Source organism: Netta rufina (assembly GCF_964035555.1).
Source record: "Netta rufina genome assembly, chromosome: Z".
NCBI lineage: Eukaryota > Metazoa > Chordata > Aves > Anseriformes > Anatidae > Netta > Netta rufina.
In genome coordinates, this window is record NC_140126.1 from 59,514,210 (window position 1) to 59,658,388 (window position 144,179).

The 144,179-nt window shown below is 40.5% G+C and overlaps 1 protein-coding gene across 1 annotated transcript; it reads left to right on the forward strand.

The window, feature by feature from the left end:
- Window positions 1-40,655: 40,655 nt before the first annotated feature.
- Window positions 40,656-117,365, forward strand: ZNF608 (zinc finger protein 608; the record flags this gene model as incomplete). Its single annotated transcript, XM_084305645.1, has 8 exons — window positions 40,656-41,546; window positions 75,030-75,285; window positions 108,972-109,059; window positions 109,541-111,992; window positions 113,775-114,192; window positions 114,757-114,929; window positions 115,855-116,008; window positions 117,280-117,365. The coding sequence occupies 8 exons, from the start codon at window positions 40,656-40,658 to the stop codon at window positions 117,363-117,365; spliced, it is 4,518 nt and encodes a 1,505-aa protein (XP_084161771.1).
- Window positions 117,366-144,179: the final 26,814 nt, after the last annotated feature.

The following is a 144,179-nucleotide window of genomic DNA, read 5'->3' on the forward strand; positions in this document are numbered from 1 at the left end:
CGATTGGCCCTCCTGGCTGCCAGGGCACATTGCTGGCTCATATTCAACTTGCTGTCTACCACGACCCCCAGATCCCTCTCTTCTAGGCTGCTCTCCAGCGTCTCATCGCCCAGTCTGTACATGCAGCCAGGGTTTCCCCGTCCCAGGTGCAGGACCCGGCACTTGCTCTTATTGAACTTCATGCGGTTGGTGATCGCCCAGCTCTCCAACCTGTCCAGATCCCACTGCAAGGCCTTTACGCCCTCATTTGAGTCCACAACTCCTCCAAGTTTGGTGTCATCAGCAAACTTGCTCAAAATACTCTCTATTCCTACATCCAGATCGTTTATAAAAATATTGAAAAGTACCGGCCCTAAAATGGAGCCTTGAGGGACCCCACTGGTGACCGCCCGCCAGCCTGACACAGCCCCATTTACCATAACCCTTTGGGCCCTGCCCGTTAGCCAATTGCTCACCCATCGTATGATGTTTTTATTTAGCTGTATGGTGGACATTTTGTCCAGTAGGATCCTATGGGAAACCGTGTCAAAAGCCTTGCTGAAGTCCAAAAAAATCACATCAGCTGGTTTCCCTTGGTCCACCATACGGGTGATCTTATCATAAAAGGAAATCAGGTTAGTTAGGCAGGACCTACCCTTCACAAACCCATGCTGGCTGGGACCAATGACTGCTTTGTCCCCCAGGTGCGCCTCAATAAGTTCGAGAACCAACTTCTCCATGATTTTACCAGGCACTGACGTGAGACTGACAGGCCTGTAATTGCTAGGGTCTTCTTTCTGACCCTTCTTGAAAATCGGCACAACATTCGCCAGCTTCCAGTCTACCGGGACCTCTCCAAATTCCCAGGATCGTTGAAAAATAATTGAAAGAGGTTCCGCGATGACGTCCGCCAGCTCTTTCAGCACCCGGGGATGAATCCCATCCGGACCCATGGACTTGTAGGGATCCAGGTGGAGTAGCAAATCCCGCACATGTTCAGGGTCAGTTGGGAGTTTGTCATCCCCACCGTCCCGGTCCTCCAGCTCAGGGCACCCTGGGTCCCAAAGCCCATCATCGGCATTGAAGACAGAGGCAAAGAAGGCGTTAAGCGTCTCTGCTTTGCCTATGTCATCGTCTGTGAGGAGACCTTCCCTATCAAGGAGCGGCCCTATGTATTCTTTAGTTCTCCTTTTTCCATTTACGTATCTAAAAAAAACCTTTTTATTTTCTCTCACAGACACAGCCAGCTTCAACTCTAGCTGTGCTTTGGCCACACGAACTTTCTCCCTACAAACACGAACAGCATCCCTGTATTCTTTCCATGACGCCTGGCCCTCCTTCCAGTAGCGAAACACTCTCTGTTTCCGCCTAATCTCCATTAGAACGTTCCTGGTCAGCCACGCCGGCCTCCTGCCCCGCCTGCCTGACTTGCGATATTTAGGAATTGATTTTCCATCAATTTGCGATAATTGCGAAATTGCGATATTTAGGAACCTTTTTGGATAGAGAACCTAAACTAACAAGGAATTGCAAGGGAACTTTTTTTTTTTTCTTTGCAGAGATCACCTTACAAATGTCATCAGAATACATCTGTGCATCATGGCTGCATGCTACTAAATACTATCAGAAAGCTATCACAGGGATCCAAATGAAATTGGGAAATCTTATATAGTGCTGGAGTTTTTATTACATGGCATGTTTATTGCTTGTAACACCTGAGCATCTGCAGATTTCCAGCCAATTCTTTCTCTAAATAAGTAATAAAAACTGTCTTACTGCTCTGCATTCCTGTATAAGAAATCCCTCAAAATGATGGAAAGGTGGTTATTAGAGGTGCCCTTGATATCTCTTGCTCTTTGCCTTCAATTCATTGTCCCTTTTTTGTTTTGTATGAAAAACTTCCCATCACAAAAGATGTTTGGCATCTGGTCACATGCATAAAGAGGTGAGATTGGGTGCTCTGCCACTGCTTGTAGTCACAGGAAACCAGGCAATGTCCCAAATTTTATGTTCCTGCTGCTTTTTATACAAGAATCTCAGTCATCAACTCAATCTGAGCACTCTGGGTATTTAAAACAGTCAGAAACACACTGGATGTATAAGTAGTACATGTGTTCAGTTAAAAAGATAATGTTCACAGGTGGGAAATTATGCAATTATCTGGAGACAACTTCATGTACTGATTCACTCCCAGCTATAGCAACTGAGGAACAGATTAGGCAAGTTACTGCGTGCAAGATTTTTCAACAGGACTGCACATTTGACCTTTCAAATTCAAGCATCAATGATCACCATTTCTGTTTATTATACAACTCTGGCAGTGTAACTGTTTTTACTACTACTCTTTGTTTTTTATTATTACTCTGTGGTTAACCCCAGGACTCTAGAGGAACTGTTGCTTGCTGTATCACACATGTTAATTTTGCCTATCAAGCACATTTTTCCTTTTGCATGACTCAGAAAATAAGGCACAGTGAATCTGTTGCAAGTAGCCACAGTTATGAAAGAGCTTGTGGCTCCACAGAGTTGTTTGTTCACAGGACAGACAAGACAAAAATGGATTGCAGTGTTTTTTTTTTTCGGTATGTCTTCAGAAGTATTCTTGAACCCAGACTGTAATCTCTCTCATGAAGAGTGCTTTGTTTTCTTGGTGCAGTGGTTGGTTTTGGGATTCTTTCTTTGCACTTCTCTCCATTTGTTCTTCTCTGTTCCCTACCATGTTTCTCCAACTATCTGTGTAGAAAACATCACATCTTCTTGTTTTCCCTATTGATCCTTTCACACCAGGACATCTGGACAATGGGTCATTTTTGTTTAGCATTCACATGATTGAATTAATAATGGGACTTGTGAAAAGCTATGTAGAATTCCTATAGACAGACGCCTGAACTAGGCCAATATTTATTACAGATGTCTGTTGCCGTAAGCTATTTTAGGCCTTTCATGGTCCTTCCAAAAAACTGCATAGCAAAACATAATTCTTTTATTAAATTTGTGGTATTTTTCCCGCAAATATCTTTTTGAAGATTTCACCCACAACGCATCAAAAACAGAAAATTATTGTATCATTATCCTTGAGGACAGATCCTCACCAGCTATAAACATACCTAGATAGACACAATTTTGTGTGAAAACACACCATCAACATCCATTGCATGCTTGTAATGTGAATCATAGTAAATCATTCATCCATCTAGCCATTAACATGAACGGAATCTTAATTTACATATATATCAAAAACAAACAAACAAACAAAAACCAGTTTGATTTTAAGCTTGAACAATTTATAGTAAATGCATGTCCAGGAATAGGTTGATTGGTGTTTTCATGTAAAGCCTACATATGCTGAATACAATTACCTAATAATGGTAGTTCTTGGAAAATGATTAACATTAGGGATTTCTTTCTTCCACTACTGTCAACAGCATTCACCTACATCTGCATATACTTATAGGCAAATGTATGAAAAGTTGTAGAAGACGTACTTCTAACACCTGAGAAAACTTGTCTCCTACGTCTGCACTGTTTTAGGAACAGTTGTTTTAGAAAAGTAATATACTCACTAGATGAAACTTTCATTATCAGAGCTCTAACTACTACACTCAGATCAACAGGTCAAATATTTTGTTAGCAAAGTGCCACAGGAACATCTTTGAATTCTCAGCCAGGGACTATTCCCTGCATGTCATCCTATGTGTCTACCAAGTGCTAAAGTTAGGTAGTTAGACTGAAGTGGGTGAGTCAACCTAAGTACCTGCTTCCTCAGGCAGAACCTATTTTTCTTTGCTAATTTGATAAGGAAAATAGAGAAAATAGCCTTCCAAAGGTAAGTGCTTTAATTCATGTGGTTTTCCAGATTTTAGCATAAAATCTCCATTCCTTTTACTAAGGGCCAGATTTCCCAAATAGTAATAGTGCAGCAGACAGCTTTAAGTTACCTGAGGTATTTGGGAAGGGTCCTCAGCTGGGGTGCGTGGTATGCTGTTGGAGGGCTCAATGCAAGATAGGCATGTCCCAGCAGGACAGCCAGCACACTGAGCATGGAGTGCTGCCATGCTGGCAGGCCAATGGGCACTGCAGACTTGTTCTGAACCTTCAGGCTGAAAGCTCTTCCTCCAGACAGTTATCTGAAATCTTTCCCTTGAGGATCATTTATCTTTCTTTTAATTGTGTCTAGAAAGAATAAAATCTCATAGAAAGTCATCACATCAGTTGCCTTTCCAGACAGAGGGAAATAAAACCATCATCCCCCTTCTCCTTTTCTGCAACAAAAACAGAAACAAAACAAAACAAAAGAAGAAGAAGAAGAAGAAGAAGAAGAAGAAGAAGAAGAAGAAGAAGAAGAAGAAGAAGAAGAAGAAGAAGAAGAAGAAGAAGAAGAAGAAGAAGGAGAAGAAGGAGAAGGAGAAAAAGAAGAAGAAGAAGAAGAAGAAGAAGAAGAAGAAGAAGAAGAAGAAGAAGAAGAAGAAGAAGAAGAAGAAGAAGAAGAAGAAGAAGAAGAAGAAGAAGAAGAAGAAGAAGAAGAAGAAAACAAACAAATACCAAATGAAATGGCATTCTGGGTGTGAGGCACTCTTAAGTCTTTTTGTTGAAGCTATTTTACTACAAAGAAAACAACCCAGGATTAGCAGAATCACAGAATGGGAGTGACAGTCTCTAAACTTCGTCCAGATTCCAGCTTCAAGTGGTGTTTATACAGGCATGAAAAAGGCAGAAGATAAACATGATGCATCTTGTTAATCTGACAATTCTTGTACTACTTTTAATAAAGGCAGAGTTAGCAGAGAGTGGGAATAGGCAAGTACATGAAATACTAACTTCACAAAGGAGAAACATAAGCAGGCAAAGTTAACTCCAAACTGATGAGAAGGCCACGGAGAATCAGAAGACATTCATTCAGAAAGAAAGGATGCGGGGAGAAAAGTTTAAAATGAATTGGGATACGGAAAAGCAGAACTGCAGAAGGATCAAAAATTGAAAACATAAGAAAGCAGATAAAGGGAAGAGCAGTAAAGAGATTTATGAAAAATGGTGGAGCCATTTAGCAGTGGTGATTCTACTGTTAAAGCAGGATTGACTTTGTCTGGCAAAGTGAGGCTTACACCCATTTGCAAAAGAGCAAATGTGGATCACAAGCAGAATTACACCACCCACTCTGTGGATAATGATTCAATTTTCTCAAAAGTTACAAGAAAACTGTTGAAGGAAATTGAACAAATACCTTTCCAGATAGTGACTGGTAAAACTCACCTAAAGGAATTATCCTGAAGTTTCTTTAAATGTCTTAATGTCCCTTAAAGGGAGGAAAATTGGAACTGTGGATCCTTAAATTGAATAGTATCTATCACAGACTTGGCACACCAGACTATCACTGAAGCCAGTAGGAGAAGACATCATGCCACTCTCTTGAATTTCTAAAAGAGCAGGCTGAGCTTCACCGCACATTGCTGGATATGCTTTCAATTCCACCACTGCTCGCGAGCCAAGAAGGGGAAATTCAAAAATGGCAGATAAACTCAGCCATTAATCATTGTATGCTTCAAAAGCAGGGCTGTAAACAGCAACACGGAACAGAAATTCAACTCTGGATGCTTTATTGCAAGAAAAATAAACAAAGAAATAAACCAAACTCTACAGCACTATTATTCATCTTCAAAGATCCATTGAGACTCTCTCCAGATGATTTTTCCAGCAGCAAAAAGAAAAATAAATAAATAAATGTTTCATTGCTTATCTATATTTAAAATAAAAATATAATAAAGTAATAATGAAAATAATAAATAAGTATTAAATATACAATCAGTAGAATAAGAAAAACAATTAAGCATTGTTATTTATAACAATTTTATCCCTGAATTATTCATCAGCTAGGGGTAAAATAACTACCCTCTGCACCTGAAAAAACCTCCTCACATTCTAGGAAGCTCAAGGTCTGAAGGCCAGCAGGACTCTGGCATCTGAGTCATAGTTTTATGGAGCCACTTTGAAGGCATGCCTGGCTCTTGTACATAAAAAATGTACTGAAATATTATTCCTGGACTTCACAAAATCTTCAGAGGGCTTTAACAGAGGACTTTAATTTGAGGGTGAAGAGTACCAACTGAAAGAGGCTAGGACAAAGAAACTGGGAAAAAAAAAAAAAAAAAGTTTCATCAAACATATAAGGAGTCAAAGGAGTCACTGAGAAGATTTTATCATCATTGCTTACTCTAAAGTATTTTTACACATAAATTTATAAAAAATACAAATAATGTCTGCTTTTGTGCATACACTGTGTTCAGCAGGATAGACTCTTCTCTCACTGAATTCTCATTTTTTCTCAAGACTTTGCTGATTCACTTCTCTTTTTAATAACTTAACATCCTCTGTCCTGTAATATGGATAAGTTAAGTGCAATTCTGATAGGCTATCAATTATTCCTGTGGACTTCCTCACATCTTTAATAGCTCCTGCAGCCTTCGTAACAATGTTGGATGCTATTCTTTGGGGAAAACAACAATATATGGAAATCCATTTTTAAAAAGCCATAACTGTTTATTAAATTGGACAATAACACTAGATGAAATTAATTGTAACTTTTCTTGATGCTTCACCTGTGTATTAATGCAATACTATTTAAACTTTAACTTTTTTGAAACAGCCTTTAATTAACACAAACTTTATGGGCTTTTCTGGGACACAATGTGAACTTTTTTACCTCTACACATTTCCTTCCAGTCACACTTGGCACTTTTTCTTATCAGTTCTTCTCAGAGTTCCTTGTCCTGGAGTTCAGTGACTTCCACTACAACAAGGAAGCTGAAGACAAATTTTCTGGGTACGTATGGGAGATATACTCTACGCAGTAAAGCCCAACACACACACACACATTTATATATTAATATGTCATCTCATGCTCTACGGAAGAGTATTGCCCTCCAGATTGCTGAACCACCCTTCCTGGAGGGGCACCAACCCTTGACACTCAGGTAGAAATAAGCAGCCAAGCATGGGTGAAGCAAAGAAATTCTGAAGCTTTTTTCACAGGCAAAGAAAACACGCAATGTAATTACACACTAGTACAGGCCGTTTACTGTGTCTTTTACTTTCATTAAAGAACACACAAGATGATGCCAAGCCTTGACTTGAAGAACCAGAAGAAATGCTCTGACACACAGCAAGAGGGAAAATGGTCTGACCATTTTCCACAGATGCACCAGCTTGTTTCTATTTCAACAGCACTTGTTTCTATTTCAATCTGCATGGTGCTGATGACAGTTTGGCCACTGACAATATGCGTGAGAGATGATGGAGGCAGATCAGTGTAAGTGTTTGCTGTTTATTTTGGTGCTTCCTGAGGTGTGCTCCTAGGAACTGCAGTTTCTTCTAAGTGATCATAAGGTAGTGAATCTCTTTGAATGACAACAGTGAGGACCAGCACTGGTGACAGGCTGTGTTAAAAAAGATATTGTTGCCAATTTATGGAGATTGAGAGGCTGTTGGAAAGACATCACTGGAGATTTACAGATTGCTGAACAGGAGATTTTTGGCATGTCTGTGAAGTCATTCTCAAGAGGGATTTTGCATGGTAGTTGTTCCGCAGGTTGTCATGGTCAGATTATGATCAACCCCTAAGGGATTCAGTTTGGCTTTAGGAGTAGTTTCTGATGATAAAAGACTTGATTTTGGAATAGTTTGGTCAACTTTCTACTTTGCCATACATTAATTGCCCTTCAGCATATATTACAAGGTCCTTGTTATCTTTCTAGGTATTTAGGGAGTTTGCACATTTGTAAGAGGAGGAGCTGAAGACTGTGGGTGACTTAGCTGATTTTTTTTCATGGTTTATATGAGAATCTACTAACAGGAAAATGCATACATGGCAATGTAATGAATAAAGATCTATTACTGGGAAATGTTACATTTTCTGATTGCATATTAAATTTTAGATGGTTCCAAGAAGTCTGAATGGGTACCAGAAAAAAAAAAGAAAAAGTAAAATGCAATGAAAGAAATAATTCCAATCAATAAGAGCTGAAGTTACAAAAGGAAGTAAAATCTGGATTGAAATGTTTAATGTTATTTAAAGAACTCCATCACTAACTCTTCTTTGACAGGCTTATTCCTTTAGCAAATATTTTTTTGAAATATTTCCTTCCATGTGGCATTAACATATGTTTCATATTGCATAGATTTCCATAAACAGAGCACATGCACTCATTTTATAGACTATTGGTCTTTTTCCTGTTCTGAACAATGTTGATGAGCGTTTTTCCCCTAACTTTTATAGGATTTTTTTGGTTTTTAACGGATTGAAGTATATAGTGTGCTATAGAGGAGGTTTGTGCTTTCATAAAACATTCCTGATGGTGAATAGACAGAGACAAGGGAGAAAACTAACACAGTGCTTGTCCGAAGGAGCATCTCCACTAGTCCACCATCTCAGACGCCTATCCTGATAAATGAGCTCCACCCTGATGAGCGCTGTTGCAATGTCTGTGTGCAGTCAGCCACATGCCTCACCTCTCATGGATGCTCCATGCACAGGTCTAGTTCCTCATCTCCTTATGCGCTGGGGCAACTGCTCTGAATACTGATGGAATTTTACCATGAGATGCACCAACAGTGCAATTTTCTGAAAATTACAGCTCTCAAGATATGCAGTTATGTGACCTAAACCACTTTCACTCCTTAAATAAATAAATAAATAAATGTACTCAGGCTTAAATACATCTCTGAGCAGTTATAATGCCCTTGCCAGGCATACTTAGCTAATTAGTAGTCATATTTTATTTACAACATTGTTAGTTTCCACTATATGGGAAAGAGTCCAGGGAAGGGATCACAGAAGTATGCTGGTGCATTGCAGCCATAGGTTGGGTGCATCCATGCCATCCCTGCTGCCACTTTGCCGCCATCCACTCCTCTCCAGGCTGGTGGCCCCACACAGCCTGAGCCAGCAGAAGTGCTGGTGTGCTTGTTTCATGATTTGGGAACAGGAAAGTGACACAGCTGAAAGGCAGCCCCACACAGACCATTTCCATGCCTTTTGGGTGCGTGGGTTCCCTCAGCCAGTCTTCATCGCTTCCTCGCAAAGGCTGCTGTGGGTGTGCTGCATGTTGGCACAGCTGGGGAAATCAGCAGCATCTGCTAGTATGGGGATGGATGTGATTTTGGCAGCAGTACTAGCTTAGCATACCTAAACCTGCAGCATAAGAATTTTAGTACATGACAATGCTTTCCTTCATCACACAAGGTTTCCATGAATTCATTCATTTTATAAATCAGAGATGACTAAAAACACTGTATACTTCTGGTACAGAACTTATATCTAAACTAGCAATGGAAACATAGAGGTAATGCAGACTTAGCAATAACTTACCATTGCATTTTATCCTTTCTTTTCTCTGTACATACATTTAGATCATTCGGTTAAATTCCTCGTTAATAAAGTGTTCTCTTGATAGTTCTACAAGATGGTATTGTCTTATAACCTGCTTTAAAGAGGGCAACAGTACAATATCAAGATCACTTAGTGATGCAGCTTTTCTTTTGTTAAGGTTATCCCAGGTAGCACAGAGGTGAGCAATCAATACCTCTGCTTGAGAGAGCAATTTTTCAAGTTGTATTATGTATATTTCTAATTATTCAAAAATATCATCACTGCATAGAAACATCTTCAAAAAAGGAAAACCAATGAACTGTTTCATATTCTGAAAGGTTTTTGTGTAGTTTTTTAGAAAGTTAACATATATTTTTTTGTTGTTCCTCTTTCTCCATGCAGACTATCTCACTGATTATTATTGCAGGATTATTCCCCATGGAACATTTTTACAAACGCTTTCTTTCCTGTGACCTGTCCACATTCCAGTAAAGTTCACATCTACTTAAGGAAAAGGGAAATGAGCAGAATTTTCCATTATAACACCATCCCAAACCATCCTTTTAAGGCCATATCTTTCCTAATGATATACACCACAGAACTCCCACGTCAGACTTATTCTTCTAGCACGTGTTAGCCATTGAAAAAGCACATATGGATAGAAAAGGTTTTTGACTATGTGAATGCATTTCTCTCCAGAAGATATCACTAAAAGGGAAGGGAAAATGGTGCTAACTCTCACAGCTGAACCTTAGCCACTGTCCCCCAAGGGGTTGAATGTTGACTTGGATGGAGAGATATCAGGTCTGGCAGAGTTGCAGCGATACAGTCTACTAGGATGTGAACAGCTTCAGCCATCTAATTAAATCTCAATTTGGTGTTGATTCAGCTGTCCCTGAATCCTCAATTTGTTTTGTCTTGGTGAGGTCTTAAGTTTTAGGATCTAGCCTAAAGCAGTGCTCTGTTTACATGTGATTTTTAAGTGTTGGCTACTAATTGCATTGTACTTGCAGCCCTCTGAACATGAGCCCTCTGAAAAGATCTTGAGGTAAATCTCCCTCTTGTCACAAGCCCATAATGTTACAAAGAAAAGAAAAAAAGCCCTGTTCCTTGTCATGGTTGATAAAATAAATATGTTTTTCAATCCGCTAGTGATATAGTGCTTTCAACAAAGGAGTGAATAATACCAGGTGTTCCGTGGGATAGAGACATTGTGCTCACATTTCGTTTCGTAGGAAACCATGGAATAAAGCCATGTTTGCATTCTATAGCTGGAAACAAAGAAGTGAATATTCTTGAAGTGTCTGCCTTCAGTGTGAAATGTGGAATGAGGGAGGTTTTGTTTACTGTGAGGAATGTCACTACCAAGTTTCTTAATCCTTTGTCAACACTGAGCTAATTCAGCTTTCATAAAGACAGGGTAGGGCAATGAGTAAATGGATCAGTTACATTCTTCTACTATCACAGTATATTAACATTAGAGTTAGCAGGTTGCTCCACTTAAAGGGCTGTCTCTGATTTATGCTTCATGGGGATTTTTTTTTTTTTCATATAAATCTTTGGCAGACTATGTTTAAGAAATTGAGAAAGCAGCAGAAGATGTCTGCGAAATAAACATGACACATTTTGCAATGATCTCAGCTATGCAGTAATAGCAATTAAAAGCTACAATACCACAATGGTCACTACAATTAATACCATTGAAGTAATTAGGCCCAGCAGCTGTAGGGTCAAATAAAGACAGCTTTGTAATGACAATATGCCAGAAGAAAATTACTGACATTTCCATCTAAATTATATTCCCTAAATTATCATCTTAATACTAAATAAATAAAGTTATGATAATTCAGAGACTGATTACAGATGAAATTAACACAGCTACTTGCTCTGCAGTTGGCTAGGGTTAACATTTTTAACGTAATTAATAGCCTTTACTCACTGTATCTGGTTATACATGGTGTTTCTCATTTACATTCCTTTGCAATATGCTGACAGCACTAAACATCTGAGAAGAAGGATCTCATCCAATGGAGGAAAATGGTTTTTCGTGTTAAAACGCTTATAATGGACATCGCTGCTGCCCTGTTTTAATAATAATGGCCAGAAAAGGAATGTGTGCAAGAGAGCTTCAGCGCTGTTTTCTTTTCAGCGTTGTGTTCCAAGCCTTTCCTGGAGTCAATGTGAAATGTAATTGCTCTTTTGACCTCTATCTTCTCTCTCCCCAGGTCTGAGGAAGAGCTACACTGGTTGATTATTGCAGGAATGAAAGGCACTCTGACCTTGTCGACCGAACGCCTTGCTGCTTTCAATGTTGCCCATTATGCTGGAGGCAGGCAGCTCCTGGAGAGAGGCTGAAATCTACAGGAGAGCTGCTGGCCGGGCAACCTGCCAGCCAGGACTCCGGCAGCCGCGCAGCCGACACCGCCAGGCAGCGACGGAAACCAGCTGGAGGGAGCGGGGGCTGTGCCAGAACATTGTTAGCACCAGCCATGAAGAGCTTGCTGAGGCTGGTCACAGGTTGCTTCTTCATTAACGAGGTTTGGCATCACCCACCTGGAAGGAATAGTAGCGGGGAAGCAGAGCAGAAAGAAGAGCACAGTGATGATTTTCTCACAGTGGAATGTGGTCGTCATTAAATTGAAAAAAAAAAAAAAAAAAAGAAGAAAGGAAAAAAGAGAGAGAGAGAGAAAGAGAGAGAAAGAGAAAGAGAAAGAGAAAGAGAAAGAGAAAGAGAAAGAGAAAGAGAAAGAGAAAGAGAAAGAGAAAGAGAAAGAGAAAGAGAAAGAGAAAGAGAAAGAGAAAGAGAAAGAGAAAGAGAAAGAGAGAGAAGAGAGAGAGAGAGAGAGAAAGAAAGAAAGAAAGAAAGAAAGAAAGAAAGAAAGAAAGAAAGAAAGAAAGAAAGAAAGAAAGAAAGAAAGAAAGAAAGAAAGAAAGAAAGAAAGAAAGAAAGAAAGAAAGAAAGAAAGAAGGAAGGAAAGAAGGAAGGAAGGAAAGAAGGAAGGAAAGAAGGAAGGAAAGAAGGAAAGAAGGAAAGAAAGAAGGAAAGAAGGAAAGAAGGAAAGAAGGAAAGAAGGAAAGAAGGAAAGAAGGAAGGAAGGAAGGAAGGAAGGAAGGAAGGAAGGAAGGAAGGAAGGAAGGAAGGAAGGAAGGAAGGAAGGAAGGAAGGAAGGAAGGAAGGAAGGAAGGAAAGAAAGAAAGAAAGAAAGAAAGAAAGAAAGAAAGAAAGAAAGAAAGAAAGAAAGAAAGAAAGAAAGAAAGAAAGAAAGAAAGAAAGAAAGAAAGAAAGAAAGAAAGAAAGAAAGAAAGAAAGAAAGAAAGAAAACCACTACCCCAAAACCACATTTTTCTCACAAGAATAGAGAGACTGTTGCTGTATAAGGATCCATTCAAACTACTCCTCCAAGGAAAACGGGTCAAATATTCAGCTGCTATAATTGTGCTAAGTCGGAAAACATTCACCATAAAATCTTCTTAGAGTATTTTTGGAACTGTAAGAGGCTGGAAAGCATACCACCTGGCAAACATTCTCTCTCCTTTCATGCATATGTGTGTTTTTGTATATATTTCAGAAAACCAAACCCTCAGAACTCATGGTCATAAGAAGATGTTATTTGAAATGATTTCCTATTACCTTGGCTGTAACTTTCTTTGCTCTGAGCCAGCCGTGATGACTTGCTGAACAAGGTTTCTGATTTGACCTGAGGAAAATTTGGAGACTTAGGTGAAGCTGCTGAAAGGCATTTATAATGAGAATCCCCTCCATTTTAAAGTAAGCTATCAAAAAAGAGATTCAAATAACAAGGGCATATAATTTAGAAACAGCTAGGTCACTGGTGTTTCAATGACTTGATGACTTGGAGGCTGTCTAGTGATTCATACAAAATGAATCAGTGTTCTTCGTTTTTGTTTTTGTTTTTTTCTCTGTTACATTTATCACAAAATTAAAATAAATTAAAATAAATTAAAATAAATTAAAATAAAATAAAATAAAATAAAATAAAATAAAATAAAATAAAATAATAAAATAAAATAAAATAATAAAATAAAATAAAATAAAATAAAATAAAATAAAATAAAATAAAATAAAATAAAATAAAATAAAATAAAATAAAATAAAATAAAATAAAATAAAATAAACCACTGCTAGAACATGGACAAAGAAACACTCATGTAGTTTCCCCAAGCTGAAGGGAGCTGAAGGATGATTGCTAGATTACTTCCTCATTCACAGAAGCAAATGAGGGAGGAAAAAGGGGCTAGGTGTCAAGCACCGTGTGTCACGCAAGCTGACAGATCCCTACACATCCTGCTGGCAGTGCACAAGGGTGAGGCAGCACCTGTATGGCTGCCCCATGCTTCTTCTTGCCTTCCTCTTTCTCCAGGTCTAGCAGCAAAGGTTAGTAGTATTCATCAGAGGCGCTTTCTGCTTTGAGAAGGTGGCCATACCAGGTCACTGCTGCTCGGAAAGAAAAACCTGCTCCACATATATGCTGTGCTGCTGCCCAGGAAGCCCAGAGAAAACGTAGCTGAAGAAAGTGGTTGCAGGTCATGTCCACACTGGGTAGATATTCCCCTTTCATACAGTCACCATAACTTCAATAGTTTTTCCATGGAACAAACATGGCTTATAAGTATGAATTGTTGTATCTATACTTTAGCTCATAGTGAAAAGACACTCATATTTAATACTATTTTTAAAATTACTTATATCTTTATATCTCAAGAAATACCTACCAGGATTCGTGCTGGAAAAGGGGGCACAGTATGCAGGCAGAATTGGCATAGTAGCAAGAATGAAGCCAGGTGAGCAGGAGTCTTACACACAGACAAGAGAGTTAACATTTTTTCCACCACACTGCAGGAGTTAAGTAGCTTTTTTCTCCATTCTTTTCAGAGTTCAGATCTCTGGCAAACAGCTTGCTGCAGCTCAAGTTATTTTGTTTGGAGAAACCTAAAAAGGTTAAGCCAACTAATACCATGAAACAAATGGATCAGAGGTATTTGAGCTCTGGAAAGTCAAAGTATTAAATAAATTGTAAGTTCATACTGTGCACGTTCTTAGTTTTCAATGCTTTAACCTGAAGGATAAAGTAAAGTAAAACTGTGTCAGATAAAAACAAGACAAAACAAAAAATGTGAGTAACATGACATAACACATATAAAAATTACTGTTTTCTCTCAACCGGCTCATATAGAAACTCAGCTAATTGGGGTATTTTTCCTCAAAGCATTTCAAAGAACACGAGTTTCCATTTGTGCCATGTTTTTCTCTTCTCTTTGTCCTTGTCTTCCACACTTGCTTGCTAAAAGCTTTACATTACAGATTCAAAACAGGAGTTTCAATTGTGAACCTGACAATGTATCAAGGTTTTTTTGGCAATCTCTATGGGTGCAGTTCTCTGCAGTACCCACTTAATACAAAAAAGATATGAACATACACGGCTGCATGCACTTTCCAAACCAAATATTCCTGAATGTTGAATGCACTTTACGTGCTTTGACTTGAGACATAGATTGTTGCTTTGCCCATGAATCAGGCCTGATAGGTATTCAAAGGGCTCAGAAATACATACTTCATTATATATCTTCTTGTTCACCCAGACCTTCACTCTATTTAAAGGTATTAATAAAAGTTATTTTTCTAAACTACGATATATTAACCAATAGATAAAACAAAATGTTTAGAAATGATCCACTATAAAAACAACTTTCTGAGGACTTCAGCTTGGTCCAAAAATGAAAACTGAAAATTGAAAAAATAGCAAAATTGAAAAGATACGAGTAGTTTTCCAATATGTATATTTTGGTGTATGGTCTCTTTGGAGCCATCTTTAATCCTTTTTTGTTCGTTTGTTTGTTTGCTTGTTTGTTTGCTTTGATTGTTTTTCTTCTCACACAGGTGACACTTTCTGTTCCTAAAGCTTTTGTTTTGTGAATCTAAAAAAAAAGATGATCAGAATGGGAATTCTAAAATAATATGTTAAAATGTTCATTCTTTTTCTACTTGCCCATGCCCAAAATATGCTGGGCAAGCTATTGCTGTTGAACAGGCCTCGGAGAGATGATAAAACTCTGGAAGAATCATGTACCCCTGAAGATTTCTATGCCCAAGCTTTTCTATGTGTCCAATGACTAGGCTTGATGTGTACATGTTATCTAAGCTTGCTCTTTGCTTTATTTTAAAGGTTGAAATGTGGCATTTCAAAAATATAATGTCATATAAGTAATAAGTCTGAGTGTTAAGGGTTTGCTGAATATCAGATTTCATCCAAGGAGATGAGAAAGGCATAATTTCCGTAATATTTGCTAGATTAAGGCTTCTATTTTTGTAGATTTTGTCAGGGTGGCTGGCAGCTTCTTGTCAGCAGACGGGTAGGAGTACAAGAAGCTTCCTTGTGTTCAGTATCAGCAACTCCTGTTTCATTTGCATTTGAGGGAGTTTTTTCCATAGCGCATTCATTTGCGATTGAGTTAATGTGTCCCTACATAATCAGATAAGAATGGAATAGAATTACTAATGATAAGAGGAGGTGGAACAAGGGCATGCCAGTAGAACAGCTTTTCCTTCACCCACCTCATCTGAACAGATCATTATTTCAGCTAGCTCAGGTTTGGTTGGGTTTTCTTTTCCTTGCCCAAAGTAGGATTAAAAGGGTAAGGGGTTGTGTTGTTTTTGTTTATTTGTTTGTTTGTTTGTTTTTGTTATGTTTTGTTTGTATTGTTGTTATTTTTTATTTTCTTTTGTTTTTCACAAAAGTGAGTTCAGAAAATTAAATACTGTGGGTTGGTTATTACAGGTATTACTTCATTATGCAAAACCGTATTTAAAGAATAAAGGCATTTACTTTCAAAATCCAATCCAAAAGCCAATTAATTACAATGAAAGAAAGAAAAACAAACCCACAGAAACACTGAAAAAAAAACTTTGCTCCCAGTGCAACTTACTCGTAATGTGTGCAGGCATAATTTCATTAGAGTCAATGCACATCATAAATCTTTAGGGTTGTAATGTGCCTTTCATGAGGCAGGCCTGCACAGTGATGGAGGAAGGGGGTCTTCCCAACAACTTTGCTAGGTGGTACTGGCACTTCAGGGCTTAGAAAGCAGCAGTGCCTGCCTGGCCCTGCCAGACTTGCTGGCGTTGGAGCGGGTACAGCCACAGGAGCTTGCATTGACACCAAGGGCGATGCTGCAGAATCACAGAATCACAGAATCATCTAGGTTTGAAGAGACTTTCAAGATCACCTAGTCCAACCTCTGATCTAACACTAACAAGTCCTTCACTAAACTGTATCACTAAGCTCTATGTCTAAATGTCTTCTAAAAAACCTCCAGGGATGGTGACTAAACCACTTCCCTGGGCAGCCTATTCCAATGCCTAACAACCCTTTCAGTAAAGAAGTTTCTCCTAACATCCAACCAAAACTTCCCATGGCACAACTTTAGCCCATTCCCCCTCGTCCTGTCACCAGGCATGTGGAAGAATAGACCAATCCCCACCTTGCTACAGCCTCCTTTTTAAGGTACCTATAGAGAGTGATAAGGTCGCCCCTGAGCCTCCTCTTCTCCAGGCTGAACAAGCCCAGCTCCCTCAGCTGCTTCTTGTAAGACTTTTTCTCCAGACCCTTCACCAGTTTTGTTGCCCTTCTCTGGACTCTCTCAAGCACCTCGATGTCCTTCTTGTACGGAGGGGCCCAAAACTGAACACAGTATTCACGGTGACTGTTCAACAACATCCTTGTGGGTCCCTCTTTAACATTAAACATGGGGCACAGTGAAGGGTGAGGAGCTACAGCATGAAGCTGCAGCACTGTAAAACAGGGCACAATAAAAAAAAATAAAAGTGACACTGAAAATTTCTCTTCTGGTTTCTCTTGGACAAATCAGCAATACAAACACCCCGCAGTTTTATGTTGTAGCATTACTTCTAAGCTTCTGTAACTCAACATAGATTATCCTTTTTAGCTGAAATGCCTTGTAATGTAGATGAAGCTTCTTTTGAATCAGAGAGCTGGGTGTTAATGGCCAAGAAGCGGGAGGCCCAACTTTAAACTCAATGTATGATGTCATTGCATTTGGCTGCGCTCAGCTTCCAGCTTGGTTTTGTCTGAGCAAATTCTCACCGAACTCAGTGATCTACACCCTTTAAACATAATAGCTTATATAGAAAAGTGGATACTTTGTATGATTATTAATTCCACTTAACAAATTTCATAGTGATTTTAACCATAAAACCATAAGCATATATATGTCAAGTTAAATTGAAAGTGGATACAGAGCTACGAATATCCTGAGCAGTATATATGATGTTTGAAAGAAAAGTTAACACAATAGCTCAATAGATCTGCTACAGTCTTTCAACCTCTAACTCTCTAAATACGGCTTATGTGGCAACCTTAAACAGTTCCTGCAGCCTAAAGCTTTCCTGTGGATTTTGCTTTGGCCCTTTAAAAATATATGTGCACATTTCCCTTCTGCAAATCATCTGCTCAGCAGGACAGATATGCCAACTATAAACCATTCTGCTTAAGTAACATAAACCACATAACCTTGCACTGGCCTTTGCAAATGATTTGGACCAATGATGTGCTTAATTGGGAATTTAATGGGCAAAGGAGATGTTCTTTTGCTTTTCCACTCTGCAGTTATGTTCTGCTTTTTCTTCCTGATAACTCTACTGACTTTGAGGAAAGTACACTTTGGATAAAACAAAATACCAAAATAAGATAAGATAAGATAAGATAAGATAAGATAATAAAATAAAATAAAATAAAATAAAATAAAATAAAATAAAATAAAATAAAATAAAATAAAATAAAATAAATAAATTTAAAGAATGAAGAACATCACAGTGCAAGAGGCCACACCAACTTCACAGCTGAAAACTAGAGGAATTTGCACCATCATGGAGCAAGCAAATCAAGCTGTAAAACGTAGTGAATAAGCATGGTGTTCACTGAATTAATCTCCAAAAGAAAAAACACTAGATCCTTGTGGAAAGTTACAGCCACTAGCAGTGAAACTAAACTTTGTGACTGCTAACACTTTTGAAGAGCACTGAAGAATACTTGATCTTATTATTCTAATCATAAATATCGCCTTCGAGCAATATAATCCAAGAATCACTGCGAAGATTACAGCAGCTGAGACTATTCTGAAGAAAGACTGTGCTTGATGCCACCCAGCTCAGCTTCTATTCCTGTCTTTATAAACTCTCTTTAGAAAAAGTTTAGAAGGCAGAGGTGGGTGTCATGGGTGCAAGTGTGCCCAGCTGGATGTACTTTTCGAACAGGTGTCTGTGTTGCAAGAGGAGCTCAACAGGCAGCATAATATCCAGGAATCTGAGTGGAAGATTGATAAATGGTATTATACACTGACACAGGCCAAGCAACAGTGCTGCTTTAAGTCCTGGCAAGGGGAAGGTAACCTAGCTTCCAACCCTGAAGTGACAAAACTTGCCTGACTCACAAGACAAGGAAGATGGACCCTCCTCTCTGTATGGAGCAGGAGGAGGAGTCTCCCCCTTGTCCCTGAAGTGCCCCTGCACAACAGATATGATGCTCTGGGGCTGGAAAAAGCAGGGTTTTAATAACAGTTAAGACCCAGGAAAGGCAACCATGCAGATTTGGCCCTGTCAACCACCTGTGTTAGAAACAGTGCCACAAAAAAAAAAAAAAAAAAAAAAAAAAAAAAAAAAAGTTAGTAATTGGAGAGTTTTCTCTGAGGCACCCATTTGTAATCTAGATAATCTCTCCCGAGAGGTTTGCTGCCTGCCCAGAGACCACATTCATGATGTTATGGAGAGGCTAACAAGCCTGGTAGGGCCAGAAGACACCATTCATTCATACTCTTTAATGTAGGGTCAAATGAGGCTGAAACTCAGAGACTCTAAAAAATCAAAAGGTACTGTATGTCCCTCAGGAAGATGGTGAAGGGATCAGGAGTGCAAGTATTGTTCTCCTCTGTCCTCCCAGTTGGTAATTGGGACCCAAGAAGAAAGAGATGAACAGACCAAGTGAATGATTGGCTATGTGGCTGGTGCCATGATCAAGGTTTGGGGTTCTGTGATATTAGACACACTTTTGAGAAACCAAGCATGCTGACCCAGATGGAAAGCACCTGACCAAGTGGAACAAGTGTTCTGGGCAGTGAGCTGGCTGAGTTTATTAGCAGGGCTTCAAACTAGATGAGGTGGGAGAAGAGATTGTACCTCTGAGTGATGGGAGATAACCTGGGAAAGTTGTCACTTTAGGAAACAGAAAGGTAATACTTGTGAAATGTTCCAAAGCAAGTTGAAAGGGCTCCTATAAAAAGGTGACGCCACTGATAGCTCAGCTGAAGTGCCTCTACGCCAACACAGGCAGCATGGGAAACTAGCAGGAGGAGCTAAAAACCATGGTGCCATTAGAAAGCTATGACCTGAGTGCTATCACAAAAACATAGTGGGACAGGTCACATAACTGGAACACTGGAACTGAGGGCTACAAGCTCCTCAGAAGAGACAGGCAGGGAAGGAGGGGTAGGGGTGTTGCCTTCTATGTTAGGAAATTGATTGGTTGAGAAGAGATGCCTCTGAGAAAAAGACACTGACAAGTTGAGAGCTTGTGGGTAGACGTTAAGGATGGGACCAATAAAGAGCACGAGGTGGTCGGGGTCTACTACAGGCCATCTGATCAAGGGGACCTTTGGATGAGGCCTTCTTGCTTCAGCTACAAGCATCATGCTCACATGCTCTTGTCCTGATGGGGGACTTCAACCACCCTGATGTCTGCTGGTAAAAGCTACACAGCAGGTTGTAAGCAATCCAGGAGATATGTTTAACATAACTTCCTGGTCCAACAAAGCAACCAGAAGAGAAGCATTATTCTTGCTCAGCGATGTGGATGAACTCATAGAAGTGGTTAGGATTGGAGGCCGTCTGAGCTGCAGCAACTGTACCCTGACTAAGTTCCTGATTCTGATCAAGGAATAAGGGCCTGATGAAGAGCAAAGTCAGGACCCTGGACAACATGATCTAGTGGGTAGCATCCCACTAGATGGCAGGGAGGTTGGAACCAGATGATCTTTAATATCCCTTCCAACCCAAACTGTAACATGATTCTATGATTCTGTGATCCATCCTAGACTGCAGGATACCTGCTTTGGATAGAATATGCTTCAAAATTCACCATCAAATTGAATTCAGATTCTATCTAAAATCTCTAGCTTTGATTACCTCCAAGCTCATCTTATAATTAGCGAACTACAACAAGGTGAAATACATGAGACAAATGAAGTTGTTGAGATCCAACATAGCTACAGAACACAGAGCAATGTGGCTCCTGCTGTGGAAAGCACATCTCAGCTATTGCTAGCTGCAGAGATGCCAAGGTAAAGGTCACCTAGCACCCAAGGCAGATTCATATGGAAGCTATAATCTAAGTAGGATGCTTACTCTGTCTAAAACAGAGAAATTAAAGCAATGTACAATGTGTTCATCTCACAGAAGGTCAAGAGAAAAAGGTAAGCATTTCAATGGTAAGCACTTGCACAGCGATTCCAATTTTCTTCTTTTGTAAGGGGCATGGTCATATTGTACCCGTACGATAATTACTACGATTAATTGCAATATTTCACCCCTCTTGTAGTGTATTTATGGTAGGCAACTGCTAAAGTGAAAAGAACTAAATGACTCTTGTGTTTAAATATAATTTTATTCTCCCTGTACTGATGATTCTTTTCAAGCACAACACACCATTCTGTGAATCACTGAACTATTTATAAGAGTATTGGGCCTGTACATAATTTTCCTAAAATAGATGTAACTAGCTTTCTCACTTCAATGTTACCCCAGTAGTTTAAGGAATTGGTACTGCCCTTCGAGAACACAGGGAATGCCTGGGAATGCCTATGATTTTTAAAATACAGAACTCCATCTTGACTTTATTTGTATGGAAGCCACTTTTGCATTTTTTCTTAAGCCACGGAAAGTATCAACATGTGTAAGGTGTAATGACCATCAGAATTAGAGCCCTTGTTAAGCTATTTATAGACATTAGAATATGTCACAACAATAGTCCTATAAAAGGAAGACCAAGAAATGTGTTTTTTAAAGGTCTTCAAATTGATATTTACGTAATAAGTATGAAGGAATATGTTTGTTCTGCTATGAAAATATCTGTAAATAACTTGTTTCTGCAATTTCAAAGAGCTTTTTGTAAAATGTGACTGTAATCCCTACAAAGTTGGTGTCATTTGGCTAGAAAAAAAAAAAAAATAAAGGGGGTTTCATTTAAATAAGTATTCCTTCATTCATATACTAGGCTCTAAAGATATAAGCAGCTTTACTCTCTGCTTTCACTGCTCCCAAACTTTCTGCATATGTTTGTCAAATTTTCCTTTTGCAGTGGTTAGAGCTGGGCACATCTGACTTTTTGCAACTAAAAGGATAAAAATTATTTTTCTTTAAATAGAGCTATGGTACAGGGAGTACAAATCTATGTTTAGGAGTTATCAAGTCTCTTCTCTAAAATCAATCTGAAAGCAATATTCAAGACATACAACCCTAAAGAAAGTTAAAGCAAAGACTTTGAGTGACAGGGATTTTTGTTTTAGTGACAACAAAGACGAAAATCCATTCATATCCATTCGTGCCTGTTGATAACCCACCAGAAGATGTTCACGTAACTTTTGTAGAGAAAAGCCATCAACTGACAAAATGGGCCCTCTCAAGAAACAGGATGATTTCAAATAAGTGAAAAGCATGGAACATATTTTCTCTGTACACGTGGTAAAATTGAAGGAACATGCATGAGGATACCTGACGTTGCTTCTGAAGGTACTGCAGCCTCAGTGCACTGGTAGCACCAAGGGTGTCTGCAGGTTTGCAGAGTAGCTTTATGAGGAATGGAAATTGGATCTGACATGCCTGGTGGGAATTGGATCTGACATGCCACTTGTGGGAATCTCAACACTCTGTGGGAGCCTCTGTGAAAGGAGACCTGCAACTCCACAGACCCCTGCTCCAAGATTATTTGAATGCTAGAAGTAAGAGTGAGAAGCACTCTGGAATGACAGATTCATTATCCTTGTTGATTGTTTTGTTCAAGTCTTACCGAGTTGTGAAAAACAGACAAAGCAATCACCTTTATGCTTTTGAAATGTATATGTTGGTGACAGATTTACATAAATTCTACTAACAGAGTTCATCTCCCCCTTTCTGATTTCATGCTTCACAGCAACCTACAAAAACGTCCAATGGGCAATAGAGAAAGCAGCATTCAGAAGAAGGAGATGGTCTTAGTAAATAAGCATTTAAATACTTCTTTTTCTCATTTTTTGTCGAACACCTGATAAACAAAATCACATTTTTTGACCATAGTGTCTTGTATATCATCCTGTATAATTGCTCCTGTTGTATTTTTTTGGCTATGTGGAGTATGTGTCAATTACTGCTTCCAGATTTGGAGATGTATATATTCGTTATATCTTTCCTGAAAAGCTTGAAAATAAAAGTGTTTTCATTTAGATTATTAACGATATGTAAATGGCAACATAACTACCCTTGATTTGCTGCCACTACCTTTGAAATATTTAAACATTGTTATTACTTAGCTCAACATTCCAGTTTTATCTCTGAAATTAATGCTTTTAGGCTCAATTTAGGCTTGTCAACAAATAATGATCATAGATGTGAGCTGGTTCATAATCCAGAGGTACTAGGTTACAATGTGTTGCCATGGAAACTGTGTTTTATTGCATTTTCTCTACTTGATTTAAGACATTTGACAATCATAGCAACTGTTTGCCTGTCTTCCCATATCATAAAAAATTCAAAAACACAAACAACCAATAGGGGAAATTCATAGAGTTCTTGGACCTCACTATAAAAATAAAAATGAAATGACAACCTTATATTTAATAGGGACCTTTTGTGAATAGTTTATCTCACAGAATGTCTAGGAGTGTTGGAAAATTCAATCAGTGGTTAGTCGTCAAATGGACCTGTCTTGCCTGTGGTTCATTTTGTTTATTGCATCATATATCTTTTATGATCACTGGGACTTTAGCCTGAAACAGCATTTTCTTTAACAAGAGCCATGTTTCCTCTAACATTGTTTATTGCATCTGAAACATTACTCTTTGAAACCACGGTACATTTTCAATTGAGCAAAGGTCTGTAACGGAATACAGCATGTCTGTGTTTATTCAGGATCCTGGGTAAAAAATATCCCAGTTCATGTAACATTAATCACTTTGCCAGTGTTCAGCTGAGGTCATTGCCACATTCCTAGCAGTATTAAGCTGAGTAAAGATTAATCACGTACATTAAACCCTGCAAGGAAAGCACGTGAAGCGGATTTGAAATTAGACATTTGGTGAAGGACTAAGAGAGCACTGTAACAAAATATGTTAGCAGTGCTGTAGCAAGCTTTCAGAATGATATGAGATTTTTCCTACTATGTTGTCAGCGCATCTATATTTAAGGCTTTGTTGCTGTCTCCTTTATTTAACCCATTTTTAGAACTTTTGAATAAAAACACTAACATCTTCTCTGAATTGCAGAGAAGACTTTTTCCCATTACTTATTCATATATTTTAAAAATGCATTAGTGTATTCTTATATAACTCAAATTGGGATTCTGGGATTTAAAAAAAAAAAAAAAAAAAAGTGATAGAATCCTGTAATATTTTAAGACAGCAACGTTAATAGTCAAAGAGTATTTAAAATCTGTTACCCTTTCACACTTTCTTTTCTTTCTGTATGTGCATATATATCAGTACCATAGTGCTTCATATTTCACGCTGATGTTGTTGCAAGTGCAAAAGATGCATTTTACACTCTGCCTGTATGCACTGTATGGTAGATTGTAAAAATTCCTTTGTCTATTCTTGTAAGCTTCCATTAAGTTATTTTTATTTCTATTACACTACACTATCATAAATGGGTAATCAAAGCACGGATAATTCCCACTGAAAACCCCCAAGGAGAAAAACATTTAGTGACATGGGGTTTACAGTCAGTCATCTGTGTCCTGAGAATATATTGAAGTGTCAAAAAAACTAAATTCATGCTTCAGAAAATTTAGGAAACTAGGCAATGCAGCAACAGGAGTGGAAACTAAACTACCGAACTATAAAAGAATGCAGACTAACATTATTTTGCCATTCTGCAATGGCCCAGCAATGGTCTGAAATAACAAATGTTCTCTTTGTTCAGTACACCTAACCCCAAAATCAAGACTGGCCCCAGCTGTAGCTGTGTAATGTTGTGGCCAACCATACTCACAGCAAGTAGATAAACATGCTCTCCCCTTGTAGCCTCATCAAAACACAAAATAGATTCCAGGCTATTGCTAGATGGACTGAATACTGTAGGGAGTCATCCTCTCCTCCTTGTAAAGTCGCACACTTCCTACCTTGGTTCTGTGGTGTGCAGGAGGCATATCAGCACCTCAGGTCTCTGACAGGGAAGCATCTCATCTTTGTAAGGAATCTTATCCTGAAAAGGACCCCCAACACCAAACTCTATAGGCTTCAGAAGAATAATGATATTTCACCAGGATTTCAGGCATTATTAATTTTTTAACCACTTTCCTAATGAACCTTCACTGGCCAAAAGTGTTTTTGTTTTTGTTTTTGTTTTAAGTGGAGAAAGCAATGAGAAAGTCTAATGCTTCCCTGCATTTTGAAAGAAGTGTTCCTCTTCAGGATTAACAGAGACATTGGTAATAACTGAAGGCAGAAGATGCTTTTAGTAGAAATGAAATTTTTCAGGAATGTTTTTCATGTGTGTTTTTCACAAATTTATACCAAACTGACGTCAGGAAACAATTGTTATTCAGATCTGATTGGCATGTACTCTTGATACTCCTCTGTAAAATTAGTCTTTTCCCATCAGTCATCTGGGAGGTTTCTCTAACAAGTTCCCACCCCACTTCCTGAGACATATTATAATCATGGCTTTTGTCATTTAGAAATAGGTCTTGTGTTTGCTGCAGGACTTTGGAATTAATTCTGTGACCTATGATGACGATGATTCAGTAGTATATAGAAAACCACTCACGTGCTGAACATTCTGTGTATGTCCTGTAACGCTTATTGCATGGTTTTCTGTAACAGCAGAGATTTGGACTTGTAGTAGAAAATGTCCTTTCTTAATGTCTGCTCTGGTGACCTCTTACAAAATGGTAAGAGGTCCAATAATTTAGATTGTGCTCTTTTTTACTTCCAAAACCTTCATTAAGACAAGTTTAAAGTTAACTGGTAGGACCTTGCAGTACATCAAAATGAATGCGTATACAACATTGCCTCCAGAAATCACAGAATCTCAGAACCACAGAATTGTAGGGTTTGGAAGGGACCTTGAAAGATCATCGGGTCCAACCTCCCTGCCAAAGCCCTTCTTGCCCTTCTTGAAGACCAGAGTGATGTTGGCTATCCTCCAGTCTTCAGGCACCTCTCCTCTTCTCCAGGACTTTTCAAAGATGATAGAAAGTGGTTCGGCGATCACCTCTGCCAACTCCCTTAGCACACGTGGATGCATCCTATCAGGACCCATGGATTTGCGTGCGTTGAGCCCACTCAGATGCTTCCAAACCACTCCCTTGTCAACAAGGGGGGAAATCTCCACTTCCCAGACTCTTTCTCCTCCCTCCAGGGTTGAGGAGTCCCAGGGGGGAGTCCTTGAAGCAAAGACTGAAGCAAAGAAATCATTCAGTATCTCTGCTTCCTCAGCATCTCCCGTTACCAGGACACCCCCCTCATTCAGCAAGGGACCCACATTATCCCTAGTCTTCCTCATGGTTCATTTTAGATGGCTTGATCTGAGACTAAATTGCACCAGTAACAACCGCATTGGCTTTATGTGAAGCTGCAATATTCTATCATGTAGGTAGTATAAACATTGTTAAAAGTTTTACCACCATAACAATCTGATAATTTTATTTTATTATTATTATTGATTGATCTCCCATCTCCCATTACTGATTTGGAATTCATACTGAGTCTTTACCAGACCTAGGATTCAGAATGTGTCTTAATGAGAGAAGAAACCAGAGGGTAACACAGCAAGAAATTAGGTGATTTTGTGTTGTGTTTGTTGTATCTGGAAGAAGTCATGCAGAGATTTACTTTGCTTTGGGTTTCTTAAATCACTCACTGTGTTGCAATCCACTCAAAAATACACAGACAAAGATAAGAAACAGTTATTTTCTTACTCCCAGTTTCCTAACATTTTGGAGCATTCTTCTACAGTCAATGGCCTGGCCAGAATATTACGTGTGACTCTTCCAAGTCATTTGTCTTCCAAACCATTTACTGCTTTCAGCTCAGCTCATCATCTCTTACATATGTTGATCTAACAGCCAAACCTCTCTGCTCTGCTGTGAAAGCAGGTTTATTTCTTCCCTTCATTTGCCTGGGATTTCCCATATGTCTCTGTGAGTCCACATGAATCCCTGTCCCAATACCTTGACTTCTTTGCTTTTTTTTTTTTTTTTTTCTATTTTCTTTTTTCACATCAGGAAGTTACTGCAAAGTGAACTGCTGTGAATTTATAGCACAGCCATTCTTCTGCACTATATTCCTTGCGGATGCTGTGAGGACAGAGGCAAATCTTTTCTTTTTACTGCATCTGTGTCAGTGGAAGTGGTGTCTATCCCCATGTGCTGAAAGTTTTTACCTGTTTTTCTGAATTAGGTGCCTTCATGACTTTGTCTTAGTCTATTCAAGGCAAAACGAGGTGAATTGGCTGAGGTGTTTTGGCGATTCAGCCGGAAGGTCTGCTGATGGCAGCCAGGGCAGCAGCCCGAGAGGTCTGTGTCTTTGGGGTAGGGTTAATTTAAGTGGCACAAGCCAGCTTCATTGTTCCCTGCCATGAAGAGGGGTGCTTGTCCCTCCACATCCTGCTCCTGTGCTCCCATCCTCCCACATGCTGCCTGTGCCTCGGATGGGGGTGATGCTCTTGTCAAACCGGCTATGGTAAGTGGTGAACCAAGGGAGCTCAGCAGGCCAGCAACTGGTTCAAGTCCACCTCACTTAGGGGTCAAATGGCTGGGCAGTGGAGAGGATGGGATAACACAGCTTAAAAAAGAGGGAGAATGGGGCCTGGGGAGTGGGACTGCCCCTTTGGGGTGCACCCAAAGTGGTGCCCCTGTGTGAGGAGGAGCGTGGTCGTGAGTGCATTGTGAAGTCGCAACAGCCCTGCCCGCCTCACAGGGACTTCGCTGGTCCCGAAACAGCACACAGATCACCTGGTTAAAGTACAGTCACTGCACACTGATCACTGGTTTTTCTTTGTTTTGTTTTTTGTTTGTTTGTTTGTTTGTTTTTTGTTTGTTTGTTTTTTTTTTTGAAAGATAAGTAACACCCGTGGCTGGGACAGCAAATGTGTTTTGGAATTACATGACCAAATTTGACCTTACTCTGCCTAGTAATTAGCAAGAACTTTCTATTAGACACAATGGCTTAACAACAGTGGGGGCAGGTTCAGGATATGGCTATTAATTAGACTACAAACAACCAAAGCTGAGGAGGTAAAGTTGTTCCTACAGTTACACAGACTTGTTCGTCGCCATTCCCCCCACATCTCATAAAAGCTACCGAATGCCAGCTCTACCCACTGAGCTTGCCCCCTCTCACTCACTTCTGTCTAAGTGGGTTCAACTGCTTAAATGCAGGGAATAATAGTTTTGCTAATTTGTCTCATTTTGCCCGAAATAGTCTGGGGAACTATCAGGTCAGTGCAAATGCGACGTGCTGTCCCCAGGAAGCTTACAAACAGTACCTCTTCCACTGGCACAGCCATTTGCTGAGTGAATGTCCATCTCTACCCTTACAGTCTGCTCAGGAGATACCCAGTGATGTCTTCAGAGTAAGACACTTTTAAGGAGCAATTAGATATATATTGGATAAGCCATTAAAACATCATTTCATTTTAATGATTTGTATCTGCAAGAGGATGTAAATTAGTAATGGCTTATTAAACTTTACAGTTCAAGTTATTCAAAAAGACCAGCAAATAGAAGATTTTGAAAATGATATATATGTATGTATGTACTTATACTCACATGCATGCACATACTCACATTACTGCAGGAAGAGCTAAAATTATTATTATTTTTTTTTTGTCTCTCGTAAAAGAAATGGCTCACACATGTTGTCCAGCTTGAAAGTTTCCAAGAGAGCTGATTGCCAGCAATTATTTTATATTTTATAGTGCATTCTTTCAGTCTGTATATGTTTTTGTTCATATGGCATGCTCAGTACAACACAAAGATTTGTAGGGATTGGGATTCCTAGGTCCTTCCTGAAGGCTTATTATTGTGGAGCCTGCTTAAAAGTACTTTCCATAGTGGCTGGCTGCTCCTGTATAACAAGCTTTCTCTGGAAAAAGGAAAAAATAAAAAAAAAAAATAGAGAGGACACTAATTTTCCTCATTCTGAGTAGGAGGTATAATGTCTTTATAAAGTAATAATTAAAAGAAAAACAATTACTGGTGCCTTATCTGGACCTTGCAGCTGTACTTCTCCCTTTTGCATTAACAGTGTGTGTTCTAAGGTTATGACAAACCATGAAAATTGCATCTTAAGAGGAGTTTTATTCTTTTTCCTACGATTTGATTGAAACAGACAGCTACATTTTGTGTATATATAATTAGGCAGTAAAATAGGCTTTGAAGGCAGATTTCTGTTTAGTATGTGAGTCACACGCACAACAGTCTTTCATTCAGCAACCAAAGACTGATCTTTTTAATGCCTCAACTCGCTCAACATGTTTTCTGAATGCTACATCTTGCAGGAAAGGAAAAAAAAAAAAAAAAAAAGAGAGAAGGGAAAAAAATGTAAAAACAGATTTTAAGCCATATTTCTCTCCTTCTTTCTGTTTTTTTTCCCCATCTCCCCAAATGAAAAACAATCTGAAAAGCCAATCTAGTTTGTCTGTGGTGATTTAACCTTATGACAAACTGATTTTTATCATCTTTCTTTACAGATTGTTGTCCAGGGCAGCACTGAATGCTGCACCAGCTCTAGGCGTATCTAATCCCTCTCATAAAAGGCCATTGTGGTAGTAAAACTGAGACCAATGGCTTTTTCATTCTCCACCTCTCAGCACTCCAAAGTAATGACATTGGGGTCTCCTCTTCATGTTTTTCTTTTCAGATGCATAGTTTCTCCTTTTAATAAGTCTAAAATAGAGAGAAATAAAAGGAACACAATCACATTTTCCTCAAAGCTCTTTCTATAAATACCTTCTGGAGAACTGAACTTAGGAACAATTATCTGCAGTCTGAGTTGTTGTGACACTGTGTGTGAATACAGCAGTGTATCCCTGGAATTTTCTGATCATTCTGAAGTATGTGAACATGTTAAAATGTTGGGCAGATAATACTTGGGGCTTCATATTTTCTGCCTAGGGTCACGTTCAGGCATTCTTCCTCACACTGAAGCCTGTGGAACTGCTGATGTGATAACGGTATTACTTGACACAAGCACAGTTCTCACACCTCGTCTTTGCAAAGTAACCATGTAGAAGCCATTGTCCACTTACTTTATGCACTTGCAATACAGCCTTGTCAACAACATTTTCTCCAGCAAGGACAAATTATAAACCAATTTTATTACAAAGAACAAGTAAGAAGAGTAGATAACAGATATTCTCCCCCCTCCCCCCCCCCCAAAAAAAAAAAAAAAAACAAACAAACCTTTTTTTTCAAAAGCCTTGACCTCAGTGTTTAAATGTTTTTATTATTAATATGTTAACGGATTATATTTCAGAACTAATTCCACATTTTGAACAGCAGTACAAGAGAAAGTTGGTCTGCATTTGATTACAAAATTTTATTTGACCTCAGAGGAATGCTTTTAACCAGCAAACTATGAAGTGCTAGATAAAAAGATTTACAGCTAGAAACAGTTCACACAAATTCATTTCTCCAAAGTAAAAAAAAAATACATTTTAATAATTCTTACTAATATCAATATACTTGTAGGTATCTCTTAATATCATAATTAAAAATAAAATCAACAACACTGTTTAAAAGCTATAAAACATTGCCCCAGGCAAAATTTTAACACCAGTGTTTTAATTCTGAGGGTGTTATATTTGAGCACTTAAAACTACAGAAGTGTAAAATTAAAAGGAAATTTTAAAATAAAAATTATACAACTAGTTCTTAAATATCAGATCTGGGAGAGAAAATGAAGGAGGACTATGCACTCTGCAAAGTACTTTTCCACAGTCCACAGTGCAGAGTAATTCATAAATATCCTTGTCATTCAAATACACTTTGGAAAGGTACTCTTTGGCATCCTTGATGAATATGAGCTAGAATATACTCTGTAGAAGTAATGAGGGAATGACCCTCAGAACATGTTTTTTTCTTTTTCTTTTTTTTCCTTTTTTTTTTTTTTTAGCATTTCAGCTGGAAAATAGCACCGCTGGTTCCAGGACACCAAAGACAACAAAGGGCTCCAAAAGTATCCCTGAGCATCTCCTATCATTCAAGACCTCTTTATTTAGAATTTCCAAATTCTAAAATTCTGTATTTACAATTCTTCATTTAGAATTTCCATTCAGAGATCTTCTATCCCAGAGGTTGTTCAGGATGCCAGTGCACCAGGCATGGCTTTTTTTTTTTTTTTTTTTTTTTTTTTTTCCACACATCTGTAGCTATTAGTAGAGCCATAGCATGGTTTGGGTGGGAAGAGACATTCAAGACCATCCAGTTCCACCCCTGCTGCCATGAGCCAGGACACATCCCACCAGACCAGGTTGCCCAAAGCTGTATCCAACCTGGTCTTGAACACCTCCAGGGTGTTCAAGCATCCACAGCTTCTCTGGGCTACCTGGTCCAGTGCCTCGCCTCCTTCAGAGTGAAGAATTTCTTCCTCAGATATAATCTAAATCTACCCTCTTTCAGTTTAAAATCATTATCCCTTGTTCCATCTCTACATGCCCTTGTAAAAAGCCTCATTATTCTCTCATTCAGCATATAAGACAAAATGTCTGCAGTCATCACTGCTTAAGGGTTTTGAAAGCACAGAGATTCCTTACATAATGCAGATATAGCTCAGACCTGTCTGTGATTTTTTGGCCTATATCTATGCAGCTACTGTCTAAAGGCTGGATGGATCTTCTTCTTAGACACCAAGAATGCAGTTCTGCAGTTTCAGGTAGATCCAGAGAGAATGTGAGTAAGCCTGGAATGTGAGTAATGTCTCATCAGATCCACCTTCCCTTTTCACTATAAAAAAATCCAACTGCATTATTTTCGCCTGAGGAACTAAGGATGTTTTTACATCCACGCATTGTTTTTGTTACCATTTCAAGGCAAGATGACTGAGTCACAGCGAGAAGTACTGTGACCTCCCCAAGGTCAGACAATAATTGTGACACAGCTGAGAAAAGAACATCCAATCCCCCATCCTCTGCACTAATGAGATCATTCTTCCCCTTTTGTATTTGCACTGTCCTCCTTTTCTGTCTCCCTCTCCTGGTCTCAACACCCTCCCCCCCCCCCCCCCCCTTTCTTTTTTTAAATTTTTGTTTAATTTTTTAATTTTTAATTTTTTTCTCTATTGTGTTGATCTCTGTCTCCTTATGCTTCTTTTCCATCAGGTCCCTTCCTGTGCAGCTAAAGGTAGGTAGGTCTCTTGGGGTTTCTTTCTTCCTGCCTCCAATACAGCAAAGGAAACAACAGGAGAGCAATGAGGACTGCCAGAAAAGCCAGGGGCCATAGCTACCTGTTCTGGTATACATATACATGCTCTCTTCACTTGTAGCTCCAGCAGCACATATACTTCATTTACTAATATGCCTCTCAGCCTGATTATCAAGATCTCAGGCACTCATCTTCTCCTAGAGCACTTATTTTCTTCTTCCACACCGCTGCAGTTTTTAAATCTACAAGATAGCAACTCCCAGACACGTTCTGATAACTTCTGTGGTGATTTTTCAGGGTCGTCCTCTTCAGGGCTCTTTTCTCTCAAAACTGTAGCAGCATGTTTTCCTTGTTCCTCCCCTGAGGTTGGCATACCTAACCTCGGCTTCGAAAACTTTCACAGATTCATTCCTCACTCCACACACTCTGCCTCTTAGTCACCATTATCTTAATCCTAATATGTACTATCTGATCTTATCTCTGGCTGATTCCTTCTGCTTACCCAATGTCAGGCTCCTGCCTACTCTCTTCTTTCACATTGGACAACAAATTACTCTCACCACAGCTTCTGCTGCAGACTCCTTACGTCTGACTGACTACTTCTCTGCAAATTCCATTTCAAGACTCATCTTCCCTCTCCCTGGCCTATGACTCCTAGCCTTCTCTCTAATAAAACAATCTAATCCTATTCCCTAAGCCTCAGTTTCATTTCCCCATGCTCATTTGTTCTCTCTGAAAATCTGAAGTATGGCACCCAGCCACTGGCCTTTTGTACATTTTTCTCCCTAGCACTACTATAATGTGGATGCTGCCTGACTAAAATACTGTACCTTCATCCATCATTTCTATTACAAATTATAATCGACTGTGAAACATTATGCTATTTTGTATGAAAGTAGCTGTAAAAAATACAGCATGCAATAGAGTGCTAAGACTATGACAAAACGCCATAACAGATTTTAACATGTATTGCCTGTTTCCTATCACATGCAGGCTATTAAACAATAAATACATGTCTTTAAATATTGTCTGGATGTTTACACAATGTACTACATAAATAAGTAAGCTGTTGTTTGAATTAGTTGGGGGGAAAATGAGTATACAGCAAGCTGAAGGCTACATTCACGTCCGGGTCAAAGGTTTGTAGAACAAATTCTACATCAGAATTTCACAGAACTGTTAGCTTAGGAAATGGGAGAGACTAGCTAGGTCATTCAATCCATTCCAATGCCAAAATACAATGATTACTGATAGTGTTTGTTTTTTAGTGTATTTTCCAGACTAATGTTAAAGTCCCATGCAATGGGACTTAAGAACTTCCCTTGGGATGCTATTTATTTCACCAGTTAGCAAAATCCTTTGTCAGTTTTATTTTTCTTAATCTTCAACTGTTGTATTTCTTATTTTTATCCCTCTTGTTCTTAGATAGTTTATGTCCTGTGTACTGGTTTCTGTCCTGCGTACCCTTTAGACTGTGCCCCTATCCCCCGAGTAAATACAAATATACACACAGACTCTTTCATAAATCATTCCCTACAGTTGCCAGTTGCCAGGTCATTTTTGCCTCTCATCTACAAACACCACAGTGGTACTTTGTGTTCATACATTACATGTATTTATATGCAGAGATAGTGACCTTCAGAGTAGATATCAAACTGAGAGTCGTTGTGAATATGCAGATAAATGGAAAGGAGCCTACGGACTACTCTAAAGAAGAAAAGATTGTTAGCCTTGCCTCTTTCAAAAAAAAAAAAAAAAAGTAACATAAGTATCTGCCAAGTCTATAATGACTCGTCTGTATGTTTGTATCACCAGTTCCCACACTTCAGTTTATGGATCACTGGCAGGCTGCAAAGCTGTAATAAATTATCCACAACTAATCTGCAGCGCCAGTGGTTTGCGCACACTGACTGCAGACCTGACCAGGAGACTGCGGGACAGGCTCTGACAAGTTCGTGGGGACCTTCAGGAGGTGATACCCCCAAATATTTTTTGATCAACATGATAGCGTCCCGTGCACCGCTTTTACATCTGCTGTGAGAAATGGTGTATGTGTACATGTACACAAAGGAAGCGCCGCCCGCTGTTTGCCCAATTAACCCGGTAAATAAATCCGGGGGGGGGGGGGGGGGGGGGGGAGCAGATTTTTGTCCTTTGGGTGCAAGGTGGAGGAGAAAGGGAAAATTTGGCTTCAACCACCGCGGACGTGCAGGGCTTGGTACCGCGCCTGCGGGCACCCAGGCGTTATAAATACATAAATAAATACATAAACAACCAAACACGTGGCGAGTTTCACACGAGCGAACAAAATCACGGCACCGCACCGCGCCCCGCGCGCGCTCCCGCCGCCGCCCTTCCCCCACCCCCACCCCCACCCCCCCCGCCACGGGCCGCGGGCTCCGGCCGGAGCCGCACGAGAGCTCTGATGGGCCGCAGCCAATCAGAGGCCGGGAAAGCGATTTCTGCGGCGCTGATTGGCTGCCCGCCCCGCGGCCGGGGCGCCGGGCGGCTGGGGGAGAGGCGCGCCGCCGCGTCCCGGGGCTGCGCGTGCCCGCGGCCCAGCCGTGATTTATCCCGGCGGGGGGGGGGGGGGGGGGAGGAAATAAGGAAGCCTCGGCGCACAGCACGCGGGGATTTAGGGTTTTAGGCTGTCCGGCCGCGCACGAGGAGGGCCTGGCGCTGCGCATTGGTGCTCGCCGGTGATTTTTGTCTAGGGCGCGCGGTGCGTGCGCCTGGCAGGATAAGGGGAGTGGGGGGTGGGGGGGGGCGGTTTCCTCAGCCGCATCAATTAGAAGCGGATTTCCTGTTTTTAGGCAAACACCGCTAATTTACTGGCCTGCTGTCTGTCTCGTGAAGCGTGCGGCAGCACGAAGGCGCGATGTATTTCGGCGGGCGGGAGGGCAGGCGAGGCCCCTCTGAAGTGGGGAGGTTTCTGCCCTGACACCGCGGTGTGAATTTGGGCACCCGTGGGCAAAAAGGGGGCAAAAAATAAATAAATAAATAAAAAATCCTGCTTGGGGCCGATGCGGCACAGCCCTCCTCCGATGCTCCAACCCATGCAGGGCTGCCAGGGCTTTTTACCCATCCCTGGGCGGCCGCAGGAGAGGCCGCTGCGCTGGCCGCTGCTCTGGGGAATTCAGGCGATGGTGTGAGGCAGATAAAGCAGAGGCATTCTTGCAATCTCTCCCGGCGACTGTTCCTTGGCTAGTTAACAGACCATCTATTCAGAAGCAATTTTCTTTGGGCTGAAATTATGTGCTGACCGTAGCAGATCGCTTCCCATAATACCCCTTCCCCCACCCGATGCTAAATACAAACTGTCTCCTACTCACTGTATAATAATGTGAAAATGACTGTAATTTCGCAGACGAGAAGCAGCCCAAAGTGAAACGTGTCTAAACAGAGGTCGATATTGAAAAATCAGGGCTATTACCTAAATCTGAAAAATACATATCGTAAAGAAACAGGAACAGCGATCTGCAACTAAGGAGGCTGAAAAAAAAAAAACAAACCACCCCACCGCACACCCGCGCAAACCCTACACCCACACCCCCAGGTCTGGCCTCGCTGCCCTGACTGCGGGTCACCGATTTCCCCGGGGGACCCCCCCGCTGTACCCTCCCCTGCACCCCCTCCTCCAGCCCCCATCTCCGTGTGGCACAACCCCGTGTGACACGCCGCCCCACCGCTCTCCCACGCCTTGCACGCCCAGGTGCAAGCGTGGCACGGCCCTGCCCGGCCCTGCCCGCTGCCCCTCCGCTGCCACCCGCCCCCCCCCCCCCACGAGGATGCCCGGCTGCGAAGGGTTAACGGCGATTGAAGGCAGCGGCGTGGCACAATGGCTCCCCGGCTAAACAAAGGGGGGTGGCGAAGTGTGTGTGTGTGTGTGTGTGTGTGACTGTGTGAGTGAGGGGGGGGGCACCGCTCCGGAGCGACACAAAGCCCGATAGGGAAGATTTGTGTTACTAATTCCTGTGAAAGGATGTTCACGTGGTAGTTATATGGTCGCCGGCGTTCACAGTTCAGTGCCTGCAGCAGTAAATCAGGGGGCTGGGAACAAAAGGGTTATTTTCTGCTCCCCCTCCTTCCGAAAAAAAAAAAAAAAAGAGGAAAAAGAAAAAAAAAAAAAAAAAAAAAGGGGGGGGGGGAGGGTTGGGGGGAACCATCACCCGACCTGCCTCACTTAAGCCATGTTGCAGAAGGGAGCAGGGACCGCGGCCGGCCAGGGGATGGGCGCTGCGGATGGGGTGCGGGGTGGGCTGCGGTGCGCTGGGGGGCTCTGCCCTGCCCTGCCCTGCCCTGCCCGGCCCCAGCCCCCAGCCCCCAGCCCCCTCCCGCAGACACTGTTTGCTTTTCCCCTCCGCCGAGCAGGGGAATAATCGCACATGTGTATTACCAGCCCCCTCTCGCCGGCCTCAAGCTGTTCTAGTCCCGAACGAGGGGGGCATTTAAAAATTATGAGCGAGGTGCCTAAATTGCCTCTTTGAAACCGGCACAGGGAAAAAAAATAAATAAATAAATAATAATGATTAAAAAAAAAAAATCGTTCATCGCCGCTTCCAAAACTGCCCTGAAATTAAATTAAAGAAGCGAGATGAGGGAGCCTTCCTCCCAGCGTGTGAGTCTCGGCAGAGCTGTGATACACCTTGGGTTCTGTTTTTTTTTTTTTTTTTTTCTCCTCTCTTTCTCTCCTTTTTCTCCTTTTTTTTTTTTTTGTTTGTTTGTTTTGTGTCTTTTTTTTTTTTTCTGTTTTTAAGCCCAAAATGTCACACGGGATAACAGAAAACGGGAAACCTGGTGGGCCTGCACCCGGCGGGCTGCAGCCGGCTGGCGGGGGCATCGCGTTCAAACCGCGCGGGCGGGCGCGCGCGTTGCAAGGCTCCGCGTGCGCGCTCGCCCCTCGCACCGCCGCCCGGCAGGCCAGGGAGGGAGCGGCGGCCAATCAGAGCGCGCGGTTCCCCCAAAGCCGGGCTCCCATTGGCCGCGGGCGCGGGGGCACCGCGAACAAAGAAAAGTCCCTCCAGGTACCCGGCCCGGGCCGCGCGCCCGCGCGCCGTATCCCTGCGCGTGTGCGCGTGCAAATCCCCGCGTGTGTGTCTGTGTGTGTGTGTGTGTGTGAGTGTGCAGGGGTGTGAGAACGGCTGTGTGCCTGCAGGGGGGTGGGCTCCTTTCCCACACACACACACACACACACACACCCCTGCTTTTATTTTTTGTTTTAATTTTGTTTCTAGAAAGGGAGGTTCATGGTATCTGGTGCTTCTCCTCTCCCAGACACAATAAATCTGTTGAAGACATCAGGGTTTTTTTTTTTTTCTTCTGCTTCCAAAAAAAAAAAAAAATATATATATATAATAATAATAATATTAACAGTAAAAAGCGGCTGCAACAAACACACACTCTATGCAGTTAGGAGGAAAAAGGTCAGCTGGCGCCCATACAGACCGTAAGTACGGTTGCGTGGTGTCCGTAGCACTTGGAGGGGATTCTTGTTATTTATTATTTATTTATTATTTATTTTTTTTTTCCTGCGAGTGGTGGGGAGTTGAAGCAGGGCTCTCCGGGGCTTTGAGGAGAGGAGAAGCCGATCCCCGGCGCAGCGTGGATGGAGCCAGGAGGGCGAGCGCAGCGTGCCCACAGCCACCCACACCCCCCGTGCGCTGCGGGAAGGGGGCTGGGCGCCTGCCGGGGGTCCGGGCTGCCCGTGGGGGACCGGAACGGGACGGGACGGGACGGGGCAGCTCGGCTGGGCTGGTCTCGTCACGGGGCAGCCCGTTGCCCGCCCGTTATCCCCAGCCGCAGGGCGAGGCGGCCGCGAGGCGAGAGCGCGGAGCGCCCGGTGAGGCGAGGAGCGGCCGGTAAGGCGCCTCGCCGCAGCGCTCGCTGCCCTCCTTCCCTCACACGCCGCTGCGGGTGAGACGAGGCCGGGCACCGGGGCTGGGCGGGTGTGGAGGGGACGGGGACGGGGACAGAGCCGGGGGAAGGGAGGGGGAGGGGGGTGTGTGTGTGTGGGGGGGGGGCTGTGGCAGCGGCTCCCCCTCCGCCGCCGCCGCCGAGGGGCCGGGCGCGCCCCCCTCAGCGCTCGCCCTCCGCCGCCCGCCCGCCAGCCAATGGCGGCCGGCGGGCGTCACGTGACGCGCGCGCGCGCGCCGCCCGAGCCGTAACGGAACCGCCGCGCCGCGGGGGTTGGCGGTTGCTGGGCGCGAGCGCCCTCCCCCCCCCCCCCCCCACCCCTCAACACCCCCCCCCCCTCCTCTCCCTCCTCCCTCTCCTCACATTCCCCCCCCCCCCCCCCTCCCGCCGCCGGCAATTCATTACGGCTTTTAGCTTCCCATCGCCGGCTAATTAAAAATACTAAAGCTTAAAGCTCCGCGGCTGTCTGACTTGTTGGGGGGGGGGGGGGTGAGAGGGGGGAGGAGGAGGGTGGTGGTGGTGGTGAGGGGATGGGGGGAGGAAGGAGCCGGGCTGCGCCGCGAGGCTGGCGGAGACAATGAGGGGGGAGCGGTCTGTCCTGAAGAAAAGGTCGTCTGCTTTATCTCCTCGGGCTCTAATTACCGAATTACTTACCGCGTGACTGATTAGCTCCCGTGTTGTGTGTGTGTGTGTGTGTGCCTGTGTGTTTTGTTGTTTAATATTACGATATTTCTCCTCGGCGGCGGGTTTGAAGCCGCCCCCCCCACCCACCCACCCCCATCACATCCCCACCCCCCCCCCACCTCCCCCGTCAAGGCGCCCCCCCACCCCCCCCCAAATGTTTTGATAACCGGTTTATCAGATCAGTGCTTACCCCCCCCTTCCCCTCCCCCCCTTCCCCACCCCCACACCTCCCCCCCCTTTCTCCCCCTCAAGTTACTTGAAGAAATCAGATCTGTCAGGACGGGCGAAAAAAATGCCACTTCCCAACTAACAGGCGGAATCCAGCCCAGATTTTCAGTCCTTTCTTCTTCTTTTTTCCCTTCCTCCCTTTCACTAATTTATCCCGATGTTAGCACATTCTGTCTCGTAACACCCGGACGCCTGTAGGTTTGTTGCACGGGATCATTACTTACTGCTCAGGCTGGCTCCGAGCACGGGGCTGAAGACGGAGTGGGAAGTTGGGGATAACATTTTTATTTTATTTTTTTAAATTACTGTGATTATTATTACGATTCCGTGCTTTTACTCAGGAAAGCAAACAGGCAAAAAAAAAAAAAAAAAAAGCTAAAAGGAAAAAAAAATACAAAAACAAAACAAAACAAAAAAAAAACCTGATGCTCCAGTTCTGAATGTGAAATATTACCTACCAGCTTGTAAAGTTGTGAGGAACAGCAGCAATTTTTTTTTTTTTTTAATTTTTATTATTTTTCTAAGCGAGGAGGAAAAACCAAACAAACAAAAAAGGACTTCTGATCCGTGTGCCAAAGTAGGGGGAGATGTGTTACTGACCGATTTATACTGGCTGAGATGATACTTGCTTTCTACTTCTTGTTCACTTGCTCTTTAAGTAAAATGAGACACAGAGTTGTTGCTGAGACGAGTGGGAACAGCACTTTGATTTGCTGGTTTAATTAAAAAATGATAAAGGATTAAAGGTAAGCATTATGTGTATATATGTATAAATATTTCGACAGTCGACTGTAAAAGGGAGAGATCCCTTTAAAAATCGTTTTAACTAAGCTTTGTCAAACACACACTCATTTGCGGTCACTGAGGCCACCTTGGTGCAGATCACTTAAAGTGTATGTCTTAATCAGTTTCCTGTACAGTCAGTAATACTATATTTAACAGACCTAACAATTGTGTGACCTAGGAGTGCGTTAGAACTGCTTTTAGAACTGTTATCTTGAGCATATATTTTAAAGAAAGATCTCTTTATTTCCTTTTTGTTTTATTCTTGCCTATAGAGTTTAATATTTTTCAGTAAACATTTGCGTTTATGGGTTGTCGGTTTTTAATAGAAAGCTGTGTCGTGTCAAGGAGAATTAGGTTTCCCCCTTCCCTCAACCCCCTCTCTCCCCTCCCTCCAAAAAAAAAAAAAAGAGATTAAGTAGAAAAGGGGTAAAAGATAACATAGGAAAGTCACAGAACTTCAAGAGTCTGGTTTAAAGCCACGAAATCCATGGAATGCAGCGAGGAGTGAATCTGTGTCCTTCCTTTTCTCCCTTTCGTGCCTAGGTGGTGGTCCAAGGGGTTAGATTACAACATGTGCTCCAACAGCTAGGCACCATTTCTAAGACTGTATTTCCTGAGCTTTGTGGATTTAAATCATGCAGTTATTAATATATTTTTTTAAATTTCTTTTCTATTTGTGGACATGTTTTTAAAGAGAGACTGTGGATGTTGGGATACAACTAGATTAAAGATGCTCACTGTAAAGGCATCACAGCCATTGCCTCTGGTTTAACAAACTTAAGGGGGAAAATGGGGAAATAGTGAGTGATTTCGCTCCCCCCACCTTGGCCCTTTTTATTAGTTGTGTTGTATTCTGGTAAGACCCTGACAAGAAATATCCGACTTTTCCCCTTCTCACAGGAAGAGGTGGACGTGGACTGCAGGTTATAAACCTAGACACACCTGGGGAAGGAAGGCAAGAAGAATTAAAACTTAAAAAAGCCCAGCGGAGATAGACGAATGTCCCCACATCTCCAAAGGAAAGTTCATCGGATTTTAACTCTAGAGATCTCATCTTCAGGATGTCATTGAACACTTCCACTACAGGAAAAGGTGTGGATCCAAACGCGGTTGACACTTATGACAGTGGCGATGATTGGGAAATCGGTGTTGGGAATTTAATAATCGATTTGGACGCCGATTTGGAGAAGGACAGACAGAAATTTGAGATGAATAATTCTACCAATACCACCAGCAGCAGCAACACCAGCTCCAAGGATTGCGGGGGTCTGGCTTCCAGTGGGGCTAATACTACCTCAGCCTTAGCTGATGGCCTAAAATTTGCTTCTGTTCAGCCCTCTGCTCCCCAGGGGAATTCCTCTCACAAAGAGACTAGCAAATCAAAAGTGAAAAGGAGTAAAACTTCTAAGGATGCTAATAAATCTCTGCCTTCTGCTGCCTTGTATGGGATTCCTGAGATCAGCAGTGCTGGCAAGAGGCAGGAAGTCCAAGGGCGCCCTGGAGAGGCAACTGGCATGAATTCAGCACTGGGTCAAAGCGTGAGCGGTAACCCGAACGGCAATAATAACAACACCAGCAACACCACCACCACTATTGCCTCTTGTGGGAAAAACAAAGAGGAGAAACCAGGTAAAAACCAGGGCAGCAGAGGCTCCAAGCGGGATAAGGATGCGGGGAAGTCCAGGAAGGACAAGCAGCATGACCTGCAGCCCGGCCACCCCAACGGCCCCGGGGGTGGCAGTGGCCAGGCCCCCCCAGGGCACCTCTATGGCTACGGGTCCAAGGGCGGTGGGAGCGGCAGCCCCTTCCACTGCGCTGCTGCCGCCGCCGCCGTCGGGGAGGTGAGCAAAAGTGCCCCGGATTCAGGGTTAATGGGGAACTCTATTTTGGTAAAGAAGGAAGAGGAGGAGGAAGAGAGCCACAGGCGAATCAAGAAGTTGAAGACAGAAAAGGTAGGACAAAGCTCCTCTCCACCTCCTCTTCCGTGTCACCCCGTGTCTATGATAAACTTCCCACAGCTGTGTGTTTGGCTCCTGTCTCGTTACCTCTGCTCTGTGTTCGTAACATGCGTCTGTTCTTCCTCTAAAAAAAGACACAAACCTCCTCCCCTGGGTGGGAGACGCCACGTTTTGGGTGTGCTCCTTTCCCACACGATTTCCCCCGCTGTACCCAGACACAGAGAACGTTCCCATCCTGCCCCTGCCTTCTGGTGGCCTTTGCCCAGGAGGAGAAGCCCCGAGGTGACCCCGGGTGAGCTGTCCCCGGTGTCAGCTGAGAGCAGCAGTGCTGGTACCGGCGGGACGGCACGTGGGGTGGCAGGCTGGAGGTGCCCCCACTTGCCTCGGGGGGTGCACAGCTCCAGCTCCTCCAGCAGCAGCTCGGACACGTGCTAACTGTCCTGCCATGAGGCCACAGGGTCCCCACATCCTAGTCGCGCTCTCAGGAGCCGAGGGTGGGAAAAGCGAGGCAGCCACGAGGCCCCTGGGCTGTGCCGTGCCCCTCTGTGGGGACGAGGGATGCTGGTCGCACAGGGGGGCTCCTGTGGTGGGGCAGCAGCCCCCGGGTGCTGGTGCAGAGAGGAATGATCCGGCAGGCAGGCGGTGCCTCTGGTCTTGCTGGAAGGCGGAGGCTGGCAGGAGGGGAGGCACCTCGTCCCGACACACACGTACGTGTGTGCCAAAGGGCTCTCGGAGCAGAGGGGAGCTCGCTGGTCTGAGCCCCGCTGGCGCTTGGACGTGCACTGCTTGCGTGCTGAGTGGTGGAAATGTGTGAAAGGCACCAAGCGGGGGTGTGTGCTTTTGTTCCTTTCCGTTAAGGCAGCCAAGGATGCTTTCTGTACGAATAAATGCCCACCGTTGTGCTCAGAGGGAAGGGTGGAGGCAGAGCACGGCTTTTGTAGCAGTTTGTTGGAGGAGGTTCTGGTGTCAGCGGGAGCTGCTCCGTCCCAGGGCAGGCGGCGTTGTCGTGGGGTCTGGGGGGGCTAGATCACGGGTCAGATGGACTCCACAGGTTGTCCAGCACGGATAACCTACCTACCTACCTACCAGCCTACCCAAAAAGTGGAGCAAGTCGACGCCCCACGAGCGAGTAGTATCAGGGTGTTAGACTGAGACCTCATTGTCTGCTATTTGCTTTTACTGCTTCCCTGAGCGAATGCTCAGTGATGGGAAAACTTTCGGGCTGGTGTTAATGGTATGGTCTGCAAGCGTCTGGGAGGGCTGTAGGTCTCAGGGAAAAGTTACGGCTCTTTATGACCTGTTACCGGCTTTTTAGCATTTCAGTGCTGTTGAAGGTTTTGTAACGTCAAAGTCGACTTTTGAGGATTAGGTTTGGGCGTTTGTGACATGAGATATTGGTGAAAACTTGAAAATAATTTCAAGGGCTTGTATTTGAGGCAAGGAACAAATCAAATTTCATATTGTATGCATATTACTGCTTTTAAGATAGCGTGTCTACAGATGAATTTGAATGAGCCTTGTGACCTTTTCTAAATGCAGATGAGAGCAAACCAGATTGATTCAATGCATATGTATATGTTTGCACTTTGATTTATGGAAGTTCTGCTCACTGTGAGAAGGTGTCCTAAAATCTCATACTCTCTTTATTAACTTAGTACAGTAGGCATTTACTTTTGTTGCCAATAGTCTTCAAATTGCAGTTCTCTAATCTGTTTTAACTATCTAGATAAATTGCCCTAATCCAGTCTTCACAATGGTTGTGGTTAAAGAGTCAGAGCCATTTGATTGGATTCAGTGGCTGCCTGGAATGTGGGAGGTACTGCCCTTTTGCAACCCCCTTAGCCTTTTAATCTTTCAGCCAAATGTTCACATTCAACAATTTTGTTTAGCTGGCAATCTGAACATTTCAGTATCTCAAAGGCTGCTGTCATGGCAACAGAGATTAGAGAGTGGTGTGGTTTCTCCAGTTTTTGTGTTCTTTTCAGTCTCGAGTCACACAGGAAATTGTATGAAGAACTCACATACGTGCGAGTAATCGTATGTGCAGTGTAAATGGGACGGTCTGTAAATTCAGAGCAGACACGTACGGGGTGCTTTAGAACCGGTGGTACCCTTGGCGTTGTGGCTGCTGCTCCAATAGGAGGGTTGGAGCGTGGATTTCTGCTAACAGCCAGTGCTGTTGGCACACAGTGACTTTAATACAGGCTTTGCACATTAGAGTCGTGCAGTGTTGGCCATTGTCTGGCACACTGGTGTGCTTGCTTGCTGTCTTAAATAACATCCCTTAGCGTTTCTCTTCCTAGAGAATGTTCCCTACTTGACATACGACAATAATAAACCTCATTGCTGACAGTGGCAGAAGTGAAACTTCAGTGTTTTATGTTTGTTGTTTTGGCTTTTTTCCAAATGGTTAATAACCATTAGGGCTTTTTTTTTTTTTTTTTTTTTTTTTCCTGTAAAGGTTTTAAATTTGTGCTCAGATGAGGCTGGGTGTGCTTTACTTGGATAAAGCACCTTGTGTCTGTAGAGAGATAATTTTCAAGCCTGCATGTTAAAATCAATTTTCAGTTATCTTAATGCTGTGAAAGACATGTCTCATGAATCTGGATGCGTCCTACTAGATAGAAATGAGTTAATGCCTGCTGAGTCAAAATCTAAAGGTTTTTTGTATGTGGTACAGAATTGCGTTTGTTTACTATTTGTGAAAAGCTTGGAGCAGATTCCCTGGAGTTGTAGTCACTGTTTAGTTTTCACAGCATGCTTCAATGTCTATTTTTGGACTATTTATTCTGTTTCCTTGCTGCAGAAAGTCATGTAAAACATGATAAATAGGATCTTATGAAGCCTAATTAAATCAATGACTGTGTTCTGCTGGCTCTTTTATGCAGAAACCGCAAGTATGTTGTAAAAGTCGCCACTCCCCTAATATGTGGATAAAGTCAAAGTATGCTGTAATTCTAAGATGTTTGAGCTATATTCGTGCAGCCCGTTTTGTGGTTAAGCCACCAGTGACATGTCTGAATAAGTAGCTTTGACAGGTAGGCTAACCACTCCTAAGATTTTTGGTGTTAAAACCTGTCTCCATTTTCCATTCCTTATCCATACCATACCATTTTTAGCACAGTTACTGTTTGTCAGCATGAACTCTTCATCTGTTTTAGCTATGTTTTTGTATTTTTAACAGCTGTTACATTGAAAAGAGTTCAGTTTATCTACAAAAAATTACTTTCTGTGCATTGCAGAAAGATTTGGGGATTCAAACACAATGTCACAATGTACTCTGAGATATGGGAAAATGGTAGTTGGCACATGAAAATCTGTGTGTTTAACTGAAAATAATACAGAAGATCTCAAGCTGTAGTCAGGTGCAGTTTTTAAATGAATGTCAAGTGATATTCCAGGATTGGATTTTTCTGTTGTCATAGCACGTTGTGTTGGATTAAGACTGAATTTCGCATCTGAACCTTGTCGTCAGCAAATTAACGTGTTGGCTGGTATTGTTCATTTTATCTTCGCTTCTCGTGGCAGGATTGAGGGTGATCTACACTTTGTCAGGAAATTTGTGTGCATTTTACCCACTGATGTAAATCATTGAGGTACATGCTTTGATTAATGGTGTTATGGCGATATGCTTTTCATGTACTTTCCTCGCTGGCCTTGGGTGTAGTTTATTCACTGTGAAATAAAAGGGCAAGCAGGTCACCCGCTGTAATTAAAGAACAAAGTCTATTGTTGTTTGACAGCAAACTGTTTTGAAAGCTACATAAGGGATTTAGCTGTTAAAAACAGTGATAACTATGGGTGCCTAACAATAAGCACGGCTCAGGGTTCTCAAAGTCCTGTAGGGCAGCCTCGCAGCGTGGCGGTGCTTTCTGAGCCGGGTGAAGAGGTGCTGCCCTTTGGCCGAGGGAGGTGGTGGGCGTGAAGCCGCTGACCCCGGCGCGGCCGCGCCAGCGGACCTGCTGCGGCACCCCTGCGCGGAGCCTCTGGGGCACGGCGTGGGACTGCTGGGAAAAGGCTGCGCTTTCGGCACCAGTAATTTTACAATTTTAATAACTTCATAAATACCCAGTAAAAAGGAAGGGATTGATTGTCCAGATGTCATGAGGTTAACCATGTTCTCCATGTTAAAGGGCTTTGCTGCAAGACTGTTTTAATTATAGCTATATAAAGACTTGTTTTTCCAAAGTAGCATTTTATAGTCCAATAAATGAAATGTATGTTAAAAGTGCTAAGCAAAATCTCCCGTAACCACAGAGGTGTTCAATAACCAGATTCAAGGAACATGGAAAGTACCATCTGTTCCTAGTTTTCAGCATAAAACCAGGAATCGAATAGTTGAGATTTGCCCATATTTTTGAGACTCTCTCCTTTTTTATTATTATTATCATTATTTTAAAAAGTTCACCTGGCACTTTATAGAAGCTTTCTGAAATGCAATAATACAGGAGAGACTGCGAAAACACATGTTCCTACATACAGTTAAGTGGTTCCACTTTCATTTAAAGAGATTTCCAGAAGCTCAGTCATTGAAGAATTTATAATAGTGAATCACCTCCTGCAGGCAAACACAATAAGGGTCAGTTCTTCAAAGATCTTACTATTTAGCTAGAACCTGAATTATTCTGTCAGTTTTTCCCCAAGAGGTAAAAGGAAGGAGGGGAAAAAAAATAAAAAGAAGACTCTCCAAAGATAACTTTAGCAAGCTCTTATCAGTCACCTAATCGCATACGATAAAACCATTGACGAAATTTTTCCGTGCAGAGACTTGGGAGAGTTGTTCTAGGATCATTGATAGCAGGAAAATTACTCTTTTAAAGATAACTTGAGTTCTGACCTGTCTGGCAGTGCGATTCCTGGCTGCAGCCTGCGAGCCCTGGATAAAACGCCATCCGGCCTTTGTTGGAGGCCTTTGACTGAAGCTAATGACTGGTGTTGTGCCGCCCCGAGATAAATGGCATTATCTGTGCGTGGTCTGACAGGAAGCAGACAAGTTAATGGCGGGCTGCGGGGTGGATCCGCACGGTCCAGGCTGAAAGGTGAAGCCCAGACCCCAGGCTCTGGCCACGTTCCTGCTCCTCTGCTGAGGGCCTTGACTGTTGGAAAAGTGTTTTGACAATGGCAACGTAAATTGGAAGTCAGGGATGTGTGGGTTTTCTTGCACGCTAAAGCTGTTGTGGTTTGTGCATGATGCGGTTTTGAGAAGGTGCCACCTCCATCCTTCCCTTGGTGTTTACAGGAGAGCCTGGGCTGCCTTCTGCTAATTGAACACATCCTGAAGGCAGCGTTCCCATCAGTTTGCTCTACCATCCCTGCAATCTGCATTCGTAACGCTGGGCTAAACGTTGTTACATCAGTGGCGGCAGGACTCGTCCTCAGAAAATCCATCATCCAGTCTGTTCTGTACCTGCATGCCTGGTGGTTGCTTGGCCCCAGTGCCCTGCCTGGACTTCCCAGATTTGCTGTGGTCTCCATGGCGAGTCCCTAAAGCACAGGATGCTTGAGCGTGTCCTGAGGGGTCACTTTGTCAGCTCCGCAGGGTGTTTGGAGGTGGTGTTCCAGCTGAGAGCCAGACCACATGCTACATGGTTAAAGCCCAGGGGGCAGGTAGAAGGGAGAGTGGGCAAGCTGAGACACCCTTGAAATGGTGCTGACTATTGAGTGCACCACACAGCTGCATACAGGCACCCTTTTCTCTCTTCTGGGCCAGGAGGATCCCACCTGTCCAGAAACCACACATTGGATTAATGGTCACCAAGTGGGGTCTGTGAAACAGTAGGTCAGAAGACCTTCCTGAGCAGAGGACAGAAGGAAATGGAATGGGAGGCGTAGGCCAAGTAGGCCTTGAACAACTGCCTTGAGAGTGCCCAGTGTGTCTTGACAGACTGCGCTGCTGTTGACCCAGCTGCCCATAGCCTTGGCTGCAAGTCTTTGAAGTGCTCCTTTTAGTTACAGGATGTGTTTCTGGCAGCCTGGGGTGGTGTTGCCAGTGCACATGGTACCTGAGCACGTTTTACAAGCATTGTCAGGAAGGCAGACTCGGAAACACTAACATTTCTGCTATTGGAAATACCACCTTCACTGCTGTTTCCGATAAAGACATTGAGTTAGGTATTTGGGATTTCCATCATCCACTCTTAGAAACAGGTTGTGTTACTTCCAGGGATACTTGGGCGGCTTGGCATGTACTTGCTGGATGTTCAGTGTTCCTCAGTTGTAGCACTCAGGTTTTGCGTTGCCAGTCAGCTATGTATTCCAGGTTTGTTCCACAGTATACAGGTGAGATTGCCAAGTATAACCAGGTTTTAGTCTGCCTTGCTCTGAGCTAATGTACTTAGTACAGCTGATCCAACAGACAGGTTATTCTTAACAGGGTTGACACTATGCTGGCTTTACCTTGTCCTTACGTAATGTTGTAGTGTACACTACAATATGTCACTGCGTTTCCTGGAAGGACAGAGAGCTTATCTGACTTCTTGATTGTGCTTTATTGCTTATAATAAATACATCCTCTCATGGGTCCTCAGATGGTGGTCACAGCTGTGGGTGCATTCACTTCTGTTGAAGGGCTGGCCATAGTTCTGCTAAAAGCTTGTGTTTGTTTCGCTATATTTTCATACTGGGGAGTTATTTTTATTTGTTAATAATAATCACAGGAAATACATTGATCTTCTAAAACCTCTGGTCTATGTACAGCATTCCCTGTTGGGTGAAAGATAGCAAAATGGTTGTGTGAAAATTGCTGATTATGATGTAAATACAAAATGTAAATATCTTTTTAAAATTCATAAAAGCTTGTTCATGTTTCTTTTTTTTTTTCTATTTGACAGACTTTTCTATTTTCACATCAGAATGTTTCTGCCCATGCTCTTTTGTGGTGCAGTGTTTAACCAAAGTGAATAATAATGCAAGCTATCATTTTTTAATTTGCTTAAAAATATGTTTGAAATAAGATAATTTGAATAAAGATAATAACCAGTTTTCATAGAAGGACTTCTGGGGTTTTCTTAATATGAGATTTTAAATCACAAGATTTTTCTGATTATGTTCATTAATTAAACCCACAGTTCACTGCAGGCTATGAGTAGCCATTTGGGCAAATGCAAAGATCAGACTGTGATTTTGGGTTGTGTTGTAGCCAGGGTTTCAATAAGCCTCTCTTTTGCATTTTGTCTTAATTTGGGCTAAATGGTCTTGGCAATTGGAACAAAGTCTTTACATTTGAATGAAAGGTTGTAAAACTATTCAGAGTGACTTGACTGACAAGCATGTTCTTTGTAATTTTTGTTTTTCCTTTTTTTTTTTTTTTTTTCCAAAAAGCTAAAAGAAGATTCAGGCGGGTAGGAATAGATGGTTGCTTCTTATGGCTTTGTGTATGTGTGCATGTATACATACACACTCTGTGTTTATAAACAGGGCTATTTGATCGAAAGATTTAAGAGTGAGTAGGGTAAGTTGCATGCAATGAAAGAGGTTTGAGGATTGTACATGTATTTAGATTTTCGACCTGAAGGGTAGCTATGGTGTTTGATCACAACACTACCAGTAAAAAAGTTGCATTTTTATGGAGAGAAGTGTGTTATATCTGCTTTTCTAATAGGCAAGCAAACGCTGCTAAATCTCACCTTCTCTAACATCTACCTGTAATTTCCACAGAGGCTATTCAAAAAAAAAGCCATTGGAAATTTAAATTTGAAATTCCTTTTTTTCTGTTAAGTAATTTTTAATGCAAAGAAGGGCAATATTGAATTGTGTCCTTTATGATAAGCCTTCCTCAACCAGTATGACTTAGTATTGTTTTTAGAAATAGTAAGCACTTAAAATTGGTTAACTTAATCTTCTCCCATTTTCCTCTCCCAGTTTTTGATTCATTCTAGACTAAATCTTATTCCTGGGCACAAACCCAGCTTGGCTGAGGTGATTCAGTCTCCTGGGAATCTCCACTGTCAAATAATAACACAAGAAAAATGTGCCCATGGGGATATTTGAAGCATATGCCAATAGTGGTGTATGAACACAATTTTTTTTGCAGTCAAAAGAGCAAACTAAAAATCTATTGATTGTGGTTACTTGGTGTTTTCGGAACACTGGTATTCTAGTTATTGAATTGTCTTGTCATGTTAACCAGCAAGCAGATGGCATTATGCCACAAAAGTATACTTTTACTTAAAGGAACTTTAGAGGTTTTGATGTGTTTTCTTTTCCTCTTATTTCCCTGATGGCTTCTTTTTATTGAAGAGTAACATGAGGAGACCTGGTAGCAATTTTATTGCTTTCCCATAACAGTTTGAAATAATAGCTTGGTCTTTGGTTGCCAGTCAAGTTTCTACCAGTCAGCTTGATTCTGTTTCTTATCATATGGCAGTGGAGTATAAAAAAGTATATTTGTAGTTTGCTCTCAGAAACTGGCTTTTTTTTTTTTTTTTTTTTTTCGTGCTCCAATTAGCAACAGAAGAGTAAGCTCCAATTGGTCACACTTATGTAAACTCCTAGAATTCACTTTCCATTATTCTGATAAAAGGCAGCATTCAAGTTTAGGCTGAGTTTCCCAGGAAATTTTGAGGTGCATCTGGCCTCTGATGCACAAGGTGCTTTGGTTTTGCACACACTTAATTTATTGCATTAGCCATTGAGTTAATTCAGGGGCCCTGTTAAGTCCATCCCCCACTCCTAAATTCACACTACTCAAATGCCACCTTCATTGGTGAATTTCAGTGATACTGCATTAAGCTATGGTAGAAGTGTATCTCTGTGTGCCCATAGGTCTACATTACACAAGCACAGATTTTACAGTTTTCACTGCTTCCCTCAACCATTGAGAAGAGTTAAATGCAACTTGTAATCTCAGTTCTCATAGTGCACAGGGCCAGACCAAATTATTTTTGGATTTCCTGTCACCTCCTTGGCTGATTCCTGCAGATGGCTCATGTTAAAAGCAACAATAATGTTTGAATTGGAAGAGTTTGGTCTTTGGGTTTTCATTCTTCATGGAGAACTGTTTATTTGTGTGTGGTTCGCCACACTACATGGGTAGGACTATCAAATCTGTGCTTTATTATAGGCTTAAAGCAGTGGGGTAATGGCAGTAGTTGCATGTTCCAGGGCTTCGCGTTCTTGCCAATTCTTTCTTTTTGAAGGAAGAGAATGGAACTAGATCTGTATCTCTGCAACAAAAGGTAATAGAAGCAAATAAAATTAGAAATGGACCTCAATGCAACTGTGTTTTGCTGCTAGAAGTTTTAAATCTGATTTAGTAAATGTCCAGGGAGTTGTTTAGTTAGTGCGCACTGAAGATACAGATCTAATACTCCAGAGGCATGCTGGCTCTACTGAACCTACTTGATGTAGAGTTTTACCAGTTACTTTTGCCCTGGGATTAGTGTTACACAGGGTATGTTGAATTGCACTGGAGTTCAGGAATTTGAAGGAAAAAAAATTGTAATTTGAGAACAGTGGAGATTGTTGTTGGCACACCCTGCTTTCCTATAAAGCTAAACTCATCTGACACTCTTCAACCGCTAGTAAGGTGTAGTCTCATGTAATAAATTTAGCGTTGCTAGTTGCCTTTTAAGGATAGGGTTGTATACACCTATGCATATAAACAAATACATACATATATTTGTGTGTGTACACGTATGTATGTATATTGGGTGTATACATGCACAAACACATATATAAAAAAGAAATGCTACCGTTTTATAATACATCAGCTGAGTTTTGGCTAATAGTCTTTATTTACATTTCATGTCCAGATCCTTTAACAGTCTTTCCTCTGATGCTGCACCAGATGCCAAACACTGAAGGAGAAAGCTAGCAGCTGTTTCCGTTACAGCATTGGTACATTTTTGTCTACGCTTTATTTTCATTTTTATATTCCCCTCCAACCTTTTGTAATCACTCCTTAAAAAAGAATTTTCCCTTTGCCTCTGATGTATCTGTCTGCAGGCTTCTGTGTTATTCTTAGCTTTAAAAATATCAGACCTGCTAGATTTTTTTTTTCTCTGCTACGTGCTTAATGGTTTGACTCTTGCTCAACTCGAATAAGTAGTTCATTACTTGATGTCTGAGTAAATCCTGCCTGAGATGAGTCCAGGTTACAGAACAGGGTCTACTATGACCAATTTGATTATTCCTGTAGCAACTTGAGTCTCAATATGATTCGTAATTTTTTTTCCACGCCACCTGGATAGTATTTTTCTCATTCTTACTCTTTCCTTCACCATCTCTCTGAAAATAATAGTTTCATGGCTGTATGCTGTTACTGCTGAGATATGACTGAGAACTGCATGCAGTACAGTGAGGCACATTCATTTTCATCTAGTACCCGTTTGTTGCCTTGAGCACTGTAAATCTGTCAGCTCTTCACGATGCTTTCACCTCTTTCTTCATTTGCTCCAGCTTCTAGTTTGACAATGTTCCCCTGAGGCAGAATTCTAATCTGCTTCCAATTAGTTGCAAAATGTGACTCAAATTTCCACATTATGGCTGCTGTTTTACTTGCACGCACACATCTAGAAACAAATTAATGCTCTTGAATATTTATTTTTGAGCCTTCAGATTTATGCTGGGAGGAAGAGTTGCCAACTATTTTCAAAGCACTTCCAAGATTTACCTTTTTCCTCAAACTGTAATATTTATTGTAGACTTAAAATGCCTCTTACTGCTTTATGTTTACAAAACCTTTTCAGCTGACTGGTAATTAAAGAAGATGCATCACATATGGATAAATTCTAAAAATGAACAATACTTATAATTAAGGTTAAATTTATGACTACTATGCCAAAGCAGGATACAAAGCACTTTTTTTTTTTTTTTTTTTCAGGGCTAGCACAACAATTTTTTATTTTTTTTTACCTTTATTGTAGTTTTTGAGAATGAACATAGTTAGTTGCCGCCTGTCTGCAAGCGACTTATTATCCATGACTCCAGAAGTCATCATTTGAAAGGTTGGTAGGGGAGAGACAGAGCTGTGTTTGGTCTTTAGTGAGTTTTTGTACATAGAGCTAATCAAAATCTGTTTGCGTGCATCCACCTATAGGTGTCTGTACTTGTGTATACTTGTATCTACATGAGTACATGGGTGTATCTTTAAAAGATTTGACATAAATGGAGTTTTGGGATTCTCAGGTAACATTTGTATTCCTAGGAGTAATTTCATTAGGGATACAGCTTTTACAGTTCGCTGGGAAAGAAGTGTATTTTTGGGTGGAAAGTCCAGAGATCTGGATTAATTCACTGCAGAAAGGACTGGAATCTAAACCCTGCTGGCAGGCTGAACTTTTGTTTGGGCAAAACCAGTATTGAAGCTTCCATGACAGTTCTGCTTGATTGCCCTTCTTCCTCAGAGCCTTATGTCTGTAGTTGCCTATATGGAGAAACACAGTATATTTAATTCAAATGTACCAGTAGCTAAATTTATAGGTGCAAATCTTCGGTAGAGTTTAGCACTCTGCAGCTTGGCAGATTGATGTCAGCAGCCGTAATAGACTTTAAATAGGCTTGCGGAATTTCATTGGGAGTATATTGCTGAAGTTGATATTGCTAAGTACCTGTCATTTCTAAATGAGATTTGCACCTGTAAATTTAGCTGTTCATTTGCAGTAATTCACTTACTTCAGACAGATTTTTTTTTGAAATGTTTCACTGTCTTTACCATCCCGCGTTGAGTTGGTAGCCTGCTAGCCGCATGGTATATATATATATATGAATATCTGAGGGGAGGTGAACACGCATACACATCGTGTTTGGGTTCACAGTTCCTGAGAAAGTATTTTGCAGCAGGAACAAAAATGTAAAAGGAGAGATAGAGGAAAATGACCTTGATGTTACCCTGTTTTCTCTTGGGTCAAAAATGACTCTTCACTGTAGAGATGAGAAACCTAGAATGTTATTTATTTCTCTAAAGATTTCGCTTCCTCTTGTAGACTCCTGTGATTCACAACATCATTTTATAAGGAAACAGTATTTGCAAACATGGTGAAATGCTGCAGCAGCATGACCTTTTTTCTTTTCTCATGCGACGTCAAAGTCTGTGAGGGCCAGCTCTGTAGTCAAGGTGAATTGCAGTTCTTATGATTATCAGCTGTTGAGAAAAAAACCACACTGATAATTGAAGCCAAAGTGAAATGTATGTATTTACAGCTTACAGGAACAGGCTTAAAGATATCCGCAGTGCTTAACCAGGGCAGCACATAAAAAAACAGCCCCCCACGCCCAAAGGTATGTACACATACACATGCACGCACACAACCCCACATTATTAATTTTTCAGGCAAAAGCCACGGTGCTTGTGAGAAGCATTAAATGCTTTTGTTGATAGCTTATAGTTTTATAAACTCTAAATGAGCTTATTGCCTTTTAACCAGCACTAAATAATAGAAGAACCTATGAGCCTCCACATTGGACAGCAGCCAAACAGCCAAAGAAAGAAAAAAAAAAAAAAGGAAATGAATGGTTTAATTGTAGAGCAAATCATTTGTTTACAGATTAAGACCTATTTGGTAGCCAAATCCTATGGACAAGGAGGTGAAAGAATGAGGCACTAAGGTACAGGAAATGAGCTTTACATTTTGTGACTAAGTCCTGCTATTTTTACCTCCTCCTAAAACAGAGGGGGCAAGGAAAAATGAATTGTTTAACAGCAGAGGCTGCTGAGCACAGTGCACGTATTTAGTAGGAACAAAAGGGTGGGAGAAGGGAGTGTTGGTGCGCTTTATGCTCTGACAGCAACCTGACAGCTGGAGCTGCTTCCAGCTAAGGGGCACCCGCTGGTGGCAAGAAGACCTGCCCTGTTGTGTTTTCTGTCTGAAGGGGGGGCGGTTGGAATGCCCCTGTTAATCTGAGCAAGCGTAATTCATTTGTTTCAAGTCCTCACCCCGACAACATGTTTAATTTCTATTTTCTTCTTTATGAGAGTTTTTTTTTTTTTTTTAATGGGCCTTTGTTTCATTGTTTCAGTATTGTAATTAATTAGCAGACAGTTCAAAAGGCTCAAAAGTGCTTGTGCTTCCTGATTTACTGTTGTACAACATTTTTTCAAAAGTCCTACTAGCTGCTTGCCTGTAAATTTGAAGATATCATTTTCATGAGTCATTGGTTTAAAGGCTAAAGGCAGGAAAGTCTTACAGCACAAGTGGAGTAACCTCTACAGTTAAAAGTTGTTTAAGCTTTTTTGTTTGAATCTCCTTTTTTTTTTTCAGTAATTTGCATCCTTTCAACAATTCCACCTTTCAAGCTGAATTTTCTGTGACTTCTTTACTGTAACTTTCTCACTTTCACCAACATGACAATTAATTTGGGAAGCCTAAATATGGACATTGGAAACCAAACCCTCATGTAAAAGAAAAGAGGGAATGGCCTCAAGTTGCACCAGGGAAGATTCAGGCTAGAAATGATGAGACTTTTCTTCTCAGAAAGAGCAGTCAGGCACTGGGACGGGTTGCCCAGGGAGGTGGTGGAGTCACCGTCCCTGGGGGCGTTCAAGGAGAGGTTGGACATGGTTTAGTGGGTGACATTGGTAGTAGGGGGATGGTTGGACCAGATGATCTTGGAGATCTTTTCCAATCTTAATGATTCTGTGATTTTGTCTATATACAAAACTTCCCTGCCATCTGTAGCACGGGAAGCGGAGCTTTTGGGGAAAATGTCTCATGACTGTTAATATGAAAAATGGCATTGATTTGATCAGATTATGAACCTTCTGAGGATTATGCTGAGCCTATGAAGATTTGGCTATATGTTTGGCTATACTTGGTTTTACATCCTCAGTAGCTGTAATAAGTTTGTGTGAGAGAATAATTGGGCATAGGTGAGTATGGCGAGTTGTGTTTGGTTGTTTGAAGACATTATAAAATACTGTTAGTTTGATTCCCTTTAAATTAGGATAAAGTAGGCATTGAGGTTTTCATCCCTTTGACTAGCAGGAAGCTCATGTAAAGAAAAGTAAGAAAAAATACAGGCAAAAAAGAAATTGTCGGTTCTTCATATATGAAATCCAGTAAGGGAATAGGAAAGCTTTCAGTGTATATTATGCTGTGTAATTGTAAGAGGACAGAAAAATGTTAAATGAGCTTTAGGTGTGGCCTTTTAAGTGTTTAGCACTGCAATGTGTTGCTTCTTTTTGTACCTCTTGACTGAAACGTCTGATGCTATATGGAGTATTACTCCTTCTGCTTATATATAAGCAAACATAAGCAGCAGTGCCAGGAGCTTGGGCTATTAAAAATGTTCCTGACAAGCTGTAGTGTACTGCTTAGTAACCCTAGGAATAGTATTCTCCTCAATAATTTGTTTTGTTTTATTTCTATTAGCTTCTGCTGTATTTCCTTACCCAGAGAATGAGAGAGACTACATGGTAACGTGCATGCAGCTGTATTTCCAAGTAACAGTCCATTTCTCTAATTGCATTTAGAGGTGGAATCTGCTTGCCTGGGAATGAGAGGCAGCATTAGCATTAACATCTCTGCAAGGAGGATACTGCTTGGGAAGTTAGATAGGAATTCTGCCCGTTACAAGCAGTTTTAATTGTATGTGTGTATTCTTAGCGTGTTGATGTCCCTTCATTTTGTCCATTAGCACTGAAATGGCAGTTTCCCTTGGAACAGTAAACCACCCTCTATTATCTGATGCCTATTTGGTAAAGTGAGCACTGGCATCATATGTCGCATGATTGAAAGCAGCGTTCTGAGTGACCCTTAAAGAACTCTGTGTTCTGGTATTGTGATTTCACACTGTAATGTTCACACTGGAATTTTCACAGCACAACTGGCACAGCCACAGAAACAGGCTATAAGAGGAAGTTTGTTTCCTCTGGAGGCATAGCCTCAGCATGGTAATATTTTTTGCATCTAATTACAAGTGTATAATTTTATTGTTGTTGCTGCCTCTAACAGACGCATGGGTGGTCTTCATACTTCACAGTGAAAATGATAGCATTGAAATAATGGGTGAAGTTCCATAAATTCTCAAGACAAAATTACTCCTTTTTTTGTGGCTGTATGAGGCTTAACTATCAGGAGACAAATTCACCCCAGGCCAATTCTTACTTTTTTTGATCAATGTGGTGAAGTTAGGCTTACTGAGCTTTTCTGTCTCATTGGTAGAGTCAAAACAATAATTAAGCAATGTTGCCCTGAATGTGGGCCTTTGTAAATTCAAAAGGAAATTTGCCTTCTAAATTGGCAATTTAAGGCCAAGAAATTACTTAATCTCAGGATTTCGTAAGATTTCTTACAGGCTCATTTTGATTTTTATACCAGCCAGAGGGATGGTAAAATTGTTAGCAAAATGAAATTGTGGACATGATCTGAACTCATTGAGATAAAAAATAGATACGGATAGTATATATGGTGGCATAAGGGCCCCTCTGCCTTGTAATTGCATTTAACAACTTCAAATGCTTCCAAAAAGGGCCAGGCAAATGTAGTACTACTTTCAGAGTTGAATGAGGGATGAGAGGAGGAAAGTAGGTTAAACCACTTGAGGATCTTCCAGAAACCAAACCTTTGATAAATTTAAATATATAGGTCACGGTACCTTTCTCCTCTGTCCTGTTTGTCCTATGGCCCATAGGTGTTTTGAGTCAGATCTTGCTTCTGTGGCACAAAGAAGTCACTGTGCTTACTTGTGTGAATGGAGACCAGCTTCTTGGATGAGGAGTATGGCACCTGTGTTGTTTCTTCTCACAGTTTAAGCATTTTCAGTGTTTTATCATAGAGAAGGTTGTCTAATCTGGGAACGGAAAGTCAGCATACTAGACTAACTCGTTTTAGTCGTTGCTAAATTTGTAAAGCATTCTCTGAGAAACCAGGGTGTGAGCAGAGAGGAAATCTTAGTTATTTTGAGATTAATCGACTCTCCTTTTAAATTAGATCTTCATTTGAAAGTAAACTTGCAGCTCACTTGAGAGCTGAATAGCAGAATTCATTGTTTTTCAGCATAAGAGCAGAGCATCGCTACAAGTCCTTTGAGTAGTGCTATGGTGTAAGTCAGGCTGCACTTAGAAGAGCCAGTACTTCCAAGATGAAATCCTATTACAGCCCTGTTGAAATTCTTTGATATCTTTATTGGTTTGCCACTGTGGAAGTGGGCTATGGTAAATCTTGTTTTCTTGATTTAAGGACATGAAAGGTCATGTTTTTGCTGAGTTCTCTTGCAAGAGATTTTGCACAGCTCTCATACAAAAGAGTGTCTACAAATTTGTCATGGCTGTATGTAGCTTTTGCGTCTGGATGTACAGTGAGGCTGTATCTGTGAAGGGGGTGTGAGTGGAGCAGTGCCAGGACAAGACTGGCAGCTGGCTGCCAGAGCACGCCCCAGCGTGCGAGCACCAGTGGAACAGTTTTGCTCGGTTCCTGAAAACTGCACAGGAGCTGTGGTCTCATGCGTGCTTCCCACTGTGTCTGCCCAGGGTGCTGCCAGCACCCGTCACTGATGAGTACCTTCTCACATTTCCTCCTGCTTTTACAGGTTGGGCTGTTCCCCAGATTGCTTCTGCCAAAAAAACAAACAAAAAGTCCAAGTGACCCAAATAGCATGCCTTTTTGAACCTAGTGTCCAGCTTGGTTGGGATAAAAGGTGGCTGCGTGTGGTTGTGTGGGTAGTTTGGAGAAGAAGGCAGTGATGATCTCCAGAGGAGGTGAGGTGGGGCTGATGATGAGGAGCTGCATTTGATACCTTCGTTTCAGTCTAGCTCAGTTGCAGGTGTGTGACTGCAGCATAAAGGTACTGAATGGATTTGGGCATTTAGACGGTCATTTTTGATCTCCTGGTTAACCAGAGGAATTTATTCAACAACAAATATCAAGAGACATGAGCATTTAGAGTCTTTCTTCTAAATGGTCATCACTACTTCATGTGTAATTCTTTCCCTTCATTTCCACTAGATTAGTGATTATTCTTACCTTTATTGCATTTGTATGATGCTAATTTTGTGTAGTGTAATCTTTCACTGAAGTGCCTCTTTCACTGTTTTCCCATCTAGTGCCATATTCAGTGGTACCAGAAGAGGTGGAATATTGACAGAAAATTTCCCTTAAGACCCTCCTGTTCATTTGACAGATTATATACATAGCCAAATCTCCTGTTCCCTGCTGTAGACTGATAGTTTTCCCTCTTATTTCTGTGGATTTATCAACCAGTTACCGAGGAGAGGAAAGTATTTCCAAATTGATAGGAAAATGTGTTGTGAAACCGCAAAAATGTAGCAAAGTCTCCAGGGTAGGCCATGTATCTGGAACAGCTTTTTCAGGGTTTTCATTTTACTGGGGGAACTAAGTAGATTTCGTTAGCCTGAAGTGACAGTGCCTTTGGAAACCTGAGTGTGAAATCTTTGTATCTTTTACTGCCTTGTCCTCCAAGTGTCCATACAGACCCCCTCATTATCAGTATTTGGTGGTTCTCAACTGCCTGTCTGGTGGCCAGGTGCTCCAGAGTCACCAGGAGGAATATGATGGAGAGCAAGGAGGAGGGAGGCTAGGGGTGTAGTGGCAGGAGCTGGAACAGAGTCTCTTCATGCGAGTGAGTTGCACCCAGGTAAAGAAGATTCACCCCTCTGTTCTGCCAGGGAAGCCCTTTTTCAGGGGGAGGATGTTAAGCCACATCTGTGGGGATTTTTCTTGCCTCTGTTTCCATGCTTGCCACGAGGCTTTGGAAGACTCATTTTCCAGCTTAGAGATTGTTTTGGAGCTGGCACAAGACAGAAACAGCTTTGTTTTTATGTCACTCTTGAGCGCTGAACAGTCCTTTGGGAATATGTTTATTGGCCTGTTGATTGCCCTGTGTGCCAGGTGTAATAGTTACAGTAACCTGTGCTAATAGGTGACCAAATGATTCTTTGTGCAGGTGATTTAATTTGATCGATTCCATGCTTATGTGACAAATCTGTGCTGTTGAGGCTGGCTGGAGGCCAGCTGGTGGTGTGATTGTGGAAATGGGGCGTTGTTCTCCTAGTCTTAATTTAATGCACCTTAGCTAGGTTTCTGAGAGCTATCCCATGATAAGGAAATACAAAACCACCTTTTTGGAAGGGAAGAGGAAGCAAGAGAGTGTAAGTCGTCAGTAAGGGAGCAGTCTGTTTCTTGAGTGCCTGTGTTCTCAACATGGGGTTAGAGGAACTCATGATTTTGGCTTTCTTGTCCTTCTCTTCATACCTGTGATATGATACTGTAAGTAAGGTGTGTGACACGAAAATGTAGGTTCTTAGTAACCAGTATATATTGATGAACATTTAGTGTGAACTTGTTCCCCGTGGGTACTCTGTGACAGTGCAGAAAAGCATGTGGCCCTAACAAATTACCAAAGGGTTAGTCTTTCCTCAGTACTCCAGAATTTTCATACAGATGCTTGTGCTTGTCGTAACTTGGATTTCAAGTTACTTTCATCTCAGCAAGGGAAGCGTAAAAAGCACAAGAAGTATATTTTGGCAGTCACCTCCATTAGTACGGGGGGCTGAGAGCAAACCACCATGTTTCCTGGTTAATTGTTGTTAACCTCTGGTGGAGCTCCTGATGGTTTGAACTGGCACCAGCCCCGGGTTCTCAGTGCTGGAACTTCCTATCCTGAATTTGTACATAAAGGTATCTTGGGAGTTTCCATGATGAGGGCACATGCCATTTTCAGGGCAATGCAGGGCGAGCTTGAAACGACGTGGCCTGAGAAGTGTGCCTTAGGTAGTTCTAGAATGAGACAAAGATAATGTATGAGGCAAGCTAGTACAGTAGCCAAAAGAACATTAAAACTGGTTTGCTTTTTGTCTGTCCTAATTAAAGACCTAAAGAGATGTGTTACTAAGCCACAAATATGTACTGGGCAGAGACCCGAGTGTTGCTGCTTCCAGGTAACCTGAGCTTGAAGAAGCATGCGTAACTGGAGAAAACGCTTTGCTCCGGCGGGCGCGGCTGTAAATCTCATGCAGTTGGAAAGTGAAGGCTACCTTTGGCATGCCCATGAAGTCTACGACTAATCTAGTGGGTATTAACATTGCCTTTGATTATCAAATCAAAGTTCAGTAAAACGATGTTTGTTCCCAAGATGTTAACTTCCTGAAAAGTCACTGTATATCAGTTAATTAGTGATGTTTATAGGATCAGCATGTTGTTAAATAAACAAATTAAACAGTAATTAAAATGTAAGTATTACAGTCTTAAAATATACAGTTATCTGACCTTTTTAAAGATATGGCTTATGTACTACTCTGTGCCACTGTTATAATTAATTAGAATGAAATCTAGTAATGAGAATGTTTACTCTCTAATGAAGCTAAATGTGGAGATCTCTTTCCTCTTTGTCTCCGCTGTTACAACGAGCGGAGCATTAAAATCCTCGGTCATTGCAGTTAAATAAACTTGTTACTGATTGGAGTTTTGCTCTGCAGATTAGGAGTTCTCTGCTGCCCATACTGCTCTTTAAAGCACAAGGGTAGCCTAAAATGGCTCCAGATTATGATGTATGGCTGCTCTTGTGAAACTGCAGCTGCGAATCTAAAAGAGGATGTAACCATGCAGAATCGCTCTTTTAGATGGTCATTAGCGCTGCATAAGTACAAGCCTCTTTTTCAGATAGCATTTATTCTTCACGGTTCTTCTACTAGTATTTGATGGCAATGTCATTTGCCAAGCATTGAATAACAATGAATGTTTTATTGAAGTACAGTATTCTGAACCAGTGCTTTTTAAGCTGTTTAAGTGCTTAATTTTCATTTGACTGCTCCTTTTCATGCAAATGTGAGTGTAGCAGAAAAAGCCAATACATTCTCCTCTGTTGTGCTGTTGTGATGTGCTGGACTAAGCTGAAGGCTTGTGTGTGGGAGAAGGAAGCGTAGCTTAATTTGTCATATTTATCCACTGGCATCCTGCTCGATCTCTATTCTTCATTCTTCATTTTACTTCGAACGAATGGGTGCAAAAAAAAAACACAGAAGACTTTCTGTGTGATACTAAGGAAAAAGCAAGCCAAGAAACAGTCTCTTCCTTGCCCCCAAACAGATGGAAGACCAAATTCCAAATTCCTTTTATGGCAATGAAAAGAGGAATTAAGTCTAAATAGTTCAATGCTTGGTTCTTTCATTCTTCTTCCAAGGATCTCAAAGCAAAGTAGTCATTAGGAGTTCATTTCTGAAAAGCAGGTTTTTATGTGGTTAACACCTACAGCTATGGTAAGATTTTTCAACAATCTAGCACCTACCTTTGCCATTATAAGAGAATCTGAGGGGAAGCTGTGCACCCAGTGTGCTTTGTTCTTTTGAACATCTGGCCTGTTGTTTCGATTCGTGAGGTATTCTGAAAATCTGCCATCAGTTCTGTGTTTTAAGTTATAATTAAATATAGTATGCAGGCTGGCGATAAGCTTCATAATCGCAATGCTGCTGCCATTTTATAGACAGTGAAACTGAGATGGAAAGATTATGAAGTTACTGAACATTACCAATATGTCTCCATACTGAATAGCTCCATATGAAAAGGCTTTTAGAGCCTAAATTCAGACCCAAATGAGTATGTCTTTTATTTCAGCCTTTCAAGGTTTTAGAACCACAAAGGAAATTGATGGCACCATGGCATGGAACGTAGTCATACTATGCCATAAGCACTGACAGCATCCATTCCTGCATTATCATCAGACTCTTTAACATGATTTGGGTGGGTGAATTAATATCATTGGTTTTGGGACAGGTGCTATATCCATTTTTCAGGCAGTAACAAATACTGTGCAGACTTTAAGTGTTGTTACACTAATTTCAATAGAATGCTCGGTGATTCTCTTCTAATTTTGAACGGTAATGAAAGCAAGTGGTCAATCTTAAGTAGATACTCAAACTAATCCAGACTAGGGTAGTTTAAATACCTTTTCCTTCGCCATGTGAGAGTGAAGAATTTTCTGTTATGTATATTGAGATTGAAGAGGTGTTTTTTTTTTTTTTTTTTTTTAATAGAAATGTTAGTTTTCAGTGTAAGCATGTGTATGAAGTTCTGTGCTTGTATTCAAAGATCCACTGACCCTATCTCTGCCTCAGATGACTTCTTACATATTTTCCAAGGTTATTTTTGGTGTTCATTTTTCTCATTTCTCTGTCCTCAACATACAAGCATGTCTTTGGGTATCATGCAGTCATTTTTTTTTTTTTTTTTTCTGGTTGACCATTAGTCATATTGATACTGTGGTGATAAAGGAAGCTTTATTCTCAATGCATTTTTGACAGTACAGTATCAGGACCTGTCACATAAATATTTTGTTGACATCAAAGAGACTATGTAAAAACCTATAATTTTGCAGAAACACAGATTGAGTTGTGTTTCAGCCATTTCAAACATGAAAAGGAAAGATGACTACATTGTTTCTATTGTCTGCCAGGAATGAAATTCCAGCAGTAAATAAATACAGTGGCCATCCAATCTAATTACATTTTAGTTACCTAAAGTACTATAAGCCAGGTAATTCCATTTTTAATGTGTATCACTTTAAGGTAATTAAGTGTTGATAGTGTTTTCTACATTTTCAGACTGGATAGCTCCTTCAAAATTGAATTAAGAATGTTGTCATTTTTGATACCTGAAAGTAGTGTTTGGAACTACTTTGAGAGTAGGCTTTGAACTAAAATACCATATTACATATTGCGAATTGTTGTCAACCAGTGCACTTTTTATGTTTTATTGTTGTACAGTATTTGCTTTAACTCATTTAAGAGTTGGTGCAATAAGAAGGAAAGTAAAAGTAGCAGAGGTGTAATAAACACTGGTTTAATTTTTATAGCACAGTACATTATAGAACTATAAAACTGTGTGATTATCTAAGTCATTAACACTGTCTTAAATCAAATAAGTGTTTAGAGCCTGACACAGTGCTGAAAACCAGTGTATCAGCGACTTTCTAAAAGTGAATTTGAACAGAAGCCAGTGTTGCTTGGAAGAAAGATTCTGCCGTTATGCATCATCAGGAGCTCAGTGTTAGGGATATCATCCAACTATTATCTTCTCAAGCATTCCCTGTTTTACAGCGCTCCTATCTATATCATTTTCACACTTCCTTGAGAACTGTAGAATGTAAAACCCGCAGAGCATTTGTGCAGGATCACCACCAAAAATGGGTTACTGGATTTAAGTTCTGCCTTGCACTTGGTTTATGAAAATTTTTGTTTTCACTAGCTGTTGCACCGTGAATTTATTGATAGCATGTTAGGAGGCATAGCAGGAGCAAATCTAAGTCATGAGTCAGTTAAACTCTTTCTACTTTTCTGTTAAGACCCAGCTGATCCAGGCACCATATTATTTGTTTGTGCCCTTAAACTGTTTTTTTTTTTTTTTTCAATAATGGTTTAAGAGATCTTTAATTGCCTGATTTGAGATATTTGGGGTGTCCAAGACTTGTACACAGACTGCTCATCACTCTCTGTAAATGATGTCTTTAAGTTGAAAATTTAGAACATCTTGATGCTTCTTTGAACTCAGTCTAAAAATAAATAAAGTCTCTCTGTAATTTGCTAGATGTTGGAAGGCTACTCCTGTCAAACCTTACTCATGCCACTTGGCACACCAAGTTCCACATTTGGCATTACTCTGCATTAGTTCATGCAAAATTGAAAACAATGTGAGAGAACGCTTGGAAGATAAATTTCCTGTCTCGGCCAGCTGAACAAGAACACGGCCTCTTAATAAATCTAACATATTTTCATTTAAAAAAAGAAGTTTTTTTTTTTCTTCTTCTATTTCATCAGCTTATATTTCATTCACCATGGCTGAATCACTTTCCTATTTTATGTTACTCTTATGAAGGTTAGCAATTGGTTTAGATGACATCTCCCCAATAAATGTTTTCCCAGGTTAGTTTTTAAGCAGCTAATACAAAATCATCTCAAAATTGGCAGTCCTCATAAAATAATAGAGATGAAACACAAGAGAATACACTAAAATTAAAGACTTAGGTTTTTTGAAGGTGGCCTCTCACAGCATGGAGTCCCTACTAGACAAGAAAAAGACATGCATCTTTTTTGGACATGTATCAGAGCGAATCTTTTCTTTGAAAGCAGTGGACATGTTCCCAAACCATGTCTAGGATAACATACAAAGTATTTCTAAAATTCTGTCAGCTGCTAATCCATGGGCGATAGATCTTTGAGGACCTGATGCCATGCAGCATGCTGTGCTTTCAGGCAGTTCATTTTGCAGCATTTGAAACGCCAGTGGTAGGCTGGTTTAGGTCCATCTCAATAGCCATGTTTGCATTTTTACAGAGATGTAGCTGCTTTTGTCTTCCTGTATTCTCATGTTGTTTCTCTTCATTTGCTTGGAAGAAAAATAAACCTCTTGTCAGCCACGCTGCATACAAGTCAGAAAGAAAGGCACATTTGTGGGATCTTTTCCCACACCTTTGAAGACTGAAGTGAACCTGATTTGGTAGTATTTCTGCTTTAGCTTTTGTAAGTCATTAGTGAGACAGAGTAAATGGATGCCTGGAAGGCTGGCTAATTTGTTTATAATAGTAAATGGCTCTGGTTTTGAGAGAGAAGCCATCAAACACTCCTGTGCGTGGATGTTCATTTCCAAATATCTGAATAATGATTGAGGTTGTATAATTGATACATTCAGGAAAGGAATGCATAGAAGTTGTCGCCTTTATCCACCAAATAGGGCTTTTGCAGCCTTTTACAACTTCCCATATGTTAATGAAAAACATTTTCTGAGAAATTGGCAGCTTTGCGCTTTGTAGCTGATGCCAGCTTTTTTCATGGACCAGTTCAAGGCAGAGCAAAGGGAAAAATGCCTTGTTTTAGTGCGTGAATTACTCTGACAAGCTTTCACATCGCCCCTCCTCTTATTAATATTCTTTTTGATGTAAGCTTGTAAAACAGAGGATTGGCTGTTAATCTCTGGGATCTCAAGGGCTTTTGGCAGTGGCCCATAATTGATGTGTTCACATGGCTGTTGTCTGACTACTAATGATTAGACAGCAGTGTTATCTCCTAGCTAAATCTGTGTTGCTTATAAATCACACTTGATAAACTGCAGTTTCATTTCTTCAAAGGATCTGTACATGTCTATATACTTTGATAGAACTGCCAGAGGCATTTCATGATTTCATGACAGCTTAGATTAGTTTTATTCTTTATTTCAGTTGAACAAAATATTTGAGTTTCTATCATGCACAGAAATGTTTCTTTTTGTTATAAATTCATCATGCAGTGAACAGAGTGAAAAGCATGTGTACAATTCAGGCAGAGCAGAGAATAGAAGGTGCAAGTGACTGTAGAATGCCACATAAAATGTGGAATATTTGAGCTAATTCTTTCCTCTGCTATTTGAACAGAAAGGAAGCTTCATTTGCAGCAGTTGTTGATCACTGCTAGACTGTAAAATAGTCTACGAGACAGCGTGTGAAAGGGGGAAGTTAAAGGTTAGACTGATGTGCTGAAGCACAAGGTGTTTCAGTAATGGTATCTGGAATTTGTGGAGTGAAACCATGTCCTTTCCATGGCTCTGTTCTTTCTCAGCAAGACAGAAATGATAAGCCTTTGCTGAAAGTCTGCAAACGTAAACTTTTGTCTGTGCTGGGTGCTTAGAGAACATGCTAATGAGGATCCCTGGGTACTAAGGTAAAATCGGTAGGAAAAAATGTCTTCGAGGTAGGGACATGAGAAGAGGCATCTCAAGGTTGCCTGCTGTTAAGCCACAGGAAGAGTAGGCTTCAGCTGTCTGTTCCAGGGCATGTAACCAGATGATTTGGTGCCTATAGTGTAGATAGTTTCATGAAAAAAGACTTAAAAGAACACTAAACCTAGGTTTCTACTCTCTGCCAAGACTGAATTGTCTCAAAACTGAGGCAAGTAGGTAAGTAAATTTACAGAAGTCTTCAGTGTTAACTGCAGATCTTATATTTGTCTTCATATTGCAAATTTAATCCTTTAGTTTCATTAAGGATTATTGGACACTTTGTGTCAGTGCCATGTTCAGTGTAGAAAGAGGAAAAAAATGCATTCTAAATGAAGTAAGTATTAGCAGTTTCCTCCTCACAAGGATTATTTCCTCTTAAAAATCTTCACATAAAAAGTTACTTGAAATGCTGATTACCCCTGTAGCTGGTAAAACAAACACTACAATCCAAATTCTGCCATTAGTTTTGCTTCAGTGGAACTGCTCTGGATTTACACCAGAGTAAAGATATACACCAGTTGAAAGGAAAAAAAAAAAAAAAAAGTGTTACAATAAATTGACTTCCCCTAAGAGATTTTAAATATTCCAAATTGGGAGAGATGGAGAATTGGTTGGGTTTTTTTGTTCTTTTTTTATTTTTATTTTTTACTTTGTGAGTAAGACTTTATTATTATTAGTAGTAGTATTAACTGTAATTCTCCAACAGCAGGTAGTTGTAGGGATAGCTAAATAATAATGATTCAGCTTCCTTTTCAGTAGAATTACCAGGCTGAAAATGGAAGCTGAAAGGTCATTTTAAACCTGCTTTCTTCAGTGAGCTGCTGAAAAATCATAAATGCATCTGTCCCATTCTTAAAGACAGTAATAATGACTTGTTCTTTAAATAGAATTGGAGCGTGGTATCAGATGCTTTGTAGTGTTTATAGCTAATGCCATGAAATGTTGTATGAGAGAGAGAGCAGAACTAACCAAGACAGGATCCTACATTCTATGCAAAAGCCCAAGTGAGATACCTAAGGCAATAGTATAGGAAGATTCACCTGTCTCATCTAAGGTCTAGCTAAGTTAGAAGTTTTGGGGTCAGTAGACACGGATAAATACAGGTCCATGAAGTGAAACGATTAATGTTCAGAACACGCTAAAAATATCATCTGTAAGAATCTAGTTAGACAAATAAAAGGTTTTTGTATACATAGACCGTCAGGGAAGTTTAGTTCTTTGTCTGAGGATTATAGAGGTGAATTAATGAATTGAAGAATCAGCAGCCTGAATCACAATGTATAGACTTCAAACTCACGAAGTAGAGTAGTCAAGAAATGGGTAGAAGGAAACAAAAATCTAATGCTGGCATATCAATGTACAGGAAGTCAATGAAGTGTGAAGAAGCCTGACTGAAGGTACTCTTGCTCTCTTCAGAGTCTTGCTGTAGTCCGGATTATGCAATGCAGATTCCTGTAAACAAAAATGACTGAACTAGATTGATTCTTTGTATCCCTACTGGAATAGCTGCAAAGGCAGATCTTCCACCAGAGCTGCAGTGACACTGTTGGCTAACTGAAACTATCTTTTGTTAATCTTGTTAACTGCTGCTGCAGGGTCATAGGGTTGTGGTAAGATTTGCTTCGAGAGGGAATGAAAACCTGAAAAGAAATGCAACAGTACAATGCGTTTCCCTGAGGAAATAACTTATGTTTTTCAGGGTTGAGTCAAGCAAACACTTGTGAAGAAGCAGCGATTGTCATTTTGTTTAGACAAAAACCATCATTGTCATAGTCTACCTCTTCCAAAACTAGAAAAACTAGAGAAAAAAAAAAACAGCAACAACAAAAAAAAAACTAGAAAAAGCTATACCTAATCCCGTACTAGGAAATATCGGTGCCTGGATTTTTACCGTATTTGGTCACATGACACCGTCTGGTACTGGAGATCATCTTGTGCACACTCTGTGAATCCAAGCAGTTCACAGAAATGTCCTTTCTCAATGAGTGGAACAGTGTGTGTCCCTGTGGACAGCACAGGGATCTTGAGAGAGGTTCAGTGCTGTTTGTTCTCTGTTAAAGCTTAGCAAAACAGCCGTGTGGTGACTGAAGACTGGAAGTGCAGGCTGAGCTGCTGAGTAGGAGAAACCAACTTTCCGTGGAGAAGGCTGCTCTAGAGACCTATGGGCAAAGTTATCTCAATGGATGTGGTGTTCTCAGGCTGAAAGAGGAGAAATGTCTTCACTAGAAAACTGCAGGTGGTGATCTGGGCATCCTCCCAGGCCTCTGCCAAACGTTTGAGTTGACATACAGTTTTTCACAGATGCAGCCCTTGGCAGAGGGCTATCTCTGGCAGCTGTCAAATGCTCATCTTTCCCACAGTAAAACGGGTGAATCTCGCTGGGAAATCCCAAGCATCTGAGCTAGAACAGGAGGTACAAGAGAGGACAAGGTGGCTTCCACGCCTGGTGTTCAGCACCATTGTCTTTGCATTAAACCCTACTTAAAGCTTTCAGTTCTCTTCATGCTCTTCATTGTATGTTAGTGCTGTCCTAAGAAATATTACCTGTATAGTATTGGTGGAACAGCCAAAGATACAGTCCTGTCCAGAGTGAGAAGGGCTTGAGGTCTGCATGCATAAAGAGTACATAACTATCAAAAGGTACTGTCTTTGAAGGACTGTGTTTGCTTCTTTAGCAGTTAATTGGAGTGGCATATAAAAACTTGAATACAAGTAGTATTTTTTTCCCATTACAGAAAATAATGTAAGAGTTTTAAGTGGATTTTTTTTGGCTTCATATTCAGAATACAGAAGTTATTCCAGATGTTAGTGATGTGCTAATGTATGGGGGAAAAAAAGGGCCATTTTCCCTTAATGTCCTTTCAGTTTCTTTCTTTCTTTTATTTTTTTCTTCTTTTTTTTTTTTCCTTCCCCAGCTTTCAGTTGAGTTAAGTGGAGAAGTTCACTTTAAGTACAGGAAATACTTAGAGTCTCTATGTAGATTCTACTTGTGTTATTCAGTTTAACACAATTACATCTTGGATTTCTTGTCAATATACTACAATATTGGGAAAGCACATTTTATGGATTATTCTTGAATTGAGAATTTAAGTCTAAAATTTGGATGCAATTTAGTCAGTCTGAATTTCCTTCATTCTTCCTTAATATTCGAGCTCCTGTGATTCTCAAATAAGTTGACCAAAATAACTAATTTCCTTACTACCTCTGACTGTCCTGTATGTTGCATGTAAGGTTTGTAATAGATCTCTACATCTGTGTCTTATTCTTTCCTATATTCTAAACATGTTTTTTACAGCACTGACCTTTTTACCCCAATAATTTGATGTAGAAAACTTGTTTTCCTAAAATGCCTATATTAGTCAGTAAGTATGTTTTAATAAATACAGCATCTTTATTATTAACCAATGTTTCAAAGGTATAATTACTTCTGGGAACAATTTAGTACTATTTAAAAAAAACAAAACAAACAAACAAACAAAAACAATAAACATCAGTTAAGTACAGAGTAAAAATTCTTCTGCATGGCTTCTTGAGTGAGTTTGAATGAAAGAAATACTAAATTGAGATCTAATTGGTATTTTTCAGATAAACCAATATTCTTTATGGAGGTCATTTTTGTTACAGGGTAACAAATATGCATAAGATAACAGTAGAATATGAAGGACTAGCTTTATGTTTTAGATGTAAGTTCTCATGGGGAAAGGGTTATGTGAGATGTTGAGAAGGGCAGACACACTCCAGAGCACACCAACGTTTTTTCCATGTCAGATTCTCCCACATTTGTTTTCTTTCAAAGTAGTTTTCATTGATTTCATTAGAATTACTTCTCATTCACAACATCATAAATCAGATTAGAATGAGGTCTTCTAGGGTCATTGTTGCTTTAGAGCATTAAGGTAGGGCAGGCATACTTTATATAAAAACAAGGTAATCTCTCCTATACTGTGAAATCTAGGAAAAGCAATTTGGTGAGAAGCAAGACTTTCATATAGGCCTGATTTCCTTTATTTCCTGCTTTTCATTTCAGACATGTGGAGTAATAATAACACTAAAGATCTTGTCAGTGTTCAAGGTTGGAGGTTTCTCATTTCTTTCAGTCTTCCATTGGTATCTTTTTTAAGGACTGATTTAGTTTTGCAAAGAGGCAGGCTTTGTTTTTTAGGTGTACCCCAAATTAGGTCTGGAAGAGGTTCTTCTTGCATTTTTTTTCCTACTGCAGACATTCCCACTTGGCAATGCCTGTAGTAAATGTTACTCAATTTAGAAGGCAATAATTTCTTGCAAGGGGTTATCCTGAGCCTTAAAGTTGCTTCTTAAACCTGGACTTTTCTCTAGTGTGTATATTGGTAGATGGAGTGAATATCATGTGCATTTCAGAATCATGTGGTGGGTGACACTGGGGTGGTGTATGACCCTGTTTGGTCTTATGCCGGTAGACTCTATCTTCATTAAAATTTATCTTAAAAGATGTATCTTCATTAGTGAGGCAAAACTACACATACTTTCACGGCTCTAGATGTGATTGCACACTTTAGTGGTTCACATCACATGGCCTGGCTGTGTGGCAGCTATTTTCTTGTTTGCATTTTATGACTATGACAGAGACATTTCACGCTTTAGACAGATGCCCTCTGAAAGTTTTCAAAGTTGAAATGAATGAAGTAAATTCTTGAAGTAAATCATTGAATCATAGAGTGGCCTGGGTTGAAAAGGACCTTAAAGATCATCTAGTTTCAGCCCCCCTGCTCCAGGCAGGGTTACCAACCACTAGAGCAGGCTGCCCAAAGCCGCATCCAGCCTGGCTTTGAATGCCTCCAGGGATGGGGCATACATATGAATAGATACAGAATACATTCATGTGGTAGTATGATCAAATGTTATCTGCTTAAATCTCTCTGAGAAGGGAGTTTACTTTGAGTAATACTGTGAATGTGCTTCTGGTCAGATAAATAGATGGCATGGCGCATATGACCGTAGATGTTCCTGAGATTTTGCTGCTCTTTGATTCATGTGGGTTTCCCATGGGAATACATGAGAGTCTGTCCCAGAATGACTTGACATTCTTCCACCCCTGGAGGAATCAGAGTATGATACAGTTGATTGCAATAGTAGGATGCTGAGTGCCCGCCCATCTAGGAAGTCCCCTCAGATCTGTGCACTGCCTTCTTTGCGCTCAGCATTGCCCACAGGTCTGCAGGAAATTGTCTGCAAAGAACTTCAAATATCCATTTGCAAACATGATTTTGGAAACTTGCATTGCATTGGAAAGATGAGTTTTGATGAGTATTATTTAATTACAGCATCTAAAGTGCCTGTGTAAGTGAAGGAAAAGCCTGTTTATTAGAAGGTCTGTGTATTAGAAAGTAGCTAGAGTGGCATTTCCTCTCTTATCCAGACCCTTCCCCATGTACAGGCTAATGTCATGCTGCCACTGAAATATTTTTTGTCATGTTCAGATTGAGGATCACTCCATGGAGCACTGACTACAGTGCTTGGCAGGCATTCTTCATTTTCTGTGAGCTTTCTGCTACCGAGAGCCATAGCTCTCCGATACAATCAAACACTTGGCAGTGGAAAGCTGCCATGAATAACACTCCAGCTTTGTAGCCTTTGTTACTAATCAGCTCTCAAAAGCTCTTGGAATTAGGTGAATGAAGAAAATATTGCTTGAATATTTCAGTCTTTTCTGGAGCCCTTTGATTATGTGTATAAAGAGAGCATCTATGTAAATAACCCTCCTCAGATTTAGCTTTTCATTCTCATACTGGATTGTGTGATAAACAGAAAGGCTACTGCTCAGTATGCACCAACACCTGGGAATAATCATGCAGAAATAACACTGAGAAACTGCAGAGCGTCTGTTCTTGACATTAACTTTCCTCAGTTTGACAGTCTGCCACCACCAGATGTTAGTCTTATGTGCCTGTTTTCCTCTGGAGATGGCGGCCTTCCTGCCTCCCTCTTTGCCTCTAATAGCTCGCATCAGTGCCCTTTGGAGAATTCATGACAGCAACCATGTCACCACAGCTATCACTGAGAGCCTCCACTCCGCTCTGCTGGCATTACGGTTATCAAACAGGATGGGGTCGTTTTAAAACATGGAAAACTGAAGCAATATTTACGCTCCGTGTATTTTGTGGTATGAGTAAGGTCATCGTACTCGTGCAGCTCTCACGAACCTCAGGGAGAGTTAATGTCCACCGAGTTCTCAGCCAGAGGCTTGGTGCTCAGATGTAGCACAGCAGCAGCCCCTTTCTCTGCAGCAGCCACTCTTTGGCCTTGTCCCATAGGAGTCATTTTCGTGGAAAACATGGACATCTATTAGCAGTTCTAAATAAGCCAGAGCCAAGTACAAATATTCGTAACAAAGAAGTTGATAGGCTACACTGTCAGATCTGTGCTTTCTTTTTAGCTGCTTTTTACCGTTTAAAAGACATGGAAAGTGGAAGACGCATCTTCCAGTTTAGTCTGCATCCATTTAAAACATTTGCTAGTTTAGTTTGATAATAGCAAACTTTTTTTTTTTCCCTCTGTCTTTCTGGTGAGCATGTTTTATGGAAGAATGATGTTGCAAGTGGACTAGGAGAGTTTGCACAGCATTACAAAACACCACGTAAACCATGAAGCAGGTCATTCAATAGCGTTTCTTCATTTTATTAAGGTTTTATAAGGTTTAGCTTTTCTAAAGCACCAGGCTCCTTTGCCCTGCCCTGCTGGTTGAAGATCCCAGTTGTCCTCTGCCTTGTGATGATGTGGGTTGAGGGCTGAGTACTCCTCCAAATGGCACCCCAGGGTACACGCTGATGGCAAGACACTGACAGAGCCCCACGAAGCAGCCTGTCCACATAGCACAAAGCCCGTGTCCCCTCGGACCAGGCACACGGGTCATGGTTTTGCGCTTACTGCTAGATGTTGCAAGAGAGCTGCTGCTCCTGGGGGCCATTTAGTGCATGATTTGCATCTGTGGACTCATGTCTGCATTGCAAGGGACGTGTCTTTGTGCTCAGACTCTGCAAGTACCCTGTTGTAAAGAGTGAAGATATCTCTGCAACACTGTGTTGTTTTTGTGCCACAGTAACTGCTTGTGCAGGGTAGTGTTTTGTTGGTATTAGTAGGCTTTTACACCTAATGGATACTTTTAGTATTCATGTTTTGGTTTGATTTTTTTTTTCACTTTGCTTTGCTCTAACCTGAAAATTATTCCTAAATAAAAAGGCGTATATAAAGTCCTATTACAGTCTTAAATTAGAAGAGCTCCTCCTCCCAAGTGAAGAAAAGTTATAGGGGAAGAATGTGACTATAGGTCTCTCTTGTCTTCTCCCTTGTTCTAGTATAATCAAGATTACAGTCCAGGCTCATCATACAAAGATCATACTAAATGCTTTTGTTTAATAGTTAGCTCACTCAGGACCTGCATGCACAATTAAAGTTGGCCCTCTGTTTGTATAAATAATGCTTAAAGCAAAAGAATTAATTTTTACAAAGGCCATTTACCTTTATCATTTTAGATTTTCATTTCATTTTCTCATTATCAAAACTGTCCATGAGATGAGTGATCTGATACGTAATCCAAAGGATATGTGATAGAAGGGTAATAAATACTCTTTAGTACTTTTTCCTCGTTGCCTCCCATTTGCTAATTGGGCTTTAAGACAATGCAGAATTAACTTTGATCTATGTTAAGATATATTTGAATGAGACCTAGATGACAGTGTGAAGTGAGTCATCTTCTCTTTCCTGTTAAGCCCTCTTACAGGGGTCCAGAATTAAAAACCTAGACTTAAAGACATTTAATCATCAATTTTAAAGCAGCTAGAAAGCTATCTTTCTGAGTTGTCGGACTGAAGAAGGATTTTGGGCTATGGTGTCTATGATCCAGGAGGGCAAACATACATGAATTTTAGGTGGTACGTTTAATTGTTTTAGCTAGTTTAGTGGGTACAATCCTTATATCTTTTCAGTTTCAAAAGACCTTATGACCATAATAAAATACTAAGAACACTCAGGCGAGATCCTTGTACAGAAAATGTACTACTGGGTATACTGAAAGTCATACAGCAAACATAACTTCTAAAGTCCATATAGACACATTGACTGTATATGAGTTTTCTGTGTACTGGCTGATTGTCTGGCAAATTGTATTCTTCCATGTATGTGTTTTGGAAGCCCTTAGATATTATGTGGTTTTGATAGATTCCTGTAAAAGTCCTCATCTGTTATTTCAAGTGGAAAGACGTAAATGTTAGCTGTAAGCTGTTAGGTGGGTGATCCTAATGCATTTTAAGTGGCTGGAAGACAAGAGATTATATTTGATGGCATTTGGGTATTAGAATTGTTCCAAGTACTAATTTCTCGATGATGCAGATGAAAAAAAATGTCATTTGTGTGTCTTTGTTCTGTCTTTATAAATGTTTTTCTTTAAATAGAAAATGAAGTTGCCAGTTTGCAAAATTAATTTCCATCCCCAAATCAGTCTCTGTCAGCACCAAGAAAAAAGTGTCCTCAATCCTTTTTTCTTAAAAACAAAAGAAAACCCAAAAACGTTTATTTTATAGTAGCTGTCTGTGACAACAGGGAATAGTCTTGTAGAAACGTAGCAATTTGCCTTGTTTAGCATGATAGATATTTTTGTACGTCATTTTTCATGTGCAGCATTTGGGCTGATGTTGACAAAATTAAATTCATAAAACTGAAATTACCAATGCTACTTCAAATCCCTGCATATGCAAATGCAGTCCAAGCAAACTGGATTTTCTTTTGTTTGTTTTTAGCTTTTTTTTTTTTTTTTTTTTTTTAAATCTCACAGCATCGTTATAGTAAGTTTGTCTGTTGTTTTCAGGTTGATCCCCTGTTTACAGTGCCTGCACCTCCACCTCCGATTTCCAGCAGTATCACACCTCAGATTCTGCCTTCCTACTTTTCCCCATCTTCATCCAATATTGCAGCACCAGTCGAGCAGCTTTTGGTACGGACTCGTTCAGTGGGTGTAAATACTTGCGAGATTGGAGTTGTAACAGAACCTGAATGCCTTGGACCCTGTGAGCCTGGGACCAGCGTGAACTTGGAAGGAATTGTGTGGCATGAAACCGAAGAAGGTAAATTGTTTTTTCCATTAGGCTTGTCTGTTAGATATGTTAACAAGGAGGAGATTCTGCCTGGGTACTGTGCGGGGGCTTTCTCGTCTATTGGGACATCATAATGTACAGTGGCAGGCACAGCTGCTAGCTAAGCTAGTGGGTTTTTCTTTTAAAAACAAATGGCAGGTTTTTATTATTTAAGCAGTCATCTTTTTCCAAATGACCTGCCATGTAACCCCGATAAACAATGGAATTGTTTCCTATTTCTGTAGTGAGAAATGTGTATGAATAAAAATCTAACAGAATAGCAAAAATATGCTGTTTAAATGCAAATCATGAGGAGAGTGTATGTGAGAGGAGTGGATATGTGAATGTTTCACATGAAAACTTAGAAAGCCGAGTATTTTGGATATCAGATACTATGATCGAAAATTCTGCCATTATATAATAATAGAGGCCCCAGAGACCCTTCAGAAATTCTGTTTGATGCTGTGATCATCATTTGCATTTTGGTTGTTTGAAACGTGGTTTAAGAGGAAAACATCCTTGTTCTAAGAGAGATGTTCCATCTGGTGAAGAAGTGCTATCTAAGCCAGACTGATTTCTTTAATACCCTTTGAAGGCATTTGGCCAAGTAGGAGTGCTGGAGAGCTTCAGGGAATTCTAAATGTTGATTGGCTATGATTTAGAACAAAGTAGAAAGAGGATTATGCTGTGATATGCAGATTTTTCCATTTTTGTTTTCTAAAGCTCATTATTATTCTCTTGTTAATATTAAAAATACTGCATATATCCCCTAAACTACTGCAGTTTTTGTTTTGACAGTACTGGATTTCTCCAGTTAGAGCTGCGTGAGAGTCTTCCTTTGATTACTCTTACGTTTGTTTTGAGGATAATTTAATTGTTAGTGGTCTACCACCATCAACAGTGAGAACAAGATTATTTGCTAAGGGATGTAATGAAAGAATACAGCAGTGCATTGCTTCGTGATAAATCCTGACATCCTGCAGACGTACGTTTAATGGCATTTGGTCCTTTGCAGTGATACATAAGACCTCACCAAAGTGCTCTGCACTGTCCTCTCAAAAATCAATAGAGTCAGATTTACTCGCTTGTATATGCTTTCATCCATCCATCTTTCTCTCTGTATGTCTACAGCAGATTCATAAGGTAGATTGATCCTTTTAGATTGTTTTTAAAGCACAATATAAATTCTGTTTTAAAATATCCCTGCAGAGATGACTGCCTGTAGCGACTCCGGTTTTCCTTGACTGGCCTGTATTAACCGGAGTTGGAATGTGTGGGCGTTAACTGTGGTGACATGAAAGAGCAGTAGCCGTTAATAGTGTTATTCTTGCTGAATAAACTAAACTTCTGACCCCCACTGAATTTAAGAAGCCTGTCTTGTTAAAGGTTTGGCACCAGAAATGAAGTATTAAAAAAAAAAAAAAAAAAAAAATGTGCATTCTGGTCAGGATGACATTCCATTTACCAGTTTCTCAGCACTCCACTGGTTTAAAAGCTCTTGTTATTTAATAGAAATTAACTCCCTTAACCTTTTCCCAGTTTGTCTAAAACAATTTTCTGAAACAACTCAGAGTTCAATGACGGCGTGTTTAAGTGTAATGGTTTTGAATGTGCCTGTTTTCACAGCTTTACAAATACTGTTTGGCAAGTCTACATCTATGAATGAGTACAGTGATCCACGCAGTGAGATTTTAAATGCTAGCGTGTAGTTTTAGCGACTGAAGATAATTGATAGGGTTTTGTGTTGTACAGTTTGTACTGTGGTCTTGTATTGTTTCAGACTCTGCTTAACTGAAGAAAATATCATAACTTGTATTCTGTTTTTCTTCCAAACCAGTGCTCACAATCAAGACTCTATTATGAAAAATGAGTTCTTAATGATTGGTTTTGCGTTTTAATTGGGTTTTGACATTTGGGGCACACATATATGTATATATTTAGCTGTTTTCAAATTTTCTGACACATTCATGAAAGCAACTATGTAGCAGCTTGCATAAAGCCATTTCTGCCAAATTTTAGAAAAGAGGGTGCAGATGGGTCTTCTATTTGCCTTTAACAGAAGGATGATTATCAGATACTCATTTTCTCCAGTTACGATTCTGACTTTAATTAGGCCAGAACACGACCTTTGCTAAAATTGGTGTAGATCCAGAATACTCTAACCGAAATCATTGTAGCTGGTGAGATACAAAACCATCTTTGTTGTTCATAATGTCCAATCGAAATATGAATTTCTTTTGTGATATGCATATGTTTTTTCATATTTACTCCCTTCACTGGTTTCCAAAGCCTAATAAAAACATTCATGTAGACTGACATCTAATTAGCTGTCTATAAATTCAATGGCTGTTTTAGGGAACCACCAACAACAAGAAGCTAAGGTATGAAAATTTCCGACCTTGGCTTGTGTTTTGAGATATTTGAATTATTTTGTATCTGATTTAGCCACTCTGTAAAATGAGTCATAAGCTGATTAGAATAGGCTTGTAGGATGTCTGCATAACCACTATTGTGTATGGGAACTGTGAACCAAATGTGCTGCTGAGCAGACATCATATGCTGCAGCAGCTAGCGTTCGGAATGCAAACACAGAAAGGATGTGGTGAACATAGTTATTTAGAAAGAAAAAAAAAAAAAAAAGGTAAAGTGAGTACAGGAAGGTGAAATCCAATGGTTTATATAGACCTCTTTGTTAATTCCACCACATGCTTCCTAGAAGAGAAGATATTTTCTCAAGAATGCATGTTTTGAAGGTTTTCAGTATCTGAAGTAACCAGTTTTCTTTTAGGAATGTTGAAGTTCTGTTGCATTGTTTCTTCAAGGTCACAAGAAGGATGATGTTTGGTTTTACTACTCATGTTTTTAAGATAATTGTCCCAAAGGGGGAAAAAAAAAAAAAAAACATCCTTGGATATCAGACAAAATAATGGCTGATTAAGAGTGTGTTGTTACTACAGCTCTTTTCATTTACTCCGTAATAACCTATTCAGTTGATTTAATCGGCAGATACAATAAATCAGACTTCTTCACTGAGTGTTTCAGTCTTAAGGTGTGTATAGGTGAAGCTGGTATCTGAATTCTGTCATATCTTATTACAAGGCTTTGTAACTAACCACAGCTGTGGTGTTACTAATATAATTGCCTGAGAACGCTATTATCATGTGAGCATTTCTCAGTTGCATTATTCAGTTGTGTAGTGTTTAATTTTTACGTATGTATCGTGCATGCATTTTCTTCACTGTAACATCCTTGTTTAAATAACTTGAAAACGTATCTGAAGTGGTGTAAATGGTTGAAGAAGAAATTGTATGGAAGGAACTAGTTGGGGTTATTGTATAATAGTGGAATGAGAAATGGTTATGGGAAAATCAACCTGAAAGTTTGCAGATGATTTGGACATTTGATGCCAAGAGCTACCATCCAGTAGCAGTAAAAATCCATCATAAAAAGCAGCTTGGTAGTGTTACTGGAGTGTATTTTGTTGTTTGGTTGTTTTTGTGATGCTCTGGGAAGCAACTGCTAAATGTCTGTATTTCCATACTGAAAAATAAGGTTTATCTAGAATCAGGTACTTGCTAAATGGTGTAATTATCTTCTGGGAAAACAGTTTTGAAGAGAGCAGTAATTGTTTCTTACTGCCTGGAGGAGATAAAAATGACCCAGAAAAAAAGGAAACCACCGACCAACTTTCTAAATTGCTTAGAGCTCGCTTTTCTGTTGTGTTTCTCACACGCAGTTGCCCTGGGTCATGTCCTGTTTTTGGTTCAGCGTCTAGTAATAGAGTTAGCCTTTAGATGTGAGAAGCACTAGTTTTGATGATGTCTTGTTTGCTTGAAAACTGTGTAGGAGACAGCCATCCGTCACCTTGCTGCCTTTGTGTGCAGAACAAGCTGTCAACACGCAGCGCTCGAGTTCTCGCATTGCTGCGTCAACATTCTCCTCTTGTGCAGCTTGGGTAAAAGTTGCTGTTGTTGTTCAGTAATAAATAATGGAATAATGAGTTGGATCTTTCAAAGTGTTCGCTTGTTGATTTTATAACTCAAGACTAGTTGGCAGGTGTCAGAAACAGGAGTCTGAAGTTTGCTGAAATTTAATTATATTGGATCTCAGAAGTGTGATGGGATCACCTCTGCGGTGTTCCAGATTTACGCTAGCATCAGTTCTGACACTGTTTTGCAGAAATTTCCAGGAGAAAGGAGAACACTTAGATAACCCAGAGAGACATGCTGATACTTGTGGGTGGTTTTCTCAGCCATGTTTGCATCTATTATGCATAGGTGTTGTTTTGAAAACATGCCTGTTGCACAGAACTAAGGCTAATTCCTCCTTGCTGTACTAGGTGGTGTTGGTTTTGCAAAATGCTGTTTTGAAAGAACACAGTCTGTTTTAAATGTCTTTGGTTATGTATGTGTTCATACATGTGTGTGTAAGTAAGGGTGTGTATGTGAGTATAGAAATAGCATTAGAAGAATGAGAAGTAGTCTGGCTGCCTTTGATTCCCCTTAGCAATTTTTTTGTGGTTTAACAACCACATCTTCCTACTTTCACATATGCAAAGGCATGATGAAACAATGAAACCTGTAATGTCGAAAGCACTGTCAAATATCTAAGTAAACAAATGCAGAAATTCAGTTGTTGTTGTTTTTTCTAATATGTTTTATCAAAGAACGTTACAATAATACATAAAAATTCAGATAAACGTGGTTAATCAAGACTGTTGTCTTGAGCTCAGGCAAGGATTATAGAGAGAGGTAATGTCATTTATTAAACCAAGCAATACAGTTGGAAAAAAAAAAAACAGAGAAGCTTTCAAGCAGAGTGTATTTGCATTCTGCCCTTTACATGTAATGTTGAGCATTAACTTGCTGAATACAGGAAGTAGCAGCTTGGTATTCTTAACCACCGTGTTCAGTACAGAACTGAAAGACTGGGTATTTTTATGGGAGAGAAACACAAAGATGTTCTCTGTTCAAACATCATGCTTGGTTTGTCTGTGTTAGGGAGAAGCAGCTCATGGAGGAGATAGATGTTCCCTTCATGTAGCTAGCCAAAAGAGCTAAACCCAGCTTTTTTTCTGCTGTTAGGAGAGCCATCAGCTGACATGTATGAGTGCCAGCCGGTATCATCAAAATGTATGTGACCACAAAAAGCCTGCACAGGTGTTTATATCTTGAGATGTTTTGTTTTACTGTTCCTCTTTCTCTTGTCTGTGAGATCAGAGCCAGTAAATGAATGGACTTAACGAAGCCTGAAATCTGTAATTGTAGAGCTCTGCTGCCCCGCTGGATTAGGTAAGGTACATGAAGTCTGACGCTTGGCATGCGTCGTGTGGAAACTCATAGCACATGAGAAATGATGAAAAGAGAGTGTTGTGTTTTATGGAAACTGTACCTGTGTTGCAAGAGACATCTTGGGAGGTCATGCTTTGTGTCCTAGAGCCAAAGGAGGCTATCTGAGAAAATTTTTTTAAGAGTATAATTTTATAGGACTTGGACCATGAGAGGAGTTCAGGAGTAGGTGTGCTGAGGTTTTTTGGGTCTATGGGACCTTCTTGGTCACCTCACCATTGTGCCTGTCCTTACAGTGTAGTGCTTGTTAATGGATGTGAGTCCTGATGTTGCCATATAACTAGCTTCTGCAGTGTTTCTCATGTGTTTGTCTGCAGCACGTAGTGCAGGCCTCTTTGGGAGGCAAGGAGTGCTTGGACTAAGCCGGTATGGCATTAGCTGCATTTTGACATACTTTATTCTTGTGGCATGTCTGTAGCAAAAATGCTTATGCTGAGACAACCAAAAAGGGAACTCTCTGACTGAACAAACTGTTACGTGTACCCTTCAGCTTCCCAATTAGTCTGCTACTTCTCCTCTATTTGATTGTTTTCACCTTAAATAATTGGAGCGAATAATAATTTTAGAGGCAAACCCCTGTGTTATCCACAGAAGCTACTTAAAGTGTTTTCAAGCCGTTGGGACCAGCTCTTCCGAGCCAGGTGTACACAGCTGAGTTGATGTGACTTTAATGAGTTACCATGAATCAGCCAGCCTACGATAACCAAACCTTTGCGGGCTCTTAGTTCACAGCAAACAGTAGATAAATGATGTCAGTATAAACCTTCTCAGTGAAAGAGAGATGCAAAATAGATAATGAATGTTCCCTGCTGGCAGAGCTGTAGGTCAGAAGGAGATATTTTGACCTCAAGTTTAATGCTGTTTCTTTTACATAACATGCCTTTTTTCAGAAATGCTCAACTACTTGTTCATTTGAAGAGTAATTTAAGTTTAAGGCTATTTGTTTAGGTAATAGAGTGCATCACATGTTAGTGAATTTCTATAATAGAAAAAAAAAGAGAAAAAAGATGAAAACAGAACCACTGTGAATTTCCATCTTTCTTAATGCAGTAGAGAAATCCAGCTAGTTCATTGCCCCTTTCCATTCCTTCCTTACACCATCGCTTCAGATCAGCGAACGTGTAAATATGCTGTTATGTTAAATGTTAAATTTGGTTTCTAAATGTCAGCCTTCCTCCTTGAACATACGCACACTGCAGGCTGTAAGTAGTGCTAGTCCTACAGCACTGTTTATTGATGCAGTGCATCTCTGCGGCTTGGGGGGTGCGTAATTTGTTTACTGCCCAGTGCTTGTCTTGTTGCTCCACTCTTAGGGATAGAGATGTGATGCTAAGCAGAGCATAGCCACAGTTCAGTTGCAGTAACTGACCGAGAGTATCCTAAGTGTCTTACTTATCCGGGTTAGTAACAGCCAGTTTGTCTGCAGAGAGCTGGCAAATGCCACATTTTACAGCTCAGTGAGGTTGGGTGCAACCATCTTGGTATAACCCCAGGCAGAGGATTAAAAAAAAAAAAAAATCCAAATTCCAGACAATGCTTACATAAAAAGCTACGTCTTGGCAGACTGCTACAGAGGAAGACTCCCTGCTCTGCTTGTACATACATAGAAAACTATCCCTTTTACAAACAAGCATATGGGGGCAGGGAGGGTGCATAGAAAAAGGAAGGAGGATAATTGAGGTTGGAAACATTTGCTTGGAGCTATTTGAATGTGAAACTGAGCCTGCTCAAGCAGTGAGGTTATGAAGACTGAAGGAGTTGCTTTAAGAAAAGCAAGAGTTTTGAGCATTTACTGCTCAAAAGCAAAATCTCAATAGCAGCAGATTGCTTAGAAGTGAGACCATTCCAGTACAAAATGCTTGCAACATGTGGTGTTTGGATTTGTGGATGGCAGGGGGGAGAGATTGACTGCTAATGAAGAAAGCGTGTATGCGTGCAAGTGTTTTCTTACTGAATAAATATCACTGGAGTGAGGAATAAAAGCACAACTGAAATGATACCTTTAGCTGGTGTGGCTCAGGGATTAAACCACTTATTTAAAGATGTTCTCACAGTCACTCAAATTTTGTACATAGTTTAACTAGTTCGGACAAGCTGTGGTCTTCTAGTTTTGCTATGTTCCTATGTACTGCTCATGTTGTACAGGGTGGTGAATGAGAATTCTCTCTGTTATGGGACTATGTTTTCACTAGCTCAGATAAATACCAGTTTAATAAAAGAACTAAATCTTTTTTAAAATACATATATATGTTTAAGCTGTGTAGCAGAAAGATGCTTTTGGGATTAGCTTGCCAGCACAAGACCAGTGTGTAGCCAAACATGCAGTTTTTCATTTTTTTATAATCAGTGGAAACTTAAATTTTGTCACCCTGAGTATATATGCATAATTCTTTCCAATTGTTATGATGTGGTAGTAACTAGCTACCAGTCTGGAATTGTTGGTGACAATCCAAAAAATGGAACAAAAACCTCGTTTTAAGAACTTTGAACAGTGAAAAGGTTTTTGGCCTTCAGGGTTACTAAAAGATTACAGTTTATGTTTTTGTTCTGAGACAGGTAGACAGGAAAGGTAGAGGTTGAGTGTGAAGACAAAGAGTAGAATATCGAAAAAGAAAAGCTCAAGGGAAATAGCTTTCTTGATTTAGACTGAAAAACTAGCTCTAGATTTATTAAAGCTAGTGTTGCAATGGAAACCACAATTGAGATTCATTAATTTTATATCCCCAAACACCGTAAGATTTAAGGGAATAAATAGCACCTGGTAAAAGAAAAAAAAAATGTCATAGAACTAGTTACACCCTGAATTTACTACCCTGACTAAGGATTCAATCATAAAAAATAAATTAATTAAGAGGTATTTAAGAAAAGCCTTCTTTTTTTCCTACATTTTTTTTGGCAGATGTCAATTAGTTGTTAAGCTTCCTTGAGAAGTTTCTTAGGGCTTTGCTTTATGTGATATTTTAGTGTACTTAAGTGATTTTGTTTTGTCTGAGTTTTTTTGTTTGTTTGTTTGTTTCTGTATAGTCATAACAGCTAGAACAGCCTATTGGCTTTTTTTCCAGTGACTTAGCCAGTGGTATAGAGGTCTCCAAAAGAAAGGAGCTGAAGTTAATTGTAGGTAGATGTTTGCTCCTAACACTGAGGACGAGTGTTGTGGAGAAGCAGTTCCAGATCAATCTTCAGTTAATCTAGAGATGCTTTTTTTTCCCCCACTCACTTTAAAACTTCTGCATTTAAGTAGGTTGAAACAAGTAATTACGTTCTACTGCCTGTTTACTTTCCCCTACAGTGACTGAACCTATACTTCTTAACCTTGTATTCACACAGAGCTGGCTTTTGTGGATCTTTTAAAGCCTGAGGCTGTATGACCCCCCCCCCCCCCCCAACCCCCCCTCTCTCCGTAGTTAGGAGATTTTAGAAGTAGAAAGAATAGTCTCAGGTTTCACTAAGGAAGCAGTTTTCCTTAGGGAAGAGATTAGCTGATGTCAATTTGTAGAGGAGTCAGTAACACATTTTGCTCTAATGTGTGTTACAGATTTTAAAAAAGGTTTACTTTGTAGGTTATTCACTACAATTTTATTAAAGTTCTGAAAAATCTTTCTGTAGATTCTGTCATTAATGAAAATGTTTTGCAAGAAATTAATTTTTGCTTCTTCAGAAATTTTGTTCAAGCCACTCTTGGTGGCTATGAAACTGGTACAAGTTTGTCTGCCTTCAAGCCAGTTTCATCAAAAGAACCTCCAGCTATCAGTTAATTTCATTCAGTTTGAGATTAAGAAGCATCACTGGTTATAAATTTGAGCAATTAAAAAAAAAAAAAAAAAAAAAAAAAAAAAAGAGAGAAAGGTGGACAAATCATCCAAGGTTGGAACTGTTCCCAGCTAGGGACTTGTGTTAGCCATAATCAAACCTGAAGGTCAATCAGTGGAAGCTACTGTTTGTTACTTAATGAAAATACAGATTATTTTTATATGAATTCTTTAATAGGGAAACAATATTTCATTCATGGTCCACATGGATTTGAAAAGTCTTTCATTTTTTCTTTACTGTATGAAGGAAAGAAAAGTCTTTTGTTAGTCTTATAAAAATTAAGAATTCAGTATTTATAAGAACATCAGATCTCTTAAGTGGCTATATAATTTAGTTCTTTGACAGTAGCCACTCTCTGAACTTTCTCAACACAGCCAACTTTTTGCACACCCCAGCTAAGCCCCATTTCCTCCAGAGTGGGAAGGAAAGGCCTTGTTTTTTGAAACATAATGGCATATTTTGTTTCTAATTAAACTGGCTAGTCAGCCTGTTTTGGCAACAGCTGTAGTCGAGAAAATGTTCAAACATCATTTTACTGACAAGGGAAAAGAAGGCAGCAAAGTTGTGCTCACAAATGCTGGTACAAGGCAGAGACATCTCCCCAGTGCTTCCAACTTGGGCTGATCCAGCGTGTGAAAGCCTGAGGCACCCATTTAACAACACACATTTTCTTGCAGCATAGTTCTTTTGCAAATTTCCCATAACAAACCTTCATGTCTTGCTTGAAAGTAGTCTCCTAGACTTTGTGTGTGTCCCAAAAGTTGTTCAGACTCGTTTCTTTGACTTTTCCCTTCTCCAGAACATGAAGATTTGGAGGCCTCAACCTCCATGTTGTTGTAAGGTACAGCTTCATGCCAACCAGAAACACTGTAGAAGCTCAGATTTACCAATTGGTGGTGTGTTTTTATGAAACAGGAACCATAAGACTATGTCAATTTCTTTGCTTTTATCCTGATTCTGTCCAATCAAGTTACTTACAAAGTGAGTAAAAATATGGAGGGAGAGGGACTCCTAAGGGGTTTTGCTTCAAGACTGTAGGTGGTGATCAGGTTACAAATGGTTCTGTTGGTCTAGACAAGGAATTGACAGGAAATAACTTAGAGAAAATGTTTTTGTATCCCCAAAGAGCTGTCTTCAAGGGGCACAGTTAGTAATACTGCTGTGAAAACCAACCTCCATTTGGACAGACAGCTTGATGCAGGCAAAGCTGCTAATTTGCTTTCAGCTTCAAGGAGATTTAGAGTCTTTGCATCGCTGGCAGTAGCACACAATGTAATTGTTATCCTTCTGCTTAATCTTCAGTCTAGCTGCATTGGCTTGTTGTAGCTAGGAAGGGCTGGAATGTTTACCGAATTAGCTGAACCAGACAGCTTCTCTTGAAAGTTGCTCCGGGACTCCTCTGACTTTTTTGTATGTTACAAGAACACTCACTGTTCTTTTTGTGATTACATCTAGTCACAGAAACCCCACATAGAAAGGAAAATAAATTGGTGGTTATGAAAAGTAGGTGACAGAATTAATGTTCTTATACTGGCAACGTTACTCAGTTATTAGGGGCTGTCTGTAAATAACAGCTTTGCTTTCATCTATTTTCTGCCTCTTTCTTCCACAGAAGCAATTTTGTAACCCTACAATTTTTAAATACTTTAAAAAACCTAACTGTGTACCAGGAGATTTGTTTGCATTCCTATTATTCATTTTGGCAATGTTTGTGGACAGCAGCTGCTTACGCTTTTCGAATTTGTGCCATTAACATACCACTGGTGTAAACCTAGCTTGATTCACCAAAAACGCAATCTTCAGAAAAGGGATATAGCGTATCATTGTGCAATTAAATTATTTAGTCAGCCTGGTGGTTAAGCTTGGGTCAGCTTTGAAGGGTAAATTTCATTGCTGGGATACATTCTTGGCTATGAATGAATGCATGAATAATCTTTCTTTGAACCTTAAGATGCACAATAGACACAATAACTCTTGAGTTGAACTTTACAAGCAGAGCAGGCTGATTTATGGGCAGCTGTTGAAAGTGCTCCTAGTCAAATTATTTTTTAATCTGTGAAGTAGAAAGCTGTAGTATATTAATTACTGTAAACCATTGCAGTGGTAGACATAGAAAAGCTATGCAAGACTATGGGCTTTTAATTTATAGATTAAAAGAAGAAATAATGATTTTGACACGGTACACTGCCATAAACTGAGAATTATTTGTCAAAGGGCTCCAGCAGACAAATAGCTGAAGGTGTTATCAGCCTCAACTGCTCAGCCTGTTGATCTGTGTAGGTTACCTCCCATTTAGGAGAAGCAACAACAGGGATTGTGTATGCTTCCCAGTACCAGCAAGTTTACAAACCTGCATAAGCCAGTGACAGTTTCATTTTACTTCAATAATGTGATTGGAAGTGACCAAGGATCTGGCATGTATTTGTTTCTACCCTTCTTGCTCCAAGGGCTGTAGTCTCAAGCAAAGGGTCAGGGTAGATGTGCAAGAGCAGGTAACATCTCCCACTGCATCAAGATTTGGCTGAGCTCATCTGCTAGAGGGCTCAGTCTGCTGCAGGGATCGAGAGGTCTTTTTGTGATCAGCGATGATGGCTTGCTGCAGCACCTTTTCCATGGTTGGGGAGGGAATTTATTTCTGAGCTGTTTTGTCTACATTGCACTGTGCTAGGGCATTTATTGATCATGGTAAGGCATTCTGCATTACTGAAGTTGCATCATGGAATTTTTTACTTTTTTTTTTAAAAGGAGTTCTCAGAATTAGTTGCAGAAGGAGCAATTTGATTTTATTCTCTGATAGTTAACAGACCAAGCAGATGGGAGAGCAGACCTGGAGTAGTTTCTCTGGCTAGCTGCCATGATTCTGTGGATTTTGATTTGTGTGGATATGTAACAGTTTTATTTTTTCCCTTTTTGGAAATGTATGCCTGTAAGTCTTTGGGAAATTAATCGTTGGTTTCCTGTGAAATGTGCACTTGTAAAACAAATGTTGTAGCAATGTGCTGTGCAGACCCTGTGTTGTGTCAATTAGGAAGTGTGACATCAGCAAACTCCATAGGCTGTCAAAGGCTAAAGCACTTTTTAAAGCATCATTCCTTCCGAGCTCTCCAGAGAAAGCATTAAAAAATGACAGAAATTTGAACTGCAGTTCAATACAGTTTTGTGCCCAAATGAGATTTTTAATGCCATTTGACCTTACACTATTTTGAATTTGAAATTAACAAGGCATTCAAATTTGCAAAATACATATTAACAGCAAAGTGTGATTTGATGAATACTTGGAAATTTGAAATTTATCATTCCATATGGAGAAAGATGAAAAATACAACCCGCATTTCACTCTTGGCCTGTCTTCCTTTCCCTTTTTGCTACTCCCTGTTCCCTCACACTAGAATGACCTGAAAGAAAAGTTACTTAAGCATTTAATAACCGTGATATTGATGATGATATTGCCACTAATTACATGCCAAGACAGCTACATTTAACAGTAAAAAATGCTAGGGATTTAAGTACATGAATGACAGCCTGGGTCAGAGTCCCTTTTTTTTTTTTTTTTTTTTTTAGCTTTTTCCCTGGAAATTTAAAGAACTCGGATTCAAACTGTTCAGCATTTGAAACTTGGAGATCAAAAGCCCTTTTCTTCAAAGAGTTTCATGTTGTTATTTAAATGGTAATTGGCTCTATCCTCAGTTTGACTGTGAGCAGTTTAACTTTAGTAGGTTTGGGATTTTCAGTTCCAGTCTTCTAATGGAGGAGGTGATTTGGGGGATGACAAAGTTTAATTGCAAATTTGGAAGCCAGTTAGTAGTGGCAAGAGTTGGTAACTTTGGGGAAGACACATGCTATGGGAGCAACGCATGTTCCTTAACGAATCATTTTGCTGCTGTAACAATCATTGTCTTCTTTACTCGGGACTTTTAAATCTGGAGTAGTTCTTCATCAACAGATGAATGTTTCTGAATAGTGTGGACTGTGGAGGCATAAACTAAAGGATTTGTTATGTTATTTGCCTGAACACTTTCATTTCAATACTGTACGCTGGAGGAAAAGTCTTGGCCACAAAACTCTGATCTCCAGGGAGGCAGTTCTTGCAGAGTAGTAATCTTCAGTGAATACTTTCATCTGTAATCTTCAATGCTTTCTGGTGTAGAAAGTGTTATGGCCCTGTGGTGGTTTTAGAAGACAGAGCCAGCATTTTGCTTTAATTCCCATTCACTCTGTGCTGAATTGGACTTTGATTCCTCTCTCTGGTAAGGTCTATTACCTTTAGCTGTCTGTGCGATGAAGAAACATGAAAGCTGCTGTCCTTGTTATCCAGGAAAGGCTCAGATATTTTCACCACTGAGTGTATTGCTATATCACTATCATTGAAGTAAGCAAACTGATCCTGAAGAACTCTGAAGAGCAAGTTAAGACATGATTTTATTTCCTGTGTTTGGTGACTTGGTTCTCACTCTACTGAAAAACAAAAGAAAGAAAACACAATACCCTCAGATACAATTACCGCTGAAATGGCTCAGCAGCATTCAGGATTAAAAGGTCTTCGTGCTAAACATTAAACAAGAAGCTACAGTCCTGGGTGAGAGAAACAAACAGAGAAATGTCACTGCGTTCAAAATCCAACAATTCAGTTTGTGTAAGGGAAGGGAGGCATCTGAGCGATCTCCAGAGTGACCTCCCTATTGGTGATACAGCATCAACAACTGCACCAAGAACCTCTGTGTTTCCTGATATTGTTAGAGGTAGCTTCCTATTCACACGTTCATCTTCCACCAGTTTCAGACCACCCAACATCACACCTAACCTGCAGCCTTTATTCCCTGCAGTCTCTCCCCTCCCCTCCCCAAACGTATGGAGCATGTGTATTCATGTTTTTGCTTTCTGCTCACGGAGGTATCCAGCTGGGAAAATATAGTGTGTACAATACTCTCTGCCTTCAACTGACATTTCTCATAAATTGCAACAGAAACACTGCTATCAGCAGCTTAATAGCAGGTAGAATACAGCTCTACATATCAAGTCTCAGCAGGATACAGAAACTATGGTTACCAAATTTCCAAAGAGAAAGGGTTGGGAGGGAAAGTTTTTATATAAGAATAACTTGGGGGGGATGGTGGAAACATTTAAAATAGACTCATTGAAAGCTGGCTTTTTGAAAAAAGGGCTTATAAGGGCTGACTCAGTGGCTTCAGCATTCACTTTTTGCTGAATTGTTATTTTAGAAGACCTCACAAGAGGTTTCTGTTCTAAGCAGTGCAAAAGAAAAGAAGAAGAAAAAAAAAAAAAGACTGTGCAACAGTTTTTCTTCTTTGGTCTTTTTTAAAAAAACCCTCCCCTCTAAACCCATTCCTTGAAAACCTTTTTGAAAAAATATACGTTAGTTAATTGTTGCTGTAGCATTAAGTGTTTACAACAGAAAGTTCAGGCCAGCTACAGTGTATTTTTGTTGGAAATACAGGTTTGGTGGAAATAGATTAGTTAATAGTGTTATATTCCTAACCACAGGATTTAATTAGTTTCCATTTTGCCCAAACTCTATTTATACTCAAATCTTGTCCAACAAAGTCAAAAGACAGCTTAGGTTGGAAAATACATCATAACAGTGAAATGTTCAATGTGAAAATAAGTTAATTCAGGGTTTTGTTTGTTTGCTATTTTTTTGTTGTTTTGGTTGGAGGTTGAGGGAAGGGGAATATTGAGACAGCTGAGATCTGAGATAGGTGGTGTATCACAGGTTGCTCTGTTCTTTGTGACCATCACAGAAAGGACAGGAAATACTGACCTTAAATTGTGGCAAGAGAGACTCAAGTCAGACATTAGAGAAGCATTTCTAACAGGAAGGGTAATGAGGCTTTGGAATAGCTTGTCTGGTGGCTTGTGAAACCTGCTGTTAGAGGAAAAAACTGTGAAAACAGTTTTTCTCAGGATAGAGGCTGATGCTGGTCAAGAACCTACTGGGTGGACTAACTGGACTTCTCAGCTCTATAGTTCTGTATTTCCTAGAGCAAGATAGTTTATAGTTGATTTTATTATTATTATTTTATTTTTATTTTTCACACAGGAATTTTCTAGGAAATTAGGACATGGAGTGTCACTTTTATTTTTTAAAATTAGTTGAACAGCATTTAGTGAAACATTTAAAAATGTCAGTAAAAAGGAAATTATGCTGCCTAAACCAGGGCTATATATAAATTATAGCAGTCAGTTATTAATCAAGGGCTCATGAGGACCAAATATGGAACAGAGAACAACTCTCCTTTGGACAGCCTAGTAATGAAGAGACCAACTGTTGAAACTCTACAGCCGAAGGGGGAAAAAAAAAGACTGTGGAGGTGTTCTTGACTGGAAAGTTACCTCTGTGCTTGGCTTAAAATTACATTCTTCATACCAATACGACGCTTGTAAATATCTCATAATTTCAAAGGACACTTCTCCAGTAACCTTTGCTTTGCTGTAACAATCTTTTAGAGTTGTCTGATGAAGAATGAGGGAACGAAGTGTTACAGACATAATACAGCCTATTGAGATCCAAGAGTACCATTGATTCTGAGTGAGGTGCATAAATAACGCTAATCTTCCTTCTGTGAGGGCAGCTGTTGGTTTCAGTTTGGAGAGTAATAAAGATATACTGCTCACGTCCTTCAGTTTTTCAAATTATTTTCAATGGAATATTTTTCCAGCACTAAATATGTGTTAACATGGTTTTGTTTGTTTCTTTTGAGGGTTATTGGCTGTATGTTGATTTTTAGTTGGAGAGGAGAAAAAAATATCTTCAAGGTCTCAAATATATGGCCAGGTATATTTTATTTATGGTGTCCATAATAGAGTTGGCAGCCAGCCATAAAAAGACAGACTTTCACTCAGAGTCTTCCAACTCTTCTCATACGTTCCATTATTTCCTGTCACCTATCAGGACAGTATTTAAGATTTCCTGTTTTTGTGGTGTTTTCCCCATGAATGACTTTATAAGCCAGACAAAGAGACTTCATAGTGAGCTTTACCAAACAACATTCTCTCCTGTTCATCATTCATTTGGGCTCTTTCTAAAGGTCTCCTTTGCACTGTCTTTGAGATTAGAAGACACAGTCATGGGAATTGTCCATTTAAGTGGATTTGTTTGTGGCCTAACCTGTAGACAAACCTGGAAACAAACCTCCTTTTCTGTATCTTAGAAAACCTGAAGAAGCTGTGAAGTCACTAGTCCTTCTTTCATGTCTTTATAAAATACCTGTCTTTTTTTATATCGGTGTATTAAGTACTAACAAAGGATAAGATAATAAGTTTTCTTTCCTTATTTTTTTTTTCATGAAGTTTTATGAAGTTTAAGGTTCTCTTGAGTTTCTCCATTGGTCAAGAATTTTCTTTTCAGAACAACAGAAACTTACCAAAAGGAATAGTAATTCAGTGTATTATTATTTGAGGAAAAGCAGATTGCTTCAAGCTATGATTCTGATATGCCTTCAAGACCTTATTAGAATAAAAAAAAAAAAAAAAAAAAAAGAAAAAAAAAGTCTATATTAATAGTCTTCATAAATTATTTGGTAAATCTTGGAGTTCTGGTGGACCAAAATCAGATTTTTGTGTTCTCAGAAATATTTCTCTGGCGCTAAGCAGTTTTATGAAGAGGGGGAAAGACATTTTCAGAGGAAAGAAACATAAATTTAAAAGAGTTTGCAAAACTGAAGGGAAGTTAGAATGGAGCTGCTTGGTAACAGAGAATCAAGAGTTTTTTTCATGGTATCCCTTTCCTTCAGTTTTCAAAATCTTCTCACCCTTCTCACGAATGAAAGGATAAAGGCAGTAGTTTTCTACCAGCCTACCAATCCTGTCAGCTGGGAAGAGACCACAAAAAGCTGAGGTTGTGGGTTTCCTTTGCAGCAGTTTTTCTGTGTCCTCAAGCCTTTTCGCCTTGAAGTCTGATTCAGTTCGCCAAGCAGCCTTACATCTGCCTATCCCTAAGGGATTTCCTCCTAAAAGAGGCTGTTTCTGACTATGTATATAGCGCATCAGCCTCTGCAAAGAAAATGAGGATGTCTCCTAAAAGATGCAAACTGTAACTGGACTGTCTGTCATATGGTGAGGGGAAAAAGGCATTTTGTATATCCTCTACAGATGTTTTTCATGGACATTCATTAAAAATCTAGTTATACTTCTGATTGAATATTTTGGTACATATTTTAGGTGGTTTTGGGTCTTTGGTGAGAAGAATATATCATTTCGTGTTACTAAATCTGCAGTCCTCTATCTCCGTTGTTGATCTTTGTTTCAAAAGCAATTTGTCCCTCTCCTGTGGCTTTTTCATAGGTCATTTTAACATTTCTTTCTCAAAATGACTTTTGGAGAGGCTCTTCAGCCAGAACAGGAAAAATCTTCCTGGAGAAAACAACTGCTCGGTAATGGGCAAAAGTCTTAATTTTGTAAAGTTCCCAAAAAGAGGCAGAAGGATCTCCGTGTTCTTGTGTGCCCTCAGCAGTTACCGTAAATAGTTGTCTTTTCTGTCTCTGTCAGAAGAGTGACCGTGAGGAGGAAACCTAGCCTTTGCAATCCATGTAGCTGTCTGACTGAGGCGAACCTGTGAGGAAATGGTGCCACAGCCTCGGCTGCCTTCATGGCAAGGAGAGGGGCTTCTGCTGAAGCAATGCGAAAGGCATCCAACTGTCATTCCTTTCACACCTTCCCGAAGTGTTACAAACTTCTTGTTGTGACATCTGTTGTTAGTGCATTTGGTTGTCTGCAGTTCAGAGATGTGGCCCATTGCTGGGAGCGGCGGGTGGAGGTATACAGAGGGCTGACCCGGTAGCACTCTGTCAGCGCTGCCATCTTCTGTTCCTGGTTTTGCATGATTCCACTCTGTCCTTCCCTCTAAGCTCCTTTAATCTCTTGGTGAACATTACACAGAAAGTACTTAAGGAAGGGGGAAGACAGTATTGGTTTTGCTGATTTCTTTGTGGCTTCAGATGGTCATCTCCAGTGTTAAGGACCAAGAGCAATAGAGAAGTCCTTCCACACATTTGTCTCCCACCCCAGTGAGGCCCACGGTCTCCAGTGGTTTAATCTCACCACAAAAAAAATGCACTGGCTAATGGAACCGTGTTCCCATGTTGGGACTGAGAGAGCTAGATTACGTATGTGTTTGCTACATGGTGCTCCTGTCTGACAAAAGGAGAGGTCCACCTGAGGTATGTAGATTTATCCATGTAGTGTAGTGATAGCATCATTTCACTTGCTTCCTTCCTGACAGAAGCCATTAGCTTTGGTGGATTAGCTGCTGTCTGAGCAGAAGTTATTCTGACAAAGATGATTGTGTAAAGAGTAAGCTGTAGTTTTGTATTAGGAGAGAGGTCAGGAAATTAATGCATCAGAGGATTTGAAGAGAGAGAACAAAACATTCCCAGAAGCCTTGCTTTTGTGGCCTGTCAAAAGCAGCTTTCTTCATGTGGTCAGAGAGAAGACAAATGACAATAAAACGTAGTGAAGAGTTGTACTTAATCTGACTAAATATTATACATAAAATCTTTATCGGACTTTTTTATTCCCACTCTTATAGGCACATATTTTCAGACAGTACAATTCTCCCCCCCCCCCCCCCCCCCCTTTTGATCTTATTCAGGGGTTGCAGGACAAATTAGCTGACATTTTCAGTATCATAAATAGGATTAAGGGTTGTACTAGTTCATTCTGGTGATGTTTACCTAGTTCAGACATGCCATTTCTTTTTGTGTCATTCAGACTGTATAACTAAGCACAATTCACAGTATAGTGGCAATCAAGTTCACAAATATTGTCATGACAAAGATGGGAAATTAAAATGTTCAGTGCCAAATTCTAGAAAGAAATTGAGGTGAGGACTGGAAAGTAGAATTGTACTCCAGGGTCTCTTGATCACTGTAAGGTGCCCTTTCCAGTGAGAGCCTGTGAAACAGTGAAGAGTCTGAGAGAAGGGAAGAATTCTCCTCATTAATTCATGTGACAAGGAAGTGAAACAAACCACACAGCTTGTACAACAAAGTTTTTATTGCTTCATAAATTTTATTGAGATAGAAATTAACCAGTTTCCTCTGTGTTTCAAAGAGAGTCAATTTGTGTTTATTGACACAGGGGAAGCTCATCTGTGTTCAAGAATAGATCTGTTTTCTGTTAGAAAAGGCTGCACTTAAGAGAGATTTTTCATACTATAATGTATTAACATGACATACTACGCTCAAGAATCTGTGGTTTTTGATTTCTTAATTTAACAACAACAGTTTTCTACCTGATTGGTTTCACGATAAGTGTTGAAGTATCAAAAAAGAGGTACAAAATTTTTAAGAAAGCCTCTATGAAATGCAGTAGACATGCCAAAGCCAAGGAATCTTTTTATTCATTTCCAAAAACTTTTCAGCACTGCATCCACATTAGTGCTGCTGCCATGTTTACTGAAGCATTTAAACACTGTTTTCCTCCTCATTTAAGGAGGAACATTAGCATGGGTGTGCTACGTAGTGGCAAACATATTCAAGAATTTCTTTCATTTAAGCTGTATTATTGAGTAGGAGTTTTACACTGGATTAAAACATACGGAACATATACAGCTTTATTTGGGTTCTTCAGTATAGACAGGTCCTTATTTGAAATGAAAGCTTAGTGAGCTTTGAACATCTGAAAAATAAAAATGTCTAAGCAGAGCCCTGAAACATCACCCATTTTTTTCTCTATTTTTACAATAATGGTTGTACAAGATGGGATTTGCATCTCTGAGCAATAAGTTAAATACCCCCAAATCTCCTTGAAATCAATTTCTGTTGATCACGCATGCAGATTGAAAACCATGGCTTTTACCCTGCGAATAAAATTTACGTTCCCTAGAAGGCAAAGAAGGCTGTCATTTCATGCTTCCTAACCTTCATTGTCTATTTCCCTTCAGTACACACAAGCCCAGCACGCCTGCGCACACAAATGCACATTCTAGAGGAACAGCTTTCTGCTCTGTCAATTTTGTTTTATAAAAGCCCTGTTTTCTTTATTGCCTTTATCTATTACATCTGTAAAATTTATTTAAGCAATGACAAATTTCTCTTTTGGGCCTAGAGTCTAAAAGAATAACTACTGTCAGGCTATTGGTAAGAGATTTGTTGGATATGACTGTTCATTAAATTGCAAGGAGCTGTGGGTGAGGCTAACTGTCTGAAGCTGCTGTGAGTAGGTGGGTTATGGGCTGTACTTAGTGAATATACATCATCAGAGAGACAAATGTGCTTCAGCAGCCTCTTGTTTTGTTCAACTAAAATGGGTGTTGATTTTGGAAAGCTCAGCGAAATCGCTGTCATTTTTCTAAATCAGATATCATTCATCCTACAGAGCACCCATGAAAAACATAATTTAGATTAAATATAGCAGCATTACTTCTCAGCTTTGTAAGTTGACAAGAATAGCATTACATTTATTTCCATTTAAAAAAAATCTGGAGCTGAATGCAGTGCCTGTGAGTGATATCTAATTGACAGCATTGTAAACATAAATCCTTTTTTTTTTTTAACCTACACTGCAAGTGCAGTTCTGGGTGCTACAGCACTTACCTTTTAACACTTCTTCGCTAGTTTTTTCTCAGCCACATCTTACTTCCTTGTAGAGACAAGAAATGTGACGTTGCATGCATTGTTACTGTTTTTAAGAAAGGAAATCGGAGAATATTCAGATAGGTAAAAACTTGAGTTACTAATACTGTGACTGATCCACAGTAGTTATATAAATAAATTGAAAGGCTGGCTGTATTTTATTTTTTATTATGCTACTCCAGCACTACTAGTGCTTCTTTGTGCTTCTCTTACTGCTCTATTTTTTCAGGTATCCACCTAGATACCTGTGAAACTTAATCTTCACCAGAATCTGAAAATGCGCTATTTGATGGACTACAAATTACGAGTTCTTCTTATTCTTCGGGGTGTAAATATGCTTTCAGCTGAAATCCAGGGAGGGAGGTGAATCCTTCATTTGAAACAAGTCTTTAGTCTGCACTTGATCTCCTCTGGTTTTGTATGAAAAGCCGTGCTGGACTGAATGACAGCTGAAAGAGCAAGCTGCTGTATCAGGGGATTTAGCAGAAGGAAGCTGCTGTTCTTTCAAACTGAGTATCGTACCAGTTCCCGTCCAATTGTGAAGTCAGTGCATGAACAAATACGTGGATGAACCAGTTTAATTAGAAGTGCCCCTCACTATCTTAATAGTGATATTTTAGTTCAAGAAAGTAACTAAATATTTACATACGTCTATAAAATGCTATTCTGTAATTTAAAATGAGATTAGCCTTTCTAAAGGCTGGATTTTTATTTATTTATTTTTTTAATGGCAGAATCATATAAAGCTACAGCTAAGTTTAAAAGAAGAAACAGTCTCTTCCTTCTGCTTATTCAGTATCCAGGGAAATTGAATTCTGGAGTTACTGTATTTGGCTGCTAGTAGTTGATCAAGAGCTCCACTCCTATCAAAACAAGTCCTTTGCAAGCTGATTTATCCTCCCTTTCCTTTTCTTCTTTTCAGTTTTAACTCTGATAAAGAGGAAAAAAGGCATGGAACTCTGCCAGCTGTAAAATCCAGTCATGTTAAGCAATGTTGAAGTTCTTAGACAAAAAAGGGTTTTCTGAACATGTGGTGACGGCACATTATGACAGTGTAAATGGCCTGTTGGTGGTAGTAAGATTTATGCATGCAAATAACGTGATACATAGTTATTTAAAAATAATTGTAATAATTAAGGGTGAATGTTTTCAAAGGCAGTGCAGTATTGTTCTCTGTCATTGTTGCATTTAAATGATCTTTAGACCTCAGCAGAACACTGGGGAGAAACAATGACACCAAGTCAGTTCTGAAATTGTTTTTTCGTTTTGAGCACAACATGATGCTGATCTTAAAATGCTATAGAATGGGTAAAGAAAAACATAACCCGCTTGTCTGCAGTTAGCTTATTCCACGAGGGATATTTTTAATCAAATCTGTTTTGGTCACTGGTTTTCTAATACACTTGCAATGTTAGGGAACATACCGGTGTTTGTATGACAGCTCTATGAGGCTGAAAGGTTATAGTTCTTGTTGTGCATCTTAGCAGATCTTTTTTTTTACTGTGTTAAGATGATGAGACTATCTGCTTAAATGTTAGTTACACCTTTCTTTCATGCAAATCTGTGTCTAAGTGCTGATGTACAGAATCGTGATGATGATTAGCAATTAGGAATGTGTAACTTTCAGGGAAAGGGCTTCTGGGCCATTGTTGCACAGCTCAGAGTCAATAAACTCTGGGCAGCTCACAATAGCCTTTCTTTCTCATTGAAGCCTTGGACTTGCCCTAACTTCATCAGAGCAGGGAAAAAAAGCATCATGTGAACAATAGGAGCCGTGGAGTTTGACTTGGGCCGAATGTGAGGAGGCTGTAAAAGCTGTCAGGGAGCTTGATGGATTGGCTCTCACGCTGCAGTCCTCAGTGCAAAGCAATAATGTCCCTGCCCCTTGTGAGGGGCTGGATGTGCCACCTGGGGTCACAGCTTATCAGCCTCGGGGGCCAGCGTTTTTTCAGATGAGGCCAAAGTGCAGTCTATAATTCATACAGAAATTTGTGTGTAGATTCTGGAGTAAAGCGAGCTTTATCTTGATATTGTTTGTCTGACCAGCGAAGGAATTAAGTCATGTCTGACATTCCAACCTCTTTTTTTCTTTTAATGACATGGGAAAATAGTTTAATAATACTGAAATATGTGATTCTGTCATCACATTAGCTGTACTTGAATGAGGGAGGACATGCCTGTGATGCTCATTTGAGGGATGTTTCATTGCCAAAAGAAATTTTAGCTGATTATGTTAGGATTCCTAGAACTCTTAAGATTTTATTTACATTTTGTGGAACGTGGGCTTGTACTCTATGTCTGAATGGTTTTGTTTCTAAACCTAAGAAGGTCAAAGGTGGATCAGATCTAGTGCATGAAAAAAGCCAAGTGAGGCTGTACTAGCAGGCATAGTTCACAGCCGGTCAGGGAAAACCAGGCTAGCTCTTAGCAGTAAGGGGAGAAACTGGGACATGTGGCATGAAGGACACTTGAAGGAAATTTGTCCATGCAATGACTGGCAAAATGAGAGAAGCCTAGCAGAAAGTGTACTGATCACTAATGGGAAATCTGCTTGCTGGTAACTTCCCTTGGCATTGCTTCAGTAGTGATGGAACAGCTGGGAGAAGTCAACTGGTTAACCAGACATTTTACTAGTTTACCCACTTGGGAGGTAATTTAAAACAGGGAAAAGAAAATCACAGTGAACTGCTCTGCAGAACTGTGACATCTATTGAAGCTGGTCAGTTGATAAGTAGCTAACTTTTGTTCTGTCCCAGCGAAATGACTACTTCGCTTCAGTAGATGCTAACAAAAGCCCTTTTACGTTTCTTCTGCTCAAGGAGAACGCTATTAGTCATAGTTCATTAGGCTTGTTTACCAAAAAGAACTGGTGTTTTACGTGTGTTACTGAAATACTTGTACATGTTCTGGTCTTCTTCTCCCCTAGTAAAATATAAGAATTTTATAGTAGGAAGCTTAACACTGCCTGCTGTTTTTGAAGGGAATTACAAAAAAAAAAAAAAAAAAAAAGTAGGCTGTGGGAAAGGATCCGTAAAAATTGTAGCACTTAGCCACCTTCATTTTTGAGATCCTTTTTTAAGAGCTTGGCAATGCATAATATTTGTTTTGTAGTTTTGAAATCTAGAAGGTGGAGTTTCAGGCATTGTTGGTTTTTTTTTTTTTCATCCACTAACTATAGGAACAACAGACCTTAAAATAATGTTACTCCAAACCCTTAAGTGAAGCAAATATGTAAGAATTGTATATGAAGGAGGGCATCAGACTTCAAAAGTGTTTTGTTTTGTTTTTAATCTGTTTTTCCTACACAGAGGAAATGGTGGGCCTCACCATAACGTAGTTAAGTGATTCCTTTTAGGTGCACGGGTGGGAAGGAAGTAGAAGAGAGAGAATTCTCGGTTATATTTCCAGTATTCTAATACATGCCCCGTATTTGAATATACACTGATTTTAGTTGTATAAATTTTACTGTGAAATTTCACAGTAGGATGTCCCTATATTAAGGTCTTAAAGAAATTTGCCTCCACAAAAATAAAACATGTCTCTGCAAACCCCAGAAACTGAACAAATGAAGAGGTACTTGTCTCCTGCTAGCTGCTGCAAGAAATCTTAAAGGAGTTCTGTGAAATAAATCCCAAATGCCTTTTTTCTTCCCCTTTGTCTTGGGTGTGTCTGCCTCAGGTGTTTACTTACCCTTTTCCCTTACTTATCCTGAGGACAAATCTCCACGCAGTAAGCAATGCTTCACACAGGCACACATACAGACGAGCATATGTGCGCAGGTAGAATGCAGGTCAGTAGATTTCAGTGTTTTCAGCCAGCAGCTTAAAATTACTATTTTAAATTCCAGTGAGTGGAATAATAGAGAAGTTATCATGTCTAGTAACTGCAGTTGGCCTTTGTAAAGAGTGGCTTGTTAGGAGGCTTTATGATTTACTGAGGCCACAGCTGGCTGCCAGCAGAGCTACAGGAATGTGTTCTCTCTTGGGCCTGGTAGCCGGAGATGAAAAGGATCCAAAGCTGGCACAAAAGCAAATAAATGCTTTGACTTTAAATAAAGCATCATAATTTATAAGAGGCTCTGCTTCTCAATCCCAGTGAGGTATATGGATCAGCAGCAGCTCTTTGAGGTTGAGCAGAATTGTCTGCCTGGCTCTACTGCAATTCTGGTATCTGCAGCCTACAGATTTGGAAGCATTTTCATGGTTTGGGCTTGGAATTGTTTCTTTATCCATGCTGTTTCTTTCCCACAAATTCTCTCTCTTCCCTTTCCCATTCCTTAATGTTTCATTAGCTGCTCTACTGTTTGATAAATAATTGTAGCACTGTTTGCACCTGGCAGGTCTTTATCGTGATGAACAGCACTGGAGGACTAATCACCAGAGACACTTGGCACTTTATAGGTGCCTTTTGTCATCTGTAATTTGTTTGGTTTTTACTTGCCAAGTGAATGGTTCCTGCAGAAGCAGAGTTCAGAGCTGGGACACAAACTTCTATTGAGATGTCCTAGTACTCCTGTTAGGAAGGAAAAAAAAAAAAGGAAAGGAAGGAAGAAAGGAAGGAAGAAAGGAAGAAAGGAAGAAAGAAAGAAAGAAAAAGTGTAAGCTCTTTAAGGCTTCCTTTGTGTGCGTGTTGAGATAGATGCACACACATGCATTGATGCATGCACACATAAATATATACCAGCTTCCCTATTTCTGCAGCTGCTTCTCAACAGTCTGTCTGCTGATGAAAACAGTATTTCTGTGGTCTAGAGTCAGAGATGAAGAATAGGAAGAAGGCAGATAATTATTAAAGGAACTCCTGAATGTTTGTCAGGGTGAGAAGAAATGTTTTTCTCTTTTTGGTCTTACTTCTCATATTTAAACAATAACGATTTGCCCTACACTTCACTCTGGTTTTGCTTTGCTATTTACTTGCTTTTAAGGGTGAAAGAGTTTTGGGAGAGGAATAACTAGCTGAAGAGATCCTGTAATTAATATAAACTGCAGGAAGCAAGTGTGACAGATGAGTTGAAAAGCCCTGTGTTCTGTTGCTTATCTCAAGTGACATATGGTCCTAGCATTACAAGTAGAAGCAGTGGATTGCATGTGGTTTTTTTTCCTTTTTTCACTCTACGAGAAGGCAGGAGAATGTCTGTGTGTTCCACAGTACCACAACGTAGGAGCTGAAATAACAGTCCTTGAGAAGGGTGCGGGAAATTCACGGGATTACAGAATAGCATTTCTTTCTTCTAAAATTGACTATGTGACATCTTTTAGTGTCAGGGTATGCGAATCACAGTTATGATTACTGAAGTAAAAGAGAAGAAGAATCTGCTAGAAACAAAATACTTTATTTCTGAAACAGATTTGGTTTTCCTCAGAACACACAGATGTTAAAGGATTTTCAACTTAGATTTTTAGTATCAACTGAAATAGTGTAAGACTGCAGTTTTATTCTCAAGCGTCACTGGAACAGTGAGGTGGTTCAGTTACATTGGCCAAAGAAAAGGTAAGGTTTGTATAAAAACAAATCCTTAGTTGTACTCTGGAGGTCAGAAACCCATGGTTAGTTTATAATAACATTAATTGCACTTTTTCCTGTAAACACATATGTGGTCTGACATTCAAGAGGTGTAACAGCAATTTATCCACAAGTTTTTCTAGTCCTGCCAAAATCTAATCACTTTCATATAAATTTGACAGGAGAAAATTATGTTGGTTTCTGTGGCTTCATAGTTTTCAAAGTCACCACTCGAAGTAGCTTGTATTTTAGTAGAACTATTCAGTTGTGGATAAACCTACAAGCCATGTGAGACCCAATCTGATGTACTTTCTGTGAGGGTATTACACAGGTTTCATTGCATCTTCTGTTGCTCTGTTAATGAGTATAGCCTTGTATTTGATTAGGACCATTTGGTTTTCTTTCAGCTGTCCATTTGTATTTAGGTATTGCTTGTTGGCTATTTGTTAAGCAGGATGTCTTTAGAAGAAACATACACTGAAAAAAATGGAATGCCATAATTATTGTTATTACTGATAATGAATCTTATTGATTAGATGTTGCCAGTCTTAGAGAGACAACCTATCTTTAGCATTTTGGTCATTGCTTTGTCTGGAGGCGTTACCATTTCAGGTCACCCCTAGCAAGAAGTCTTCTAACGTGCTATTTTCTTTTATCATAAAGCTGAAAAACAATAACGTTACTAGGGAGGCACTAAAAAGGAAAGAAAGCAGAGCTTCTTGTAGCTGACCAGTCAACTGAATATTGACCAACTGTCTTCACGAGAAAGAAATTGATGGCAGTGAATAAGCTAGAGTCTAGTTTTCCAAGAAGCAAAATGATTTTCCCAAATCAATACAGCTCATCAGACTTCAGAACAAAGGCTGCAGGGGATGTGACAGTGATGGAAGTGGCTGTGTGTTCTTCTGCGTATTAAGCACTTGGGCTTGTGAGGGAACAGGCCTTACTCGGTTATTTCAATGCTTATTCTTCTATACGGTCTGGGATAAACCTTCTTATTAATAACATTTTATTAGGTAGCATGCAAAGGTTGTCTCCTTGCTGGCCTGACTCCATGGCTTCAAGAGGTACTCACCCTGTAATTGATGCTTATTTTCTGAATACAAATGACAGTCATGCAAGTCCAGGGAATATATTTTTTGCCTGTATCTCATTAAAGGTATAACACAGTTTTTAAATCTAAGGTGATGGTTGCAACTTTAAATACATTGTACTGATGACGTCATACTAAAGAGGGAAGGAAAAGGCATGCTGTTGAATAAAGTGTGTGTCAAATTTAGGTTGACATTACTCAGAACTTACTGGAAGTCACATGGATGTGAGCTGAGTTTGTTATGCTGTTGAAGAGGCTGCTGTAATTTATGTGGCCAGAATAACACCAGCCTGCTTTAGCCACCAGCAGGGCCACATGATCTAAAATAGCAGTTTTTAGCCTTTCAGCCCTTTTAACCTTTAAGCTTACTATGCTTTCATAAAGTACTAAATTAACACCACAGCTAAGTGTCTCAGAGGTTTATGACTGCACCAACAGTAATTCATTATGCATCTTTTCCTTAATGCTATCCAATCTTCTCAGCTTCATTGCTACACAGTATTTGTTCAGATAAAGTCCAATGTCCAGGATGACTAATTGCAGATCTGTGCTCCAGATGGTTTGATTACAGGATGTGGTTAAAGTGACTTTTCAAACATCCAGCAGCAGAGCACTTTTAAAAAAAAAAAAAAAAAAAAAAAAAGTCTTGCATTTCTAGGCCACCTGACAGTCATTACATTCTCAGACTTCCTGATGTTGATGCCTGTTACATGTGCACCTGCTGTAGATGCAGTTAAGTTCTTGTGCCATGCTAGACAGTGTGATTAAAGTAGTAAATAAACTGTATGTCTACAAGATCAGCATTCAACGTAGAAGACTTGACTTTATACATAGTGTTTACTGTTAATTTTAGATTACTTTCTTGATGGAAGCAATCAGGAAAATATAAGCCATTTGCATTGCAATTCTAATATAAACATTGTTCTGTGTTTTTCATGCCTGAATGAATTGCAGGTGTATATGTGGATCAGGAATTTATGACGATGTGGTGGATATTGTGAGGCAAATGAGTTATGCTGCTCTTACTAAACAAATAGTAATAAAAAAGCTTGAGATAATCCTAAGGTTGTAGATTTTCATCCGCCTGCTTTTTGCACTTGAAATACTTCAGTTGGTGTTAGAACAGTGATGTCAAACAGATATTTGTGGGATTAAAAAGTTCATTGTGCCAGATGCAGAATAGAATGTGTTTAATCCTTGGTGGTGGTGTGCTCACTGTTGATGGATATATATTGTGGTTTGGCTACCCTATGCATGTCTGTATTATTTGTACTTATTAAAGCTGGGACAAAAGTCAAATGGAATTTGGTTTGCAAGCAAATTCGTGGATTCACTGATAATAAAGATAGGAGGAACTGATTTTGTTATAAAGTTATGTCAAATGATGATGTAATGCCTTGTCAATATTGAGAGCTGCATCTCAACTTTGAAGACATAGTATATAACAGGAATATTGCTGCAGGAATGTCATACTACACTTTAAAAAAATAGTCTTATGATGACTGCAAAGCACTGTATACTTTGGCAGGTCTTCCTTTGCCATCAGCAAAATCATCTAAAATAAATAAATAGCATAGTATAGGCAGTAGGCAGAACTGTTAACTGATTGGGAATTTAGGGCAAGTTTTCCTTTAGGTTTAAGCAGTAGTTTTTGGTAACTGAAAAAAAAAAGTAAAGAAAAAAAAACAAACACCAACAAACAAATGATTCCTAGTTTTGGAAGATCTTCTGGATAATCTTCAGTAAATCAGTTACAGAAGTGTTCAGTAAAGACCTTGTGCAGTTTTCACCAGAATTTAGAAGATAATTTTGGGTCAGATTCTCTACTAAGAATAGAGGGAACAGCTCCTTTTAAAAAAGTGAAGACATACCCATTCACCCTTTCAGATAACTGATCTTCGAGTTGTCTAGGAAAATAACCAGCTTGAACTAAAACAGAATTTTTTAGCAGTTGCTGTGATCTGAAAACAAAAGTAGCCTATGCTGTAAACGTTAAGTCAGGCTTTCCAGTCTGATTAATTAATGTCTACTTACACTGGACTTTGAACGTGTTTGTTTTCTAAAGCCATTATTTTCAAAAAATTGTGCCCTGCATTTAAGATAATAACAGGGTAATTTGATTCCTAGCCATGTAATCTCATTTTTAGAACTTTGACTACGAAGCATAAAAATTCTTGGTTTATGTTAATTGCAGAAAATGAAGTTACAAAACCTTTTTTCTTTAGGTGAAAGAACATCTACTACAGTGTACATGTATCTTAAGAGATTTGGGTAGATCTTTACAAGCTTAGCACAGCTGCTAGAAATGCCATATCAAGGTAGTTAACATGCACACCATCCTGGCTTGGTGCTAAATATCTCTTGTACTAACTATTTTTCTATGTTAAGACGGTGCACCTGCATTTGTTAGATCAAAAAAAAATAGCCATGTTCTTTTACATTTAAACAGCAAAGTAATAATATTGGTTTCTTTGTTTCCAAATTTTTATGATATGATTAATAGTGAATAGCCAATGACATTTTAGAGCTGCTTTTTGCTGTTCGGTCATTGAAAATAAGGAAATGTAGGGAAAGGAAAGATGTATCACATTCACAAAATGCTTCAAAAGTGCTTCTTCCTTTCTGAAAGTAATTTTAATCACTTTTGTGACATGTGACCTTTCATTCCTTAATAAAATCTGAGTAGAAATTGTCACATGCTTATGTAAAATTGTTTCTTGGTCCTCTAGGCACGTGTTAGTTTTTCCCAGCTAGAATTGGCTTACTTTTTGCCTGGAGTCCAGCTACCTGAGTTATGATTATGAATATGATGAGTGAAGAAAAAAAACTCATAATGATACATCCAACATGGAAAAAAAATAAAATACATAAAGCCTTTTTATTGCTAACAGGCTACAGAGATTCCCCTTGATTTAAGGGAGGGACATCCATTGACAGCAGTGGGCACTAGGTAACATTCTGTGTGACTGTCACCTTACATTAAGGATTGTGTATGATCCTATCTTGGCTAATAATGGATTTTGGCAGAAAAGGTACTGACTGGTAGGGGAATTGAATTGTAAAGCTTCTAAGTAACATGACCCCATTTCCCTGTATTAGATTGCATTTGGCAATCCCTGAGCATTATCAGTCAACCAGTTACTGTGCCCACTCCTTGATGATAAAGAGTAGCATTGGTAGTAACTTTTGAAAATTTCAGAAGATGATTTCTTATTCTTGGCTACTTTAATTTAGCATATTTCACACTGAGGACTGTGGAGAATACAGCTAATTTCAGGAATACTGCAAGTGAATAGTTGAGTAGTTTGTACATGGAATGATAAATGAAATAAATCAAGAAATTTACATTCCTGTTTTGGGATAAGTTTCTCTCTATTAAATCCAAATCTTGTTAATTGTGCTCTGGTAATTGTTCAAGCTGAGTTGATGACATTACTTGGTAGAAGAAACATTTGTATATTATGTATGTATATTCACGATTGTTTGACTCTACCTCACAAAAACTGGACTAGACCTTTTGACCAGGTTTCCTTAATTAGAGTCTTAGCCCAAATACCCTTAGTTAACACTGCATTACAAACATGTATTTTCTTCTTCCATTCTTCAGTAGTGTTTATTTTAAGTAGTTAAAGCCTTCGGGGCTTTTTTTTCTTTTTTTTTTTTTTTTTTCCCCTCAAGTGAAAATACATTGCTGTATTCAGGTATTATGAAACCTGTGGGATTTTCAGACTGCCCTCACATTTTCAGTCTTGTTCAGACAATGCTAAGGAAATGAGTGTTAAAAGATTGTTTCAGTCTAATGTACAGTGTAATGTAATGGGGAGTTTCTCACTACAGGGGCTCCTTACATGTATGACTTGGTGCAGCCCCAGAGAGGTTTGATCCTGCATGTGATACACTGCTTACCTCATGAGATAGAGCAGTACGTGCAGAGCTCACACATGCTCAGATAAGAGAATGGCCAGCGTGCCTATGAATTCCTGCTCTGTATGCTCAGATGCATTATTTGGAGGTGAACAAAAGACTGCTGTGGTACAATTTGTCTGCTGCCTCTGAGACCTGGAAGGAAGTGCCAGCAGAGGCTCTTGTTTTGTGCTCGAGTTCTGTGCTAGGACAAGAATTTTGGATCAAAGAAACCTGTAACAGTACACCCTGACTGGTGCAGCAAGAATAATACCTTCTCTTTGGTCATGCCTCTAGCATACAGAGTAGACTACTTACCTGCCTCATATCCGTTTTCATTTCCCAGTGCTTTAGTCTAATAAGCCTGCCAGTTGCACATTGCCTTAGGGGTCAGTTCTACCTCCCACGTTACTTCTATTCTTTTGACCCATTTCTATGATAATTTTAGAAGATTAAATGAGCTACTTTCACTGCCTGTTCTGTAGAATCTTACCTGTGGTTGAGTAATGTGCTGTTCATTAGGGAAGGGAAATGTATTCTGTACCATGGTTACTCTAACACGGCGTGGGGATCAATCTTCCCTCCTATTTACATACTGGGACCTTCACTAAGACTAACAAAATTAATGAGATGCTAAATGCAACTGACTGTAAGGGAGGAACTTACTTATGTTTGCTTTGAAATATTGACTTTCTTACACTTGAAGGTCATTTGAATGTCTTCTAAGAATTACTGAGATGCTTATTGATTTCAGGGTTTTATTGTTACGCCTGCTCCACGTCTTATTTTTTTGCCCTCTGTTCTAATAACAGGTAATAAACTATGTGTTTTCTAATGGGTAACAGCTCTTTCATAAATTCATTTACAAATACAGCACGCATACAGAGAGAAGCAAGAATTCAGATACTAAGGGAGGTGGATACTCGTTAGAGGTATACCTTTATTTTGTTTGAAGTGCCCATTGCATTTTAACAACAGGAGGCAGGGGAGCTAGCTGGGGAAAAAGGAAAGCGTGCTCAGGGAGTGGGGCATGGTGGTACTACCAGATGGGGCGCTGAGGGTGCCCTTTTGGGAGATGTGTTGCCCCAAAGTAGTGCTCCGTGTGCAGGCCTTCCCTCATGGCACGTGCCTGGGTCTGCTGGCACGGCACCAGGCCAGGGAGTGAGGCCAGGCTGCAGCGCTCTGCATCGGGACCGGGCACTGCTGGCAGCCTCCCTACCGGTGTGGTTCCTAACTGTGCAGAATTAGGAATCACACCGGTAAGACCAACCAGGCAGGCTCAGGACACCTGGCACGGGGCCATTGTTATATCTGCAATGGAAAAGCTAGAGCCAGAATATGGGCAGCACAAAGAGAAAATGAGTCACGGTGCTGCAAGTCAGCCTCAGTGTCTCTTACAGGTCCAAAAGGCTGCACCGTGCCAGTCGGCTGGGTAAAATAGTGCCTGCTGCTCCATTTCAGTGTTACCTTCTGATGAGAATAGATAGCTGTTACCTGGTGCTTGTCAGTGGTGGTGGCCAGTGGAGTAAGGCGGTCGTTGTGTTGGCTGCTCTGTACACAGGGCCATAAATTATCTGTGAGAGCAAGGGTTTGAGGGGAGCCTGAAAATGTTTAAATGACATCCCTCTCCACCAAAATTCAAAGTCAGTTTTAGGTGGGTAGGTGTATTTGCATTTAAAAGAAGCCATAAGTGGAGAAGCAATTAAGTGACAGTACATTTTTTAAAAGGAGTCCTCTTTCTACGTATCTGTGTAGTGGTTTCTCTTAGCCATACTACATGATTGAGATTTCATGTCTAGTCCCATGCTTTGCACAGAATAAAGGGAAGGCAAATAATAAACACCTCTGTCTGATGAACAAAACTTATAATGCATCTGTGTGTGTGTTTGTGTGTTTGGATATATGCAATTTCAAATAAATAGAAGCGTCATTATCATATTGTTCAAAGCAGAGCAGATTCTTCTCAGTCACCTACTGATTTAAACACTGTAACTGGTGCTCAGTTTATGCTGGCTGGCTGCCAAACGAAAGCAATTATGTGCAATAATAGCAAAATTAAGAGGTGAGTGTTGCCGTTTTACAACAGGACATGGCAAAAACCATTTCCTTCTGTCAGCTGTATCTTGATTGAACACACAGATAGGCGCGCACGCACACACACACACGTATGCACACACATTTACACACACATTCTTGTTCTTTATCGTTTGCTTTCTTTCCTGTGGGTTTTAACTTGAGGTCACTGAAACCAGAAAAGAGGAAGAGTATAGACCACAGTGTTTGAAAGCAAATGAGAATAAAGCTCTTGCTTTGTGGGAAAGAAAAAACGTGGAAAAAAAAAAAAAAAAAAAAAAAAAAGAACAAAACGAAAAACCCCCTCTCAGTTATTGTTCTGACTGTGATAATACTTTGTTTTTCTCCCACTGGCAGGTGTCCTGGTGGTAAACGTTACATGGAGGAACAAGACTTATGTGGGAACACTGCTGGACTGCACGAAGCATGACTGGGCCCCTCCCAGGTAGGCAATCATTCTGAGTCTGTTTTTTCTCTGCTGTGTTTTCACCCTCGGTCTCTGCCCAGAGACTATGTGGACATTAATAAAAAACAAATTGATATAATTGAAAACATACAGCCATGAAATGGGTAATTCTCTTTTCCACGCTGAAAAGTGGGGACATGCGGGTGGGCATTTTTATTTCCTTTTGTTTTGTGTTTTTGAGTGTGAGGGGAAATACATGGGATTCAGACAAAGAGGGGATCAATTTAAAAATACATTTCTGCAGATTTCGAAAAGCTTTCTCTTCAACTAATTAATTGGTCTTGTTTTTACCATTTTTGTCTTTTTTTTATCACATTCCCTCTGAGACTGTTACATTCTCATTTGAAAGGACATCCTTCCTTTAATGCAAATAAAGGTTTTGTTATGGGAAATGATGTTGTTTTGGTATCTGTTCAGTTCACAGCTCCTGCTGATGACATCTGCTCTTGTTTATATATAGGTTCTGTGAATCTCCAACAAGTGACCTGGAAATGCGAGGAGGACGGGGCAGGGGAAAGAGGGCAAGGTCTGCTGCAGCTGCAGCTGTACCTGGAAATGATACAAGTTTTACCGAGTCTAGAGGACTTCAGAATAAGAATCGAGGTGGTGCTAATGGGAAGGGAAGGAGGGGCAGCCTTAACTCAAGTGGGCGCAGGACACCCCCAAACTGCGCTGTGGATGAAGTCAAAGCCAGCCCCTCATCCACAAACAAGAGAAAAAGTAAGCCTCCAATGGAGCTAGACTTGAACTCCAGTTCGGAGGACAATAAGTGTGGAAAACGTGTTCGTACTAACTCTAGAAGCACTCCCACCACCCCACAGGGGAAACCAGAGACTACTTTTTTGGACCAAGGCTGCTCTTCTCCAGTGCTGATTGACTGTCCTCACCCCAACTGCAACAAAAAGTACAAGCACATTAATGGACTACGATACCACCAGGCTCATGCACATTTAGACCCAGAAAACAAACTGGAGTTTGAGCCTGACAGTGAAGACAAAATTTCAGACTGTGAAGAAGCTTTGAGTAATGTGGCACTTGAATGCAGTGAGCCAAGCACAAATTTGCCAGGCTTTGATCCGCTAAAAGCACCGACATCTCCTTCCTCTATCACTACCCCAGGGACCCCCAAGGGAAAAAGGGAACTGACCAGCAATGGCCCCAGTTCAGTTATCGGTTCCAAAACTGGCAAGAATTCTGGCAAAAAGAAAGGTCTGAACAGTGAATTGAACAGCCTTCCAGTAATTTCTAATATGGCAGCCACACTGGATAATTGCTCTGTAGCAGATGGCAATTTGCAAACTGAAATGCCAAAACTGGAGGCTGAAGGGCTAATAGATAAGAAGAGTATGGGTGATAAAGGCAAGAAAGCTAATAATTGCAAAGTGGATAAAAACCTTTCCAAACTGAAAACAGCCAGGCCCATTGCCCCAGCGCCAGCACCGACTCCTCCCCAATTAATAGCTATACCTACTACAGCCTTTACAACCAGCACTACAGGGACAATACCGGGACTGCCCTCTCTAACAACTACTGTTGTTCAGGCTACACCAAAGAGCCCTCCGCTAAAACCTATTCAACCAAAGCCCACAATTATGGGAGAGCCAAGCACTGTAAACCCAGCTCTCACATCACTCAAAGACAAAAAGAAAAAGGAGAAGCGAAAGCTAAAGGACAAAGAAAGCAAAGAGACTGGAAGCCCTAAGATGGATTCTAAGCTGGGAAAGCTAGAGGATTCAAAAGGGTCTGGGAAAGATTTATCTGGACATTTTTTAAAGGACCATCTCAACAAGAATGAAGTGTTAGCTAATGGACTTTCCGAGTCTCAAGAGAGCAGGATGGCGAGTATTAAGGCTGAAGCTGATAAGGTTTACACGTTCACAGACAATGCTCCCAGCCCTTCTATAGGGAGTGCCTCCAGGATGGAATGCAGCACTTTGGTGAATGGACAATCTTCGATGGCGCCACTGCATGTGTTGACACAAAATGGTGCAGATAGCGCTGCCGCTAAAACCAACAGCCCTGCTTACTCGGATATCTCTGATGCGGCTGATGACGGTGGCTCCGACAGCCGGTCAGAGGGCATGAGGTCAAAGGCCAGCTCTCCTTCGGATATTATTTCTAATAAGGACAGTGTTGTAAAAGGACATTCTTCAACCACAGCACAATCGGCTCAAGCGAAAGAGTCCCATTCTCCCTATTACCATGGCTACGATCCTTATTATTCTCCAAGTTACATGCACTCTGGACAGGTCAGCACCCCAGCAGCTGGGAACAGCAGCACCCCACAGGGACTGAAGATCAAAAAGGAGGCTGAGGAAGAGGCTGAAAAGAAAGAGAAGGCAGAACTGTCAGATCCCAAGAAAAGTGAAAGCAGTTCCTCTAATTTGCAGCCACAACATCAGTCAGTAATAACACAAAGACACCCTGCACTTGCTCAGTCACTTTATTATGGACAGTATGCCTATGGGCTCTATATGGACCAAAAGTCCTTAATGGCCTCTAATCCTGCTTACAGACAGCAGTATGAAAAATACTATGAGGACCAGCGACTAGCAGAACAGAAAATGGCACAAACTGGGAGGGACTGTGAAAGGAAGAATGAACCCCCCTTGAAGGAAATTGGAAAGGACGATAACAAGCAGAAAAATATCCCATCTGCTACTATTTCAAAGGCCCCTTCAACTCCAGAGTCAAGCAAAAATAACACTAAAATAGGGTCTTCAGTCCCTAACAAAGCTGAGGAGACGAGCAAATCACAGATCCTTTCCAATCACCAGCAGCAGCTTCAGTCTGACAGTTTCAAAGCCAAGCAAATGGAAAACCATCAGCTCATAAAGGAGGCTGTGGAGATGAAATCTGTTATGGACTCCATGAAGCAAACAGGAGTGGATCCAACCACGAGATTTAAACAGGTGAGATCACAGGAAATGGAACAAGAGTGTCTTGGTTTATCCTTAAATCATGGGAGATTTTGTATCTGATTCTGCTATGTTCTTCTACCTTTGCAGTCAAACAAGCTTTGCCATCCTTTTTTTCTTGCTGGTTAGTAGTGTAGTCTGTGAATAGACCAACAGACATTTCAGTTGAGCTGTTTGAAAAGAAGAAAAAAATCTAGCAAGGTGGTGACAGAACCCAGGCTTAAGACCTGAATAGACTATTTTAAATTACATGCATGAATAAAATAGAATTAGATTTCTCTTTTAGATGTAAATTGTAAGCAATTTGCTTAGTTCAGAAATGAGAAATTTCAAGCAACATAAGCAGCTTTCATTGTGAGAAGACTTAAAGTAGATTCAAAACATGGTTTGAAGTGTTTCTTTTTTTTTTTTTTTGTTAAATGACAGTTGGCATTTACAAAAGATGGGTGAGCTGGTTCTTTGAAAAGTTGGCTTGAAGCTCAGCTCTTTATCTTAACCCAAGGTGACCTTTTTGAAACAGTTAAGTTCCCCTTCTGTCCTCAACCAACCTCCAGCCCCTACAGACCTACACAATGGATGAAATCATCTTTCCATTGAAGTCAGTGATAGTTTTGCCATTGACTTCAGTGGAACCAGAATTTCATCCAGTGGCTCATGCTGACCTTCCTAGATGTCAGATTTCCTTCATTCCAGGCAACGTTACTGCCTCTGTGCTCTGAACTGGAGCCTCAATGCTTAATGCTTTCATGTTCTGGTGTACGGTACATCCCAGACTTCACCCTAACAGTCTGCCTTTGAAGATGCAGTGGGGTCAGGTGAATGGGAGTTAGGGAGCTCTAAAGGAAGTGGGATGGTACAGGCCTGGGTAGGAGAAGATTTCTGCTGATTCAAATGGTTTTTTGAACCAGACAGTCCACGCGTCAAGTTCTTATGTTTCCGTTGCATGTGCCATGAGTGTGTATCTGTTGGAGACAGTGTTTGCAATTAGCTCTTGCATATCTTGCATTAAAAAAACAAACAAACACACAACAAAGTCTTCCTGTTATTGTTCAATACCAATTTGATGTAGTCTGGTAAAGAACTCATCTGTTTAATTCTGTAACATGTTTATAAACTGCTCTGTGTAATGTATTAAGCAAAAATGTATTTGTGATATCCTGTATGTGTTCCCTAAACCTTGTGGTCTTGATCCTGTAAATACTTAACGTGTAGTTTTACAAACATAAAGTAAGACTGTCAGATGAGGAAGTCTGCCTAAATGTCTGACTTCCACTGATTCGTGAATGTTTGTAATATCAGGGACAGCACAAGTATCCTTCCAGCTAGATACATTTTTCAAGTTCATTGTTCCAGGTAATCTAAGAGTTCTGGCATATCATTAGGCAGCTTTAATTTTGTGGTTCACAGATATTTTTTGCTCTCTAGTGGGAAAATATCTCTGGGCTTTGATTAAAATGTTTTATGAACAGTGTGTTCTCAGAACTTCGATACAATGCATATGTATTTCATGATTAAACTAGTTAAAGGCATGAAGAAGGATAGAAGATGAAGAAATTGAATTAAATTTTGATAATAGCCTTTTGCTCTTTCATGGGAATGTTGGTTTGACTTTGAGCTCAAGGCACCCTGTAGCAAGCAAACCTCTCCTCTATGTAATACAGTTATGTTATTAAAACAGCTATTAAAAGTACATTAACTGAAATATGGGAATATCAATAATAATTTTATTTCAGTATATAAGTTCAGAAAAAAAAAATGTTTTCTCCTCCATATTAGGATCCAGATTCACGAACATGGCATCATTATGTGTATCAGCCCAAATACCTTGATCAGCAAAAATCAGAAGAACTTGATCGTGAGAAAAAGTTAAAAGAAGACAGCCCTAGAAAAACACCTAACAAGGAAAGTTCCCTGCCTAACCTTCCTGTCTCGTTAGCAAGCATTAAAGAGGAGCCTAAAGAGGTCAAGCGTTCTGATTCTCAATCAGTGGATGAGAGCAAGATAAAAAACGATGATCGAAAGACTCCTGTAAATTGGAAGGACTCTCGGGGTGCTAGAGTAGCAGTTTCCTCACCAATGAGTCAGCATCAGTCATATATCCAGTACTTGCATGCTTATCCTTATCCACAGATGTACGATCCCAACCATCCAGCCTATCGTGCAGTCTCTCCTGTCCTAATGCACAGCTATCCTGGTATGTATTCTGAAATTTGTCTTGTACACTAGTTAAGATTTACACGCTCAAAGTGCAGTAAAGCTTGCATTTTACTATTTCTATTAGTAGCTTGAGTAAATTAGAAGCTTTGTGGGTGACATTTGTATTGCTTCTGCTTCCACTAGGTAAAGTTCTGTAGATGAAACTGATTTAATACAAGATGTTCCTTTTATGAACTGTCACCATTTCCAGCCAGAGTTTCCCCAACCCTTGACAGTCTGCTATTGCTGTTAGACTGACAGATAGTTTATTGCCTATAAAAATATTCTAAGCACTTACTGTCAGAACCATTATAGTTACTATTCCTTTCACTTAAAGAGGACCCATAAATGTCTGAAATGGCTATCAGCTCAACCCTCTTTATAGCCTCCATTCATCAGTGTAAAGTAGGTTAAAAAAAAAAAAAAAAAGCAAAGATACCATTTGATAGTCACATGATCCATTTTTGATGTTACCCCCTGTCCTGGCATCCCTTCCTCCTACCTCTCTATATCCAAAATACGAAAACAGTAACTTGATGTGGTATTTATTGTTTACCTACAGGGGCCTATCTCTCTCCAGGATTTCATTACCCAGTTTACGGGAAGATGTCAGGGAGAGAAGAGGCGGAGAAAGTCAATACCAGCCCGAGCATCAACGCAAAATCAACCACTGAGTCCAAAGCACTGGATTTGCTCCAGCAGCATGCCAACCAGTATCGCAGCAAGTCCCCTGTTGTAAGGCTTCTTCTGTTGTTACCAAGGAGCAGTACTTTTGGGGAGGGGTAAAGAGCACAATTTTAAGAAGCACACAGTCAGACATCAGGCTTCGAATGCATGATGCTTCTTTAGAGTATTGCTTAAAATAAAACCAATTTAAAGTCACAGTGCTTCTGTGGCAAATTGGAAGTGACACATATAACAGGGTTCTGTGCTCAGGGTCTTTCTGACTTAAATGAATGGACTCGTATAGAAACCAAGATCCAGAGGTACCTCCTGGTGCATGGTTTATTGCAGTTAATAATTATTTCCTGTTTGGAAACAGATAGTGAAATGAGAAGACGGGCTGTGGGATCTCATAATATCAATTTGCTGTATTTACCATGAAGCCGGTGAAGCCGTATTTCCAAATAGCTCATTACAAGCTCCAATTTCTGAAGATTTCCATGTTAGCACAAACACTGCTATGTCACTTCCAGAAAAATTGGTGCTGGTTTTAACTGTGAGCAAGTCACTGACTGATTCTATTTTTGAAAGGGCTTTCTAGCTATTCAGGCAGGGTTGATCCCCTGAGTGCTTTAAAGAGGGCTGAGGATTCATTTACATCAGCTCTCAGCAGCTTAAATAGGTTGTTCAGGCATTGGCAAGTCAGCCAAGCATAAGGGTGCCCAAAACTAGAGGTCAGCAAGGTGGAAGCCTTCATGCTGCAGTGTGTTGCTTCGAAATTTCTGCTCAGAGAAAGTCTTCCATTAGTCAGAGACACAAGCTTTAGATTAGAATCAAATGCAAATAAACTGTTCTATAAACTTCTTCATCAGAAAAAAAAAAGCTTCATCATTTGAATGTCATTGCCACATAATATTGGTGAGTGTGTTTTTGTTGAGATTTCCTCCTTTTTAAAGAACAAATCTAATACCAGTTTGCTTTCACCTTTTATTGCCAGCCCGTGGAAAAATCAGCAGCTGAGCGTGAACGGGAAGCAGAAAGGGAAAGAGACCGTCATTCTCCTTTTAGCCAGCGACATCTCCATACACACCATCACACACATGTTGGGATGGGTTACCCACTTATACCTGGACAGTATGACCCATTTCAAGGTGAGCAGAAGAAGGTTTCCAGTGATGGCATTAGCTCACCATGTGAAGTCATTACCTTGACATTGCAAGTCATATCTACATGAAGCATTTTGAATCCCCTTGTTAGATCAGAAATGCTTTACCTTTAGGAAGAAGGCTTTGAAACTCACAGTGAGGGCTAACAGCAAATAGATAACTTTATGCCTGAGAAATACTAAGTTTTGTTAGCAAAGCTGGGTATTAGAACATTAGTGAAGATGCACCAGTTAGGCTGTCATTCACATGAATGTTTTCATTCCTACTGCAGACTGACATTAACTGGCTGAAAGGCAGTGAAAAACAAACCAAACAACCTTGTTTTTGTATATTTAGAGTTGTGTAAGGAATGGAAGAAATATAGCAAAGACAGAAGCATTTCATAATGAGCATATTTTATGTACAAGGCATTGGAGTCACAAGGGCTTGCGCGTGTTATAATTTGATTGTCTGAAAGAGAACTCTTTGTATCTTTGCAAATGCAGTGCACAAAGTTGCAGTCAGGGAAAAGCAGCACAGTAAGACACGATTCATTCTCCCTAGGTTTTATACCAGTCTTTGACTGTTTTTCACTAAGCCTGGATTCTAGCTAAATTAAAAGGAGGTTTCCTCCCATGCAGCAAAGTACGTGCTATCACAATTGCTGGCTAAAATGACATTAATTCATTATGTTCACTTGGTGCCTCAGCAGCTATTTTTCCTGTGTAAAAGTCTTGAAATTTCTCAGTTTGATTCAGTGATTCCATATGCCTATGGGATGCATTATGCTTGTTCAGTAGGAAAACTGTAAAAATGATAAGTTATTATGAAAGTATTGTATTCTGAGCAGCTGGCATGTCGTTTCTGTAATTCACTGTGACTTTTGATTCTTGTTGTTTCCTGGTACCTATTACTTCTGCTGAGCTTCCTATTCAGGAATTCATACAAACCATTTAGCAGCATGCAGTGCAGTACTTGGAAAGGAATACAATCAGTAGGAATGCTGTATTTTCTTGTAAAATATCTATCAAAGACAGTTCGGTATACTATAAGAAGCCAAGTTGATTATACTGGGTAGATTTCCTTAATACTGTTGCCCAAAACATTTGCCATTCGTGTAGTGTTACACACACACACATACACACACACACATTTTCAGATGGTGGTTTTTTGTTTGTTTGTTTATCTGTTTGTCTTGGAGATGCTTCCTACCATTTCTCACAAAAATGCATTAAATCCAGAAGTACATCAACATTCCTTCTTTCTTCTTCCCTCAGGATTGACCTCTGCTGCCCTTGTTGCCACTCAGCAGGTGGCTGCGCAGGCATCTGCAACTGGTATGTTTCCTGCACAAAGAAGGTAAATAGCCAGTAAATCTTAAGTTACTTTTTTTTTAACGTAGAGAGGAGAAAGCAAATAATAAATTTTACAACCTCTGTTGGTCTAAAGTTCCTTGTGTGATGTAGTTTTTAAGGAGGAGGAAGGACTTGGCTGGGACTTCGGGATAATCATAGTTTTATTCTCTTTAAGTTTCTCACAGTTTTTTCATATTCTTATAGTTTTCTCATATTCTCATAGTTTTCTTCTCTTCATTTTGTCATGTTGCGTCTTTTAATTGTAACATAGATCATGAACAGGGAGCAAGTAGTCTGCCTTCTGAGATTTTACATAGACTATAAGTGTTGGTATTATTAAGGTAAAGTGAAATTTTGTGAAATTATAAGTTGTGTTTTTTTGTTTGTTTGTTTATTGTATTTTTAAAGGGTTTTAAACGTAGTATTCAATCAGATCCATTGTATTAGATCCAGGAAAAATTAAGAGTTTATCTAATCTGCAAGTCTGCCTGGTTTGCTGATTTTACTGTCAGAGAGGTTTGCTTGGGTATCCATTAGAGATTACATCATTTTAAAGTTACATACCAGTACTGTACTCTTGCCTCTCAGGCATTTACTAGGTAGAAGTTACTTCAGTAGAAGTAACCCTCTAACTGTTATCCTTATCCTTCAAGAGGAAAGAGACTCTTGTGTATAATAATGATCCCATTTCAACTGAAAATCCCAAAGCGCCCTTAACAGTAGGGTCTTTCTCATCGCTGCCATGTTAAGTCTTGGAGTTTGATGTATTAGGTAGTACTATAAAGTTCTGTGGTTATGGATGTCTTTCTGAAAGCTGACTCTGAAAACAAGTGGCCATGTAAGGCTCTCACCTGGAATTACTCGAATGAGAAGGGTTTCTACTTCTGAGAGAGGTGATGCATGCTAGGGTTTCAGAGCCCAGGAGATGGATCTCGGCACATGTTACTCGCGAGTATGTTGTTCCTGGCAGGGGAGGGAAAAGGACGTGGCTTAGATGTCTTTCCTGCTTGGGTTTGAGAGCACTGTGCAGGTTTCATTTCACAGTGTTTGTCCGAGGTGCAGAAAACATTAGGAAAAGAGGACACCGCATACTAAAACATTCTTCTTTCTCTTTTCAGAGAATGATGAGTTTGGAGATGTACATTGTCATGTGACTGGATCACATGAGGAAGCGCTTTATTACAGACATCAGTTCCATGGTGTTAATTTGAAATGCCTTAATGGCAGGCAAAAACCAGTCATTTCATTTTTGTAAATTGCAGATTTTATCACAGAGTAACAAATGTTGCTGTAATTAGACTTCTGTTTTTATATATATATATGCGTATATATATATACATATATATATAAAAATATATATATATTCTTTACTTTTTTTGTATCAATAACCAGGCTCGCACACAGGGTCTGCTGCTAAGTTGCAAACCACATAGTAAAAGGAGAAATGTATTTGTCATGTTTAGAAAGTGTTAACCGCAAAAGGTTGTTTGTTTCTTTCTCTTTTTTTTTCTTTTTTTTTTTTTTCTTTCAAGTTGTAAATAAATAATGTTATGTATCAGTGTGCCTGAACCTTGCGTACCCTTCTGATATTTCCCACAAGCTCTCAGAGAGGCTAACTGTGATGACACTTTGGTACAATGTAGATGTCTATTTGGTGGCTCCTATTAAGATGCATCAGTGTAAAATGTTACTGTATTCACTGTTTCATTGTAATTGTGTATTGTGAAAAATATACCTTTGGAAGGCATGGGGATCTTAGTACCACAAAAACTGTGTTGTACATAATGTAAAATTTTTAAATGGAAAATAATGAGCATCTGTGAATAATGAAATGTCTTTTTTGATAATCTTGAATGGCAGATAACCAATAGCCTGCATAACAGAAGACATCTGTGATTGTTCTATTACTTGAATAGTCCTGCAGTCTTTTTTTTAATGTTTACAATTATCCAGTTTTAGAAGAGAGACTTTAATGCCATTGCCTGGTTACTTGTTTTATGCTGTAATCTAGTTTATTTTATGTAAAATGTATATTGAATGCTTTCATTTTTATACCTGCCTTAAATAATTTGGCAATCAGAATAAAGAAAAAAAGTTGTTTTTGTACTTTCTTGGTGTCTATGGGCCACTTTGAAAGATGTGTCGTAGGTGTAGATAGCAGAGCCTGAAGCTGCCACTCCACTGCTGGTCTGTCTCAGAAGTGCTCCCTGGGGCTCAGTTACCAGTGTGCCCCTGCAGCGATCCTCTGCCTGCCCTGTCGGGCCCGCAGTGCTCTCCTCTCCCAGGGCCTATGCGGGACCCAAGCCAGGTGATAGCACTGGACCTCTTTCTGCTGACCCCAGTAGGCTTGGAAAAGGCCCATAGAAGCCTCGGGTGTAGTATTAGAGGTACTCCAAAAGGCATTAGAGATTTGCCTTTTTTAGCACAGCTCTGTGTACTATAAATTACAGGTGATTTTTTTTTTGTTATATCTGTATTGCACCCCCCCAAATGAATAAATGCACAAAAACTGAGGACATGTAGAGTAAAAGAAAAAGGCCATTGCTGTGCTTAACCATTGGTACTTGTATTACCACAAAATAAATATTTTTTGTGGCTATACCACCTGGTTTGTTTAATTGCACTAAACACAGTACACAGTAATATGAAAACACTAATTATGACTTGAAAAAAGTCAGATTTACTGGTCAGGTTTTTGAGGCTTTAACTTCTATCCTTTCCTACGTATCCCAGTTATATTAGTAGTCAAAACTGTTTTTTAAAGTTTTACTGTTTTGTTTTTTTTGGCAGGGTGAATTACTAGAAGTTAGAGCTTGTTTATGAAGTCGGTTCCATTTCTCCTGCCTTGTGAATACTTAATGCAGAAGGATGAATTAAAGATTCCCAGCAGACAAGCACACTTGGACTTTTTATATTACTATGATGAATCTGCCATTCATATTGGTATAATTGTTTTATTTTTATAGGCATAAAATAAGTTCCCATAGTGACTAGTAATAAGGTTTATTGATTTTTACTACACATTATTCATCTGTGGCTTACTCCTATCATCTTGTTCTGAACACGTTCAGAAGTTTCACAGTGGTGACATACTACAAATTAACTTCATCAAAAATGGGAAGGAAGAGGTGTTTTTTTTTTTTTTTTTTTTTTTTTTTGTGGATGGGGATATTGTGAATGCAGAACTCCTTAAAAATAAGTGCCTTATTACTTCTATATTAAAAGCTTAGACGGTTTTTGTATTGAAATGTACCATTGATTTCTTTTCAGTCTAGACCATTAATGCTTCTGCAGCAAAACAGATCTTATAAATTCACACTATTGGTGATTTTGATTTAGTGTGGTTTAATATAGTGTTGTAAGTAACTGGAATGAATTACTCTGATTGATACGGGGTAAGCAGCAGTTAAAATTATAATTAATGTTATAACTTTATTATATCCTTGAAATTTGTAAGAGAGGCTAACAGGCATTGCCATTTATTGTCTTCCTCCACTTAAGGTTATTCTTTTCCCTCTATCTTCATAACTTTCCTTTTAATTTAGCACTTGCCATGCTGACCTCCTTAAAGGCTGTGCAGCTGGCTCAATAACTCCCCAAAGCCAAAAGATATCCATCTGCATGTCCAAGTTTGACATGCAGCTGCTGTAATCATTTCATCCTTGTGTATCCAAAGGATGAGCAAACTGAAGCAGCAGTATGAGGAAGACAATTTATAAACCTGGGAACTTAGGGCCACAGAAGCTGGTCACTGGAAGGGGGCAGCTGAAGCAGCATGGTACAGATGTATCTGTGCTGTTGTTTTCCACAGGCAGGGCTTGTGCTCCTTGTGACCTCCAGCTAACACCCTTACCACTCTGCTCTGCTAGCAGCTGCAGTGACCCTGTTCTACCTTTCATTCGGGTGTTGCCAGCTGTCTCGTAGAGGTGAACAAGGGCTTTAGTATTACAGTGACTTCTGTGAGTTTCTAACCTGTCCATGGCATGCAGTTAGAGGAAAGAAAAGTCTGTCAGTGGGAGCCCATCATCACACCAACCCAAAACCCCAGCCAGGGAGTTATTGCCTGTGGTGCTTGCACTGGGAGGAAAACAGATGTGAATGGAGAGGGCATGGTTGGTTTGATTAATCTTACAGATCTAGAGGCTCAAATAAGACAAGGGTCTAACTGACTGAGTTGGGTGACTAGCAGGGCTAGACTGGAACCATTGAAAGTGGAGCCCAGTTGAAACATTTTTCCAGTTTCATATTTTTAGACTCCCTGGTCACTTTAGTGAACACCTAAGAACTCATAGAGCTAATTCTGTGCCATCTCATCCCCTCCTTTGCTTCTGAAGGGTGTGTTGGTTGGATGTAATCATCGGGTCATTAAGTCTCTGACAATTGCTGGCAGTGCATGTGCTTTCAGAGGATATAAGATGAGAGAATCCGTTAATGCATCCTAAAATACACCAGGTATCACTGATAGCACAAAAAATGGCATAAACAACACCATGGTGCCCTTCTGCAATTCTCCACCCTGTCTGTTTTCAGGGAAGGAGTGGGAGAGTTGTGCAAGGAATCTAGTGCTTATTTCCTTCTGGCATCATGGTCTTGCACTCTTATCACAACTACAGATATACCGTCCTCATCCTGCAATAAAATCTCATTCTAATACTTGCTTGCCATACTCTCTTACTCCTCTTTCTCTCCACATCTCTTTCCTTCTCTCCCCTTCACCTTATTTGGCCACTTAATAAGTCCTCTAGCTTACTTCCATTTGATATCATCAAAACTTACTTGTTCTATCTGTGTAGCTAAAATCCTTCTGCATACATTTGCAATCTCAGCTCTTGATTAGTATCTGATCTTTTATTTTATCACGTTCCCTTCTTTGACCTTTTTTTTCCTTTTTTTTTTTTTTTCTTTTCTGTTTTATGCGGTGTTAATGTAGCCTGTCTCTCTTCAGTATAAAGTGTTTGGGACACAAAACGTGTTTCACTTCAAATTCCCACAATGTAGGTCATATGGACATATGTATAGCTCTTTCTGAGTAATAGCAATGGATGCTTCTAACATCAGGTAGATGATAGTACAAGATGTCATGAGTAGTTAGAGCAGACCATTACTAACAAGGAGCTTAAGATAACTGACAAAAGACTTTATGGTTTTGAAAGCCATGTTAAAACCATTACTGCCTCGAAAACTGAGAATGATATCAAGCCTATATAGGAAGTCTAAAGCTTCCTTGAATCAGAGAGAACTGGAGGTACATAGTCATTACTTAATGAGCCAGCTTTGCTCTACTTTAGAGAAAGAGGTGTTTTCTTCATTTGTTTCAGTCTTAACCTTTACCTAGCTTTCTGTATTAAATGCTCTACAGCATTACCATGAACTACAGTTTTCCTTGATGTAGGTTTTTAATTAGGTCAATATTGTCTAAACTCAGAAAGTCAGGTAGCTTTTTTTTTTTTTTTTTTTTGAGCAAGTCCTACTTGTTACTTTTATTTAGAAATACATGGTGATTTAATTCAAGTGTACATTTGAATTTTGGTAGCAGAATAAGCTATCCACTTCAGTTTAATGTGGAAAAACCCTAGGTCTTGATTCGTATTGTTTTCATTATGCTTTTTGTCCCTTTCTTTAGAGCACAAGCTTTAAAAGATACTCTTTTTTTACAGAAAGTGGAAAACAAAAGAAGTCTAATGACTTTTGTGTTTCAGCTCATATTCAGGATGTCTTTACTTACCCAGTAAACATTCTGCTTTACCAGAGAGCATGGAAAGTCCTTTCTGGCATACCCACTGTTTACTAGCTGAATCTGTTTCATTTTGAGGAATGGGAAAGCTTTTCAAAGACACTATTTTTTCACTGCCTTAACCATTTCTGTAAGGAATTTTAATGCCTATAGAATACCATTTAAATCCTCATGGTGTCTGTTAGTAATTTTAAGCAGCACATGCTAAATAGCACTCTCAACCTCAGTGGCAACTCTGAAACTTCTTGTCTAGGCTGATAAATTAACAAACTTAGGATTTCACAAAGGTAATTATTACTTGCTACCTGACAATATTTATCAAGCAGAAAACTTGTTATTCTCCACCATAATATAGAAAAGTGCTCTGGGGACTTTGAATGCATATGTTGTTATAGACAAATGAACTGCTATAAAATGAAGCCAGTACCTGTAGTAATGTTTTGGTAGCTTTGTAGTAGTTTCAGTAGCGTTGTGAAGTATTTTGGGGTGGTATAATGGTGTATGTTAGTTACATGATTTCTGTTGTTTGAGTTTGCTGATGGTAAAACAGTGCTTATTTATAGCTTTCAGCATAATACTTCAGAATTTCTTTATGAAACTGAATGGTACAGCAGTGCCTGATGGAGGAAAAAAAAAAAAAAAAAAAAAAGAATCAGGAAGCAAAGATTCTCTGAAAGCTCGTTTAAACCCTAAACACAAGAGACTAATTTTAAGGTATGCATCTTGACAGGCAGAGTAAATGGTTGTAGTTCCTGGCTGAGGAGGGTGTGATGAGACCAGGATGGCCCCAGGGGAACCCCTGCTGCTGGCCATACCCTGGCAGTGGTGAACAAGGACGTGTAGTTTCTGTTGGACTTGGTTTGGGGCTGTTTCTAATAGAAGGGTATGCAGGAAATGTGCTTCAGTCAGACCCTTGTTAATATTTTCTTAATTAGTCAAAAGAAAGTTGAAAGAGGAATTTTGTGTGCGTGTTTCAAGTCAGACTCTTTACAGAACAGTGGAAATGAGGTGGGATAAAAAGCCCCAGAGTTTTCTGATTGAAGAACTTCTTATCTAGTTAACAGGCTGCCATGAAAAAAAAAAAGTTCCTCTTTTTCTTTGCATTTTTTCTGATTTTCTCAGTTATATAAACTTGAGTCCACAAGACACCAGAAAAAACTTGAGGGGAGAGGGGAAAATTTTCCTCTCCATATCCAGCACGGGTGACTGAAAGGGATAGGCTTTACACTTACCTTTAACAGGAGCTGGCCTTTAATATGTGTGCTCAAATTGGGTAGCTTCCTTGTCAGAACCAGTTTCTCCTTGATAAGTCTCTATTCAGCGCTGCTGGTCGCTTCAAAAACCTGACTCTACCTTCTTCCTTTGGGTCTCTGTGTTCCACAGGAGACAGTGGGAAGAAACAGATCAAGGGGCTAGATGGACTGCAGGAGGGGCTGACGGTTCTGCTATTCCATTGCTTATGCATGCCAGAGCAAGGCTTTTTAATGGCCTTTTCTTCACACCTTTCCCCACCTCCATCTCCACATCAGTTTAAGTGCTCACAGAGATGAGCCTGATCAAGCCACTGATTTTTAAGCAGAGCTCCATACAGAAAAGGTCATTGAAATGTCAATGATACAATATGTCTCCCCATGCCATGCTTTGAAACGTAACAATTTAGTACCAGGCTTTGCCTCAAGTGTCTGCTGAGCCCTTTCATGATCATTCTGCTTTCAAATAATCTGGCTTCCTTTAACAGAGAATTTGCCAAATGCTCAGCCTCTGTAGCTGTCTTGTGATTTCATTGAATTCAGATGGCCAGTTTCCATTTTACATACTGTGGTGGTTTAACGCCAATGGAGAGCGCAGTACCAACACATCATTCTCTCACTCTCCCTCCTCAGAAGGGGTGTTGGAGGAAATTTGATGAAAAAAGGTTCATAAGGACAGAAAGATCACTCCCAAATTACCATCATGGGCAAAACAGGCTCAGCATAAGGAAGATTAATGTAATTTATCGCCAACTAATAACAGACTACTGCAAGGAGGACTAAAACTAAAAAAAACTCCCCCTGATTCACCTTCTTCCACCTCCTCCCCCCAAACAGTGCAGAAAAACAAGGAATGGGGGCTGCGGTCAGTCCCTGACACGTGGTCTCTGCCGCTCCTTCACGGTCCCTCTCTGCCCCTGCTTCCGTTGGGGTCCCTCCCAGGGATGCCGTCCTTCCCAAACTGAGCCTGGGGGGCTGCCCACAGGCAGCAGCTCTTCAAGCACTGCTCCCACACGGCTCCGTCCCACGGGGTCCATCCAAACTGCTCCAGCACGGGTCCCCCACGGGTGGGCGGCAGCTCCCCCCAGACCCCGTGCTCCTGCGTGGGCTCCTCTCCACGGGCTGCAGCTCCGGCCCGGGGCCTGCTCCTGCGGGGGCTCTCCATGGGCCACAGCCTCCTCCAGGCCACATCCACCTGCTCCAGCGGGGGCTCCTCTACCCATGGGGGGGCTGCAGCGTGGAGATCTGCTCCATGTGGGACCCATGGGCTGCAGGGGGACAGCCTGCTCCACCAGGGGCCTCTCCCTGCACAGGCTGCAGGGGAACTGCTGCTGCCTGCCTGCAGCACCTCCTGCCCTGACTTTGGTGTCTGCAAGGCTGGTTCTCCCCCTTCTCTCTCAGCTACTTTTGCCCAGCAGAGTTTTTCCCCTTTCTTCAATCTGCTCTCACAGAGGCCCAAGCAATGTTGCTCATTGGCTTGGCTCTGGCCCATGGCCGGTCCCTTTTGGAGCAGCTGGAGCTGGCTCTGCTCTGACATGGGGCAGCTGCTGGGCTTTGCTCCCAGAGGCCACCCCTGCAGCTGCCCTGCTATCAAAACTTTGCCATGTAAGCCCAATATATCTGTCAAGTCTGTCCCCAGCTTTGCTGTAGCAAGTTACTGCTCTAAAGAACCAAGGTGCGGAAGAAACTATCATATAAGTAAACACCAAAAATCACAGGAAAGAGATCTCTGTCTTTTATGCTAGAGTACCTCTCATTAGTTCCAGGTGAGTTCTGCTGTTACAACTCAGATAAGGATTTGGGACCTTGAGACAGATCAATAATTGCTTCTCATTATAGGTCTTTATTACTTCCTTGAGTATATACACATGCAAGTCCACTCAGATGTTTATGTACTCACTATCTCCTTCATTAAAGGGTCACATATAAATAATATGTGCATTATTTGATATTAATTTTCTTATGGTTTTATTTTGAAGCCCACAGGCAATAAAATAGTTCTCTAGGTTAGTAATAACTGCTCAAATTTGGCCTTTTATCTCTGCACCTGGTCATGAGCTTTTAAAAATGTCTCACTTATAAGTGGATTTGCTTTCCTGAGTGATGGTTGTACCAAAATTCAGTATTGTTAAAGAAGAGCATTGTGCATGTCCGTGCATGGGGCTGGTAGATCATTAAACATATATAAAGAAACGGGAGGGAATGACTAAAACTGGCCCTGATGTGTAGGAAGGACAGGACTGACATAAAAGTGACCCAACTGAAAGCTTCTCAGTCTGCCCTACAGACTCCCATGCTAAACTTTATACTGGAACAGGGATTTGGATAGTCACAAGTCCAGCAGGGTCACCCAAGCAGCACAAGGAACAGTGAGTGGCATTGCACAAGTCACCTGAGCAAGCACAGGTGAGCACCAAGGGTGTAGAGAACAAATGCTGATACCAGGGGCTGCAATGCCTCGTAGTAAAGCATTGGCACTGGACAGGCAGATCTTTTTTATGTAACTAATGTGGATCAAGCACCCTCAGAGCCAATCTGACTCTTGTGAAGTGCTCAGGCACCCACTGCAGGCTCATATTTTGCTGGCTCTTGAGCTGCCGTCTCAGTACCCTTTGTTTTCTTCAGTGGTACAGGTCTGCAGCATCAAGAGATGTGGTATTTTTTATCTCAAGAGTGGTGAGAGTTATTAAGTCCAAACAATGTACAGAAAATGAGACAAGATAAAGCATGAGGTAACCTCAGAGCTCAAGCTTGGCCATGACAGCTTTGTCTTTAGAAGGCACTACACCTGTCATGTTACAAACAGGCAACTCCCCTCTCTCAGAGAAAGATGATTTCACTTGTTTTCCAGCTGCTTTACAGCAAGAACCATGTCTGCCATATGAAGACAGGAGTTCCTCTTTTATAGAGAGAAAGAACTTTATCACAGAGGAGAACATTATCAGCCAGGAGACCTATCTGTCAAACCAGAAGTGTGTTTGTCCGTTTGCACTTCCTGTCATGGCAGTAAGTTGAAAACTTTGGTACTATTCTCTGTGTTTTCTTGTTAAGTAGATCTAATTCTTATATTTTGGGGGACCCGGGAAATGGCAGTATTAGATTTTGATCTTACTAGATGCTTTTGTTTTGGCTGCTACATTTTTGGACAATTAGGACTTCAGCATGCAGCATTAAAGGAGGCCTCAGCTGAATCTTCAAAATTAGTATTAGACTTTCGTATTATTTATCATAATATTTGACAAAGCCAGGCTCTTTTTAGTGGTGCCCAGTAGCAAGACGGGGCAATGGGTACAAACTGAAGCACAGGAGGAAACACTCCTATGGTGTATGGGTGACTGAGTACAGGTTGCCTAGGGAGACTGTGGAGACTCCCCCCTTGGAGGTACTCTAAAGCTGCTGGCTGTAGTCCTGGGCAAGCAGTTCTAGGTGCCCCTGCCTGAGCTGGGGAGTTGGACCAGATGCCTCCAGAGGTCCCTGCCAACCTCAACACTTCTTGTGATATTGTGATTAAATGCCACGTATATTTAGTAACGTTTTGTTTTGTTTTGAGATCTTGTTCATGTGAAAAGGAGAAAAAAGTTTCAAGGTGTTCAACTTCCACATTTTTCCTGCTATTTCTTTAAAAAGACAAAATGCATTCACAGGCCATCCAGATTCTTGGCAGCATCTGGTACCAGATACAAAGGAAAAGAAATTTCAGCCCAGGTCATTGGTTTCAAAGAGTTATCTATCAATGCAGTTACCCCTGTAACTTGTACTAAAGCTCTTTTGACTAGTATATGGATGAGCATTGAAAATCTCTGTATGTGACATCTGTAAAGCAAACACGACACTGGTTTCAGGAGAAGGTCTATCAGGGCATTTATGGCAGTGAGGGACCTCTTCGCCCCTTTCACATACCCCCACCCCATTTTTAAACTATGCGTTTGCCCCTGGCTCAGCTGGTGTATTTAGTCCCTAAGATAGCATCAAGGTCAGATGCTGTACTTGAGTCAACAGCTGAATTACCCCTATCTTCTAACACCATCAAAAGTAAATTGCTAACTAATCACCAAGAAAAAGAGACTTGAAAAAGAACGAGTAGTTCTATGAGAATTGCAGCTACAAGATTTCAATGGCTTTCTTGCCTGTTTGGACTCTCAGATGTTCAATAAGGTGTGAACTTTGTAATTTTTTTTCCTAATTGAGGCCACTAACAGGCTGCCTCTCCTTTGCCTGCTTGCCAGTACTTGTGAAGCTATGGAGTGTTTTTGGAGTGTGCATCTGTAGCTTAACTACAACAGGCTCGATTGACGTGTGCAAGGGAAAGGTGTGACCACAGGAACTGTAAATGAGAGTTGTGCAAGGCTCTCATCTTTGCAGCCTGGTTGTGTGTCCTGAGCAATCAAAACCTAATCCTAAAGGTGGCAGTGGGCTAGCCACATCTTTTCCCCTCACAACAAAGGGGTGTGTTTGGGGCCTCACCTGAGCCCTGTCTGTGTGAAACTGCATCGTGCTCTGCACCACAGGCAGGATGCAGGACATCTCCAGAGATTGCAGCTGTTGTAAGGAGAAGTAGCTTGTTTACTGCTTGTTCCTTTTAAGGGTAAAGCCATGAATAACACGGGAAACTGAAATAAGTGTAGGTCATGGCTCTTGACTCCTAGATTCATCAGTAATCGCAAGAATGAATAATTCTGAATTAATCCATTGTAGAGTTATTTATATATTTCGCTGTAGGTTTTACATGTACCAATTACATACACACAAGCAACAGAGAAGTATGGATTAAGGAAAGCTGTGGCCACAGTCTTCTTTTAATGCTTTTGGGTGTCAACAAATAACAATGAATTTTTCTACTGTTTAATAACAAGCTAGTTAAAATTAAAAAAAAAAAAAAAAGTTATTTTTGAAAGCTCTGGGTAGTAACAACATAATGGTTTCATTATCTAAAGTTCAGTCACAACAAGGAGAAAAAAATCTCTGTGTGTGCTGAAGAGCTTTTCAGTTCTGAAAAAAAAAAATCAATACCATATTCACACTAATGTTTGCTTGCATAAAATATTGACTGTGGTCACACTGGCAGTTTTACATAAAGACTTAAAAGCAATCTTGATTGTCTGAAAGGTTCTAATTGTTTTTCCCCCTTCCTGAAAGAGTAATGAAAGGACAACTAAAAAGCAGAACTATATAGTTATTTTATAACTGGCACTAACAAATTTCACCAATTACAGAGTCCATTCTGTAAGCAATGAATGTGTGGCTCCCAATTAATCTAGTGTACCTCCAGGCAAGGTCTAAATCAGCTGGATACAGCTAAAGCAATTTGCACACAGCTAAAAGCAAATTGGAAAATAAGTGTTCCACACTACTGCCTATCTTTCCAAGCCAAATACACAATCAGTATTCTGGCAGCAGCACTCTGTCATGTTATTTGCAGCTATCAATTTTAATTATAACAATTATTGATTAGTTGGGAAAGTGAATAATCTAATGTTCAAATGAGGTTGGCGCGGCTTGTGGGGATCTTTATTTCCCTTTCATGTGCATGTCCGTTTAGTTAGGAAATATCAAGCAAAGATACCTGCAGCACAGTGCTGAGCTTAGCTAACTGTAATTGAAGTTGCAGTAGTGATTTTTTTTTTTGTTGTTTACAACAAACATCCATTGTAAGGATTCAAGGATTCACCGGTCTGCTGTGCAAAAAAAGGTTGGTATGAATTGAATTAGGGCACAAGAAGGGTTAGTTTGAGACTTTAGGCCAATAATTCCAGACATGGGCATCTAAAATCAGGCACCTAATTTCTTTCTTAACCACCCAAATGAATGAGCTGTTTCGCACAGGAAGGCAGGATTCTCGTGTTGACACCAGCAATTTTGCTAACCTATTTACTTTTGGACACAAGCTGTTTCTTCTTGTAAAACAATGCTTCTCTTGGAAGAGGGAAGAAAGGAACTAATCCCACCCTTGCTGCACTGACAAGAGTTTTATGTGTTTTAGCTGAATAAATAGTGGGGGGAGGAGCACTGGACAGGAGCAGGGCTGCAGCCACAAAGGCTGAAAACAAACTTTCTGAATCCAAGTGTTTGGCGCAGGCTCATCCAGACAGCTAACCAAACGCCTGCGTTGCTGAAGACACATGGTTTGCACCTGGTGCTGCACGCTGAGCAGTCAGCTGGCCAGGCAGGAGAAGGCTTTCCCCCATGCCTCCCTCTCCTCCAGAGCTGTAACCTGTAGCTCAGAGCTGCCAAGGGCAGGTGCATTGGACTAGAAGACATCTCCAGCAGATCAGGAGCCAGAGAATGTGCTAACAGCAGCTGACATTGCGACAAATGAAACAAAGCAAAAAATTGCAAAGGCAGAGGAATGAATTGTGAATGTGCTGAGCATGGGAATGGCCAGGTCTGGTAACAAAACTGCTCCCTGAGAGAAGAACACAGCAGAACCCTTGAATAAGCACACATACATGTGTGTCTCCCCAGTGACCTGGTCATCTTTGGCGCGTGCACATGTGGTGGACTTAGTGTCTCCCGCTCTGTGTTTTCTATTTCTGAGCTCTTTTGTTCTGTGTCAGGATTTAGTATTCCCACTGAAAGTATGTTACCCTGCCCTCCAAATATTCCAGCATGGTCCACTCAATCCTGCTTAAAAACGGAGCTCTGTCCCAGTCATTTTCCTTCTTCCTTTCTTTCTTTTTGGTTGTGTTGGGGACAAAAAGCAAATGGATAGCAGCTTTCTGCTTAATACGATAGCGCTGTTTTACTAGAGAACCATGAAAAGTTATGGATTGCAGTCCTTTAATCTGGCATACAAAAGCGTGATTCATAGTTTGTTAGGCCATGAATTGAACATTTCACAGCTTCTCTATTATTTAAAATGTAGTATTAATATTAAAATTGCTCTGCCTGTCCATAACTTTGGGATAAGAAACGTTCCTCAAGGGACCCCACTCCATCTGCAATAAGTGCTTTTCACTTCAGATTAATACATTTTCATTTGCCCTGTCATCCCATGCAGGCAGAGCGGGCCTCAAGCCACATGGGGTCAAGTAGGGGTCCAATTAGGCAAAGTTATTTTTAAGTTCTGGAGGGCATGGGGTCAGCACACTGGAGAGATTTAAGCACCTAAAGATGTAGATAGGTAGATACGTATTTCCACAAGTGCTATCACAGTGAAATCAAGGGGAATTAGGCATCTGGCAACTATCTAGCAAAGCACATTTTGAGATTCCTTTGAAGAGCTTTCTAGGCACCTGAATGCTCTTGAAACTCCAGCTGCTTCCGCAGCAGAAAGGTCCAGGCAACAGAGTTGCCTCACTTCCCCTCTCCCTGCACGTCAGGTCTGACAAGGTATAGCTCCAGGGCTGAAATGCAAAGCTGAGAGTTGCAGCAGCCTTCAAGTGTATGCTGCACAGGAGGACAGCCAGGAGGCCACCCCGGGACACGAAGGCACTGGAGGCAGGACAACATCCCCAGACACACATCCATGCTGAGCAATGTGGGGTGGCCCTGTGGCCAGGGAGCCTGCTTGCTCGGTGCTCTTTGCAGTACCTGGGGTGAAGGAAGATCAGAGAGGAGGTCAAGGAACATGGGGCCAAACATCTGGCTAGCTTGGTCATCACCGGTGGCCACAAGCAAATGCCTGGGAAAGAGCATGAAGAGGATACTCAACCATGCCAACGCTCTCCTGCTTTCTGGCAGTTTTCATCCAGGGTATTTTCCGACCCTCTTGTGTTTTTTCTATGTAATAATGTACAAACATTTTTAAGCTGCTTGTTCCCTCCCCTCTTGAATGCAATAGAAACTTCTTGTGTTCACAGTGTCCCTTGCCAAGGATTTTGCCATGTGTGCTGGCCATTGCATGAAGACCTTCTGTGTGCTCTGACTGCAATGCCTGTTATCTTTATTTGATAGACCTGGATTCCTGTACTGGAAGTAACAAAACCAATTTCAGTTCTAATCATCTTCCTCCTACACCTCCTGTGATTTTATAGACTTTAATATATTCTCCCTTAAGTGATCTTTTTTTCCCCTCACTGAAGATATCCAGACTAATCTCTTTTTTTTCTATTTTTCCTTCTCCTTTTTTTTTTTTTTTTTTTTTTTTGCTATATGGAGACTATTAATCATTCTTCCCATCCTTCCCTGAACCTTTTTAATTTCTAATATAATTGTTAAGCTGTGGAGACACATATCCATCTTCCCGTTGTGAGAACTCCCCTTTTATTTGTACCTTTAGCTTCCTGGGTTTTAGCCAGTTTTTTCCTTCTGTGCACTTCTATGCTGGTGAGTTTCTTTAAAAGCCATCATGTGTCATGGTTTTGTCTGGGACAGAGTTGATTTTCTTCGCAGAGGCTCACACAATGCTGTGTTTTGTATTTGTGATGAAAATAGCAGTGACAGCACATGGATGTGTCACTTGCTGCAGAGCAGTGCTCACACAGAGCCAAGGATGTTTCAGCTCCTGGTGCTGCTCTGCCAGCGAGGAGGCTGGGGGTGCACCAGGAGGGTACACGGCCAGGACAGCTGGCCCAGGCTGGCCAGAGGGATGTCCCATACTGTGTGGTGTCATGGTCAACCTGGGGTAAAGAAGGAGGGAGGGGGGATGTTCAGAGTGATGGTGTTTGCCTGCCCAAGGAACCGCTGTGCATGCTGAGCCCTGCTCTCCTGGGAGTGGCTGAACACCTGCCTGCTGATGGCAAGCAGTGAATGAATTCCTCATTTTGCTTTCCTTGTGTGCACAGCTTTTGCTTTCCCAAGTGAGCTGTCTCTGTCTCAACCCATGAGTTCTCTCTCAGTTTTACCTTCCTGATTCTCTCCCCCATCTACCTGGGGAGAGTGGGTGAGCAGCAGGGTGGTGCTAAGCTGCCCGCTAGGTTAAACTACAGCAGTCCTTTCTGGAGCCCAACATATGCCATGAAAGGTCGGAGATGATGACAGATTTGATTGGAGTGTGGAAATATTATAGCTGTTTAGCTGCTAATTGGCTGGCTCCCGTGCTCGCCATGGAGCTTGCTTGCCTTACTTTATGTTAGAGTCCAGTGCTTGTCAGTGGCTGCTTCTGCTTCTGCCATTTGCTCTACTCCTTAGCATCTTGCTTTGCTGTGCCTGGGAACATTTTGGTATCAGCCGTGACCATTCTCCGGGGCTGTTGGATGGCCAGATCATTGCTGCTGTTCTTGTTTTCATTCTCATTGCTGCTGTACTAGGCAGGCTGGGGCTCCAGACTGAATTCACGTCAGAGGGACTGTGGCCTGTGGGTGAGTCCACATGGGAGCACATACACCCCAAAGTGTCTGCGGCCATGGAGAAGTCCATGCTGTGTAGCAGGTACACCTTGCAGGGTCCATGGATAAGGGCATGCCAGAACACACTGAGAAGTCTGTGGCTGTGGATAAGACCATGACAGAACAGGTGTCTGAGATCAGTGAAAAGGGCTGTGCCAGAGCAGGAACGCCTCAAAGTGAGTGTGGCCCATTACTACCAGAGCAGGTAGACCCCAAGGCATTAGTGGCCATGGGTAAGTCCACAACACAGTAGGTAGACTTCTGAAGGGCCTGTGGCTCATGAATGAGTCCATTCCAGAGCAGGTACACCTCTAAGGGACAGTGGCCAGTGGAGAAGCCCAGGCTGGAGCAGGGGCAAGGGGATGAGTTCACTGCAATGCTAAACCCTACGGCCTGGTCCAAAAGGACAAGGGGTGGAGATTGTGATGGATATGCCTTCAAACTTTTGTAAACCTTGATCACAGGATTCCTGTAGCAGGAAACACTCGAATCAAGAGAGGATGAGCCTCACAAGAACCAGTGCAAGTACAGCAGTGACCCGACCTGAGCTGACTTTGGCGTCCAATAACTCCACGCAACACACCACGTCTCCTGTCCTGAGCGACCACCGTAACAGATAGAAGCTAAGTCATGGACTAAAAGAAATCAGTGGACTTTTAATGGACATTTTATGGACATTTCATATGGGTGGTCCATAGACTAAGAAAATTATATCTGTGTATTCAAGGGTGGTGATTAATGAATATGTATTGGAAAGTATGGGACCTGAGCATGACATAAATGGTATGGAACAAGGGGTGGACATTGTCATGGTTTTGGCTGGTTAATTTTATTTGTAGAGGCTCACACAATGCGGTGTGTTGGATTTATGATGAAAATAATGGTGCTAACACACTGAAGTTTTTAGTTGTTGCAGTGCAGCACTTACACAGAGCCAAGGACGTTTCAGCTCCTGGTGCTGTCCTGCCAGCAAGGAGGCTGAGGGTGCACCAGGAGCTGGGAGGGGACACAGCCAGGACTGCTGGCACAGGCTCACCAAGGGGATATTCCATACCATGTACCGTCATGCTCAGCAATAAAAGCTGGGGTAAAGAAGGAGGAAAGGGGGAACATTCAGAGTGATGGCATTTGTCTGCCTGAGGAACCATTACGCGTGCTGAGCCCTGCTTTCCTGGGAGGGGCTGAACGCCTGCCTGCTGATGGGAAGCAGCGAATGAATTCCTTGTTTTGCTTTTCTTGCGTGCGCGCCTTTTGCTTTACCTAGTAAACTGTCTTTATCTCAACCCATGAGTTCTTGCGCTTTTACCTTTCTGATTCTTTCCCCCATACTACGTGGGTAGAATGAGCTGCTGGGGCACTTAGCTGCCTGCTGAGTTTAACTACAGCAGCATGAAAGACTCTGTCAAGAAGCTCTTGGAAAACCAACTAGGCACTATCACTTGGGTGATCTGGTTGAATCATCCTTTTCCATATGCTTGTTGATCCCCCAAAAGGCTGTGTTAAGAGGCTTGTAAGGCAGGACTTCCCCTGACAGAAATTCCAAGTGTGGAAGTGCCTTTTGTGTTTGCATACAGCAGGGTAGAGATTAAAGTTGCTAAATGATGGGTATTTGTACATTTTAATCTAGCAGTATGAAATGTCATGTGATTTTGTATAGACAGATGAGGCACAACTGTCTTAGGACACTCTTTGGAGCCCAACAAAGATCAGAAACAGCTACCCACAGCTGTATTTTATTAAACCCACCTCCTTGGTTTGCTCTTAGAATTACAGAACACCCAGCTTGATGCAGGTCTGGTCAGATGGGGTTGCTCAGGGCTGTGTCCAGTTGAGTTTTAAATTATTCAAGAGTGAAAATCCCACACCTCTCCAGGCTTTTCTTCCAGTGTCTCACTGCCTTCATGGTGAAAATTGTTTTTATTTTACCTAGTTGAAGTTTCCCATGTTCCAGCTTGTGTTTGTTGTTTCTTTTCACACTCCTGTCCAGCTTTGGGAAGGGCCTGGCTCCGCTTTCCCTATATCCTCCCACTAAGTAGCTGTAGACAGCAGTCAGGTCTCCCTTCAGCCTTCTGTTCTGAAAGTTGAACTAAGACAGTGCCTTTTAGCCAAAAAGAGGGTGTACATTGGTTCAACAGCAGCAGCAGCATTTTTCAAATCTTTTCCTTACAAATGAATATTTGGGGCCATTGTACTACAAATGAATACAAGGGCAAGGATACAGATGCTATTCACATGGAGTTGGAAGAAATTTTTAACAAGTTTATTTAATTAGGTTTCTCAAGAGTAGGTGATTAGATCTAAAGAATCAGCCAGTGGCTAACAATTCCTTAAGAACTGTCTGACTGATGTTGTATTTACAGCACACGCTGGGTAGACAGTGTGTGTGCTAGGAAGTTCATTCCAAACAGAGTAGTGGCCCCCAAGGGCACCATTAAAAGCCAGCAGAAATTGAAGCAATTCAGCATTCATCAGCTTGGACTGAAGTGATTTCAGTACTATGATCCATCAGCGTGTACAATATGAGCTTTGCAAAGACCAGCTGGGGTTTTAACTGCTGGTTTGCATACCTGAGGTCTGACACCCTCCAAAGCCTGTGCGTGGCTCTTGATGTCCTCGTGGCTCCTGGCAGAAGAGACAGGGCTCCACAGCAGGAGCACAGCCTTCCCTTGCAGAGAGAGCCTTCGGCGTGGTACTGAGTGGCTGTTCCTCTGTCTGATGGTATGCGACGCACAACACCACGCAAATCTCCTCCACCATTTTGCTATTTCACAGATACGAGTCTACCAGTGAGCAAAGTGGGAAGGTGAGCTGAGTCTTACCAGTCTGCTGGTGATAATACAGATAACACAGACTCTCTCAGTCACTCCAAAGAGGATAATGAAGTACATTTCCCAAAGTTTGAGTATGGTATGAAGTAGATAAAGACAAATCAGCTCTAATCAGCCTGGAGAATAGCAAAAATCTCTCCAGAACAGCTGCTTTCATAAAATTCCTGTTCTCTTGATAGGAAATACAATTGGCAGCTCACACGAGACTCTGACCACAGCAAATCTGACATTGACTGTCTGCTTAGATTATGATCCAAATCTGAAATCCAAAGTGTTCAGAGCCAAGAATTTGAATCCAGGCTGTGCGTCCTCCCATCTACAGCCCTGGAATTTATTACAATTCTCCACCATTTCAAAAACATATGTTTAGTGAGTGTCGAATGGGAAACACTGTGGCAGACTGCAAACCAGGCTCTAGCTTTTCTTGCAGAGATGCATAACAGCAGCTCAGGCTCCAGTGTTTAGTTCAGAGACTGCAGTCCAATCAAATGTATATTGATCACTATTGCAGGAAATGTGAGTGACTCCTCATGTATGAGGCGTATAGTTCAGTGGTCTTTACAGCTGTAGGTGCTAACATCCTGTTTCAGCTTGTTCACAAATTAATTCTAGGCATAACAGGATTTCTATAAGGCTCTTGTGCAGGCAAGCACGTAGAGCTAAATACCTGCAAATCTCCTTTAAAAATATATTAATATTAATTTTATGCGTGTGTGGGGAAGAGACGGTACTGCCTAAAGGGACTGAATAGAATCTGATCCATTAAATATTTCCAGTGTTGAATATAGTATTTCCTCCAAACTGCATGTACTTCTGAATACGCCTTTGTTCACATATATTTCAGAGATAATAGCATGACTGTGGTATAATGCTTCATTCTGGCTTTCAGAGATAACAGGGCTAAAAATGCAAAACAATATCAAGCAAATCTGGACAGCGTGAAAATAAATAATAAAAAAAGAGCAGCTGAGGCTGTCCTTGACAACATTACTGCTAAAAGTGACCTACCCTGACTAATGCATCCATTTCATAAGGATTTAGGACTCTTATAGTGGTTTTGCAATATTATAAAGCGTCTCTAAAGATGTCTTTTGAAAAAGAGGAGAAAATTGCAGCTGATGCAAAGTTTCCGTGAACAAAGGCTCATTAAAAAAGCGTATGGTTAGAAGTAATTCCACAGTAAAGGACATATATTTGCCTTTCTGTTTCTCTTATTTTTATTGTGTGATATATTCTGTTTTTAAGTATACTTTTTAAAATTTCATATGTATAAATATATACATACATATCTGTATGTATATATGCACACATACATAGATGTAAACTCGTTAGTCTTTTGCTTTCTTTTTTCCCACATCAGCCCCATTCCCCTCTCAGCAGTGAATTATACAGATTTATGTTCACATAAGTAATTAATAATTAACAACAATTAATAATTAATAATTAATCCAAATTCACAGTCATGTCAAGGGTATAGAGGTAATCTGACCCAATGAATCAAGCAGAGGGTAAAAAACATGCCATTCCCAAAGAAATTAATGGACTTTGTTTTCACTTAAAGCAGGGATGACTTTGGTGCAATAACAAAGAATTTCACAAATTTGGACTGATTCACTAACAAGAAATTTACACCACTGTCTGCTTGCCTCTGAATTTGACCCTTTCATTTTAGCTTGAATTGATGGTTGCTGTGGAAGCAGAGGAAACTGGATGCCCGTCTTTGAAGTGAACATAACTCAGTGAGCAAACTGTACAAGAATTTGAGGGCAAAGTCATCCAAGGATTAAAAAAAGCCACCAACTAAACACCAGGAAAAAGAGTGTTTCTGTCTGATTTTTCTGTCACTTGTCTGTGATGGCTGGCACTCCTAAATGCTATAGCTGCACCCTGTTAAAATTTAATTTTCTCTCAGTGAGGGCAGGGCACACACAAACCTCATTTTAATAAGCCCTTGAGAAGTGGCCTGCAATCAAACCCGCTACCCATGGTTCCTCCTGATCCTGCTGGTCTCTGGTCTGCAGACATCTCAGTGGGAAAACCAAGGTGGGCTCCGTGGATGCTGGGCTGCTGGGAGAAGCCCTCTCACATCACGTTCGTCAGGCCTGAGTCACAGTGCGGGCACCAGGGACTCGGAAACGTTTCACAATGCGGCGCTGAACCATGCTGCATGGCTGACCTGCTTCAGCCAAAGGGAAGAAAGCCCAAATTAGCATGTGAGCAGAGGAAGTCAAAATGATCTCATTCATAGAGCCTTCTCCCATTTATGTAAGGGGACCTGGCCCCCACAGAAGAGCATGTCTTTCTCTGGGCCACACAGGGCTGTCTGCCTAATTTTCCTCATTCTTAACCTTTGCCTCTCCATAGGACTGAAGTGCAAGACAAAGCCAGGACGCTGCATTCTTCCTTTATATCTTAGCTACAAAAGCAAGGAGGTGGCAGGGTTAAAAATGTTTGCACACCCATGCGATAGCCTGAATGCAGAAAGCTGTTCTGGGGTCCCTGTCTCTGGGCTGTACGGGCTGGCGGGCTGGAGAGCATGCATGCATGTAGCAGGCAGCCACAGCCACACGACCTCAAATGTAAGCCACTGAGTTTAAATTAATGATAAAAAATAGCTCCTAAATAATAAAAGTCCCCAAAGCAAAACTTTCATCTGATACTACTAATTGCCTTTGAATTAGTTCTTCTCTATAATGCCACATTAGCACAGCAGCACATTAATTATTGAGGAATATTTAAATCATTCTGAAGTAAGCAATACATTCATTTAACATTTATTTTAGATGTGAAATATCTCTTGTAGGGAGTTACATTTACTATATATATATATATATACACACACACACAGATATATATATATATAATAACAAAATCATTTGTCTTCCACACATCTTTCACAGTTGTGAATTTTTGTGAAGACAATGTGGCAATTGAACCACACGGTTCAGAAGAAAAGTATTTTTATCATATTTTTAATCTAATAATTAATTCTTTTTTAAAGTTGTGCCTCTTAGCAAGCATTTCCTAGCAAGCTTTTCCTAGTGTTTTGTTGCCGTATTGGTTGACAGCTTAGTAAATTGTTTTTTAAAGGAGTCTACCTCGATTGAATTAATTATTCATGCTGATAATAAGCCAAATATTCACAAAACTATATTGATTGTGCCAACATGGCTCTTGAATCTGACTTACTGTTGAAGTGCTAAAATTCACTTTTTGAAAAAGAACGCAGCCTTTCTGTGACTTTACATGGTATCTGTACAGTATAACAGTTTAAATTACTTTGTCTGAAAGTAAAGGCAGAGATATACAATGGTAGAAATATATGAGTGATAACTTTATTCCCTTACTATTGTATTACGCTGCAAAACCTATTTCTTCTGTTAGAAAATATTCAAAGTAGGTTTTAGTATTTTGTATGATCCCTTTTGTGTTGCCTTATAAGACATGCCTTCAGGTACCTCTTCTATTGAGTTTATCAAACAAATATTCATTCTACCTTCTTTCTCTCAACAGAGAGATTTTAAGGTGCAAGTCAGAACATCCTAGCCACTCACAGCCTTACAGAGTGCTCTGTGAGTCAGAGTGCTCACTCACAGCCTGATGTATACACAGGCAAAACCCACAAAGTATATGCCTATGTTGTCCTAACAGGGCATGCGTGTGAAGGTACCAATATTATAAGTACTAAGGGCCTCACCAGAGGACACTCAGATAATGTATGCCTGTGTGGGTGGGCAACACAGTGCTGGACACATACTGGGTCATGACAAAAAAGGGAGAGGTACAATTAGTTCTTGACCTGGCCTATGTACCGAAGACATTTTGCGCAGCTTCTGGGTAGCTTCTTCTCTTTCCCCTCCAAAAGCCATACTGTAAGCTCAGCCTTGAGCTATACTATAGGATGCTCTAAGACCCAAATGAACCTCTTAAAGGGCTTTTTAGGGACTAAATGAGTCACAGGAGCACCTGCTTCTAGAATGCCATTTTGTATGTCATCTTCTCAAGTGATACACACAAATTTTGGAGGTACCCCATTTTTGTCCTTCCAATACATAGGGTGTTAAACTGAAGATAACAGTTCCAGGAAATCAGAGGCAGGTCAGAGCAAATACAGATCCAGGATGTTTCAAGCCTGAGAAGAGGATGTTGCAGTCCCTGAAAAAACTGTGGTACAGATCTCGTGGTGAGTTGCTTTCAAGCACCCAAAGGACAAGAATGCAACTGGGAAAAGCCAACACATATTTACCAAGGGTAACGTTTGAATATGACACCAAAGTAGGAGCAGCTTTTGTGCACAGAGGGAGGAAGAGCCACTGTACAGGACGTAGACAGGTTGGATGGTTTGGTCATAAAGAATGGCACAAGGTGTAACAAAGCTTGCTTTAAGTCCTGTACCTGGGACACAGTGATCTCAGGCAAAGGCATGGGCTGCAGTCTGACTGGGTAAAGGCCCTGGTCACCACTGTGAGCATGAGCCAGCAGCATGCCCTAGCAGGAATGCAAGCCAGTCCTGGGCCACGTCAGGCCAAATTCTGTCCTAGACTGGACACCAGCCTAAAATCTGGATGGTCAGTGTCACATACCATGTCTGACAGCCCTGGTGCTCTGGAGTCCTATTTCTTCATTCTCACATTTCTCCTTTGTAGATGCTAGTTCCATTCAGATGCCTCTGGAGTTTTTATTTCTATTCTCATTCTTGCTTACAGTCTGTTCTGTGTTTCTCTAAATTCCTCACTTCACACACCTTGCATCTAGTTTATGAAAACCTCATCTTTTCACTGAGTGATATGGCCATTTGCATTTCCCCACATAATGTTCTGACATTTAAACCTTCAGGACAATATTCCATTCCCTTTGTGAGAAACTGCTTTGTAACATCAGTCCTCACTAATATTTGGATTCTTCTTAGAACTATGCTCTTTTCCCCAAGCTATAAATTCCTCCAGGTGATTAGTAATTGCAGAATGTGCAAGTGTTGATGGATTATGAACTTGCTTAGCTAACGACTTTGCAGGGCAAGATTAGCAGGAAAATATGGAAGGAAATCTGGATGTTGTGTCTCTAATTCATTATCCTTCCATGGTTTTGTTAGTCTCCTTGTCAGAACTGAGGAAAGACGCCACAATATTGCATAAACATAAAAGCCCTCAGCAGAATTTCTAACACTAAGTGGAAAACAACTCACCCATGACGTGTTGCTTCAATGGATGACCTCAACACAGTAGACATGAGAAATCTACAGTAGGTTTCCCAAAGCAGGCCTCATAATTTTGAAGGATGCAACTTATTTTGCACAATGCTGAGATTATAGCATGTATAGAAGACTCAAAGGCAGACATCTTTGCAAGCACAGAGAAGTACAGTGCAATTTTAGAAATTTTTAAAGTCTGTCTTTAAATAAGTTCTGGATTCAAGGATTTTCTAAGTATGGTCACACTTCAGCAACAAAAAGAATTTATATGTAGGTGCTGCTAAAATTCTTTGCAGAAGCTCTAAAATGTCTGTTTTTTAATTGAGACTATGGACAACCAGCTGTTCTGCACTTGGTCTCTAAAAGGGACCCCCTGTAGCAAACAAGTCTGGATTTCCCATGTGAGGGAAACTTACCTTGAGGCAGTCAGACCTAGGACAAAGACCCGAACCAGGGCCTGCTGTTTCTTTAGGTCCTTTTTCCAGTTAGTTCAGTGATCTTTTTTTCACTCCTGTCTCATGGGGATATGACTACAATTTCTTTTCATTTCCAATGTCAAAGTCTTTAAGACTTTATGCCTGCTAAGACTGTGAACAGCTTCTGGTTCTTTCCAGATCTGGGCTACTTATGATCCTTAGCTACTAATTTTTTTTTCCTTAGCGTTTGTTTGGGTGTTGGCATTATTTAGCAATGAGCAAGAACGGTAGCTATACCACTGGAGTACCTAAGGATGATTATTTTGTTCAATCTGAAGTACTGATCCCAGCAGCACACTGCACCTTTTGGGTAGGAGAAACATTTTCCAGGTATGTGCCTTTCTTTTTCCAGTGTCCATACACTATTGATGAAGCATTTTCTATACATTACTGTGCAAGAAATCACAATGTTTTTGTGAATTTGCCTGCATCTCATTTTGTCAAAATACACAGTATTTCAGATTCACTGCACATGACACTTTACTTCTGGATTGTTTCATCCCATTTTGTGCTGTAAAACCAGTTGCTTAATTATTTTTATCCTGAATATAAAGGAGAAATGACATATTTTGTCAATAGACTAAGATAATGGAAGTCAGAGCTGGGCATCTGGCTAGGATATTAAAAGTGGTGAGTAACCTGACAAGGGTGAACAGGTCTTACTTGAAGATAGATATCTTCTCAGACCTATCTGACCTCTCTCCCTACCCCACTGAAGAACCATCCTTGGAAAACAGGAGAGTAACGAAGAAGAGGAAAGGTGTGCAGCTGCCTCAGTCATAAATTGAACCTGAAGAACAACTGAAGAGGGAAGAACTAACTCTGGCCAAGAGATATATGCAGGGTTCATGTTTGTACACGGATCAGTGTGGTTTCTGTATTATCCAAGAATAAAGTATTTTAAAAATCCCTCTGCAGACTTTTTTTTTTTTTTTTTTTAATACTTTCAACCAGAGAACCACAGAAGAGGAGCGCTTGGAAGTCTGTATGAGCTATATGGGAAAATTTGTGATGGGGGGCTGCTGCATGGACCTGGCTGAGACTCTTCTTCTGTTGAGGGAAAAGGAGTCTCCCAACCCAGAACCCACACCCAGAGTACACCCAGGTGACTCACAGGTGGAAAATTATCAGAATTATTTGTGTGGGAAATCACAAGATCCAAACCCTGTGCAGACTGATTTCCAAGCATGTGATATGACTCAGCTGTTGCTGTAGTGTAAATAGAACAAAAGGTGAAAAAGAAAGATGGGAGAGTAGTATTTCTGTCAGTAGAAATATTTCCTTTGCAGGACGACAGGAAGAGAGACCTCATAAGGAATGAGAGGTTAGAAACACCATATGTTGGAAATAGGATGTGGGGAAATCCCGTACTGAGAAAGAGTTAAAAGGAGAGATTCAATGGCAAGAAAAAGTAGACCCTGGGGATAAAGGATAAGGATGAACGTGATAGTGGACAGTAAGAAAGAGACAATAGAATGCAATGAAAAGAAACAGACAAAAGAAAAGAAAAGAAGCGTAAGATCATAGGAAAAGGAGAGAGAAGCGTGTGTGTGGGTCAGTAATGGGTGCTGGGCATAAAAGCAATGAAGAATGAATGGAAGAGAAATGCTCCTTTCAAAGAGAGAAAGAACAAGTAGTTACAGAAGAGAAGGGCAAGAGAACAATGTGCAGAACAAAAATAAAATAAAATAATAATAAAAAAAAATAATATAGAAGTGAATAGAATAAACCAGAACTAATACAAAAGAACAGGGGGGGGAAAGCCTGAAGAGAATAAAAAAGATAAGTCAATATTAAATATATATATATTTAAAAAAAAAAAAAAGACTGATTTTAATTGGATTTATTTGTGTATCTATATTTCCTGTGAATGACTTCTTATTTCTTCCTAGATTTTGGCATTAAAAGCAGTGACTAAATATGAATGATTATAGTTCAACATTTATCATATTTTATGATTATATTACTCATGGAAAACCTTTCACTAATGCTACATTAATATAATCTGAGTAGAAGAGAAAATCCGTAGGAAAGTGTACCCTATAGGGAAAGAAAAATGAACCCTCCCCTCCCCCCA